Source organism: Crocodylus siamensis, chromosome 3, assembly GCF_052110815.1.
Source record: "Crocodylus siamensis isolate JL-2025a chromosome 3, ASM5211081v1, whole genome shotgun sequence".
Taxonomy (NCBI): domain Eukaryota; kingdom Metazoa; phylum Chordata; order Crocodylia; family Crocodylidae; genus Crocodylus; species Crocodylus siamensis.
The window spans coordinates 113,982,738-114,092,439 of record NC_143397.1 but is presented as its reverse complement, the minus strand read 5'-3'; the positions used below and the strand labels follow the sequence as shown (position 1 = coordinate 114,092,439).

The 109,702-nt window shown below is 45.8% G+C and overlaps 1 protein-coding gene and 1 pseudogene across 9 annotated transcripts; both read right to left on the bottom strand.

The window, feature by feature from the left end:
- Positions 1–2,967: 2,967 nt before the first annotated feature.
- On the bottom strand, positions 2,968–3,097 carry LOC149868697 (U2 spliceosomal RNA; annotated as a pseudogene).
- Positions 3,098–17,098: 14,001 nt separating this feature from the next.
- On the bottom strand, positions 17,099–91,646 carry GNE (glucosamine (UDP-N-acetyl)-2-epimerase/N-acetylmannosamine kinase). 9 transcript variants are annotated; one of them, XM_090039037.1, is made up of 14 exons: positions 91,542–91,568; positions 86,275–86,346; positions 52,076–52,247; positions 48,571–48,779; positions 45,145–45,596; positions 39,145–39,297; positions 38,107–38,319; positions 36,553–36,640; positions 34,585–34,795; positions 33,056–33,185; positions 30,629–30,850; positions 27,888–28,070; positions 27,166–27,282; positions 17,099–24,285 (listed from the first exon to the last, which is right to left on the bottom strand). In XM_090039037.1, exons 3-14 carry the CDS (start codon positions 52,124–52,126, stop codon positions 24,050–24,052), a joined length of 2,265 nt encoding a protein of 754 aa, XP_089895163.1. In that variant the 5' UTR covers positions 52,127–52,247; positions 86,275–86,346; positions 91,542–91,568; the 3' UTR covers positions 17,099–24,049. The 9 variants fall into 9 exon arrangements, with proteins under 9 accessions (XP_089895163.1, XP_089895162.1, XP_089895160.1 ...); XM_090039036.1 differs by lacking the exon at positions 86,275–86,346 and having other exon boundaries at positions 91,542–91,626; XM_090039034.1 differs by lacking the exons at positions 86,275–86,346; positions 91,542–91,568 and adding an exon at positions 68,857–68,933.
- Positions 91,647–109,702: the final 18,056 nt, after the last annotated feature.

Below are 109,702 nucleotides of genomic sequence, written 5' to 3'. Positions count from 1 at the left end.
TTGCGGCAACATTTTTGCTTTTAAGTCTCAAACCTTAAACTGTTTGGAAAAATGGGACTTGATTTAGTTTTTTAAAGCAGGGCAGCCAGGCCTCATTATTGAGTAGAGCAACATCCGAACACTTTTAGAAATTTGGACCTCCAGCTCCTTAATCATTTCTTTTATCTCCTTTCAGTAATTATTGACTTCTGAACCGAATGCATGCATGACCTTGTTTCTTTGACTCCACAGGCCATCATTGCCTTCCATATGACACAAGTGAGAACACACTTGGCATAGGGTATATATTTTTGTGTACTGTAATACCACCTCTCCAAAACACCTCAGCACTCTGTGCACACATTAGTCACAACAGAGATGCCACCTATAGACAAAGGGATAGCTGCTATTGTGCATTTGGCTGGTAAGGTGGTTGGGAAATTATATTTTAACCGTGGAAAAATTTTGAGAATTTTTTTCTGTTTTTTAATCTCTCTCCTTGAAGTATTTTGACCTTATCATCAGGAATCAGGACCTCCTGTATACATTTTTTAAAAAGTTGTCAGAAATCTAAGCACATTGGAGAAATATGGACTAGATGAAACAAGTTGAATAGATAACTGGCTCAATAGCTGCAAGCAAAGGACAATTAGGCCCATGTCAGAGTTTTTTAGTGGAGAACCACACAGGTCTGTCCTGTGTCCAATGCTGTTCAACCATTTGGACGTTGGCACAGTACGTTTCTTGAGCAAGTCTGCAGATGCAGATTTCGAAGTGTGTCTCAGTGCCCTGGCTGTTGGAGAAAATTGAAGCAAACGTCCTGTATTGGCACAAACTTGCCTGTACGTGCCCAGCTCTTTTCCCCAGGGAGCTCAGCCAATGGTTTGTTCCCTGGTCCAGACTACACTGGGCTGGGAGCAGAGTCATTTGCACAGTAGGGTTGGGGGGCAGGCGGGGGAAATGTGGGGTCGTATGTGTGTGCATGCACATGTGTGCCATGCTGCTACCCAGCCCCACTTCCAGGAGCTGTGTAAGGGGAGGGGATTTCAAACATGCGCCCACTGGCACCCACTGTCCCAGATTTCTCTCAAATTGTTATAGTCACCCAATGATAAAGGGCTTGGAAGGTAAGTCACATGAGGAAAGACTGAAGGAGTTGGGCATGTTCAGCTTGTGGAAAAGGCAATTAAGAGGAGACGTGATAGTCTTCAAATACTTGAAGGGCTTCCATAAAGAAGAGGGAAAGCACCTTTTTTCTCTTATTGAAGAGAGGAGGACGTGGACCAGTGGCCTAAAGTTGCAACAAATTAGGTTTAGATTGGATATCTGGAAAAACTTCACTGTTTGATCAGTGAGGCAGTGGAATAGACTGCCTAGAGATGCTGTGGGTTCTCCATCACTGGAGATGTTCAAGGAGGGGTTAGATAGTCACTGGCCAGGGATAATCTAGCCCAGAGGTTGGCAACGTTTTTGGCTGGAGTGCCAAAAACACACCAAACTTGACTTGTAAAATGTTGGCATGCCAGGGGCCGATGGCAGGGGAGCTGTGAGATGTCCAATCCTGCTTGCAGCAGGTGGTAGGGAGGCTGCAAGCAGCTGCAGTGGGGTCCACAGAGCCCTGGTCCAGCTTTTTGCCAGTGGCAGATGCACATGCATCTTGAGGCGGATGACAGGGAAGAGGCTGGGACTGCACTGCCACAACCAGGATTGGACCCCTCACAGCTCCCTTGTTCTTCACCCTGGCCAAGCAAAATGCTTTTGCGTGCCATGCTCTGGCATGGGTGCAGGGGGTTGCCTACCCCTGATCTAGGCATAGCTATGCCTACATTCTAGCAGAACATAGGCATAGCTATGGGTATTTCCATGCTTCTGGGCTTTGCTAGTTGCCCCTGTGCCCCCTGCCCCCTTTCTGCTATGCATGTTTGTATGTTTTTAAACCTTCTCAGAAGCACTGGGTGTTGGCTACAGCCAAGTCTGGGGATTTTGACTGGGATGTGCCACTGATCCTGCTGGGACCAAAGCCAGATGTTCCTGGCCAGAGGGTCAGGAAGGAATTTTACCCCATGGTCAGATTCGTATGGACTGTGGGGGCTCTTGCCTTCCTCTATAGCAGGAGGTGTGGCCCTCTATCCAGGATCTCTTGAGCATATGTTGACCACATTTCACATAAGTAGTGATTTGACTGCCATGGTTTCCTGCTCACTGGTGGCAGGTTAGGGTGTTACATCTTTATTGAGTCAGGGCTGATGGTAGTCTATGTAGAAGAGCTTAAGATTTTGGATGGGGATGGTCCTGTCTCAGGCAGGGGGTTGGACCAGCTGACCTCTGGAGGGCCGTTCCAGCCCGGCTTCTCCACGATTCTATGATATCAGTAGGGGGTACACTGATACAGCTTTTAGTTTATCTGAAGAAATACTAGACAAGCCAAAGCAAGGTCCTCCAAACTACACTTTGGTTTAGTGGAGCATTAGCCAATCAGACAAAATTACTAATAGTAGCTACGTACAGCAGAGAATACACAGATATATTCACAACCAGATGGTGAGGTCTCAGGCCGCTTCCAGGTGAGTGCAGCTGTGTGCTGTGTGGTGCCAGAGGCACGTCTGCAGCACTACATACTGCACGTTCAGGTATTCTCAGCAGTGCTGCAGGGTTGGGGGTTTTTTGACCCCTGGATATCCAGAAGTCAAAAAAAAAACCCACAGGAAAAAAAAGCAGAGTGGCACACATGGGGGCAGCATGCGCTGCTCAAAACCGGAGGCTGGCCAGCCTGAGCCATGCTCTCGCTGCCAGTCAGGCTCTGTGCACCTGCGTCACCAATGCTGCAGCCCCAGGAAGCCCTCAGACCCCAGGTAAGGCTGCTGGGGCCAGCCCAGCACTGGCCCCCACCACCCGTTTCCTACCCAAAGTAACTTGTTGCATGCCAGGGGGCACGTGGCACAGGCATTCCCTGGAGACAAGTTTTTTGGTTTTTTTTTTTTTCCTGTTTTTTTTTGCACCGGTCCTGGAAGCACTGCAATACCAGGTCAATGCACGGAGTGGATGGAGCAAGCTCCAGTTCCACCACCCAACACCAAAAAGAATCTGCTCAATATAGACCTCCAATGGAGGCAGGGAGAGGCTGCAGGGCCTGCCCTGGGCACACCTACACAAGTCCCTGGAGACAAGTAGCAGTGGCACAAGGAAGCCAAACATCTATGCATATGTGGATGCGGCCTCGGAGTCCCTCCTCATAGTTAGGGCAAGTTCCAGAGTCCCACTTTATGCCTTTTTCTGGAGGAGTTTTGTGGAGGAGATAATTATCCCTTGGCCAGCCAAGCAGGGAGCAGGGAAGCTCTGAGTCATGATGTGTGACCATTGTTTTACCTGTGGTCACTTATTAGCATTTGGTGTTGCCTATGCATCTCATTTCACTTAAAACTGTCCCTCATAATCTGCCTTCTTTCACATGCTAATCATTGTGATTCAGATAAATTGATCCCAGAAGCAGTTCAATCTGTGAGGAGGAATGTAATGACACACTCAATACTCAATGGGCTTGCAGGGGGGGACGGTTTAAGGATTCCCCAGCAATCCCCACGGTTGACTCAGACCCCTAGTACTTCTGCAGACTATGGTTCTGCCCTAAAGAGCCGCTGATGTTCACTTTTTCCTTATCCTATAATTCCAAAATAAGTCTCTGGCAGTAATAGAGAAAAAAATCATAAATATAAGCATAAGTTAGATAACAATTGGTATAAGTTTTTTCCAAATGTGCCAAAAAACTAAGCACAATATCAGTTTTCTATTCTTCAATAAAAACATTTTTAAATGGGATACTTTACCAAAAAATCCATGTAATCATACAGCTATCTTCTATCTGAACATAGTCTAATAGATCTGTTTTCTGTCAGTAAATGGTGTTTCTTCAAAATGAAAATATTTAATGAAAACATGTTTATTTCCATAAAAGTTTGTGCTTAAATGTTGAAATGGTTATTGTGACACTTTTGTTTCAATAAATGTCAAAACATTTTATTTTTGCAAAGTTAACCATTGTATTTCAATTTTGTTTTGAATGTTATTGTATATTACATTATCATAGCTAATGTTTTATATTCTTTATTTAATATTATAATGTTCTTGTCAGCAGAGAATTGAGAGTGATGATACCACTGTCTTCTGAAGACTTAAGAGAAGGTGCAGGTGCGGGTGTGGGTGTGGGTGTGGGTGTGGGGGACATGCTTCAATTAGGAAGCCCTTGGACTTACGGCTTGAGGGAGAAGAGAGCAAGAATTTGCCCTGGGGTACCCTAACCAGAAGCTGTCCCAAGTGGGTGGGCAGAAGGCCTGAGGATGGTCATGACTAAAGATTTTGCAACCCAGTTGGTGAGCCAGCTGTGAAAATTGGGGGATGACTTTGGGGCGGGGGAGTTGTCAGTAAATCCAGATGCTGCAAAGCTGAGCACTCTCTTATACACCTTGCCTCCCAGACTGTGTCTGGATGAGTGTGAATGTTTGGTTGCCCATGTGCCACCAGTAGTTGTCCCTGGGGAATGCCTGTGCCATGCCTCTGGTGCATGGCAAGTTATCCTGGATGGGGTTGGGGAGGCTATGGCCAGCATTAGGCTGGCCCCAGCAGCCTTACCTGGGGTCCTGGGGTTGTAGTAGTGGCAGCCCTGCTGCCTGGAGTTGGGCTGGCAGCTGGAACCTGGCTCCAGGCAGCCAGGCTCAAGTTTTGAGTGGTGCACACTGACCTCATATGTGCTGCTTCAAGTTTTGTTGTGCACATTTTTTTGACCCCTGTGGCACCACATACCACACAGCCACACTCATCTGGACATGGCCCCAGTGTCTTACATGTTGGGCTTTCTCCAGGACTTGAGTAGATTTGAGAGGTGGCTGCTCACAGTGCTATGTTGTGCTATGGTTACTAACCAAGCACAAGCTCCTTGTGAATGCAGCAGTCTGCCTGCATAGATCAGAACACAAGGCCTGGGCCTTAAACTGAACTACACGGGACAAGGGGGAAGAACAGCACACATCTATGATAATTTTTAACACGGGGGCATTAAGCAGGCTGTGTATTGCAGATCCACTGTCACATCCACATGAATGTCTGGTACAATGTAAGCACTGCAGGTGTCTTGCAAGGATCAGTTCTATTATGCTGAGAAAGACAAAAAGTAACGTTTTAACATAGATATAATTTGTCACTGCTCTTTGCTGTTCATCAGTTTGAGGCTGGTGTATACATACCTACACGTATATATGTGCTGCCCAGCTAGGCTCTGATTCCTTGAGCAGTTAAGTTGAATTATCAGAGTCCTACAAAATCCCCATGAAATCCCCACAAATTGCACACCATTAATTATGACATACCTTCTGTCCCTGGAACCTGTATCCTCAGACAATTGCAACCCATACTAGCAGAAGACCCAGTTCTTTAAGAGATCTTCCCAGAACCATCCATCCTAGCCTTCAAGCAAGCTCCGAACCTCACTAATTTCATCACCAGAAGCAAACTTCCTATGGCCCAAAATACACCAAATGGATCCAAACAATGCCATGACAAGAAATGTAAAACCTGCCAGTGTATCTCCACCAATCCCACAATAACTATACCGCACAACAGAACCATCGCCATTCCTTGATTTTACACCTGCACCTCCAGAAATGTAATATATCTTCTCCAGTGCAGTAAATGCCCTGATGGAAAATATGTAAGAGAAACCAAACAACAACCGTTTACCAGAATGAACGCACACCAAAAATCTATTGAAGACAAAAATACCTAATTACCTGTAGGTGCACACTTCTCACAAGACAATCACTTTTTCTCTTGCCTCTCAGTTCTTCCTCAAAGGGAACTTACAAAACACCGTTCATAGACGAGCCTACGAACTTCACTTCATAAGTCTTCTGGATACAAAAAATCATGGACTAAATTTAGACATTGGATTTATGGCACATCCAATAATCCCAGGTAACCTCGCTACGTTTTACCAACTACACTTTCACCAGGTCAACATTCCCCCCCTTTCTCCTGGCCCTCACCTACCTGTCTCATACCTATTGTGTCTTCAATGGCCTCTGATCATCACTGCCACATATTTGCATTTTCACAGACCTGCATTTTGCATATTGGCTTCTATTCCATCCGGGAGACCACAAAACAACAGCAGACTCTTCCTATGTCTGAAGAAGGGTGTTTGTGCCTGAAAGCTTGCAAAGAACATTTTTTCCAACTCTTTAGTTAGTCTAATACAATATATCACATTTACCCAAATAACATGGTTTGCCAGAGTCCTACAACACATATGGAATTTTGTTTGCCTTTCGATTCAGTTGCATTTATCATTGTAACATAAACTCATATGGCTTAATGCTCTGTCTGGACTGACCATTTTTTCCATTACTCCTTAATGTTATCCTTAGTAATTAAATCTTGTTTATTTCACATCTTCTAATACATTGTGATAAAACTGCATACTGAATCATGGTTTCTTCCTTTTTAATTTTAAGAGCTTTCCAATTCAAACTGAAAATTGCAGATATTCAAGCAATCCCACTGTCCTAAAAATTATTTGTAGATATTACATTTGGAAATGAAAGTTCTTTCTGGCTACTGTAAGAGTAGCTCAAAAAAGTAATAGATAAAGGAAATAAAGGAGCTGATAAGAATGGCTTTTGAATAGCAGAAGAAATTGCTGAGAGTGAGGAGGTATAAAAAAGAGAGCACTATTGGAATCCACGTTATCAGGGAAAAGAGGGAAGAAATGGCAGGAAATAGCTTATTTTGCATAAGTCTGAGTGTTTTGAGATGGAAGTAATCAACAATTAGATCTACTCTGTTGTAGCAACAGGCAATTGTCAGCAGTAATAGATGTTCATTTCTGATAAATAACTTGGGGTGCTCACAGAAAACTGAACTGAATGATGAATTTCCAGCTCTCCCTGGTCTCAAGCAGTATGTGTCTTCTTAGGTTGTGATGTCACTGGAAAAATAGATCATGCTGAGACACAACCATGTGGTGACATATTGAGTAAGACTATCTGAAACACAATTTTGAAGCTAACAGGCAAGTCTGACTTACCATGGGCAAATCTGCTGAGACCATAGGCTAGCCCAGGGTGATTCCTGTCTGACCTACTATAAAGTCTTCACATCATGCTTTTTAATATGACATGCTCCAGCACAGTCTCAGCTTCCTGTGAAGATGGACATGGAGGGGGTGGAGGCATTGGGGGATCCATTTGTCCTGTCCAGGAAAAGTCCTTGTTGATAAGCACTAACATTTCAACCACTGGAAAAGTGGGTTACACGTCCAATGAAGAAGATACTTGTCATAGTAACCTAGCAAGCCTGGTGCAAAGATAGATGTTCTTGACCCTTTCTGCAGCCTAGAATTCATTATTGGACTGTTGTCCTTGAGGGCTCACCTCCTTCCCTTCTTATTAGAGATACTAATTTCACAAGGACTGATTAGTAGAGTCTGCTCCATGGGTGTATGAGGGCATGCAAATGTAACCATGTTACCACTGTACCAGTATGACAACCTCTCTGTGGGCCTTTTGACTGAGATCAAGTGTAGTTACGTGAAGCAGAATTTTTAAATTTTGTGTCTGAGACCAAATTAGCCAAATCAATTCCCAATTCTATCAACTGAGCAGAGATCAGTCATTCAAGTCTATGTGGTGCTACCACTGCAAGTATTCTATCTCCTAGACTTTTCAGCCTGCAGCTTCAGGTACTCCCAAATCCATGGCAGACATCCTACACAGAATTGTAGAATCACAGAAAGTTAGGGTAGGAGAGGACCTCAGGAGGTCATCTAGTCCAACCCTCTGCTCAAAGCAGGACCATCCCCAACCACATCACCCCAGTCAAAGATTTCATAGATTTCATAGATTTCATAGACATTAGGGCTGGAAGGGACCTCGGGAGATCGAGTCCAGCCCCCTGCCCAAAGGGCAGGAAGTCAGCTGGGGTCATAGGATCCCAGCAAGATAAGCATCCAATTTACTCTGGAAGGTGTTCAGTGTAGGTGCTTGAACCATCTCCGATGGCAGACTGTTCCAAACCTTGGGAGCTCGGACAGTAAAGAAATTCTTCCTTATGTCCAGCCTGAAACGGTCTTGCAGGAGTTTGTGACCGTTTGACCTCGTCATCCCTTGGGGCGCTCTGGTGAACAAAAGTTCCCCCAGATACTGGTGGTCACCCCTGATAAACTTATAGGTGGCCATCAGATCACCCCTGAGCCTATGCTTTTCCAGGCTAAAAAGTCCCATGGCTCTCAGCCTGTCATCGTAAGATCTGTTTTCCTGACCTCTGATCATGCGCGTGGCTCTCCTCTGGACTCTCTCAAGCTTCTCCACATCCTTTTTGAATTGTGGAGCCCAAAACTGGATGCAGTACTCCAGCTGCGGCCTCACCAAGGCTGAGTACAAGGGGAGAATGACGTCCCGGGATTTGCTCGAGAAGCATCTATGGATGCAAGCCAGCGTTTTGGTCGCTTTATTAGTCGCAGCATCGCATTGGAGGCTCATGTTCATCTTGTGGTCAATGATGACCCCCAAGTCTCTTTCTTCTGTAGTGCTAACCAGCGTAGCACTGCCGAGCCTATAAGGGTGCTGCAGGTTTTTTCCTCCCAAGGTGGAGAACCTTGCATTTTTCGGTGTTAAACACCATCAGGTTCTCGTCTGCCCATTTGCTGAGCTTGTCCAGGTCAGCCTGGATCACCCGCCTATCTTCTGGCGTGGATGCTTTGCCCCAAAGTTTGGTGTCATCGGCGAACTTGGCCAGTCCACTCCTGACTTCAATGTCCACATCGTTAATGAAGATGTTGAACAGGATGGGTCCCAGGACAGAGCCTTGAGGGACCCCACTGGTCACAGGGCACCATGATGAGTGACTGCCATCAATCACAACCCTCTGGGTCCGACCACGAAGCCAATTTCCCAGCCAGCAGATCGTGATGGAGCCAAGGCCACAACTGGGCAGTTTGGCCAAGAGGTGATCATGGGATACCAGATCAAAAGCTTTTTTGAAGTCAAGATATATGACATCAATCTCTTCTCCCTTGTCCAGATGATAGGTCACCTGGTCATAGAAGGAAATGAGATTGGTCAAACAAGACCTACCCGCAACAAACCCGTGCTGGCTATCCCTTAGAATGTTAGCCTGGGCCAGTCCCTCAAGGATGGCCTCCTTAATAAACTTTTCTAAGATCTTCCCCAGGATAGAAGTCAGGCTAATGGGCCTGTAGTTAGCCGGATCCACTCTCCTCCCTTTCTTGAAGATCGGCACCACATTGGCCTTCTTCCAGTCTTCGGGCACTACACCAGAGCGCCAGGAGTTTTCAAAGATCCGTGCCAGGGGCTGGGCTATGACGCTCGCCAGCTCCTTGAGTACCCTGGGGTGCAGATTGTCAGGGCCGGCTGACTTGAAGGTATCCAGCTTCTCAAGGTGTTCCTTCACGAGGTCAGCATTTATGGAGGGTAGGGGATCCCCCTCACCCAGATTTCCCTGTCCCATAGCAGGCATGGGCATCCCATGTGACTGATGAAAGACTGACGCAAAGTACCTATTTAATAGGTTGGCTTTTTCTGGGCATCAGTTGCCAGTTGCCCCATCTGGTTTAGCAGGGGTCCAACATTGCCCTTGCTTTTCCTCCGGCTCCCCACATATCTGAAAAAGGACTTTTTGTTGTCCTTGATGCCTGAAGCTAGTTGGAGTTCAGTTGCAGCCTTGGCTTTCCTGGTTTGGTCCCTGCAGGACCGGACCAGCGCGGAGTAATCCTCCTTGGAGGTGAATCCCGTCCTCCATCCTTTGTAGGCTTTCCTTTTAAGCCACAGGAGGTCCGCTAGGTCTCTGGAGAGCCAGGAGGGCTGCTGTGCCTTCTTGCTGCCTTTCCTCCGTGTTGGAATAGATTAAGCTTGTGCATTGAGGATCGCTTCCTTGAGGAGCAACCACTCTTCTTGAACTCCCATCACCCTGGGGTCATGGTCCCTGAGGGCCTGACCGACAAGCCTCTTGAGCTTGTCAAAGTCGGCTTTTCTGAAGTCAAGGACTTCTGTGTTGCTGACTGACTTGCCAGCTTTACGGCGGATGGTGAAGGTGATCAGCTCGTGGTCGCTGTCACCCAGCTTCCCATCGATCACTATGTCGCCAATTAGGTTGTCCCCCGTAGCCAGTACCAGGTCGAGCAGCGCTTTGCCTCTCATCGGCCCATAGACTTCTTGAGTCAGGTAGAGGTCATCCACGCACGAGAGAAAGCTTTGCGACCGCTCGGATTTTGCTGAGTGATCTTCCCATGAGATGTCTGGGTAATTGAAGTCATCCATGACAACCAAGGTCCTGGAGCAAGCGGCCTCAGTCAGTTCCCGGGCGAACTCCTGGTCAAGCTCAGGACTTTGAGTGGGAGGTCTGTAGTAGACTCCCACCGTTGTGTTCCCTGTGCCGTATTCCCCACGAATTTTTACGCAGAGGGTCTCTAGCTGTCCATGCCGGTCGCCAACATCAGCTTGCAGGGACATGTAGCTTTCCTTCACATAGACAGCTACACCCCCGCCCCTTTTGTCAACACGATCCCTCCTGTACAGGGTATAGCCCTCTATACCCGTGGTCCAGTCATGGGTGGAGTCCCACCAGGTCTCTGTTATCCCAATGACATCGTATTTCTTTGCACTGAGCAGGAGGACGAGCTCATCCTGCTTGTTGCCCAGGCTCCTGGCATTAGTGTACAGGCAGGCAAGTGTCCCCTTGGGGGCTCTTGCCTTGCCCACAGATTGTGCCAGGGCTGGGGCAGGGGTGGGCTCCCTTAAGTGCCTTGGTCCGCTGGCTTTGCAAGGGTCGCTCAGCGGGCCAGCAGTGGCAGTAGTCCCCCCATCCCCCAGCGGGCTTAATTAAAGCCCGGTGGAGCAGGTCAGCCAGCCTGGCTGAGAATAGCCTCCTCCCCAGGGGAGAGAGGTGGAGGCCATCTCTTCCCAGCAGCTCGCTGCCTCTCTTGCCAAAGAGCGGGCTGTGGTCATGGAAGCCAAAGCCTTCCCGATGACACCAGCGCCGCAGTCTTTGGTTCACTGCGTGGATCCTCCTCTCCCTCCTCAGCCCATAGCCCGAGATGGGGAGGATCGACGAAAACACCACCTGAGCTCCCAGACCCCTAAGCCCTGCTCCCAACTCCCTGTAGCGCCTCATGACCTGGCTGGGGGTGCTCCAAGCCGTGTCATTGGTGCCCACGTGAATAAGGAGCATGGGGTAGTGGTCTGTGGGCAGGAGGAGCTGCGGGATCCTCTCCGCAATGTCTCGGATGCGGGCCCCCGGGAAGCAGCAGACTTCCCGGGCTAAGGGGTCGGGGCGGCAGATTGCCCCCTCAGTGCCCCGCAGGATGGAGTCTCCCACAACAAACACCTTTCGCTTTGTCTTGGGGAGAGTGGGGGCAGTAGCTGTGGTTGAGCCTGGGTTGCCTGCGGGAGCCGGCAACTGAGCAGTCTCTGCTGGGGCTGCAAGAGGTGCGAACCTCTTTGTTCAGGTCTGTGTGGTGTTACCACTGGCAAGTACCTTACCTCCCAGACTCTTTGCCCTGGGGCTTCAGATACTTCCAAATACATGGCAGGCATCCTACATGCAAGCCCCAAGCCTAGAAGTTTTGGGGCTCAGATGTCCCCAAGTCTTGCTCGCTCTTAGCTAAGGCCAAAGAGCTAAGAGCTCTACCAGGTCTACTGACTACATTGTCTACCCTGTGTGGGACTAAGCGAGACCGCTGAAACTATTGGCCGTGCTGAACTGTTAGTACTGGGTTGAGGAGGGCTAGCGATTGATTATTACGTGGTGCTTAGGTCTGTTTGTCAGCCCATCTCCTTTTTGCCAATTAATAAACCACGTTATGATTTGCTATTGCTTGCAAGTGGTAAAGTTTGTTCACATTGGAACACCCAGGCAGAAATTGTTTTCCCAGGTTTCTGGGCTGGGGCTTGAGCCAAGCTAATCGATTTGTGTAAAACACCTAAGGTGAATTTGGCCCTTGTTGCTGTTATCTGGTGCCAGGCAGAAGGGTTACACAAGTATGGCTCTCCCATTACTGTTATGCTCATTTGCTGAGCAAAGAGTAATGAAAATACAGGACTCTTCCCAATGTACATTGTCAGGCAGTGCAGTTTCCAGCAGAAGTTTGTTGCAGCACCAAGTATACTTCTCTTTTGTGCTGTGGAGCTCTGGAAGGAATTCTGCAGTTCTAGAAGTGTGTGCCTTTGTGTGGTATACTGGGTCCCACAAGGAGTTGGAAGATGCCAGGACTAAGCCCAGGGTGCAAGTGGTTGTCAATGCTGGGCTCTAGGCAATGAGGACAACATCAGGATTGTTCCAGCATGTTATATGCTGGACGTCAGAATAAAAACCCTGCCGTTACAAGCTTTGATATTTACTATCATTCATTTTCTCCACCCCACAGAAAAAAGTAAACTACTGTTCAGGCACAATAATGTACTAGTGCAGTCACCAGGTGGCACTGTTGCATACATATATCTTATAGTTATTAGTGTGCAGGTTTATTGCATGATTTTTGCTCTGAAATATTGCAGGATTTTTTGCAGCTGCTATGGAGAAGACAAGACAAGGGTGATTGTAGGTCTTCCTGGAATTTTTGCTGCATTCTTCAGTGTTTTTAAGCCAAAAAGATTAGCTTTCCTCTAATAAAATTAGAGGGCCTAACAGCAGTGGCATGATGCCACTAACTGCAGCAAGGTCTGTTGAATTCGAAAATAGGCCTGAGACTAAATTTGTCTGCATCAATGAAAGCCAGAGGTAGAAGAAAGCTCAACAATTTGCAAGCTGGATCGAGTCATGCACAGACACAATGAAACCATATTACCAATGACACCTGGCATTTTTGAGAACATAAAGGCCTTTTCTACAATAGCATTTAAAAGCTTTATTGGGAAATCGTTAAAATTAGAATCTTTACAAGGCTTGGTATTTAAGAAATATAAAACTCGCCCCAGTAAGAACCAGGTCCTGTGATTTGGAAATTTGGGTTAGTTGTTTAAAGAAGGCCTTGTCCACCTGTTCCCCTTCTTTTGGTGGCTTATAGCAGAGGCCCCTTCTGATCTCCCCTCTGACCTTTACCCAGAAGCTTTCAACAGGACATTGACTGCAGTGGTTCCCCTGCTTTGCCTGTGGAAGGTTTGGGTGTCAGGTCTATGTTGTGTCAGGGTTGAAAGTAGTTTTACATAGAGTTTAGATTATGGATTGTATGGGATGGTTTGGATAGGGATGATCCTGCCAGAGGCAGGGCACTGGACTAGATCACCTCTGGAGGTCCCTTTCAGCCCTACTTCTCTATGACTCTATGAACAAGCCTACCTCCTACATCACACTGCATCTCAGAACATGTACATCTCCTTTCTAGATAGGGCAACACCTCCTCCTTCCCCACTGAGTTTCTGCTACAGAAGGGGCGAGCTGCCCTACCAAGAAAACTGTGAGAAGAAAAGCCCCTCAACCCATTTCTTGCCCCCAGAGCCAGCTAGTACTCCTGTCCTGAGGCAGATCAGAGTTGGAGCCCCTCGAGGTAAAAGACCCCAGCCCCCTCTCCACTCCTTGCCCTGCTTTGTATTCTCCTCTCAGGCATCTCTTCCATCCTCCTTGGTATTGCTGTTTTCCTCCCCTACAAAATAGAGCCAGAGGGATCCCTACGGACCAGCTATTTCCAGCTTTTTGGCAGTGAAGGGGAGGGGTGAGGTCATGGTTACAGAGGACGCTGCCAGTGGGCTGTGACTGGAAAGAGAAGCTGCCCCACAGATTCAGACTCTGTGGGGCACCATGTGCCTGAATGCACCATTGGTCCTAAAAAGAGCCAAACTAAAGAAATCAGGATCCTGGTAGCTCACCAGGGCTGCTGCACTCACTTGGGTCCTCTAAATCCCAAATGGCATCAGGGCCCCCATGTTAGTCAGCTCACAACAGAGCTGTGAGGCTGGTATGGCAGATCTTTGCACAAGAAGAAATAGTCCTTCCTTCACTCCTCCAGGCTCCCTCTATCAGAGGAAATAACCTGGAACTCTCTCGGCAGGGCCAGCCAAGAAACTTGCAAGGTACAAACAACAAGAATGACAGTATTTTATAAAGGAGATTTGTTACAATGGGACCCTCATGCATTGAGATCTGTTACATTAGCATGTCTTTGTACTGCCTATATTGACAGATAACAATAATCACATTAGCAGTCATTGCTGAAGTGTTATTGTTAAACAATCACTATATTGTATATTTCCTTTTCCATCCAGTTATTGGTGTTATTCAACATGGACTATATTGCTAGGAGCAGGACATGCTTGGGAATATCTTTTATTGGAGAGAACTGAGAGCTGGGAGAGATGGTGGACAAGCAAGGTGTGGGCTTGGGGAAGAAAAGCATTTGCCCCAGAAGCTTGTCTGCCACCTCTTTTAACTCTGTAGCTAGTCCAGTAAAATCTCTTGCCATGTAAATCCTTGGGCATCCCAACTATAGCACCACTGCAACCCACATCCTAATGCTCACACATGTTTATACCTCAAAAAATCTGCACCAGCTAGAACTCTTCCTCAGCACTGCATGATCAGGATGGGATGAGCTATTCATTTCACTCCTCCTCGTGTCAGCCCCTGAGACCCCAGTCTGCTATGGGGTTGTCCCTTTGCTCTGCAGGGTCACTTCCCCACAGTCGACCTTGAACTGTTGGGATTTTCACACAAGTTGGAGTCAGCCACACTCCAGGATCAATCCGTTTATGGGTCAGAGGCTGCTCTCTGGTTCTGACCACATTTCAAAGAGTATTTTGAAGCACTTTCAGAAATTATAAACTAATTCCACAGCCCTTCTTCCCAGCCCACAATTCCTGGTCCCATCTTTTCTCCAGGACCCAGCCAGGGTTTGCCCTTGCCTCTGTCTCCTCTGAAGTAGACCATGCCCACATCCATTTAAGCATCTTTGCTGTCTTCATAGCTGGGGTGCCATCAGCAGTTCTGCATGTTGTGGAATAAAGCCAGTTGCCAGCAGTGAGGCAGTCTTCTCTCACCTGTGGCAAGGAGGCAGGAGTCCAGATTACTTGGGCTACAGATGCCAGGGTCAACCTGGGTTAAGTGGACTTAATAGGCATCAATTTGCATTTGCCAAAAGCAAGGTGGTCTTGGAGAGGGAGAAGTGGTTCGAGTAGGAGGGCTAGGTGCCAGGATTTCTGGGTTCTGCCCCCAGGTGTGAGAGGGGAGTAGTGTTGCAGCAGGAGAGTTAGGGGTTTGGCATTAGAGCAAGGGAGTTGGGGGAGCAAGGGTGTAGACTGAGGGACAGAAGGCCCCAAGAAGTCATAGCCGTAGGGGCCATGCCCTGTCCCCTCTTCCAGCTCTCTCTGTGCACAGTGAGGGCTGGGGCTGGACCAAAGCCTGCTTTAAGAGACATGTGGTAACCAGTGGGGTTCACAACAGTATTATTCCCTCCTTGACAGCCCTCTGCTCCATAGCTAGCTGTCATCCCAAAGGGACCCCGTCACTGAAACGAGGTGGCTGGTGGGCAGATTGGGATGCTGATGCAGGAGGTGCACTGGGCATGCTGGTTATGAAAGGACATCTGGGCAGGGTTCTTGCTCTCTACCTCATTATGGACAATGCAGACAGCAATGTCTTTACCCCATGAGGAGCTTCAGCTTATCCCTGTGATAAAGCCTTTGGTAACAACATGCACTGGACACTTTGGCTCGCCTATCTTTGGGAGGGAACTTTCTCCAGCCACCTGTCTGCAAGAGCTGATGGCAGACATAATGCTTTCCTAAGAACCAAGGTTCAGCCAGCCACGTGCCATTTTAGCCTAGATGTCAGCTTGCTTCTACGAAGGGAGTAGTCAGAAAACAACACACCTTCACTCCAAAGGGAGAAGGTTGATTCTGTAGTCTCCCTGAAGGTCAGTGGAAGCACTCACTGGATTGACCAAATGAGAGAGATGTTTCAAATGAGAGCCCTTATCTGCTTATCTTCTCACACTGCTTATCTCCTCACAGTGCTGGCAGTGCCATTCAAAGGATTTCCAGGGCTCTGGATGGAAATCACAGCCTTATCGATCAGACAAAACCCTGCAATTGTTCCTGTGTTGTTCTCTTATGATGGCAGAGGCCTAGTTTTGTGATCCTTTGGCAAGAGGAGCAAGTTCAAAACTTGTTTTCCAGGAAACCTTTCTGAGGCAGAAATAATGCACCGTCCAAAAGCAAGCATAGGGCCCCAACACATTTCCCACAGCCCTACTCTTGTACCATTTTTTCAGTCCAGCAAGGCAAATGATGCTGAGATGGTAATAAAAAAGTTGATTTGCTTGTGCAATTGATGTTTGTAGTGGTTGAGGTGTTTTAGACCTACTGGGTGGCTGACCAAACTGGTTAGGGTCTATATTCATCAGGTACCCTCAGCTTTAGCTCTTCAGCATGATGATGTGCTTGCTCTGTGTGCAATAGTAGTTTATAGACTATCCAAGTGAAATTAAAGCCCCAATAAAGCTGAGTTCTGTACAGAGGAGACTTCCTGTTTTCATTCTTCCTCCACTGAATTTCCAATTTGAAGGACAAGAGCATAATTATGTTTCTCACTGAAATACATACAGGTCGGGTGTAAAACCATTGTCCCCATTAATTGTTTGTCAAAGCAGGGGTGGACCATGAAGTCTTTGTGTTCTCTTTGAGGGGAGAGGCACCTGTGACAGATGCTGCAAACCTGCAGCTGAAGAAGAGACAGAGGTCATTGTAGGCACAGACGGAAGAGCAACTCCCTGTTGTAAATCATGATGCTTCAGAGTTCCCTGTGTGTGGACAGAGAACTGGCTGCCTTTACACAACAGCTGGAATACTGTCCCTTAGACAATCCAATTGCACACATGCTGTAGACATCCCCCAATGACACACGCATGGTTTTCCTGTGAGCAAATCATTCTTGGGAGGAATACATTACAACTATTCTATACATCCCCCTGCAACAAGTGGACTATGAGCTACTATTTTGTGAATGAACTACTGCACTATTGTTTGACCACTCCTGAACTTGACCTTCATAGCAAGAGCTGAATTATGATCAGAAATGTTGATGCCTCAGGGCTCAAAGAGAAGAAATGAGATACCAAAGAAAATATTGCTTCATTTCTTTAATAAGCATTTTCTTAAAAAAGGCTACATAATGCCATCATTTTGAGATTGCAAGATTGTTGAATTGAAATAAAACAACTTTAAAAAGACATTGTTTCTTTAAAACTTCATCTTAAATACAACTGCCACGATTCTGTCTTTATTAAGAAAGCACTGATAAACCAGTGTACTGTCCATGCAACATTAACATTTAAAATGTGTCCTTCTTACAAACAGAGCATTGAGAATCTAAGGTGCATTATGAGAAGGAGGATAACCGGCCTATAAATATCTCATTATCTTGCAAATTATAAGCAAGCAACCATTTTTCTAATCCAATTTGAAACAACACAACGATGTAGAAATAGTGTTAGGGTGTTCTGTACAGCAATCATGTCTTTGTGCAATTCACAAATTCTTCTTATTATAAATTATTCATTGAGAATTGGCTTGTTTAAACAAGTGTATGAATGGACAGGAACCATGTCTTCCTATACTTTCTCTGCAGCACCTCATACATTTTAGGCATTATCAAAATCAGTGGTACATAACAAAGCAACTATCTAATTGTGGTGCATATCTAAGAAATAACTTTTCAATTATATTATCTTTAGTAGGTTCATTTTTCAATTAGCAGCACTAAGAACCAATACATTTTTGACAAAGGACAATTTTAAACAATTTCAAATAGTCTAAGACAAGCCATTAACCTAGGTATTGCACAGAATTTTCAAAAGCAACACACGTTACTGAAATGACACACCAATGACTTTCATTATGATGCACGCTGAATTATAAAGACATGTTCCAGACCACTTACACAGTATTTGTCACTCACATGCAATGATGCCCTCTATTGGTACTATATTTAAGTTTCCCATAATTCAGGCATACCAAAGCAAAAAGTCATTGGAAAGTGCTTAAAGACTATCAGAAGGCTGAAATGTGTTCTTTTGGCAGATCTTTGGTACCACTGAGCAGGACCAGCTGCAATGCAGCGTAACTTGATTTACTAAACTCGGGTTAGTCAGAGTGGAGTACAGTCTGTGGGCTGTACTTCATAAGCAACAAAAGACATTACCAGTTTAATACAGTTTATACCAAACCTATAAATTGCAGCTGTTGCTAGGAGAGTAATGCCCATCAGTTACATCTGTTGCAGTCTGTCTTTGAGTTTCATGCAGCAAAAAACAACCTGTTAAATCCATGAGTTGTTTAAAACACCAAGTTCTTTATTGCAGGAAGGTTTTTGGCCACAAATGTAATGGCCAGACAAGTATTCCTATCCACCAGTATCCCACAATCCCCTGTTCTCCCCCTCTCCTCTCCAAGAGAAACAAGTTGGATTTCTGATAGCTTTCCCAGCAGCAAGATGTTAGGGTATGCTGCACCCCTTGTGGACTTCTAGCCAATCATCTGATCAGTGGGACCAGGCAAGGAGGTGGTTCTTTCCCAGCCCTGTGGGCTGCCCCCTCCCCAATCCTATGGACTCGATAGTGGTCGTGGTGAGGGGGTGTTATAATTCTTCCAGGGCAGTGTGGTCAGCAGCCAGGGACCCCGACAGTGCTGTTAGAGTGCTCTAACCATGGAAGTCCAGGAACAGCCCCAGTCCTTGCATGGCTGGAGACAGTGCTGCGCTATAGCAGCATTCTGCATCTTAGGCTGCCTGGAAGCCCTTCAGAGCTCTGGGTGGGCAGGCAGCCTGCAAGCAGTGAACACCACCACAGTGGAACTGCCTGCCAGCCAGGATCTTTAAAAGGTTTCTAGGTAGCCCAAGACTGACTTGAGCTGGGTATTAGACTACCTTGGAGTCAGGAATTTTAAAAGGTCCGTAGAGGGTGAGTCTACATGTGCTGATGCATACTGTGCAGTCAATTACTCAACTGCAGGGTTAATTTTGCCATTGCAGGTAGTAAATTAACTGCACAGTAGTGACTGCACAGTAGCCCACATATAGGTGGCCAACTGGGAGCAAATTTGCTTCCAGTCAGCCTGGGCAGCAGGGGATCCCTTCCCTTGACAGCTGCCTGCTGCTAGGGTGAGCTTCGAGTGTGTTCCAGCTTGCGGTCCAATGTCCCTCTACCCCAACTCTGTGATCAGGGGCAGGGAGTAATCTCCCAGGTCCCGCTCTGATCACTGAGCTGGGGCTGGGAGATGCTTGCTGCCAGCATAGGGGGGCATTTTCCTAGCTGAGTTCTGAGTTTGGAGCCTGCCATGGTAACAGGCAGCTCCTGGGGCAGGGAGCAATCTCCCAGCCCCCACACAGCCCTTATCACATCATGGCTGGACAGCGTGCCTTTGGGGCAATGGGTGCGCATGTCCACGGTGCTCAGTTTTTTAGTGATACAAACTTTATAGTACAACAAAAATAATGCCTGTCAAAGTCTTCAGTTATATTTCCTTTGTTGCCTTAACTTTAGGAACTGACTTTCAGTGTTATTGAAGTATGAAGGCCATGAAGAACAGTAACTACTATTTTTACTGCTGGCCCTCTTTTCCCGCAGTGCTGCCACCTCACCAATGACATGGAAATAGCGCTAGGGCAGGTGGGAGAGCTTATCTTAAGACATGCCTAATACATGAAACCTCAGAAACTAGGGATGTGATAATTTTCAAAGTACTATTTCTTTCAGGTTCTAAAGTGGTAATTGCACAGGTATACTGGTACCACCGGCTCTGAGCTCTACCTAGAGATTGTGGTTGCAGATTTTTCTCCCTCGGTATATAAAGGCTTGTTCCTGTACCCACTGGAGCCAATGGCAGTACTCCCACTCACTTCAGTGGGGTGGGCCTCATTTTTCCTGGACCATTCAAATATGCATGGGTTCTAATTATTAATGCCAATTGCTCCTCCACAGGTGGAAGGGAACCCTCTAGCTTGGTGCATAGGTGCTGAGTATGTGGGGGCCTAAGGGCCCTGGCCCCCCTCGGGTAGAGGGTAGGGTGACCACCGATCCCTAACTGAGTGGGGCAGTCCCAAAATGGGAATATCAAGTCCTGGTCCCAGGCTGCATGAGTCTGGGAAATCATTTATCTCAGATTTCCAGTATTGTGCAGGGACCTGGGTTTTCTGTTCACGGCAGAAAAACACAGCAAATGGTGGGTTTCCCCCTGCAGGCTGGCAGAGTTCCAGCCTGCAAGAGGCTGTGGGGAGCAGGATGCAGGGGGTGCTATGTGCATGTGCACACATGCATGAGGTCAGAAATATAGCCCCAGGCAGGGGTGGAGAGCAGCTCCCTCAGCTGCCTACAGGTACGTCTTTGGTTGGCAGAGGTTGCAGATTGAGGGCCTCACAGTGAGGGAGAGTGGGGCAGAGGCAGGGGTTGGGCAGTGCATGGGGTCTGAGGCTGGGGTGGGGAGTGGGACAGAGTCATGGGCAGCTCACCTGGGGGAGGAAGGGGGGAGGAGGGAGTGGCTCCCTGATACTGTGTGCACTCCTGGGGAGGGAGATATGGGGGGCACATGCCCCCACATTTGTGCACAGAGCAGGGGCAGATGCAGGCTGCCTGCTGTGGCCTCAAGGCTCCCTCCTTGCTGTCCTCCTCCAAGGAGCCCTATGCTGGTCATGCTGCCATGGCGAGACATCCCCGCCTACCTGGCAGCATTGGGGTGCAAAACGTTGCACTGTCACCCCTGCTACTGCCAGGCGGGCAGGGGGTCTTTGCCATGGCAGCACAGCTGGCGTAGGGCTCCTGTAGGGAAGGCAGCAGGGTGGGAAGCCCTGAGTCCACATCTGCCCCAGCATGGGCTCTGCTCAGCTCTGCTCCAGCCATACCGCTGGATGGGGCGGGGGGCAGGAAGGGAACTTCTTAGGTCCCCCCCCAGCAAAAATAAAAGTTGGCACCTATGGCTTGGTGGTGTAACAGTTGCATTGCAACTCACGGTGCTGCGTACACAGATTGCTGGGTCAGGCGTGTCACATGCACTTCTCTCAAATTGTTTTTAAAAGCACCTAACAAAGCCCCCATTCTGCTTTCCTGTTGCTTAGCAGTATCACCAAAAAGGAAGAAACTGAGTGGGGTAAAGATATCCAAGATCTAATTCAAACCTGTTTAGATGGCATTTCCCTCAGTCTGATGTGAAAGACCACCTCCTGATCTGTTGTTGGTGCTCCTACTGGCCCTATTAAGTCCTAAGCTCTTTCCTTCAAAACCTTGATACTGCTCCTCCTGGCCTGGAAGTAGAAGGCACTCTCCTCAAATTCCCAGGATATCAACCTAGCAAACTGCAGCTTTTCAGCTAGTGGGAGTCACTGCAATGAAGAACAAAGCTGTGTAAAAGATCACCAAAGTCCCGTTTTAACAGAATCTCTTGGCCTTTGTGAGGTTACAAGTGTCTGGCAAAATCCTGCTTGCCTAGTCCCTTAAGCAATTTATTTTGTCTATAGGTGAGTAAAATCCTGTTTGCTTCCCCCAAACTCTAAGATAGAGCAGGCAAGGTCCTTTCCAGCCTTTTTTGTCCTTCCTAAAAAACTGGCTTCAGGATGAGATAGCATAGCAGCCCTAGCAGGACTTTGAGACCCAACTGTCCAGAAGTTATGACCCCTGGAAGGGACCAGCACTGAAACCACCAGTGTTGGGGGCCCCCGAAATAAGAAGTTCTGAATACAAGGCTTCCTCAGTGAAGAAGCAGTTTCTTGTTTGCCACAGCCTGTGCTACCCTTTGTTTGACCCATGTCCCCAAGGAAGCCATATGGTCTCTAGCTTGTGATCAGGTTCAGGACAAGTGTGCATGTTTGGCCTTGGAACTCTGAATGCAGGTGTACCTTTTATTCCCAGGAAAATGATGCTTTAGGTAGGACTGCTTATACCAACTCCATCCTTTCCTGAAGAACAGGAATGGCTACATTGGGAAGTCCTGCCCATCTGCTGTGCAGCATCACTGTGTACCAGGGGTGTGACCAGAGGACTGCCCTGAATATCTGTACAACCCATGCTATGCCAAGTTTCTACTCCTTGCCAGAGGGCAGTAAGGAAGGTAAAACTCTGTCCTGCTTGGCTTGAAGGCTGCACTGTACTTAGTGAATTCTGGTCTCATTGGAAGGAGAACTGACATCTTGGTGGAATACCAGTGGGGCTGGGGGGAAGGGTTGGAACTCTGGTTCTGTCTATTACTCTGGGATTGATGCTAGGTTTCTGAGAGGGAACAGAACACAGCAACTCTGGGAACCAACTCATCATGTTGCTGTCATTGCTTCCTACAAAGCTGCTGTGCCTCAGGGCCTTCTTTGGACTCAAGGAGCATGTCCAGATAAGCATGCATGTGTGGTCTGCAGCACCTCAGAGTAGTTCAAGGTGCTGCAAACCACACACAGCACATGTGCACCATTTGCCATGCTGCTAATTTGACATTACGAGATCCCGGAATCAAAAAAAAAAGCCATAGCAAAAAAAAAAGCAGTGTAGCACATGCTCCAGGAGCGCATGCTGGCAGACAAAGAAGCTGGGTTCTTTGGGAAGATGCCCGCTCCCCACTTCCTTTCAGCTGCTTGGGATCCGGGCCCATTCCCCACCCCGTTCCATCATCGCCACCTGCAAGGAGCAGGGCAGGGGGCCCGTTCCCCACCGTTTCATTCACTCTGTTGCCCCTGCCTCCAGCGAGCAGGGCGGAGGGGAGGGCAGGAGGGGCAAGGCCAGCGCAGCTGTCCTGTGTCTCTGCCATCATTGCAGGATCTCAACATGCCACCAGCTCCTGTGGGAATGCTTGTTCAAACTCTGATTGGCTGTTTGTCAGCCAATCAGACTGCGAATAAAGCATTATGGACAGACAGACAGATTTAGGCTTTTATAATATTAGAATGTACCTGGTCAGAAGTCCAGGAAATCCAGACCTCCCATATTTTATCCCCAAGAGCTGAGCGGTTAGGACACTTACTTGGGAAGCAGATGACCCAGGTTCTAGGCTCCCATTTACTCAGGGTAGATTTGTGTCTATACAGACCTTCTATTTTCTTGTACAGATCTCTAATCACCACACCACAGGTTAGGCATGATCTAGGCCAGTGGTCACCAACCAGTAGATCTTGATTGACTGGTTGATCATGGGGCCTCTGACAGTTGATCTCAGTCTGTCAAAGGCTCCAAGATTAGGAGCAGCAGGACACACGTGACTGGGCTGAGCCCCCAAGGCTGGGCTGGATGAGTGGGGTCAGAGCCTGGGCAGCTTTTCTGGTAGGTGCGGGGCAGGGCAGATTCTAGGGTGCCAAAAAATGATCTTCACCATAAAAAGTTTGGAGACCACTGATCTAGGCCCATCTCCAGCTTTCCTTTTGAAGCTGAGTCCTGCCCCTTACATTTTTAATAGTCATAGTAGATAAAATGGTTGGAACAATGCAGTGGGGAACTTTCTACTCCATTAAGAGCAAAGCTGTAGGCTCTGCCACCCTTGCTCCAATCATCCATGACAAAACTGATTTTTTGACCTCCCTGGCCAAGAAACCCTCATAGGCACACTCCAAGAAGGATCACACTGCAGAAGACTAATTATAGAATGCCCACAGAACTGTTTGTGTCCCAGCTATACAACCATGGGCTACACCATCATGCCAGAAGCCTTAGGTGGCTTGCCTTTTCAAAGCTCATTGAACAAGCTTTAGTTCAAGCACCTCTGCCACAATTTTTAAGCACAGGCACTTTAATTATAGTGGCTCTCAGAACTGCTGCAATTAAAAGCACCACCCCCTCTTCCCACTTCATCCCCAGAGCACATGTAAAATTGCCCCAGAGCTACAGGGTTGAACAAAAGAACAGAGATACACATTACTTCATATGAATCCACGTATAATTTAAGAAAAAAATACTAAAAAATTGACTACAAGAAATACTAGCTTCAAACTAGAATACTAGTCTGTTTAAGTCTGGGAGATAAAGTTTTCATCACCATGAAATACTTGAGCACAGTATGTCACCCCAGAATTCAGAAAACCAGATACTCCATCTTTACAATTTTTCCAGTACTTAGTATATTCTCCGTGTTGTATAATCTAGTACCAAGCTAGCAGCTCCCAGCAGAGCAGGATCTGCCAGATTTGAGACAACAACATCCACAGCCTGAGCAGAGGGCAAAGCCTGGCGACATATCACATCTTTCACGGTATTGATGTAATGGCTGGCTAGCACTCCTGAAAGGATCACAAGGGAGGGGTTCATGGTGTGCAGGATATTCACAACTCCCAGACCTAGGGCTGTTCCAGCTGAGAAAACAACACAAGGAAAGAAATTACAGCAACACAGAATCAGAGAAAATTAGGACTGGAAAAGACCTCAGGATGTCATCTAGTTCAACTACCTGCTCAAAGCAGGACCACCCCAATTATATCATCCCAGCCAAAACTCAGTTCATCTGGGTCTTAAAAGCCTCTAAGGATTGAGATTCCAAAACCTCTCTGGGTAAACTGTTCCAGTGCTTTACCACCCTCCTAGTGAGAAGTTTTTCCTAATATGTAACCTAAGTTTCCCTTGCTGCAACTTGAGACCATTGCTCCTTGTTCTGTCATCTGCCACCACTGAGAGCAGTCCAACTCCATCCTCTTTGGAACACCCCCTTCAGGTAGTTGAAGGCTGCTATTAAATCCTCCCTCTGTCTTCTCTTCTCCAGACTAAATAAACCCAGTTCCCTCATCCTCTCCTTAAGAAGTCACTTCCCCCAGCCCCTAGCCATTTTTTGTTTCCCTCTGCTGGATTCTCTCCAATTAATCCACTTCCTTTCTGTAAGGGGGATGGGAGGGGGCAAAACTGGATACAGAACTCCAGATGTGGTCTCACCAGTGCTGAATAGAGGGGAATAACCATTTACCTTGCTCTATTGGCGACTTCTACTAATGCAGCCCAGTATGCTGTTTGCCTTTTTGGCAACAAGGACACACTGCTGGCTCATATTCAACTTAACTGTCCACTGTAACCCCCAGGTCCTTTTCTGGAGAGTTGCTGCTTAGCCATACACAATGTCATTCAACAGCCTGATTCCAAGTGGTTGAACTGATGTCTCTAAACTCTTAATAACATGGCTGCAAAAACTACATTCCATACAGCAGGCATTCATGATTTGCTGGTCATAGCAGTAGAACCACCTTGGAACATATTTCTTTCCTCAAGGGAAAGTGGCTGTATATGACAGTGAGATTACACATTACAATTAGACCATGCTGGCAGCACTTAAAACACGAATGATTGCACATTAAGGTTTGTTAACAACTGTTTAGTGTCCTCTAGACATCTTAAAGTTATGCTACTGGGGGAAAGGATTATGCTTGAGCTGTGCTACCCAGCTCAAGTTAAGTTAACTTCTGACTGTTCAACTGAGATAAAACCACCAATCTGCACTCCTCCAGGATCCCAGGAAGCTCTGCTCTGCTCCCAGGTGAACTAGCTATTATCCAGGACTCTGTAGCCTTGAATTGACCACTGGGACAGCTGGGCAGCAGGTTAGTGGGGAGGGAAAGGAAAGAAGTGAAGGTGGTGGGAGTGGGTGGATGGGGAGCTGCTGATGTCTCTAGCCCTTAAATCACCCCCCCCCCAATCACTCCCCTGCCACTTGGATTGTGGCCCTGCTGCCTCAATCACAGCCTGGATCACTGTCCTTTTGCCTTGATCAGCCTGAGAGCAGATGATCCCCTCTCTGGTACCCTGCTCTCTGCCTGCCCCTGGGCTCCCAGAAGCCCACACCTCCCATACCCAAATCCAGCCCCAGCGAGGTCCCACAGCTGCCCAGCATATCCCTGCTTCACCCCTGCTCTCTCCCCCTGGGGTCTGGCAAGGGCTGGATCTGGATGCACATGGGTGGTGCAGGCTGCAAGGCATCTAGGAGGGGAATCTCTTCCCTCTCTCCTCCCCCTTACTGCTTTCACTATTCTTGGGCTGACTGGGTCGCACAGCAGGCATCTGGAGATTGAAAAGGGTGAGTGGGGAGGCCACTGGGGAGCCAGAGAAGGTGACTGGGGCAATCCTGGAGCGGAGGGGTTAATTGGGGAGCAATCTGGCAGTAATGGTGGGGAGAGGAGGGGACAAACCATGGTTGCAGGGGGGGCCCTTCCCCCCCTGCCCCCTATCCCCGAATGTGTGGGGCAAGGGGTGGGTGTGTGGACATGGGGGACCCCAAGCAGCCCCTTGCAGGCTGGAACTCTGACAGCCTGCAAAGGAAAAAACACAGTTTCCCAGATTTTTCTTCTTTAAAGGAAAATCCATTTTTAAAGTTTGTTCATGACCCTTTCATATATTCTTGCGACCCACTTTTGGGATGCGACCCACAGGTAGGAAAACTCTGCTCTAGTGGCAGATCTGAGATATGCACTTTGGGAGAATATTAACTTTTAATATGCAACTGCTCACAGCACATGCCAACAGCATGTGATAATTGTAATGTGTAATTTCATCCTAATAGTGAAAGTACTAAGGAGGTGACCTGTGTTAACCATTATTTTTTCTTCTAAGCATAAAAGAAAAAAAAAATCAATTTTATAGCAGAATGCAGTTACATTATTAGCTTTAAAAAAACCAACCCCCCCCCCCCCAACCCAACAAGTAATCTCATTCTTACTATCAGGGAAAAAAGAAAGTTACTATTCTACCTCCCTTCATAATATCAGCCATGTAAAAGTAAGCTGATTACACTTAGTACTAATTTATAACTCCCAGAAAAATTCTCCCTTGTAATATCATATATAAGTGGATAATTATTCCAGAGAGACTGGTTAATTTTGGTCACCTACCATGTGCATCCACTTAAGTTCCCATCATTTTCCACACCAATACTAAACTGTTGAAATGCTTTTTCCTCATGAAGCAAGAACTATTTTGATTACCATGAGAAGTTTTAGTTTTCTAGTCCCCTGGAGAAGGGAATCCCAAAAGACATATTGAACAGTCCAGTGACAATGCAATTCATAAAGTTTCACATCTCTTCCAACATTCATCTTTACCATACAGGTGTGTGTGTGTGTTTTACCAACAAGCAGACAAGACTAGATCCTTAACATGTATTAAATAAGTCAAACCCTATTTAAGTCCAACATCACTTCTAGATCCTCAAAAATCTCTCTCTCAAATGGTTTCTCACTCCAGGTCTATGTTCTTACCTGTTCTGAGGATATTGTCAGCCTTTGTATTCCCAAGTTTAGCTGCCTGAATGAGATGTACAGCACTAACAACCTCCTCTTTCTTCACAGACATGCCTTCCACTAAGAGAAGATCCTCTGTTTGGGGTAGAAGACAAATAGGAAGCATTAATAACTACATTGAAATAATGATGTGACGGTGGGGGTATATATGTAGATAAACTCACTTTTAAGCTACTTAGGAAAACAGCAATCATTTCATATTGTTCAGTGGCTATCAATAGAGCTAGTGTTTGCAAGAGTAGAAATGATATACCCCTGAGAAAGACCAACATCTAAGAGGCTTAAAATTTTTTTTTTCCTGAGATATATCATTATCCAAAGTTCACAAGTAACTAGGACTTCACAGCAAATTATTTCATAGCATGCACCTGTCTGGGGAGAAAAATAAAGCAACCCTGAAGCTAGGGAAAGGATATCAAGTTTATGCAGTTTCAAACAAATAAAGCATGTCTGAGGAGACTTCAGGGATAGCAGAGTTAAGCCAATACAGAGTACTTTTGAAAATCCCACCCTCAATGCTTATGTTAAATCTAGGACCCAATTTTATCATGGTGAAAGCTGGAGGTTTATCAAAAGAAAGGCATGCCCAATAATTCAGACTAAAAGCTCCTTCCCTATGCTAATATAAATCCATTGAGTTATTCATTTATATTAAATGAAAAGGTAAAAATAATACATGCCATCGTGCAGTTTCTTAGCTTCTCTCTGCAAGGCTATTCCAGAGGCATATGCTTCTATACATCCACGACCCCCACATAGGCACTCCGGTCCATCTAAAGATACCACAATATGTCCAAGTTCTGCAGCACAGAAGGAACTTCCATGGATCAATTCATGTTGATGAATGATTCCACCTCCGATTCCTAGAAGCATAAAGTTACGGACAGCAAAAAAGTACGGCCACAGCACAAAACCTAAGCAGGACATTTATATGTGCTTACCATGACAGGAAAGGAATTAAGTATTTGTGCCAGTATTCGTGCCAGTCAACTGCTATATTGAGGCCTAATGAAGAATTTGTTATGGCAACTCTTCCCTATTTTAGAGCTGTCGAACGGTGGTCTGTGGGCTGCATGCAGCCTGTGAGAAGCCAGCATGTGGCATGTGGGTGCATGCTGCCTGGGAGTGCTTAACATGTTAGCCCCTGGGCCCCTGCAGATACCTCTTCCATTGCTGCATGCAGGGGAAGGGCCATGTGCCATTGGCACAGCCTGCACAGTGGGGAGGGATCATGTGGGGGGCACCTGCAGACTGGTCTGTGCCATGTGTGGTCCCTGGCCAAACCAAAGTTGGACAGCCCTTTTCTATTTAGTGAGTTTGGGACCAATGTCATAGATTTCATAGACATTAGGGCTGGAAGGGACCTTGGAAGATCATTGAGTCCAGCCCCCTGCCTGAGGGGAAGGAAGTCAGCTGGGGTTATAGGATCCCAGCAAGATAAACATCCACATTTCTCTTGAAGGTGTTCAAAGTAGGTACTTAAACCACCTCTGGTGGCAGGCTATTCCAGACCTCGGGGGCTTGGACAGCGAAGAAATTCTTCCTCATGTCCAGCCTGAAACAGTCTTGCAGGAGTTTATAACCGTTTGACCTTGTCATCCCTTGGGGCACTCTGGTGAACAAACATTCCCCCAGATCCTGGTGAACATCCCTGATATACTTATAGATGGCCACCAGATTGCCCGAGCCTGCTCTTTTCCAGGCTAAAGAGTCCCATAGCTCTCAGCCTGTTGTAAGGTCTGTTTTCCTGACCTCTGATCATGTGCGTGTCTCTTCTCTGCACTCTCTCAAGCTTCTCCACATCTTTTTTGAATTGTGGAGCCCAAAACTGGACACAATACTCCAACTGCAACCTCACCAAGGCTGAGTACAAGGGGAGAATGACGTCCAGGGATTTGCTTGAGAAGCATCTATGGATTCAAGCCAGCGTTTTGCTCGCTTTACTAGCTGCAGCATCACACTGAAGGCTCGTATTCATCTTGTGGTCAATCATGACCCCTAAGTCCTTTTCATCTGTAGTGCTAACCAGCATAGTACTGCCGAGCCTGTAAGGATGCTGCAGGTTTTTCCTTCCAAGGTGGAGAACCTTACATTTTTCAGTGTTAAACACCATCAGGTTCTCGTCCGCCCATTTGCTGAGCCTGTCAAGGTCAGCATGGATCACCCTCCTCTCCTCAGGTGTAGATGCTTTACTCCAGAGTTTGGTATCATCGGTGAACTTGGCCAGTCTGCTTCTGACTCCAATGTCCACAGCATTAATGAAGATGTTGAACAATATGGGTCCAAGGACAGAGCCTTGGGGGACCCTACTGGTCACAGAGCACCATGACTATTGACTTCCATCAACCACCACCTTCTGGGTCTGACCATGAGAATAAAATAGTTCTTCCCTCTCGTGTGCAGCAAAACAAAACTGTATAATTGTTATATATCACAGGTCACTTCTCTTGGGTATATCTTCTTCAGCTATTTTTAAAGATGAAGATGGTTCCCGAGGGCACTACTACAATTTAAAATAACCTACCACCCACGCACCAGGAAACTGATGTACTCACAGCACATTAACCTTTAATAAATCCCCCATCACCCTCCCATTTACAAACATCTAGAGAAGATATGTTTTGAGGCATGCTTTGAAGAGTTGAGGGCTACTGTGGATTATGGGGAAAATTAATTTCAAAACCAGAAAGCCATCCCAGGGACATTTGGCCAACAAACCCTTCCCACTTATTCCACAGGACCATAGATGGATCATCTCTGCTGATCTCAGCTGTGTCTATAATGGTCTGTTATTCTGGAGGTTCTGTATCACCCTGTTTGGGTCCAGTCTCCACTTCCAGTTTCCTTCTGACTCCATATGTTAGCATTACTTAGGAAAGCAAACCAGGAACCCCAACCAATCTCCAAATTAAGTGGTCCGTAGCTGCTGTAGCTGCTTCTCTTGTGAGTGGTCAACAGCTTTATAATGAAAACAGCATGTCACATTCACTGCCAAAGCACCACCCAGAAATGTAATGCAGTGTGCAATAAGAACAATTTGTCATGCCAAGTTGCTCATTTATATCTGGTGTTCAAGTCTCCATATCTAACCTGCATTTTCTACTGCTGGAAGGGAATTCAGTAAATAAACTGAAATCAGAGGATGGATCTCCTGGTGCAATCAAGAGCCTGCTTACATAGCACAGGTTTTACCCAAATCACCATTCCAATAACCCCCTCTAGCACAGGCATGGTGTAGACCAGTAAAAGACTCTTTTTTTTGTCTATATAGCTGGCAAAAGGAATTATTTTTGCTGGTAAAACGCACTAGGGTTCTACTGACATAGTTACAGTGATTATACAACAAGAACATCCCATCATATGAGAACACTGGATGAATTCAGTTGTACTTCAGGTTCTTATTCTGTGACAGCATGCTTACCTGTGCCAGTGACGAGTGTTACAAAGTTTTCCACACCTTTTCCGTGCCCAAATTTCCTCTCTGCCAGAGCAGCACAGTTGCCATCATTGTCCACCCAAACTGGCAGGTGCAGAGAATCAGATATTGGGGTCCTGAGATCCACTGAACTCCACTCCTGAATGAGTTTTGTGGAATGCAGCACAATTCCTTCTCGGGGATTTACCCGTCCACCTGTAGAAATTCCTGAGCCCCCAAAGATGCAGGAGACACAAAAGTGAGACTAAACTTATGCACTTCTTGAACTACCATGTTTTCTTTTTGGGAAAAAGATACCTTTACTTTTATCTCTAAATATTCTGGTTACAAACATTTTCAAATGTCACCTGCAATATACTATTTATGTCATGAAAAGGGAACTAACAGAGTTTTATTGCTCTTATTAAAATATATGTACAGTGTTGCAACTAACTAGGCTGGGAAAGGTGACATCAGAAAACTGAAAATTCAGCTGTTTACTTCAGATGGATCTGGGGTCAGACATTTAAACCCCTTTCATGTTTCAGGTAGAAAAACATAAATAACCTATACAGCTCTCTATGCTGCCAGGCTGCCACATGCTTGTGCCTGTATAGCCTGGCTGCCACATGCTTGCGCCCTCCTGTTGCCCTCAGCCCCTTGCAAGCTGGAACTCTGCCATGCAATGGGAAACCCACCATTTCCTCCATTATTCTCCTTTAAAGGAGAAAATTTGCATTTTTCTCCTTAACATGAGAAAATACAGTTTTACTGCTTTTTTCTGTGGTGAACGGAAAACTCATATAAGCCAACACATAATGGGAGATAGGAGACTTCCCTTGTGAGCTCCAAAATTGCCAGATGCATCTTTTCTGTTCCCCTCTTCTGATGCAGCTGGTACTAACCACTGTCACAGACAAAATTTGGGAGGTTTTATGCAGAAATTAGCTTCCCAAGTATGCTTCCCATCCTAGGAGTTTTTTTTCCCCGTTTTACAGAGGTCCAAGGTGAAAGGCTTGTTGAATTCTGCAGGTTTGTATTAAATGTGCCCCCGAAGAGACATTTGGATGCGAGTTTAGGACACCTAATTATTCTTTGAATGTCTTCAGAAGGAATTTCTGCAGATTTCTGCACAAGCCAAAATGTAGTACCAATACAGTCCTAGGCACTACAGAAACTGGCTAAAGTTGACTGTGATCAAGAAAATGACTGATGCAAATGAAGCTCTGAATCTTTTCACACATTAGAGTTCCCCTACCAGTTGGGGAACTCCCCTCTTGTCAGCACGGAGGCAGAAAAGGATCTTGGAGTCATAATTGACTCCAAGATGAACATGGGCCGGGCGTGTGGGAAGGCAGTTAGGAAGGCCAACAGTACCTTGTCATGCATCCACAGATGCATCTCAAGCAGGTCCAAAGAGGTGATCCTCCCCCTCTATGCGGCACTGGTCAGGCCGCAGCTGGAGTACTGTGTCCAGTTTTGGGCACCGCACTTCAAGAGGGATGTGGACAGCATGGAGAGGGTCCAGAGGAGGGCCACTCGTATGATCAGGGGACTGCAGGGCAAGCCCTATGAGGAGAGGCTACGGGACCTGAACCTGTTCAGCCTCCAAAAGAGAACGCTGAGGGAGGATCTAGTGGCCTGTTATAAATTAGTCAGGGGGGATCAGCAGGCACTGGGGGAGTCACTGTTCCCCCGTGCACTGCCAGGAGTGACCAGGAATAACGGTCACAAGCTGGCAGAGGGCAGGTTTAGGCTAGATATCAGGAAGCGCTACTTCATGGTCAGGGCGGCTAGGATCTGGAACCAGCTTCCAAGAGAAGCGGTGCAGGCTCCTACCCTGGGGGCTTTTAAGAGGAGGCTGGATGAACATCTTGCTGGGGTCATTTGACCCCAGTATTATTTTCTGCCATGGCGGGGGGTCGGACTAGATGATCTACTCAGGTCCCTTCCGACCCAAGAAACTATGAAACTATTATTATAATCATTATATAATAATCTAATTATGGCAGGGGCCATGGCTGTTTGGAAGCCTGAGCAATCAATTTTCTGTTCCTCTTAATGAGCTGTAGGTTCTTTCTTTCTAACATCACACCTTTCAGCACAGAAAGGGTTTCTTTTTATGAAAAGACCAGAACTGGAAATAAAATGATGTTGTAGGTAAGAACTGAGACTCTCTGGCATAACTTTGTGGGTAGTTTTCACAGCTCATGCTTACAGACAGATCCGACTCCAGCCAATGTTTACATAATTTGTAATTTTATAAGAAGTCCACTGTTTCACTTAGAAACTGGAGGAATAAAATTATCAGTAAAATCCAAGAGCTGTAAAAATGCACAGGATTAATTCTGAAAAACATTTAAAATTCATTTGCAATGACTTCAATTTAGTTTTGAAATTCTCAGAAGAAAAATTCAATATTCATTAGCTTACCCACTCCCAGAATTCTGCAGTTCAGATTTACAGCTTCTGATGCAGCCTCCACGCACATCTTGACGATCAGTTCTATTCTGTCTTCAAAAGTTTTAGGGTTGAGCTGGGTAATTTTCTTAACTATTTCACCCTAAAAAATAAAACCATTAAGTCCTCTTCTGTTACATTAATGCACTGCATAACAAATCAGTTCTTTTGGTATTTCAGTTAGAGCACCACTAACTTTAAAAACAGGTCTGTATTTCTAGGGTGCCAGGAGGTATGATGTAGGGTGACCACCTGTCCCTAATTGGCAGTCCCAGAATGGGAACCTCAAGTTTTGGTCCCAGGCCACATGACTCCAGAACAGCATTTCTTCTGAGTTCACAGCCTGGTGCAGGGATCAGGAAAGAGCCGGTTTCCCCTTGCTAGTTGGCAGCATTCCAGCCTGCAAGGGGCTGCCAGAAACAGTATGCAGGGAGCAACATATGTATGTGCGTGCTAACATGCATACACATAGCTTGGAATACAGCCAGGCAGCATGGAGAGCAGCTCCCTGCAGGTAAGTCTATGGAGGGGGGTGGACTTGGGAGATGGGAAGAGGAGAGATTGAGGTCCCCGTTGTGAGGGAAGGAGTGGGCAGGAGCTGGGGACACTGCCCAGCCAGGGGGCCAGGGTGTGGAGCGGGACAGAGCCATGGGTGGCTCGTCCAGGGGGTAGCAGGGGGTCTGGCTTCCCACTGCTGCGTACAACCCCAGGGGGAACATGGGGGGCACATGCCCCTCCAAATTGGTGTGTGGGGCAAGAACAGATGTGGGCTGCCTGCTGGGGGCTGGGGCTTCCCACCCTGCTGCCCTCCCCCTGGAAGCCCTGCGCCAGCCATGCACCCCTATCTGCCCAGCAGCAGTGTGGGTGGTGGTGGTGTGGAGTTGTGTCCCCTGCTGCTGCTGGGTGGGCAGGAGCAAGCAGTTAGCACAGAGCTCCTGGGGGAAGGTTAGCACGGCGTGGAACCCCAGCCCACAACCTGCATCTGCCCCCAAATTGCTTGGTTCTGCTCTGGCCATGCTGCCAGTGGAGACAGGGGATGGGGAAGCCGGCATTTGTCCCGCATTTACATTTTAAAAGGGTGGTCAGTCTTGCGTGCGGAGATAAGTGAAGTGTCACAAGATAAGTTACGAAGGGGTGCCTCAAGTCCAAAAAGGTTAAGAACCACGGCCTTCATTTCTCTGAGAATCCCAGCATGGCCACTGTGATAATGGCTGTTTTTGTTTTAGTATCTGTTCTCTGGAAGAAGGACCACAGTCACTGTCCACTGGACCAAACTCCACAAAACACTAACACATTTGGATAAATGACACAGAAGTTTTTCACTGGTTACAGAGGTGACAAAATTCATATCCCAGTAGCAGAAGGAGTTCTTTTTGGTGCATCCAAGATCTACCTCACTTGGAGCAGCTGTTCCTTGTAGTGTTGTACTGCCCTCCTCCACCCCCCCATGCAGCTATGTGCCTAAGGCACAACTGAGCCTACAAACCTAGTAAGGTGATTACCTTCATACTGACTATTGCTACTCGGAGATTTGTTCCACCTAGATCCACTGCCAAAGCACTCTGGGTTTCCATGATATGGTCAATATCTTGTGAGATGCTCTCCTTTACAGGAGGGAAGCAGAACTTCTTTTGCAGTGGTTCTTTAAGATCAATAGATTTGAGAAACTTCAGAATCCTTGGGACAGCATTACCATCCCCATATATTTTTGAACTGCAAGATCAAAAGGCATCAACAGTCACGTAAGTAAAACTGTAAACTGCTTATAAAACAGAAGCCACAAGTTATGTCACGTGGTCAGGAAAAATACAGCCTGCAGGCTGAATCTGACCCCTCAGGCAATTCCATCCAGCCCACAGGGCCTTCTGTAAGCCCTGGCCCTTGGCCACCCCTCTGCAAACTGGTGCATCCTTGCAGGAGGTGTGGCTTTGGTTGGTAAGCAACAACCCCTCCAGCCTGGCCTGACTTGCTCCAGCCCTGAGCATTTCATATACCAGTGTCGCTGCACTAAAAAAGGGCAGCAGAGGCGCTTTAACTAAAGCTCACTGAATGAGCTTTAAAGTGCCTCCACTATTTTTCAGCGTGGGGATGCCGATACGTGACTTGCTGGAGTAATATGCCGATACATGACTTGCCGTGTGGTAATTACCATGATCCAGCAGACTCGATTAATCGAGCCTTCTCCAACACGATGTAATTACAGTGTGTCGAAGCAGCCTCACTGCACGCACATAGACACCCATGGTGTCTGCCACAAGAATACTGTGTTTCAGATGTATGCAAGTCTGCCATAAGTTACTTAACATATCTTATGACAGACTTTGCTTTAATAATCTGGGGCAGTCTGAGGGCTGGGCACCTCTTGGCAGCAAACATTTGGAATTATCTCAACTTTGGGACAAGAGATGGAAAATTTATTGGGTATTTTTTTTCTGTCTTTTTCAAATCAAGAGAAGGCTGCAACACACAAAGATATGCATGCACCAAGGTCTGAAATTAAGGAAATGAAGAGTCAAGAGGTTTCCTGTACTTAGATCTGTACAGACAAGATAGATTTATAATACGTGATGTGATTTGCTGGGCATTAGAGTACACATCCTTTTAAGTCTCCAGCAAATAATGATCATTTTTGTAAGGCAGGGCTGTCTGACTTCTTGGTAGTTGGGGGCCATGTGCTGCATGGGCCAGACCAGGGACTGCATGCTGCTTACTATGTGGGCCCCAGCCCTCCTCTTACTGCACAGGCAGACTTGTTCTCCTTTGCCATGTGTATAGGCTCACCTAGCTTCCAGCTTCTGGCTGGGCATGCTGCATGGGCTGCTCCCCTCTGTTGTGCATGCAACACAGGCAGCCCAGCTCCCCCCAGCTCTGCACATGGAACATGGGAAGCCCAGATCCTCACTGCCATGCATGCAGCATAGGTCACCCAGCTCCCATTGCCACATGCACAGTGCAAGTAAGCCAGCTCCCTCCCCCGCTGCGCATGCAATGTGGGTACCCCAAACCACTCCGGCTGTGCTGCCCCAGCCCCAGAAGTGGGGGCAGGAAGTGGACACTAGGAAGGGAGAGGGCTCAGAGACCCTGGCTGCTACTGCATCAAAACCAATCGGGGAGTGGCAGCTGGGCAGAAGCCCACAGTCTGCTGTTAGCCTCTCGCAGGCCACATGCAGCCTCTGGGCCACCAGTTGGACAGTGTTGTTGGGAGGCATTGTACGTAAGGACCGTTGTGGATCTTTAGTCCTGGGACCATCATTTAAATAACATTTCATACAACAATACTGAGAGATTTGCAAACTCTTTTCTATTTTATGTAATAGGTATGCAATAGTATCTTTTCCATAAAGCACTAAGCAAATCTTGGACAAACTGAGGTCTATTACAGTGAAGTCTATTTCCCAGCCCAGAGCTAAGAGCCTTCTTCTCTGCTGCTTTATGATCCACAGCAATAAAATGGGTGGATGTACACTTACCAAGGATACTGTTTGCCAAACTGCAGATGCAGAGCTTGCAGTATTTTGTCCTGTGTATCAGCATCACGAACATGAAGAACATTTTCACCTTAGATAATCAGAAATGCAACATGATTCTAGCATGTGCCAATTACGTGTTAAATTATATTAAAGAAAAAATGAAATTTGAAACAAATATGTTCCTAATGAGTAGGTATCAACCTTTGTCAGAGCAATCTTTCTGCAGGCAGCATCCATACTTCTGTGTGTGTTATCTTACTTTCCATAGGTTGATGCTACACCAACTTTTACAAAGGAACCTTGATAGGTGCCCGATCTTGATTCCACTGAAGTAAGTGGTAAACTTCCTATTGTACCTGGAAGTACTAGACAATGGAATTCTTGCAATCGTCTAGAAAATGCCTACACATAAGGCAGCATAGATACAACAAGAATGTAAGCTAGTGGTGGTGACAGTATGGATGTTCGTATTGTTTTAGGTATGCCACACATATTTATGCCCATCAAGGAAAAATATGCAGCAGTATATTCTAGTAAGTGGAAACCAATGAAGAATGATGATATTTAATTAAACCAGGACTGTCCCACTGGTGGCCTGCAGGCAACATGTGGCCCGCAAGGGGTTAAGTGACAGCCCCTGGGCTCTAATCCTGCCACTGCTCCCCCTATCAATCTGGCTGCAACAGCAGCTAGAGCTCTGGGCTCCCATTCCCTCCTTGAGCTGCCACTTCCTATCCCGGCCTCAGGAGATTGGGAAGTGCAGCACACAGCACAAGCAGTGGAGAGCAAGTCCAGAGCCATGTGGGCATGTGGTGCAGTGGGGAAGAGAGGCAGGAAGGTTACGCCTGGGTGGTACAGTGGTAGGGGAACATGTACTCTGGGAACGGTAGGGTGCCCACACAAGCACATGGTGCAGAAGGCTTGCTCTGGTGCAACCTGGGCAGCACATGGCTTCCAGCCACTTAGAAGATGGACAGCCCTGCATGAACGGTGCATGCCCCCGGCAGCTGGCGGGGGGCACAGCTGCACTGGCAGCAGCGGGAGTGCGGCGGCGGTAAGCTAGGAGCTCCTGCAGACACCGCCGACACTGCTGGCGGCAGGGGGGTGGCGAGCACCAACCAGGGGTCGGTGATCACCTGCAGGCGCTGCCAGCAGCGCTGCAGTGGCCAGTGGCGATCGTAGACCTCCTGCAGACGTCTCCAGCAGTGTCGGCAACAGGTGGTGAGGGACAACTGCCCGCAGGCGCCGCCGACAGTGTCGTTGGTGCCTTTTTGCAGGGGGTGTAGTGCCACACTTAGGCATTGCATGTGCACCCGCATGCACCCCCTACATGTCGCCCCTGCAGCCCTGAATCAGGCAATAAATAAAAGCCTTGCTTTGCAATAAAACATAGTAGCACTGTCAGCATTACAGTACAAATAAATCAATGAACCTGCAAAGGTAGATCAAAATTTGTCCTGATGTAATGATTTCTGGTAAAAAAATTTACAAGCACATAAATATATTTGTACTTAAATTTTAAAATGACTGAATGACATAGCAATAAATACATACCTGTTTCTCTTCCTGTCTGACGTGTTCCTAGATTGATAACAGGGGTACCAAACGCTCCTACCTCTCGAACACCACAGCTGCTGTTACCAATCATGCAGCCAGCATGAGCCACTAATAGGATAAACTGGTCAAATGGAACGTGCTTTACTGCTCGAAAATTGGGATGATGCTCAATGCCCTTCTTCCTCATAACCCGAACCATCTCTTTGCTTCCTATGGGAAAAGCCAAGAATTAAGAACAAAACACTAGCATCTAGCTGAATTGTAATGTATTGCTGGAATAACAATTGGGTCTACAGCAGTGGTTTTCAATCCGTGGTCTTCAGACCCCTGGAAGCGTGCCTAAGAGATCCGCAAAAGATGACTATGATCAGTCAGAAGTAGGTGAAGCCTCATACTTAAAATTCAAACAGGTTCACACTTCCATTCAAAATTTTTATAGGGGTCCACAAATGAAAAAAGGTTGAAAACCACTGATTTATAGCAATTAGCTGATAACTGCTGTCCTGCCTAACACAGAAATAAGTTACAAGGGACATGATTGCTATTGCCCCTACCAGCTCTATATACATGTTGCAGTTTGCTCTCTCTTCCAATCTCCATGTGACTCAGCAATGTGGCACTGGACAGAAAGTGGGGCTCTAAAACCACTGGGGAACATTAAACATTTTTTTTAGAGCCAGCATACAAGCAGAAGAACTAACTGCTTCTTCTTCTTCCCTCCCCCTATATGTTGTATGGTTTTCCATTTAATTCCCACAGTAAGCCGAAGTGCTGGGTGTTCTTGCTCGAATCAGACCTGGCAGTTTCAGCAGATTCTGACTGGATATTCAGATTACAGAGATATCGCCATATAGCAACGCAGCAAGAGGAAAGGAAGCCTGACTGAGAAGCTGGAGTGAAGAAGGATAAAAGCAGACCAAAAGAGGTTGCAAAATGAAAAAATGGTGAAAGAAGTCCACAGAGAATTCTTTTAAATTCAGAGAGCAATTCTTGTTTTAATGAAGAACCACAATAAGAAGGATTTGCTTCACTCACCTGCATCAATATTTGGGAACAGAACAAGCGTCCTCTTGTTAAAGGAGATAAGTGCATCCAATGTTAATTCAAACATCTTTATGGAATGTTTAATATCAGTGGTCACAGGGTGTTGCAGAGCAACAATATAGTCTCTTGGTTTTACATCTTCACCTGTTTAAAGGGAGCACAAAAAGAGATTTTTTTATTACTGGCTGGTGGGAGATGGTTCTAAAATCACCCGTATGAGTACCTTTTAGATAGCAAATCTGATTTCTAACACCATGAATTTCAAGGCAACAATAGAGGCTATGGAACTGAAATTCATAGAAGGGACCAGGTAGAGACAAGTGGCAGAGGGGACAGGTGGCAGGGACCAACACAGGCAGAGGAGGGGGCAAGGGACAGGGCGGTAGGCAGTGGGGGCAAGGGTCTTACTGCCTGCACCATCCCCCCTGCTTTTTCAGGTACAGTGGTGGGGGGAGGGGGTGCATAATTTAAGACAGTCCTCTACTAATTGGAAAATATGCATGGAAAATTATAACAAATTTATACCTTTTCATGTACAGAATGTAATTTTTAGGATGGTCATCTTAAATTTGAAGTCAACTTGGATTCAGGTAAATACGGTACTTGAGTTCTCTCAGGATCTGTAGGAGATTCTGCCCCAACACCCCACCCTGACTCACCCACCCACCCACACACTTTTGCATAAATGAGAGTGGAAACCATGCTTTTGTTATAAATTATACTTTACTGCATTTGTTATAAAGCGAAACAGGTTAGTTTATTCTGAAAAGAACTAAACTACTTCCATGCCCTCTGCACTGAAGACAGGACAGGATCAGCCGACCCCAGCAAGGAAATAAAGAAGGGTGATCATCATGGGGGACTCCTGCTGTAGGGCACAGAAGAAGCCATTTGTCATCCAGACCCCTTTGTTTGAGAGGTCTGCTGCCTTCCAGGAGCCAGGATTAGAGATGTTACGATGAGAAACCCTAAACTGGTCCATCCTACTGACCACTGCCCCATGTTCCTTGTCCACGTGGGCACCAAAGACATGGCAAGAAACAGCTCTGGGAGAATCATGAAAGACAAGACCATGGGGGCAAAGGTCAAGGAACCAGGAGTACAAGTGGTCTTCTCCTCAATCCTCCCAGACAGAGGCCATAGCCGGAAGGAGGAGTACATTGAGAAGGACAACCAAAAAGGCTTAGGAGATGGTGTCACCATGTAGGCTTTGGATACCTCGATCTTGGTAGGTCATTCTATGACAGTGGTCTACACGCAAGGGACACTATTCATCTCACAAGCAGAGGGAAGAAATCCTTCGCTACAAAGATCACCAACTTGTTGTGGAGGGTTTTAAATTAGGCATGTCCAGGGGCTGGGGAGAAAGTTCCAGTGCTGTACACGAATCCTATAGTCATGACGACACAGGGGAGGGCATTCAAACAATGGACATCCAGGTAAGTACTGGTATCTTGAGACACTGGCAGCATGACAGAAAACCTGAGGCAGCCAGGAGAGAACTCAGGTGTCTTTATGGGAATGCCAGAAGCATGGGAAATAAGCAGGAGGAACTGGCACTCCTTTGGGTAGATGAGGAATTTGATCTGATTGGGTTGACAGAGACCTGGTGGGGCAACACACAAGACTGGACAGTGAATACTGAGGGCTATAGGTTCTATAGGAAGGATCAGGTTGGGAAGAAGGGAGGAGGTATGGCCCTCTATGTGGAAGAGTGATACCCCTCCCTCCCCTGCAGGTCATGTTTGATTGTAGGGAAGGGTCCCTTGAAACCCTCTGGGTCAGGATACAAGGGGGATCAGGAAAGGGAGACCTGATGGTAGGAGTCCAACTCCAGACCTCCCTCCCAGAAAGAGGAGAGTGATCAGGCATTCTATGGGGAACTGACTGAGGCAACTAGTGCTAGAGACGTGATTGTCATGGGTGACTACAACTACCCTGACATCTGTTGGGAGGACCATTCGGCCAGCTTCATCAGGTCAGCTAACTTCTTGGCAACAACAGGTTGTGTTGTTCCTGACACCAGTTGTGGAAGGGCCTACACTAAGGGTAAAGCCATTCTGGACCTAGTGCTGACCAAAGGGGAAGATACAATAGGTGACCTAATGATTGGAGATTCCCTGGGCAACAGTGATCATGACCTGATTAGGTTCACCATCCACTGCAAGGCTCGGAGATCAGTCAGCAGAACAGAAGAAGTCCTAGACTTCATAAAGACAGACTTTGGCAAACTCAGGAGGTTAGTTGGAGAGGTCCTCTGCGACCAGTGACTGGATTATTTGGGAGTTCAGGAACAGTGGTGCTTCTTTAAGGAGTCAATTCTCACTACTCAGAAACAGGCCAGCCCCAGCGGACAAAACGTGTAAAAGGAGCCAAGAAACCCGCTTGGCTCAACAGGAACATTAGGGAACTATTGAAAAAGAAAAAAAGAAGCATACAAGCAGTGGAAGAATGGTTCAGCAACCAGAGAGGAATACACTTATATCACCAGGGTTTGCAGATACTAGACACGGAAAACCAAGGCAGGCATGAAGATCAAGCTAGCAACCCAAATAAGAGACAACAAAAAGTCCTTCTACAGATACATAGGGAACAAGAAAAAAAATTGGGTTCCACTATGGGACCCATACCGAATACTGAGGGACAGCCCACAGTCAATCCCTGTGAAAATGCAGAACTCCTAAATACACATTTCACATTGGTATTTCTGAAATCAAACAGGAGCTGTTCACCTGTCCAGAGGCCCAAGGAATATAGGGAAGACAAAAGATTACATGAAATCAGTCCCAAACCAGTGAGGGATCTCTTAGAACACCTGGACGTCTTCAAGTCTGCTGGGCCAGATGACCTGCATCCGAGAGCCCTGAAAGAACTGGCTGAGCTTATAGCAGCACCACTGCCAAAGCTTTTTGAAGACTTGTCCTGGATGACTGGAAGAGGGCCAATGTGGTGCCTATATTCAAGAAAGGGAAGAGGGACAATGCTGTAAACTACAAACCGGTCAGTCTGACTTCAGTCCTGGGAAAAAGCTTTTGAAAAATTTGTTAAGGAGGTCATCAATTATAAGCTGGCAACTGATGGGGTATTAAGATGCAATCTGCATGGCTTTGTTGAGGGTAGATCGTGCCTGACAAACCTAGTGTCCTTTTACGGCCAGGTAACTAACCATCTGGATGAGGGACATGAGGTTGATGTCATTTACCTAGCCTTCAGTAAAATCTTTGATTCTGTTTCCCATGGAATTCTCTCAACCAAACCGGAGGGTGCTGGGTTGGACCAGCCTACAGTGAGGTGGGTGGACAACTGGCTTAGAGGCTGCTCCCGGACAGCTGTAAATTGATGGGATGGCCTCATCCTGGAGGGCCAGCTCCAGTGGTGTCCCCCAAGGATTGGTGCTTGGACCTATGCTCTTTAACATATTTATTAATGACTTGGATGAAGGCGTGGAAAGTTCAGTGATTTAAGTTTGCAGATAATACTATGCTGTGGGGAAATGCAGGCACATCAGAGAATAGGGTAAAGATCCAGGATGACTTTGACAGACTGGTTTTATGGGCAGAATGGAATCAGATGACGTTCTGCAGTGGGAAGTACAGGGTTCTTCATATGGGTAGGAAAAATCTTCACTATAACTACATGATGGCTGGTGGTCCACTGGCTGGCACAGAATCTGAACAAGAGCTGAGGGTTACAATCGACCAGAAGATGAACATGAGCCAACAGTGCGACAAAGTTGACAGAAAGGCAAACAGAACTCTGGCCTGCATCAGCCAATGTGTTGTCAATAGATCCAGGGAGGTGCTCCTCCCTTTCTATCCAATGTTGGTGAGGCCACAGTTGGAGTAGTGTGTCCAGTTCTAGGCACTGCACTTCAAGAAGGATGTGGATAAGTTCAAGAGGGTACAATAAAGGGCCACCCACACGATTAGGGGCATGGAGGATAGGCCCTATGAGGACAGACTCCGGGAACTGGGCCTGTTCAGTCTGAGTAAGAGAAGGCTGAGAGGTGATTTGATAGCTGCCTACAGGTACGTCAGGGCTGAGCATCAAGATCTAGGAGAGCAACTCTTCAAGAAGGCACCTCAAGGGAGGAAGAGGACCAATGGGCACAAGCTAATAGAGGGTAAATTCAGACTGGACATAAGAAAAAACTTTTTCTCTGTAAGCGTCACCAGAATCTGGAACACACTTTCAGCAGAGGTGGTGCAGTCACCATCCTTGGAGATGTTCAAGATGAGGCTGGACAAGCACCTTCCTGAGCTTGTCTGAGCCCAAAAACTTCCTGCCCATGGCAGTGGACTGGACTTGATGATTTTAAAGGTCCCTTCTGGTCCTTCAAATCTATGATTTTATGACTCTACTGAGCATTAATTTTGTTTCCAACTCACAGGGTTTGACATACTTTAAAGAATTTCCCTTATCAAACAAACAGGATGCACTGGTTGATACAGAACAGATTTTAGAGAAACAGTAGAATTCCCCAAAATGTGTCATGCTGCTGTACTGTATTGCTCAAGGGCCAAAGCTCCCTATATTTTTTGCAGATGAACTCCATGCATTCTGACAGTATTAAGTCACATCTTCTATTCCTAGATGCCTCGTTGTAAAGGCTGAAAACATGATTTTGAGCTTTCATGCATCAGAAGAACAACTACAAAATTTTAATTTGTCTTTTAACAGGTTCTCAGCAATCTCTGGCCCTTTTTCTTCTCACTTGGCAGTAGGGTTTCAGATGTTAAAGTCAATCTCTTCTGGAGTGTTACTTTTTCCTGATTCTAAATACTAGAATGAAAATTGTAGAGGTGTTGGTAAATTTTGTGAAAACATTATAATAAACATTTGGGTCTCAAGAAGACAACAGGGACCTAAAAGGGCTTCAAATATTATTATTAAATTGCTTCCAAAATTGAACCATGCTATGACGATAAATAAGTAGGCTTGGCAGGATTTGATTTTTATTGGTAAACATTGATTTCACCTCACACTCACAGACCAACAAAAAAAAAGTTCCACCGGTAACAATCAAAAAGAGAGAGGAAGAACAGAAGGGAGTCACAGGCTGGGGTATAGAGGCCAGCCTCTTTAAAGAGGAAAACAGCAGGCAGCCTAATGACTTGACACAATTGGCTGTTTGTTTGCAAGTACTAGGAAGTAAGCTGAAGGGAGATACAGGCTACTTAAACCCCTACCTATTTGAGTTGGATGGCTGTGGAGAAGGCATGTGAAAAAAGGCATGCAAAGTAGCAGGGGGGGAATTCCTGACATCTGAGTGGGACAACTCAGCTGCAGAGAACCAGGGAGAGCCTGTAAAAAGAGGCAAAGCAGCCTACTGGTGAGACTGGTAGATGGAAAGAAAGACTCCAATTAGAAAGGATACAAGTTTTGGTGTTTTCTTGACCTTTTCATTGTTTTGTTCTGCTATCCTGGGGGCAATGATCTTTATGTTGTTAATTCAAGTTGATAAAAATTGAAATAAATGCTTAAAAATAAACATGGATATTATCCATCACAATTATAAAAAATACTTGATTTTGGCCAAGCCTATATATAAGATACCATTTTAGGACCCCTACTGCTCAGTCCTCCCAGGTTATAGAGTCACCAGCCTTTTGTTCATATTGCTCTGTAAACAAATTATTTTGGTAGGATGCATGAAAATCCTGATGTCTCTATTTTTGGTCCCTTTGGTCTATCCAGTTACTGTTACTCTCAAAATGAAGTACAACTTTATTTAATAAACAGGGCAAAGAAAACAGGAATTTTTCTTTCACAATATCAGGGGAAAAAGACAAAAGGAATTGTTTTGCAATGTCATTCTATTAAAGAAAAAAACAGACTAAGGTTTTACTGGAGCTATATGTACCAGAGGAGAGAACAGCACCATAAGATTGTCCTTGGGTCCTTCATAGGCTTGTCCTCAAGGAGATTTTTACAAAAGTAAGACTGTTTTCTATAGCCATTGTGAACTACAAACAGAAATACAATACCTACCTAACCATATACGTATAACACCGATGTAGTCCTTATTTTTGGCAGAGAGTAGCTTGTCATATGAGGGACAGCCAGCCAAGAGTATACGATCATGGTCTTCACACATGGATATCAAATGTTGTTCTGCACTTCTTGTGCAGCACACATGGTAATGAGCCAGTTTAGTAATGGCATGTCTGATAGAGTCATCTATTGTTCCACTGACTTCCCCACCTTCAATATGAAGAATCCGAATATTCATTAAGGCTGCGGATGTGGCCAGCGCCAGTGCATCAAACCTGTCTCCATGAACTATCATTATATCAGGTTTCAGACGGTTAAGGACATCTGGTAGCTTTACTAATGCAAGGCCTACTGATTCCACCATGGCTGCCTCATCCTCGCCTCTCACAATGGTGTGTAACCTTGTATGAATGTCAAAGTCATCTTGTTCAATCATACGGTAGGTGTTACTGAAAACAAGATGGAAACAAAAGAAATACTTTGAGTGCAATGCCAATTGCTTTCATGTATATTATGGACAGCAGAACAGTATACAAGCAATTTCATTATCGATTTGCTAACACAGTTTTAACTTTTTTTGTAGAAAAGTTAGATTCCCTCTGCCCATCTCCTTGGAGAGCAACATTTCAGATTTTAGTGATGTTTGATCACTGAAGCCAATATTTTTAAACTGGGATACCCCATATAGGTACCTGAATCTATGTTTAGGTACCTTCATAAAAAAGTGCAAAATTTTCTGTGCTGTTGAAGACCAGTAGTTTCTACTAGCTTCAGCAAAAATTGTGATTGTGCGGTACCTTCAAAAAACCAGACCACTTTAAGTTCCAAACTTTGTGCATCCCAGCTTGAAAGCACTTGTCTGATACTACAGCCTACTACCAAGTTAAACACATTGTAAAAGCAAAACACACAAAAAATAAACATAGAAACAATAGAAAAAATGAAATTTAAATCATCAAACTGAGGGGAGATAAATTGCACAAGATTGAAGACATTTAAGACTTCCAGAAAATCTCTTTTTAATATCTGAAATCAAGCAAATATTCAAATCCTTACTGAACAGTACAAGTATGAAAAAATAAACATGGTTTAACCATAAAACTATTTACTTTATACCACATGAAATATTTTAATTAAATCGCCAGACAGTTAGTTAGTACAACTCTATCAAAGTATTTTTTGTAATATGCTTTTACCAATCTGCTACACTGACTGGAGAACAGGAAAGAATGCTGAGCTTCTTCCACGTTTCCAAAAATTCCTACTAGGTGACTCGGAAGTTTAGTTAGAAGACTTGCCTGCCACATCAGCATAATTTAAATTATACATGAAAGGCTTCCAAAGTGCTTCCAAACATTAGTACCAATGATGGCTAGTATGCAAACCTGAGTATTATATACAACAGACAAACAGCCTTAATGGCAGTCTCACATTTTTTTAGTCCTGTAAAAAAGCTGTAGTAGCAGTAAATTGGAACAACCAAATTGGTAAGTCAGTCAGTTCCAAAGGCCTCTAGTATACTTTTTGAATTACCTCAAACTTAACAGAACAAGAACTAAGCCTGTGAAAAGATGAGGACACACCTAAGAGATCGTGAGACTCTCAGTGTGCAAGTAGCATAATTAATTCACTAGGCCACAGATCTTACAAGTAGAAGAGGCAGCAATACCATAGCTAAGGGGCTCTTTTTCATTGATGATATAATATATATCAGCTTTTACCCAAAAATGGGAAAGCCTTATTTCTGATATGCTGGGAGACACCATTACACACACATCTGTAATCTATAATCTGTTAATCTGCTCCAAATTACATCTGCTTTTTTTTTTTGCAACTGCATAGCTTTGCACATTTATGGCAAGTTTGAGATCCATCAACACCCCCAATTCCTTCTCAGCAACATTACTGCCTAGCCAATCACCTCTCATTCTGTATTTGTGCATTTTTTTCTTTCCTAAGAAGAGCACCCACATTTATTTGTCAAACTTCATTTTGTTGTCAAGTGCCCAGTTTTTCAATTTACCAAGATCCTTTTGAATTACTACCCTCCAGAGTGTTTGCAACCCTTCTCAGTTTTGTCATCTGCACACACTACCAGGAAACTCTCTATTTCTATATCCAACTCTTGAAACAAACGTTAAATGCTACCCAGAACAGATTTAGAACAGACTCCTGTGAAACCTCACTTGAAAACACCTGGCATTCTAATACAGATCCACTCATAATAGTTCACTGACTCTGGTTATTCAGCCAACTATGTGTCCACCTAACAGTAGTTGTGTCTAGCCTAAACTTCTCCAGAACTCTCTCTCAGACAACATTTTTTTCCCTTGCAAGCTTCACGCATGTATTTTTTAAAAAATCAAAACCACCCAAACAATTCCTGCTTTCAAAAGGAATGTAGGTGCTTAAAAGGGAGAGTTAGGCATCTGTCTGAAAGCTCAAATCCTAACCTTAAGTGTTTAAGCTTTTGCTACTGAAGTCCCTCAGGCACCAAACTTTCTGCTGCTACATATGCACAAAACTGTCCAAGTCTTAGCAGTGCCAAGATGCTCAGACCTCTTATCTCTAAGTCCTGTGAGGATTTACAAACAGGACATTTAGCCATTCATTGTGTCTGCGGGTTTTGATCTGATGTGTTATTAGAACTGACTAAGCCTCTCCCGTCACGAACACATCATATTTATATACAAAAGTCCCTGCTCTGGTGATTATTTATCACCTCGAAGATGAGAGGAGATAGTAGTCACGAAACTGAATAGCTCCCATCATTTTCAGGATTATTTTTGACAGCTACTTTTGTCATTTCTGGGGCCAGTAGTGTGCATTTAAATGAAGTTGTTACATTACAAAGCAGACAGTGGGGCCAAAAGATGCCACAAATGTAAGTGGTTTATGCACTTAACCAATTGGTTTGTTATAATGTAAGCAACAGACAAAAAAAACTGGCACTGGCATTGTGTTATGCAGTTAACCACAGTATTCACTAATCCAGTATGTAAGTGGTGCACACCATATTCCAAAACTGATTTGAAAGAGGAATGAAAAATTTTAAAAGGACAATGCCCCAATTACCAAAATGTTAAATAATATTGCATTCTATGTTATCTGATCTGAAACAATTCTAGATTGAACACCTGCAGATTCCCAAAACTACAAGGATACTTATTGGAAAAAGGCCACTGATGGAGGAGACTAGGCTGAAAAACAGTTGTGTTTAGCCATGATGGAAAAGTTTAATAATTTAAAAATAATATTTTGCCAGGAAAAAATAGGAGGAATTGCTTTCTGACTGTTCCTTATACAGTTCTAATGAGGAATGCAATCCTTCTTCTACATGATATGACTACTGTATGATTTCCTTTTATGAACTTATGATCCTGAAGAACTATCCAAGGACAAATGTGTGTATTTCCATCTTACCCATAGTCATCGATAAGATGAGAACCGAGAACCACCACTTCAAGCTCAAAGAACTCAGATTCTGCTTTAATGCCAAACATGATCGGGGCTAACTTAGAATAGTCAGCCCGGTTGCAAGTAGCAACACAGACACGAAGTTTTCGGTTGTTCCTATTCTTCTCCATAGCTTGTTTCTGCTTTTGTTTTGAAAGATTCTTAAAATACAGCTCCTGAAACAAAAGAAAACAAGTATCATATTTATCTGTGTAGTCGTTAAATTATCCACTTAAGTGATACAGGCATACCTGATAAATTGCATTAATACGGGCCTAACATCCACAAGCCCCCCAATACTGGAGGGAGGCAGGGACTTACTGAGTATACACCAATTGATTTTGGGAGACAACTAAAGAGAAAACAGGGACGAGAGTAAGTTAATAGTCTCAAAACAAGTACACTAAGGGGGGGATACCAAGCAGAGTACACAGACAGTGCCCACTGGCCCTCAAAGAACTCCAAAGAGCTGTAAACAATATAGGATATGCAGCAGAATCCTAGGTTATTTCAGTATGGAGATCTGGAAAAGTGGTAACTGACTAATTGATAAGACAGCAAGTATACTACCATGGCAAGGGCTAAGCAGGAGGGGAAGAACAAAACCTCCAACACTTTCCATTTTAATTTTAAATATAACTTCAGAGCTTATTTACTTTAGTGTATTCATAAACAAAACACCATCCAGTAGTTAAAGCAAGAAGCCTGATGTCAGAACTCCTTGGTCCGAGTCCTAGCTCTAGCACTGCTTTGCTAGGAAGTTGAGGCAAATCACTGATGCCTACATTTTTCAAAAACATTTGCTAGTTTTGGACATCCAACCTGCACAGCTAAGATCTGCTGGGCATCCCTCCAACTTGAAACAGAGCTGTGGTTACTCAGTACCAGTGTGTATCAAGCTGAGGATGTTTCAGGCTGGACATTCAAAAACTGAGGCATCCAAAATTTGTGGACACTTCTGAAAAAAATGTAAACTAAGTCTGCTGAATCAAATTCAAGTTTCCCAGACTGTAAAATGTTGCTGATACTATACTTATCTTGGACATCTTGAGGAATGCTCAATTGTAATTAAATATCTATAAAACACTTTGTGATGTTCCAACAGAAAACACTAAGTGCAAGGTTATTACTGTTTTACTAAATTTAAAAAATCGTATCCTAAAAGCAAACATCAGAAAGAACAGCTGGGAGATTCTTACTGTTGTATGAACAAAGATACTGTGTTGTAGGGCTGTGCAAAGCTTCGGTAGCCGATTTGATTCAGAGGAGATTCAGCCTGATTTGGCAGCTGAATCTCCAAATCTGAATAGAATCAGGAGACCAATTAAAGGGTCCAAATCAAATCGGAAGCCTCCGAATCAATTCACAAACAATTCAGCACTGATTCAGAGATTTGGCAATAGGTTAACAGTCTCCAGCTGGTAAGTCTGTTGTGGTGGGCAGAGGGAAGGGGCATGGGGGGAGGGGAGGAAGATCTATGCTCCCACAGCAAGGGAGGGATTGGGGCTGGGGCAAGCTGCCCAGACAGGGTTGCGAGGTGTGGGACTTGGGGAGGGAGTGTCGCAGTCTTTAAAAGCGGCGCAGTGCCATGCGCTTCCTGCTGCTGAGTGGGCCAGGCAATGAGGCACATGGTGCTGCTTTCAAAGGCTGCAACGAAGCATGGAGTTAGGGAGCAGGCAGAACACAGCTGCAGCCCACCCTTGCCCCAGGCAAAGATCGGGGGCCACATCTCCCCCCCCACCCCCTTGGAAAGAATGTGCCCTCCTTCCCCAGCTCCCCTGTGGTGCACACAGTGGCAGAAGTCACCTACCCACGCCCCTGGATGAGCCACCAGGCTTCCATTGCCCCATGACCTGGACTGGCTGAGACCCATTCCCTGTAAATGGGGCCCCAGCAGGCCAGGTCATGGGGCAATCCCTACAGTGCAACAGGAAGTGGGGCAAGGGTGAATGATTTGCTCCTGCCCCTGCTCTGAACCCTCCTGCACTGCAGGGGTCTTGATCTGCCTCCCCCAACCCCAGGCAGTCAAAAGAAACTTACTGGCATGCTATGCTGGGCCAGCTACAATCCCAGTACACCCCTCGCCCTTGCTGCAAAAGCCTGCAGCTGGGCTCCCCTGGTGTTTGGGGGGGCTAAGTCCCGTTAGCACCCCCCCACACCCCTTTCTGCTGCTTATGCCCCAAGCCCCAAGCCCTTTCTTGCTGTGGGGGGGTTGATTTGCCCCACCCCCCAAACTCCTTCCCTCCCCACTCCACCCACCACAACAGACTTACCAGCTAGATGCAGCTGTGTCCAGCATGATGAGGACTGCTGCCTGTTTAGTCTATGGCCAAATCTCTGAATCAGTGCTGAATCTTCAGATCCGAATTGGCCAAATTGAAGGTGGACAGCAATTCAAATCACTGTCCCTCTGAATTGGCCAAATCCGAAGTGAATACCTGTCGCTTCACACAAGCCTACTGCGTGGCCAGTCAAGAAAGATACTCCTTGAAAATTAGCTCTCAAGTCCTTTTCCAGCAATGCAGAAACACTAAGTAAAGGCTGTTATTAAATTAAGCTTATACTTGAAGCCCTGGTTCTGACTACGCTTACATTTATATAAACTAGGACCAACTGCATTTAATGTAGTTGTACCAGTGTAAAACCAGTGAGACATCACAATTAGGTCTTAAGAATTCATAGTTCTTATCACTCAGGTCTTTCCTATTTTCTCAAAACATAAATGCAAATTTAGAGCATAGCTCCCTTTTAAATTTTAATGTCCATAATTAACCAGTATAATGCCCAGTAAACAAATTATCAGATGGAAAGTAAAATAACAGAAAAATAGCAGCCTTCAACTACCTGAAGGGGGGGGTTTGAAAGAAGATGGGGTTAGATTGTTCTCAGTGGTGGCAGATGACAGAAGAAGGAGCAATGGTCTCAAGTTGCAGCAAGGGAAGTTTAGGTTAAATATTAGGAAGAATTTTCTCACTAGGACGGTAGTAAAACACTGGAACAGGTACCCCAGAGATGTGGTGGAAGCTCTATCCTTGGAGGTTTTTAAGGCCCAGTTCAACAAAGCTTTGGCTGGAATGATCTGGTTGGGGATGGTCCAGCTTTGAGCAGGGGTTGGACTAGATGACCTCCTGAGGTCCCTTCCAACCCTAACTACCAAAGATTCTATGAATAGGAAGGGACCTCTAGAGCACAACCCCTCTGCTAAAGGCAGATCATGATCATCTCTGCCTTCAAGAACAGTTCAATCTAGAAGGAATAATCAGATAATTCCTTCCAAGGGTCTAGCTGCGTACTATTCATGTTTTAATAGTTTAATTAAGCAGCTTCCCAAGAAATCACAGAAATACCAGACCACTAGTTTCTTTACTCTTAATCTTCCTTTCCAACATATAAATACGGCAACTTGAAATAATGGCTCCCACCTTCTGAACCTCAATTCTAAGTATTGTTATAGCTCACATTTTAAGCTTACTGTAGATGAGATATCCACAGGGCGACTCCAGAAACCTTGACACCTGATCATCCCTGCAGGTGGGTTGGATGGAAACCAGGTGGAATCCCAGGCTAGGAACAAGGAAGGCTGGAGTACTATTCACTCAACCTTCCTATGGAATCCATGGAAGTCCCAATGCAGAGATCCAGGTCTGAAAATGGGGTGGGGGGAGCAGGAAAAGAATAAGAAAGGGCAATGAGCGTTCTTTATTCATTGCTCATTAGGGTTATGCTTCTGTGGAGACAGCAGGGTGTCAGTTCTGCCTTCCAGGTGCTTCCCAGACTCACTTGGATCTGGGAACTGGTAGGGCTGAAAGAGTAAACCTCTCATTCCACATAGAAGCCATCAGGAAAAAGTTCAGCAGAAACCTCAGAGCTTCCAATTTGGTATCTAGGTGAAGTATTTATCTGAGATGCATCAACCTGCTGGCAGGCACTGAGACTGCTGGGAAAAGGTGAAGTGGATTTAGTTAACTAGCTGAAACATGTGACTTGTTTCTCCTAGAAACAAGGTGAGAGTAGCCTCTGGGGGAAGTTGAATGCTGAACAGTCCTGGGTAAAGCTGACCAAAACTCAGAATTTCTGAAATGGCAGGAAATTCTGACATTTAGATATTTTCCATAAAACAAACTCTGACAAAAAAAACAGTATGGGCAACACTGACACATGGTGTTCCCAAAAGGAGACCTGCACTGCAGTGGTCCTAGCAGGAAACCTATACAATTCTTAGCCATTTCACCCAAAGCTACTAGGAATTGAAAGGTCCGTGCCTTTGAGAAAGACTGTCAATGTAGACTGCTACAGGGCCGGGGGTGCCAACTGGCAAGGAAATCAGGAAGCTCCAAGGTCCATATTCCCGGGGCAGTCCACATGGCAGAGCTGCTCTGGAACCACCTGACCCAGGAAGCCTTAAGAGTCCCCAGTTCCAGGCTCCCAGCTTTGCCCTGGGACTCTAGCCCTAGCAGAGGTTCTCAGGGCTTCCAGGCTTGTTTGCAGAGATGAGAGATGAACCCTGGTTACAGGTCCTGCAAACTCCCTGGTCCTTCATTCAAGGCAGTCTCAAGTCATGGACCCTGAAAACCATGGAGTTCTCAGCAGCTTACCTAGTGAGCTGGCAGGAAATTAAACAGACTTCCATCAGCCTGCCTGAGATTTGGTGAACCAAATGTGTTTCCACAAAACATTTTATGTTTAATCTGCTTGCTCCAGTCCTGACACAGGAACCCCCAAAATAGATAAGCTTAGCAAGTGTCCATAGGACGGAGAGTGATTTCCACCCGCAATTTTACATTCAAACATTGACAGAGGAGTTGGAAAAAAAATGAAGCTACGATGCTCTAAGTCACATAAGGAGCAATCTGATAAAAAGATATTTGAATCCTTATCAGGATATGCCCTATGTGGCCAATACATGGTACAAATGATAAGTGAACTTTGGAGCTTCCTGATCTGATCCCCTTGCTGGTTGGCACTCCCAGCTCTAAGGCAGTCTGCATGGCAGTCAACTTGTAGTATGTATATACATTTAATTATATGCTTAATGAGGGCCTGATGAATTAATTGAGAGTTTCACCTGAATAAAGACCATAGAATCAAGTCCTAAATACTTTTCCTTTAGTTACATACTAGCAGTATCATGTCAGAAGCTCATTTACCACTTTCAAATGGCTAAGTTCCAGAACAAATAGTGTAAGGTAGGTTCTTTCCTATTTTACATAAAAACAGTGAACTTAAGATTTACCTTCCATGTTTCACTGCGTACAGATACATTAGCTGTCTCCTTTCCCAGAAACTCTTGAATTTTTTTCCTTCCAATATGTAGTGGCAATATGAGAAAATGATATCCCATCGACAAAAAGTAAGTGTTTACTCAGTTTTGTATCTTAATCTTAACATAATATTTAACTCTAACTTGTAGTCTTCCCCTATAGTATAAAATAACTTGTTCCCACTGTTTAATAGCAAACCTAGTTTCTGCTTACTTGGCATCCTGAGATACTGAAGCGACAAGGATTAAGTTGTTTCACAAACTCTTGATACCTGGGGCACAATTTTTTCTGGATTAGAATTGGTACCATACTTCACTCTTGCACCCAAAAAGGGAACAGGGAAAAGTGGCAGCAGTGGTTTGAATGCATTTTGCAGTCATCCAATCTAGGTGTAGCTCCCCAGCTGCTGAAAGTTGTACAAATGCTGCAGCCGGGGAGTGGGAGACTGGGAGAAGTGGTACCACAAGCACAAAGGTGGTGCCAGGCTGAACCAGGCCGGTAGTCTCTCTGACAGGTCACATGGAGCCACTCCACTGCATGCCCTGGAACCAAGGTGGGGGGTTGTAAACAAACTCTCTGCTGCCCTGATAAGCCATAGATGCAAGCAAAGCTGGGGTGGGGAGGGAGGGTAAAGGGAAGCTTGTTGGCAAGGGCTCCCTGGAGCTCAGCACAGTACAGCAGGGGTGGATGCCAGGTGAGAGGGCTCCCAGATGCCCATAATCAGCTGAACCTGGAAAAGAAAGGGGGTGTCCCACACCAAGAAAAGAACCACCGCACACGTGCAGAGCAAAGCACAGCAGAGTGTGGAGCTGAGGGCTCAGGTGCATGGTATGTCCCTGGGGTGCAGGCAGGGCGTGGCAGCAAGAGTTTGCAGACATCCAGTGCAGGTGCCACCACTGCTTCTCACAGCCCCACCTGTGTGCAGCTTCCAGCCACTGGAGAGCTGCGCTGGGGCCACATTTCTGCTAACTACTGCCACCATGACCTGCCTGCATCCTGGAGACATGGCCACACTAAATCCTGCTGCACCCTGCTCTGCACACCATACCTCCAGCTTAAAATACAAGAAAGAAAAGCATTTCTTGCGGCACACTGGGACCACTATTGTAGTTCCGGAATTCTCACACTGTAACACAGGGTAATTAGATCAGAACATTCTTAAAAACCAAGTTGTTGTACATTTGCTGCTGCTTAAATTTGCACTGACTGACCTGTTTCTTGCAAAACCATGCTTTTATCTGTAATTGCTGTCTTTGTCTGAAGCTTTTCTATGCCCAGACTAGATGGCTTTTCCAACATTTTAAAGTCATTAGAAGCACTAAAAAATCCTAAATGGTTAGGTTAGGTTTCTGTGACTGTATAGAGGCTCTCAGTAAATGCTGCAAATACTGTTACTGTTCATGGATATGTAAATTAGAGTTAACAGTAACTTGTTCCTACTACTACTTCAGAGGCCAAACCACAGTACGATTACGGTAATACTGCCTTAGAATGGTCTGAATAACACTTTTTGTAATTGCTTTTTGGAAATGTAAAAATTCAATGCACTGAAATGATACATACTCTATTTTAAAAACGCATGTCAATTTAAAATTCATGTCTCTTCAAAAACCTTTGCATTTCTCATTCTTACACATAAGACTAAGGATTACCGTAAGTGAAAGACTAGGAAAAACAAAACCTATTTATCCAGTTTGTAATCAGTTTTATCATGTCCCTGTTGACCAGTCTATCCTGCTCTATATGCAAGTCTTAACACACAGCAACATGAGAAAGAAAGACATTTCACAGAAGTAGGAAAGCAGGAGTTTAAACACATACATATGAACTGGTTTGACAGCAACTATAAGTAGAAAACTACTTTTAGCATAGTTCCTGAAACCAGCAAGGCTTTAAAACCACGGGTGGGCAAAATACGACCTACAGGCTGATTCCGGCCTGCCAGGCAAATTCATCTGGACTAGTTATATCCTGGCCCAGCCCATAAGCCTTGCCTGCAACCTTGTGCACAGAAGGGCCAGGCCCAGCCGACACGCAGCTTCTAGTTGGGGCTGCTGCTGTCACTACTGCAGCCACTGGGGGACCTGCTCGGCTTCCCCAGAATCCAATGGCTCATCCTTGTCTCCCTGCTGCAGTGCTTGCTCTGGGCAGCGTGTACAGGGGAGCAGTGGGGGCAAGGGGAGGGGAGTTGCAGCGGAGCAGGAGGTGCAACGTGTGGGGCTGGGGGGAATGCGGAGCCTGTGCCCAAGGGGGCACCAGGAGCATGGACCTTGGGTGGGCAGGGCGTGAGGAAGGATGGGGGAGAGATATGGAGACCCCCCCCATACACACTCCCTCCAATGGTGTACAGAGCCTCTGATGGCAGGTGGAGGGCACTCGGGGCACTCATGGCCCAAGCGGGCACTGACGCCCGGCAGCACACAGCTTCCGCCAGTACTGCACATGGTGGCAACAAGTGCAGCCAGGCCAGTCCACTTCTATCACACGGGACTCCCCGTGGCTCACATGCAGTTCCTGGCACTTGCGTGCCACCAGGAGAAGCCCTGCATAATGGAGCTGTATGCCCTCCCTACTGTGCAGGTCCTGGGACTATTCCAGGAAGCAGAGGGCTCCCCTCCACTTATGGCAGAGTCCTGGGACCTGCATGGCAAAGAGTAGCAAAGGCACCCGGCTCCATCACGGGGCTTTCCCTGCTGGCATGCGAGTGCCAGGAGCTGCACGTGCACCATGGGGAGCCCTGTGCAACAGGGGCGGGCTAGCCTGGCTATGTTTGTTGCTGCCATGTGCGGCGCTGGCTGAAGCCATGTGCTGATCGGCAGCAGCACAGGCTCAGGCCCCGAGCACCCCGAGTGCCCACTGCCTGCTGTTGAAGTCACCGGTGAGGCCTGTGCACCATGCAGGGGGTGTGTGTGGGAGAGCCCCCATATCCCCTCTCCCTCATACCCCACAAACCCTACACACCCACACTCTGCCCGAACCCCTCACATATACCGCCAACATACCTATGTCTCCCAAACACAGCCAAACCCCCTCACAACAGCCCCCACACCCCTCTATACACCCCACCAAAGCACACCTCACACACAATATACAAGAGTAATATTTAATTTTTGCGTTTTCATGCAATCACCTCTATATACACTATGCAAACACAAATCACGACAAAAATATTTTTGTAGTAAAATGAAAATATGTTATAGTATGTGTTTGACTTTTAGTATACGATTTGGTTTTTTTCTGGTTCCAAGATGGCAACCCCCCCCCACCAAGGAGTACTTCCATGGGCAAGGGGAGCGACTTCTGGTGGCAAAGGTCAGAGGTTAGGGGGTGGGGCTTCTGGCCCCAAGATGGCACCTAAGGAGCGGGGCACCTGTCAAGGGACAGGGCTACCCTTGGGGCCCTCAGCAACTCACCAAAACTCATTAAGCAGCCCTTCAGCTGAAATAATTGCCCACCCCCTGCCTTAAACAGCATCTTTCAGCTATGAAAGTTAACAGCAAGTTAACAACCACCCTGCTGGCTGGCCCCTTCCTAGGCCCAGGCAGTAAGTTTCAGGTAGGTTTGAACCATCAATCTTAAGTCACCGTTCTCCCTTCACCACTATCACTTCTTAAAAGCTGCTTCCTTCTATTGACCTGCAGTGCTCTCACATCTGTCTCAGCACCTACAAGAGGACTCTGCCATCCTTCCCTCTAATGGATCTATGCATTTATGTGAGGCCGGGGCACTTCCAAAGTATTACTTCCTGTTTCAGGGCTTGTGCAATATGGGGTATCAAGGAAAGCTGAGGCAAATCAGCCAGAGTAAAATTGCATTAAGCCTTCAAGTGGCTTCATATATCAAGTAGCCTTAGATTACTGTAATTTAAGACACTTGTCATAAACAAGGGCAAATGCATAAAGGTTTAACATGATTTAATTTATACGCTGTGATACTGATTCTCTCAACTTTCTTGGATATTACTAAATAAACAAGTGCCAAATCTGTTAATAGAGGCTGCCATCTCAGTAGCAGATAGTTCAGGGGTGGGCGGATGCAGCCCGCCAGGCCATTCTATCCAGCTTGCAGGGCCCCTAAAAAATTTAGTAAATATTTATCTGCCCTGGACTGCCTGTCATGTGGCCCTCAATGGCTTGTCAAAACTCAGTGAGCGGCCCTCTGCCCAAAATAATTGCCCGTCCTGAGATAGTTTCTCTCAAAAGTGAACAGTAGCACAGTAATGTTCCGCTCCTAGCTGATTAAATGAAAGGCAATAGGATTCAGTCCTGATACACTACTGAGCAGTATAACAGAGGAGAATTAGGCCATCTTCCAAAATGTTGTGAAATTATTTGGACTGAAGGAATAACTATCTTTCAGACAGTTTTAAGCACACACACTTTTTACCATGCTTATGAAGTTTAGCCTATTCAGAGACAGTTCTGCAAGGCTTTCAAACTAATTTACAAGCAAAGCAAGTAGTAATAAAGAAAAAAGGAACAAATCAAGTGATTTTTATAACCTAGATTGACTTTAAGTGGTAGTTATTATACCATTTATTTGGCAATGAAGTCAGTTCCCTTTTATTAAAAAATGGAAAAACTAGATCATGGTGGGTTAGCAAAAAATGTATGTCATTTAGAAAAAAAATAATCATATTCCTTTAAATTGAACCATACCTCACACTGGAATTTTAGGTCAATTATAGCCATTTTCCCGTCAAAAATTTTAGTGCAGCACAATGCCTATGCTTATGTCAACTGAAAAACAGTATAAAAACCAATTTCCTTCTCAAGTTTAAAGTAGCAAAACTTCTGACTTCAGCCTAATTATAGGTGCAATCGTTGCACAAATAGATTTTTTGTGTGGTTTAGCTGAGCTCCAGAACAGGAGACAAACTTCTCCTCAGCATGGGGAAAGAGAACATTCTCCCATGACTGACTGTCATTACCAGTTACCCACTTATTAGATCTTTTTACATGACAAATTCAGAATCTTACCCCATTTTTCTTCTGCACAACCTGTACATACAGCAAACAGATTAATGATTAACTAATACAAACAAGCTGTTTTATCTCCAGTCAGTTAGCTCCACGCACCCTTTTTCCCCCTAAGACACTAACTGTAAATTGTGTTTAACTCCTGAATCACTGCACATATGGGTTTCTAATTCCTTCCACAAAATAGCTTAATAATGTATGAACTTACAGTTTTTTCTGCTATTGTGTAAGCTGAGGCCCATTCCATTACAAGAGACTGTCATCAGTGCCTATCTAATGTTTGCCTCGAACCACATTAAGTTTTCTGATTTTTCTCATCTGGATATGCATTCGCTGTGCACATGAAGTTTAAACTTTGTCTAATATTGATTAGTAATTAGATATTAAACTGGGGGAGGGGTATTTACCAGTGCTGAACAGAAGATTCACTTTCTGAGACTCATGCAGAACATTCTAATTAACGCATCGTGGTAGGCCATTAGCTTCTCTGCAACAGCATTGCCTTGCCAACTGATTTAGCTTGTGATCCATTACAAACCCCCAATTCTACAATCTAGACACTCATTCACTATTTTATATCTGTGTATTCAGTTGTCCCTTTCTAAGCACAATATTTAGTATTTATCTGTACTGAATTTCATCTGATGAGGACAAGCACCATGTCCTTTGGCAGTCCCTCACAGTTGAGGATGATTGTCTTCCATGGTCTTATCTGTGTGCCCAAAGATGGCTGATGAGGCCTATCCAGGATTGACAGACCCTACTGCAGCTTGGACACACGTTTCTGTGTGGGATGGGTGGTAGGCCTGTGTAAAATTTCAACAAGTGTTTTGTTTTGAAGCTGTTTTGACGCATTTTAAGCTTGAAACAGCAAAATTGAAATTGAAATGAAATGAAAGGCTTCGAAACAGCTTTGAAACAAAACAAGGGCACTCAAAATATTTTGAGTTTCAAAGCCGGGCCTGCTTGTCGCTAAACAGAAGCTAAGGAGAGGGAGGGGGAAGAGGACAGAAGGACTGCTCCGATATTGATATCTAGCTCCTGGTTGGATTCCTCAGCTCTCTGATTGTTTCCCCAGCTCTTCCTGGGGGGTGCTGGCCCCTGACCTCTGCGTGGGGTTTCAGCACACTGCTGCTGCAGGCTGGGGCCAGCAGCAGCTGCTTAGTGCAGCCTGCACTGAGCATCAGGAAGACTGCAGTGCGCTGCTGGCCCCAGTCTGCAGTGGCAGCGTGCTGAAACCTGGCATGGGAATCTGGGGGCCTTTGCACTCACTGGCTGCGGAGCATGTAGGTGACAATGTGCTGCAGCTGCCGGCTGAGGCCAGCACCAGAGTCTGCCCAGAGGAGCCCATGCCGAGAAGAACCCAAAGCTGGCACTGGCCTTAGCTGGCAGCAGCAGCCTGCTGCCATCCCGCACACAGATCTGGGGGCTCGTGTCCCCTGGGAAGGCTGCGAGGCTGTGCCAGACTCCTTCTGGGGGGAGCGGGCCCCCACATCCGAGTGAAGGATGACAGCATGCTGCCGGCAAGTGATACTACTTTTGCTTTGAACAGTTAGGTGCAGGGTTTTTTGTGAAACTGCACCTCAATCTCCTTGAAACTTGGCAGGCTTCATGCCCTCAGAAGGGGCTACCTTCCCGGCAATTTTCATCTGAATCAGGCAAGAAATAACAAAGTTATAGGTATTTTTGTGATTCCCCATTATAGCCTATAGACAGAAGATCGAAATGCAATGAAACAGTGAAACAGTTTCAATCATATGAGACAGGACAGTGCTTCAAGACAGTGAAATGAAACACTGTCCCTTCAAAATGGCAAAACAGAAGTCGAAATGAAACACGCTATTTCTGCTGCTCCCACTTTTCCATCTCCTGTTGTTGTCATGAAGTTTCAAAGTACTGATACTCCAGCAGCAGACTATTCTTCCATTTGGTGTGGTCCTGGGCGATGAGTTGATCTCAATGTTACATTTTTTTAAGTTGGCCTTGAGGATGTCCCTGAAGTTCTTTTTCTGCCCTCCTCTTGAGTGTACACCTCGGCTGAGCTGAGAGAACAAAAACTTGCTTTCGGAGTCTAGAGTCAGACATCCAAATCACTCGGTCAGCCCAATGAAGTTGATGCCGGATGATCATTGCCTTAATGTTGATGGTGTTTGCTTGCACGAGAAAGTTAATGTTGGTGTGTCTGTCTTCCCACTGGATTTGGAGGATCTTCCACAGGCAGTATTGATGGTACCTCTCCAGCAACTTTATATGTCTCCTGTACATTGTTCACAACTCAGCTCCATACAGCAAGGAATAATGGTCACAAGCTGGCAGAGGGTAGATTTAGGCTAGATATCAGGAGGCGCTACTTCACTGTCAGGGTGGCTAGGATCTGGAACCAACTTCCAAGAGAAGTGGTGCTGGCTCCTACCTGGGGGTCTTTAAGAGGAGGCTAGATGTATACCTTGCTGGGGTCATTTGACCCCAGTACTCTTTCCTGCCATGGCGGGGGGTCGGACTAGATGATCTACTCAGGTCCCTTCCGACCCTAGAAACTATGAAACTATGAAAGGTGGAGATCATGACTGCTTGATAAACTCCAAGCTTCATTTGGATCTGATGTCACGATCTTTCAACACCCATTTCTTCAGGCGTCTAAAGGCTGCACTTGCACATTTGAAGCGATGTTGGATTTTTTCATTGTCAGACTTCTACAAGAGATGGCTTCCAAGGTATGGGAAATACCCAACATTCTCCAGAGTCTCACTGTGGATCTGGATTACTAGAGCTGGGGACTGTTCATTAGGAGCTTGTTGGTGGTGGACCTTAGTCTTCTGAACATCAAGCATCAGTCCTGTTTTCTTGGATGCCTTGGTAAAGATACTGACAATTGCCTGAATGTCTGCTTCCCAATGAGCACACACCACAGCAGCAGCAGCATACTGAAGCGTAATGATTGTGGTCAGGGTGGTCTTGGCTTTGGGTCGGAGATGGCTGAGGTTAAACAGCTTACCATCCATTTGGTAGTTTAGCTCCACTCTAGTTGGAAGCTTGAGTGGAACTCAGAAGTAACGTTGTGGCAAGGATTATTGAGAAGAGTGTTGGAACGGTGACACAGCCTTATTTAACTCTTATTTTAACCTCAAAAAGAATCTGTGATACATCCATTGAGAACCACAACACATACGGTCATGCAGCAGGCAGAGAATGGTGATACGGGCATCCATACTTCAGAAGGATCCTCCACAACACGTCTTGGCTAACAGTCTAAAGCTTTTGTGAGGTCAAGGCCAAGTACAGAGGCTTATGTTTTCCCAACATTTCTCCTACAGCTGGCCAGCTGTGAAGATCATGTAGGTTGTGCCTCTTGATGCCCTAAACCAGGGGTGGGAAATTATTTTGGGTGGAGGGCCACTTAATGAGTTTTGATGAGCTGTCAAGGGCTGCAAGGGTAGCCCTGCCCCTTAACAGGTGCCTTGCCCCTTGGTCACCATCTTGGGACTGGAAGTCCTGACCCCTCACCTCTGAACTTTGTCACCAGAAGTCCTTCCCCATGTCCCCAGAAGTACTCCTTTTGGGAAGGGGCTTTGCCATCTTGGAACAGGGAAACAATTATGTACTAAAAATCAAACACTGACAATAACGTATTTTAACTTTATTTTAAAAAATATTTTTGTCCTGATACATGTGTGTTTGTGTGGTGTATATAGAAGCAATTGCATAATAGCTCAAAATAACGTCTTACTCTTGTATATTGAGGGGGGAGGATAGGGGTGGGTAGGTATGGGGTTTGTGGGAGGCTGTGGGTGTATGTGTGTGTGTGTGGATTTGGGTGGGTGGGTATAAGGGGGTCGCACAGGGGCAGGCTCAGTGTTGGAGGGGGAAGTGACCCCTCCCCCTTGCTACTGCCAGACCATTCCTGCTGCAGCTGCCTGGAGCCCGCACTGTGCTGGGCTGCTCTGTGTTTGCTCTGTGCTGCCACTGGTGCCCCGCTGGGCAGCCCGGAGGTGGCGATGACAGCACTGTAGACACAGGATAGCCCACTGCAGGCTCTGAGTGCCTGCAGCAAGAACAGCCCACCGGTGGCAAGGGGGAGGGGCCACTTTCTCCCTGCACTGAGCAATAGCTTGTGCTGTGCTGCCGCTGCCAAGCCTGGACAGGTGAGTCTGGAGCGAGCAAAGGGCACGCGGAGTTGGGACTGTGCAATGTGGGTCCCTGCCAGTACCATGGGGGCTGGGGCTAGCAGTGGCGGCAGCCAGAAGGAGCCGCCACCATCTGGGCAGCCTAGAAAGGCAGTCCCATTGCAGAGCTGCCTCAGCCCCACTGTGTACCCCGGGGGCAGCAGAACATGCCACAGCTGGACTGTGCCTGGGCCAGGTGGGACTGAGCGACCTGCTGCAGACTAGACAAGGACCTACCGCAGGCCAGATCCAGCCTGTGGGCTATATTTTGCCCACCCCTGCTCTACACCCACACTGAGATTCTGGGAGGACTTCTTCAGCAAGTGGAAGGAGACAGTTCAGAATGGTTTTTGCAATGATCTTTCCTGTGGTAGATAGCAAGATGATCCCTCTAGTTTTCACAGTTGGACTTGCCTCCTTTCTTGAAGACTGTCACAACCATGGCATGCCTGAGATCATCTGAGATTTCCTCATCATTCTAGATCCTTAAGATGAGGGCATGAAGTTGTGATGTGAGCTCCTCTCCTCCCTGTTTTAAGATTTCAGCAGGGATTCCATCTGCTCCAGATGCCTTTTTGTTCATCTCCTTGATAGCTTTCCTCACTTCTGAAGGGCTGAAGGGATTCCATGATCATCTCTGACTAAGTGTTGTAGGGTGGAGTTGAGAATGCTTGTCAACAGTAGAGTGTTGACTGAGAAGGTCTTCAAGATGCTCCTTCCAACAGGCATTGATGGCTCCTCTTTCCTTGATCAGGTCTCCTCCATCCTTAGGTCTTAAGGCGTCTGGTCCCCGAGTGCTTGGACCATAGATGGTTTGGCAGCACTAAAGAAGCTGCACAAATTGTGGATGTCAGCCAGATGTTGAATCTCATTCACCTTGTCTTCCCATCATTTGCTCTTCATATCACGTGTCCACCCTTTGGATCTCTGCCTTGGCTTATTGGAGATTCAATTTTTTTTGCTCGCAGTTGGTATCATTTTGCCAAACCCAAAAGGCCTTGTGCTTATGATTAATCAACTCTTGGATCTCCCAGTCATTCTCATCAAACCAATCTTGATGTTTCCTGGTAAAGAATCTACGTGTCTCTTCACAGGTACAGTGGCCTGGAGGGCACTCCACAAGCTGCTGACATTCTCCCATTGTTGTTAATTGGAATTCACCAGTTTTTCATTGAGGCGCTAGTAGAATATGTCTCACTTGCTTGGGTCCTTGAGTCCTTCCATGCTGATCTTCTGTCGGCATTGCTTCTGCTGCAGCCATTCTTTGGGAGCCAGTTTGAGTGACATAACCAAGTGGATCAGTGATCAGTCCAGTAATCATCATCTCCTACCATAGCTCGGGTAATGCAGGCATCTTTGTGAGGCCGGGCACAGATGATGACATAGTCAATCAGGTGCCAATGCTCAGAGCGTTGGTGTTGCTGTGATGTCTTGTTCCTGTTTTTTCTGGTGGAACAGGGTGTAGATGATGGTGAATCTGTGTTCCGTGCATTTGGTCAAGAGGAGGATGCCACAGGAGTTGACCTTTCCTGCACCTTTGTGGCCGATGGTTCCATTCCAGAGGTTAGAGACCTTTCTGACTCTAGTATTGAAATCACCAAGAAGAATAAGTCTGTCTCCCACTGGAGTGTCAGAAACGACTTGGCCAAGGTTGGTATAGAATTCCTCCTTGGTTTCATCGGCTGCATCAAGAGTTGGAGCATATATGCTGATGACAGTGGCATATCAGCTCCCCGCCAGCTTAAGACAGGGAGAATCATGAGATACTCATAAATTCCAAAAGGGAACTCACTGAGTGGGTTTATAAGTTCATTCTTAATGGCAAAGCCGACTTCACGGAGTTGGTATTCTCCTTCCTATTTACCCTTCCAAAAGAAGGTATAGCTACCTCCGTGTTCTTTAAGCTGCCCATCTCCTGCTCTCTGGGTTTTGCTTACTGCAGCTACATTGATGCTGCGTCACCCAAGTTCTTGGGCCGTGATCGCACTACGGCGCTCTGGGCATTCACTATTAATGTTATCCATGCGGGTCCTAATGTTCCAAGTCCTGAAAATAATGGTGCGTCTTAGTTGGTATTTTTGATCACAGTAAAGGTGATCCTGCTGGACACAGTTATCCACTGAGGAAGAAATACAGAATACTGCATTAGACAGACTATGTTTAGGGCATCTTTTCCAACCCTAAGCAGAGCGGATCCTGAAGAGTCACAGTTCCTCAGTCACACTTATAACTGCTGAATCGCACTCCTATCTCATCCAAGTGCTAGGCAACTTTCTTGTAAATGCTGCCTTCATGCCAGTTCATGAGTGGGAGCTTCCAGACTTCACAATCCTGCTCCCATCACCATTAGGTCATTGCCAAAGGGCTTGAGGAACGTGCTGGCACAAAAGACTTCTTTTATTGTGGAGAAGTTGCTGCACCATCAGCTTCCACACGGCTCTTGACAGAATGGGACCTTGAGCCAGTGGCAAGGAGACCAAGACAGGACTGGGGATCTCATCCTGCTGCAGTCTTCATCTACCTTTGCAGCCGTTGAGATTCCAACATCTTCTGCCTGCTTCACCAGTGAGGGCTTGTAGACCTAGAGCTGGAGGCAAAATACAAAATGGGGGCAATATCTCTCCCAGCAAGGTTTTCCTACCCGTGGCAGATTAACCATTTTGCCAGCTCTGGAGTCCCCATTCCCACCAGCTCTTGACCTCACCTAACCCTGCCTGGTTCTTCATCTCTCAACTTTCTTCTGGTTCTTTCCTTTCATATTACAAGGATGTGCTTGTCTTCCTTGTGCCTGCAGCAAATTGAACCTAAATTCTGCAGCACAATGGAGAGCATGTGATAGTTACAAAATACTTGTTGAAAAAGACATGGATTCGATCCAGAACACAGAGCAAGTCTGCAGGCTTGCATAGGACCAGAAATTTGGCAGTGGGGCAAGCAGTGGCAGTATTAACTGCTGTGGCTCCTGGAGCAGTGGCAGCCACTGCTCATCCCAGACAAATTTTCAGCCTGTGGGCAACCTCAGCCTCAGTGTTAATTGCCATAGCTCCCAAATTTCTAGCCCCCTGGGCTGGATGGCACAGCCCTGGAAACCAGATTCAGCCTGTGGACTGTATTTTTGACACCCCTGATTTACACCATTTCTCTGAATGACGCACATTATCCTGCTATAGCATTTTTTGCCAGTTTAAGTAGGGTGACCATATGTCTTGGATTGACTGGGATAGTCCTGGATTTCAGAAGCTTAGTGTCCGAGCTGTTGGAAAAAATTGAAGCAAAAGGCCTGGATTAGTGCAAACCCACACACATATACCTGGCTCCTGAGTCAAGAGCTGGGCACATGCAAGCGGGTTCACGCCATTCTGGGGCTTTTGCTTCAGTTTTCTCCAGGAAGCCCAGCCGACGAGCTGTTCCCTGGTCTGGATTCCTCTGGGCTGCAGCAGAGTGAGAAGAGGGGGAGTCGCAGGTTCATGTATGCATGTGTATGTGTGGTGGGGGTGCACGTGTATTTGTGTGGCACTGTCCTGCCTAGCCCTGATTCTGGGAGCTGCAGGGCTGTAGCTGTGTGCATGCTGCGCTGCCCTGCCCTGCCCCACTTCTGGGAGCCTTGGGGTGGGGGGATGATTCCCAACAAAATCAAATCTTGTATAAGTAGCATTAAAGTGGCATTTCTTTCCTCCACCTGCAACAATTTGAAATGAGTTCACCTCTCTCATGCTCAACCTTTATTTCAAAAAGCAATCAAGTGTTAAGGATTGGTTATTTTATCAACTTAATGACTTAGGTTTCAATCTACATTTTCTCAAGCCACCAAACTCTAAGTCTGATCTATGTGCTCTATTGTGATAGAGATCAAGACTCAGCTTTGGGTTTCATTTCCTTTAACAGTTGTGACGTTTTTATGTATTTAAAACCTTAATCTCTTTACCCTAAAATGTAAAGAAAAAATACTGCTATAATTCTAGTGGTATTATTTAAAGTCATACAAATTATATTGCTAAATGAAAACTACAAGAATTATTTTTTCTTCTCTGTATATGTATAGCAGCATAACAAATTATTTTTTTAATACTTTTCTGTCTGTGATGGTTAGACAGAGATGATTCTATCCTGAGCAGGTGATTGGACTAGATGATTTCCTGAGGTTCCTTCCAGTCTTACTTTCCTATGATCTTTCCAGTCCTACTTTTCTATGATTAAATTGATTTAGGTATCATTGTTAAACTGCCTTCAACATTTTAAATTAACAGTTCTTTTTAATTGTTTCTAAATACAATAAAATCCCCTCACCTATGGAAAAACTTAATTAAAACAAAATCAGGATGTTCAAGCAATCGTTGAGACATTTACTCATTACAAGATTATCTCTGACGCTATGTGATAATATGTGGCAGTTATATACAGCCTTTCCAAATAGGGAAACGGAGGCATAAAAAGACAGAGAGCAGCAGTGACAGGATGCAAACAGCCCATATCTCCTTACTCAGAGCTACCTGCAGCAACCAGGAGACACACAAATCCTCTTAGAGGAAGTGGCATCTTATATATTCAAACTGTTTTTTCAGAAGCAGTACTGAGCCAGTTAAATCTTTCCTGGCCCTCCAGTAACACACCTATTTTAAGTTCCTAAGGCTATCCAACTTGGATCAAGTCGTCCAACCTAAAGGAAAGATTTTAACCTAGGGATGCAAGAGGCCAAAGCATCTCTTGAAATGCACAATAAATTTACAGATGTGAGGAAAATGAAGACAAGGCATTTAAAACAGATTGCTATGCAGATGTAGGGTGGCCATCATGGAGGGCAATCTGGTTTTCTACTCCTCTGTCCTCTATTGATACAAAACCCGACGCCTTTATGCCCTCTATTTTTCTGTTGTAGAGAAAAATAGAGGACATAAAAGGCATTGGGTTTCGTATCAATAGAGGACAGAGGACAACCAGACTGTCCTCTGGGATGGCCACCCTACACAGATATGCGTTCTTACTACCAGTTACCACTAGTGATGCGTAAGGGGTGCACAGGCACCCCGAGTGTGGTGGTGCACCCCCTATGAAAAGGTGCCGCAGTTGCTTGCCACCTCCCCACCCTGTCGCCAACGGCGCCTGTGGGCAGTCAGTGATCGCTGATGGCCACCGTTGTTGCCAGCAGCACCTGTGGGTAGTCGAGAGCTCCCCACTCACTGCTGCCATGCTCCCGCCACCACCGTGCCCCCACAACAGTCGGGGGGGCACGCGTTGTTCATGCCAGTTATAGTCTACTATAGAAGGGCAAATGAGCTAACAACCACACAGTAAGTTAGGTGTATATTTACAGAGCATTAGCTGCTCCCCAGTAAACTGCCAGCCACACATGGCACCTGTTCCAACCACTTGGGATCCACACTACACGAGGCACCTGCCAGCACCCCTTCCAGCACTGGTCCCATGGTGCACCCCACAGCAGGTGCCCCGTGTGGCACAGCCCTGCCGGGGTGACCAGTGTGGAGTGGGCCTGCAGGGCGTGCGGGGTCCCACTGGAGAGGCCACGGGATCAGGCTTGCAAGGGGCGGCGAGGGGAGGGTCCGCAGACCAGCTCCAGGCCACGGGCCCGGTCACGGCCCTTGCGAGACGGGTCCTGCAGCAGCCCGAAGGACCCCCCCCCCCGCGGTTGACGTCACGTTCTGCCGCCGGAGCGGTCTCGCCCCGCCCCCACCCGCACGGCCGGGGGAAACCGTTACCCAGGGTGACGGGCGGTGACTCAGGCCGGCCGCGCGGGCGCAGCCACAGCCGTGAGCGGCCGTGCCCGGCGGGGTGTAGCGGGTCTCGGCCGGGTAGGGATGCGGCGCCCCAAGTCCCCGTCCGCGCCTCACTTGCCTGCGAGCTCCGCTGCTCCCCCACCGGCTCGGCCTCAGGCAGCCCCCGCCTCCGCCCGGAGCGCAGCCTTCCCGCCGCGCCCGGCCCCGCCCCCGTGACGTCACGCCCGGCCTGCCACCGCCGCCCAGCGCCCAACAGTAGCCGAGCGGGGTGGGCTGCGGGGGGGCCCGAGCGAGCCCGGTACGGGGCAGTCGGCCTGGGCCTGGAGGGAGCATCCCTGGTACCACATGGACAAAGCCTGATCTTGATAGCTGGCATCTCTTACCGAGCTGATCACCTTTTGTTTGCAGTTGCACGCAGGGATGGACAAGCTATGCACAGGATCCGAGTTAGAAAAGTGGGTGTCAGCCCGGCCTCGCCCTGGGACAGAAAGCCAGCTTCCCAAGGGGCCTCCAACCATGCGGCCCACCCCCAGCTACCTGCAGGAATGATGCCCTGCAGCCGTCTTGGTGCCCTGTCTGGCAGGGTGCCTCACCGCATGACCGGATCCCCACCATTCCCTGTCAGTTCTCTACAGGCCGTTGTTGGACCCCAAAACATCCGTAAGAACATGATTTTAATGCAAGCTGTATTTATAGAACTAGGCTCCACTTCGGCACTTTTTTCCTTGCCAGTTTCCCTACACAAGGAGTACAGGACAGTGCCCTTCACTGTCAGCATGTAAGGCTGCTGGAATGATGTAACCTCCCTTTTTTACTTTTCATTTGCGCTGAATTTAGTTAAACGGATAGCAAAGACTAACAGCAGATATGAAAATACAAGACTTTCAAAACTGACTACAAAATGACTGACAGGCTACCTCAATTCTGCAGTCCCCAACTGCAGGCTCCTCTCAAGGGGCCTGAATTTTAAAGGGTAAGGATTCAGTGCTTTCTGAAAATCTAGCTTCTTTGTGGTATGGTGTCAAGTTTGACACCCAAAATTGATCATCATTCTTAAAAATCTTTGCCATGGCACACAGCTACTGTGAACTGACTTTGTAATTAATAACTTACGTGACTTTTCTATGCACAAACACACGTAGACTAGCCAAATGTCAGAAATGGACTGGCCAGGTTTGCCAACGACACCGAACTTGGGTAAAGCATCCATACCTGAGGACAGGAGGGTGATCCAGGCTGACCTTGACAGGCTCAGGAAGTGGGCGGATGAGAACCTGATGGTGTTTAACACTGAAAAATACAAGGTTCTCCAACTTGGGAGGAAAAAGCATCCTTACAGGCTTGGCAGTGCTATGCTGGCTAGCACTACAGATGAAAGGGACTTGAGGGGTCATGAATGACCACCAGATGAACATGAGCCTTCAGTGTGATGGTGTGGCTAGCAAAGCAAGCAAAACTCTGGCTTGCATCCATAAATGCTTCTCAAGCAAATCCCAGGATGTCATTCTCCCCTTGTACTCAGCCTTGGTGAGGCCACAGTTGGAGTACTGCATCCAGTTTTGGGCTCCACAATTCAAAAAGGATGTGGAGAAGCTTGACAGGGTGCAGAGGAGAGCTACACACATGTTCAGAGGTCAGGAAAACAGACCTTGCAAGGACAGGCTGAAAGCCATGGGACTCTTCAGCCTGGAAAAGCGCAGGCTCAGGGGTGATCTGGTGGCCACCTATAAGTTTATGGGGGGTGCTCACCAGGATCTGGGGAACAACCAGAGCACCCCAAGGGATGACAAGGTCAAATGGTTACAAACTGCTCCATGACCATTTCAGGCTGGACATAAGGAAGAACATCTTTACTGTCTGTGCCCCCAAGGTTTGGAATAGACTGCTGCTGGAGGTGGTACAAGCACCTACTTTGAATGCCTTCAAGGGACACTTGGATGTTTATCTTGCTGGGATCCTATGATCCCTGCTGACTTACTGCCCCTGGGGCAGGGGGCTAGACTCGATGATCTTTTGAGATCCCTTTGAGCCCTAGTGTCTATGAATCTATGAAACAAAGCAACAAATGCAAATAGAAAATCCCCCACCCACATGATTTAGGACAAGGACATGCAGTAGAGAAAAAACAAAAAAGTGATCATCTGGGAATAAGTTTTCCTGTCCCTTTCCTTGCACCCATTTACCACTGTCAATGCTAATATCATGCAGTAGTTTATAGCAAAAAAAAAAAGTAAAAAATCCATGTGAGAAAAAAAGAACTGGTTTATTTAGTCCAGTATCTCATCTTTGATTGTTAGCTTGTACTTGATGGTTCAGAGAGAAGGGAGAGGATGAGAAAATAATACCATCTTGGCAGGAGGTGTGATGAGATTAGTGCTGCTTTTAAGGGGAAATTGTGCCTCAGGACTACCCAAGAAGCAGCCATATTTAGTCTCCCTCTCCTGAGGGGACCCCCTGTAGCCAGCTCTGGTGTGGCTTCACAAAAGGCAAGCCTCTGGCTTTGAGATCCTGTCTCTACTCAGACCCTGACTTCCCTGGTCATCTGCAGCACCCCAGCCTCGGAGAACTCCTTCTTTTTGATCAGTTCCCAGGAAGGGGGACAGGGTCCCAGAGGCTAAAACTCAGGGCACTTAGCCTCTTGTCATAGGAGGCATTGAGTTTCTTCTTTCCTGACTTTGACGTCAATTCTGTTACTCTATCCTTGGTTCCAGTGCAAGGGAAATTAGGCATTAGGCTTATTCTGGGCCAAGTGGAGGAAAGTCTGGAGTCCCTTTATGTGCTTGTTCTTTACTCTCAAGAGCATAAGGTAAAAAGGGAGCAAAAATGAGCGAGTCCAACCATGTATCACAATCCCACATGCTGGAGATAGCTTTGTTTCCATTTCAAGTATTAACAGACTAGCACACAAGTCACATGTTCCTTTAGAACAGTGGTGCTTAGCTTCTGGCCCATGGGCCAAATCCAGTCTGTGGGGCTCCCTACAGGTCCAGAAATTTGTGGTGGGGGAGTGATGGCAGCATAAATCGCCACAACTTCCAGAGCTGTAGCAGTTATTGCCATTGGATAACATGGTCCTGTATGCTGCACAGCCAGATCCAGTGCTCTGGATCATACCTATAGACAGACCCTGAGCACTGACCCTGCACACCAGCCCCATGCCACTCTTTCAACCTGCTGGGCCAGAAGGTTGAGCACTACTGCTTAAGACTTCTACTGCTTTTTCAAATATTATGATAGGGTGACTTCATAAATTAAAATACAATTTTCCACTGAATTAAGCATCACAAATTGCAGGGGCATGGTAGGATATTCATTCTGTATCATGGCACATCTTAATCTGGAACAAAGAAAGGCAACTCCCATTAACCGGGAGTCACACAGGTAGGAAAGAGTGAGATGTGATCTGATCACAGGGCACAGACAGATAAAGATACTGGATTAAAACAGAAAGAGTGGAACTACTGAACATTTGCTTCTCTAAAATAAATGCTTTGTGTGTACATTTTCCTTTCTATTCCTCAAGAAGAAGGTAAACAATAGTAATTTTCAAGTTGTTTAATTCACATGTAATTAAACTGGTTTCCTGAAAAACTGCTACCACCTAAAAGATAACATGCAGTAAATGTTCCCCCTCACACCTGCCCCCTACTTCCTCTTTAACCCCATACATTTATTTTGTCTGCCTATACTCTGTAATTGAAGGCAGTGGAGATTCCTCTTTATTTCAGTGGCCTTTGAACCAGACCTAGAATAAACTTGGATCTTCACTGAATTGTAAATAAACTTGAGAAACCATCTCTCCACCCAAAATAGAACTAACTTGCTGTTTGCTGTTACTACTTTGCATGTGTACTCTACCCCTTCCTCTACTGTGCATCGTGCTGTGAAGGGCAGGGACTGTTTACTACTCTATGCAATGCCCAAGTTGGTCCCTCGACACTACTATATTAATTGTGAGTATAAAAGTGATCATGGTTATTAATAACACACATTATTTGTGTACATAAAAAATCTATTAGAGAATACAATGTGGTTGATTACCTGTTTGAGAGAAACTCTGGATCAATGCACCAAGGTGTAACAGATCCCAGCTGTAGCTGTGTCTACACTGCAATCCTAAAATTGATTGCAGGTCACACAGACATCCCTGAGATAAGCTACTGGCCTTCAGTACCAATTAGCATGACTTGCTGCTGAAGCTTCAGTTGCTAGATGTTTATCCATTGTTCTTCAAAGGGAACAGGATGCTGAAGCCTTTGTTGTGGTATATAGGCAGTTATTGGTATCCAAGGTAGTAAATGCTATAATGGATATATTTCTATGAGCTGCAGCTACATCTTTGGCTTGCAGAGTTACCTTAACGTAAATTAATGATTCTGCATGAAGAAGCTTGCGCTATACCACCTGTAACAGGACCAGCCCCAAGGGCAGCCATGGCACCCCTAGTGGCCAAATCAATCCTGTCCTGAACTCCAACTCTTCAGCATACTCCTTTTGCCACCTTATCTGTTATACTTTGATGCAACTGTTTTAGCTTGTAGGAAGACTACTCCAGAGTTTGGAACTCTGTAGCCTGTCAGTCAGACCCCAGTCCACCTTATCACTGGATCTTTAGGCTGCTAACAATATTATCCTTCTCCATGCTCACTATTCACCCTATTGGCTCTCAGCTTGCCTTCTGTGCGCTGGTCATAGCTCTACAGGCCCAAGTTACCCCAGAGCACTAATTGTGACTCTCTTGGTTCCCCTGTTACACCACCCCATATACCAGGGATTTTCAATCTTTTTGAGCAGTGTACCTGGTGGCTGATCAAGGAGTGGGGAAAAGCAGGGATAGTGGCAGCAGCTGCACACGGAGTGGTGGCACAGGGTGGTGGATGACAGTGGCTGCTGTGTGCAAGCCCTCTGTGTCCGGCCAGCCAAGTGGCTTGTGTTTGGCCAGCAGAGAGGCGCCTCTGCCCTCGCCCCACCTTGGCCCTGCTCCTGTGAGGTGGTGATGCTCCATCCCCGCCTGCCTATGCATATCCCCTGGGACCTTTCAAAGTACCCCTGCCATACACCATCAGGCTCAAGCCACTGTTCTTTGTCCCTCAGTTTTCATTTGCTCTAATGAAATTGTTGAAACTATGGGTTAAAAATCATGCTCCTTAACAGTACAGCTAATGTAAGCCTGGTTAGCAAATCAGAAACTGTCCTACAAAAAAAATATCACTATGCAGTTGACATATTGAACCTTGCAGTTTCTTTACACTGATCAATTTAAATATTTAGTGAGTTATGTAGCTAAGAAACACACACACAGTTAAACTTTTAGTGCAGTCAATCGGGAATGAATAAAGCCACTCATCCCTACTCAAGACATTTATGTTCTGGACAAAACCTCTTTAAAAGCTTTATTCTGACAACACAGATGTAGCTTAATTCTTAGGAAGTGACGTGATTCTACAACCCAGACCACAACACAAAGCTGGATTGATAAAAAAAAGTCCTTATCTATGCAGTAGGGGGTAAGAGAATCTTTATCAAATATGAAATATCAGATTAAAAATATCTATGAGGTACAGCAATAATTATTTATACCTAAGCCCCAGTTCAGGAAAGCATTTGTAGTAAACAAAACAACACATGCTTAAATCTAAGCATCTGTGCTTTGCTTAGTAGAGGTAGACTTGGCTTAAGACCACATTTATTTGTATTCTTGAATCACAGCATTCAAGAGTATTTAGAGGCCACAAATGGATTTGGTGTCCCATTACTGTCCATGTATAAGCACACAGTAAGAAGCAATGCTGGTCCCAGGCAGCTTACAGGATAAAGACACAGGCCAGACAAAAGATGGATGGGGAAGCAGAGGGTAACTGATTTGCTCAAGGTAACACAGTAGGTCACTGGCAGGAATAGAACTTAAAGGTGCCTATAACAGGTGCTACTTTACATTTTGAGACTGTGGTGGAGCGGACTCAATTAATTTAGTCTGCTCTGCATTCTGATTAGAACCTTGCAGCATCACGTGTATTAAGCCCCAACACATTTTTAAATGGCCACGGGGTGCTTTAATTACACCTTGTTGAATGAGTTTTAGATAAAGCGCCCTGTGACTATTTTTAAATTCATGGGGGCTTAATACATGTGACGCTGCGGTGTTTTAATTAGCATGGCTGCCTGGGAACCACTCTAAAATGCCCTCTCCCCCACCACCTCCAAGCACGTGTATAGGCAGTTTTTTGAGTCAAAGCCTAGTGTCTTAGCCACGCACTATCTTTAAGCTAATGAATCCAAATACTGATGTGGAGTGGGTGTGAAATGTATTAAAATCAAGAATGGGGAGGTAGGGAGGTATGGATATGTGATGAATGGTAGGACCTGGCGTGTAAGAAGTAGGTTGTGCATTACAAGGGATGGGAGAATTGGACTCTGCATAAAATTGGCAGTCACCTTGTGGCAGTGGCCATCTTGAATATTCATCTCCCGATCTTTTCTTCAGGCATGTTTAGCATGAATATTCATTGAAGCCAGCTGCTAGACTGGTATACAAAACAAATTCCCCTTTGCTTCCACTCTACATGTTGCGTGCATTTGCATGATGTGAAATGACTTTTGTAAGCAGGAAATTAGTTTTATCTTATGCTGTTCAGGCTGCATTTTCCAATAATGTTTCACCCAATTATGAGCAGTTTGCAATTAAAAAAAAAATCAAAAAAATCAAGCAGTTTGTGTTTTCTCATTCTTACTTTCCTATTTCTTAGTTTTGGTTCTCCTGTTGCTGTATGAAAGACCCATGCTGGCAACAGGGAAAAATGAGAGGGGATGCTGGAGAAACAGTAAAAATGAGAGTAGACAACAGATTCCCAAATACAGAAAGAAAGCTGAACCACTTAAAGAAAAATGTTTTTCCCAACCCTCTGTCACTCTGCTTGTTACTTTTTGCAACAGAATTAAGATTGCAGAGAGAAGCCTTGATTATTTATTTTTTTTTAGAGTTGCAAGATTGCAGTGAGCAGGCCCAACCTTTCAGCTGCTCAAGCTACATGGGGCTTCCCAGAGATTTTAATGAGAGCAGGAGCAGTGGTATCATAGAAAATTAGGGTTGGAAGGGACCTCAGGAGGTCATCTAGTTCAACTCCCTAACCATCCCCAACTAGATCATTCCAGCCAGGGCTTTGTCGAGCCAGACCTTAAAAACCTCCAAGGATGGAGATTCAACCACCTCTTTGGTAACCCTTTCCAATGCTTCATCACCCTCCTAGTGAGGATGTTTTTCTTAATACTTAACCTATACTTCCCTTGTGCAGCAGGGAGGGAGCTGCTTCAAGACCAGGATCTTGCAGTGGTGACAGCATGGTCTGGAGCTGGGGAAGAGCTGCAATCTGCTGCCTACATGCCCTGGGCAGGGGTGTGCAGGCAGCCAATCACAGCTCTGCCTTGGCTCTGGATCATGCTGTCACGGCTGCAAGATCCCAGCCCTGGCCCTGAAGGGGCTCCTGGCCCAGCCACACATCCTGCCAGCACTGCTGGGGCAGGTCTCCATGGAAATTCTGGCCTGTCATGGCCCTGCTGCTCCTGCGGTCTCCATGGGAACTGGCCACATCAACACAGGCAGGGGTGGCTGGGATATGGATCCACCATATTGCTTGTAGAGTGTAAAGGGCAAATCAATACCATCAAGGTGTTTCATATCTTAATATTAACACAACAACAGTGAAGCAGATTATATTTCTTTCAGGAAATGTTAGGTGCTAAATAAAGTAGGCTCCAAGGACTGATATTACAGCACATACTTGCTTGAGAAGAGGAACCAAAATTGATCCTCTGGTGCTAAGCTTTCTTGATTTTTGCAATTATAACTGAGAGAAGAAAATAAAACATTGCAGGTAATACAAGTTGATAACAGACAAATACTATAACAACTCCATAGCTTCACTCATCAATTTTAGAGGTCTCTCCTATGCTCTTGTACTTACCTATATACATAATGGTTAAATGCATAATGCTCTTAACCTCATAACAATGCCAGTCCCAAGTTTTTGCTCACTGCTTATAACAAATACCAGCTAGCTGTATATCAGTTAAGTGCATAACTACTTAAAATATTTTTCAGTCCTAGTTTCTGTTTTGTAATATCACTGTACTCTATTTAGCACCATGGTTTTCAACCTTTTTTAAATTCAAAGATGTGGCATAACTACAGTGAGATGAATAGGGTCAGTTTCTGACTTAGGATGGGAGGGCAAAAAAAAAAAGTGACTACTCCCAGCAGATATGCGATTGCAATTGCAATTGTGGTGGCAACCAGAAGTCATCACTGCTCCTATAGCCCAGGTACCCAGTCCAATCCCTACACTACTGATTCAAGGTATCCCTCGTTAGATTTAATGCACTCCTTGGAAAATACCAGATCTGAGCTTTCACTCATTTCTGACGCCAAAAAAAAAATGGAGCAATTCTTCTGTTGCAAAGAACTCAGAATGTGTTTAACACTGTGAATTTAGCTGTAAGCAAAGGGTATTTATAAATGGATCCATGTCAGAATGGCAGGAGGTTTTGAATGGAATCCCACAATGGTCTGTCCTGGAGCTTGTGCTGCTCAACATGTTTATTAATGATATGAATGCTGGAATTGAGAGCTTCTTGAGCAAGTTTGCTGATGACTCAAAACTAGGAATATTGTGAACATGTTGGAGGACAGAAGCACAATTTATAAGTATCTTGACAGATTGAAAAGCTGGGCTAGGGCTAACAGAATGAAGTTCTGTGTTGACAAATGCAAGGTGCTACACCTTGGGAAGAATAATCAAAAATGCAAATACAAAATGGGTGACACCTCGCTGGATGGCAGCACTACAGAGAAGGATGTGGGAGTCTTGGTAGATCTCAGACTGAACATGAATCTGCAAATGATGCAGCTGCACAAAAGGCCAATGTAATTTTGGGATGCATCAAGAAACACATTAGGTGCAAGACACAGGAGGTGATAGTGCCTCTCTGCTTGGCACTGGTTAGGCTTACTGTGGAAGTTTTGGGACCCACATTTTAAAAAGAACATGGAGAAGTTAGGGAGGGTCCGGTGGTGAGAAACAAAAATGATAAAGAGCTTGGAAGACGTCGCATGAGGAGAGGTTGATGGAAATAGGCATGTTGATGGAAATAGGCAGCTTGTGAAAAGGGCCCTTAAAAAGGATTGGATACCAGGAAAAACTTCTTCACTGTTAGAAGGAGGGGGGCAGTAGAATAGGACTGCCTAGAGAAACCGTGCAATCTCAATCATTGGAGGTGTTCAAGAAGAGGCTGAACAGGCATTAGTCAAGGATAAGCTAAGTGTAGCTATACCTATGCTCTACTCTGGGTATTTCTCATGCTTGTGAGCCTTTCTGATTGCTACGTGGGGCCAGGAGAGAATTTTTCCTTTTACCTGCATCAGGAGTTTTTAAAGCCTTCCTCAGATGCATTAGGTGTTGGCTGCAGCCAAGGCTGGGGATTTTGACGGGGTGAAGCAAGCTTTAGCAGGCTGCTGGAGACAGACTACAGCCCCAAACAGAGGTTGCTCAGGAGGACTGGGCCAACTGAGGGAGGTAATTAAAGGCTACAAGAAGTTAAAAGTGGGCTACAAGAAGCCGGTGGTGGTGGTGGGGAAGGGTGAGGGCGAGCAGCTGGACATGAAGATGGCAGTGGTGGCAATGCAGAGTGGCAGAGCATTCACGGCTGCAGGGCCTGCTGTGGCCTCAGGTTCCACCCTGATTAAGAGGAACTGATTATGATGAACTTTCAGCACAGTGGCAAGGCAGTGGAACAGGATACCTAGAGAAATTATGGAATCTCCGTCTTTGGAAGTTTCTAAGAGCAAGTTAGACAGACACTTAGCTAGGATCGTTTAGTCAGGGATGATCCTGCCTTGATTAGGGGGTTGGACTAGATGACCTTGTGAGGTCCTTTCCAAACCTACTTTCCTATGATCCTATGATGTATCAGGATTGCTACAATTCCACCTTCACAAGGCTTCTAATAGCATCCCTGAAACTGTCCGGCTTCATTTTCAAGCCTTAAAGAGAATCACAGAACTGGAAGAGAACTCAAGGGTTATCTAATCTAACCCCCACACAGATGCACAATGCATGTTTCTAAATCAGGAGTGCTCAGCCCCAGCCAATGGTTCAGATCTGGCCCTTGGAGTTGTGTCATTTGGTCTGCTGGGCTCCCCACAGGTCCAAAATTGTGGCAGCTGGGGAGTGGAATAGCATTAACTGCCACTCCCCTCCTGACAGATTTCCAAACCCATGGGGACCCTGGTAGACTGGATAGCATGTCTCTTAAATACTGTCAGGCACATTATGGTTAGGGTAGGACAGAGTCCAATACAGATGCACGGGACTGTTCAGAAGCAGCACAGGGCTCAATCTGGGCATGCCAGACCGTATCCAAACCTCTGCAATCCAATCTGGGTGTCTGGGGCCCAATCTGGAACACAGGGCCTAAACCCAGCAGTGTGGGGCTGGGATGAGGCAGCAGAGGGTCCAAGTCAGGATGGCATGAGACCCAATCCAGGCACAGGACCTGATCCAGGTGGCACGGGCCCAAATCTGGTTGTGCAGGGCCTGATCCAGGCACGTGGGACCCAATCAGGCAGTGCAGACCTGACCAGAGGCTGTGCAGGACCCAATTAGGGCAACATGGGGCCTGATCTGGGCACATGGGGCCCAACTCTGTGCACCAACACCCCAAGGAATCCAGCCTGGAGACTTGCCCTGTGCAATTCATCCTGCTTGCAAGGCTGAAAGTTGATCCACATACATCCTTATCCAGCTACTTGGTAAAACCTCTGAAGACAGGGTTTCCACAACTCCTGAGAGCTGCTAACAGCTGTTGTGAAGCTGACCTGATCCTGTTATTTTCAGGGCCTCCAAAGGCAAAAGCTTACTAGTTTTAGGGCTAATACCATAGTACTTATAGCACTGAGTATATAATCAACATTGTCTATATTAAATTTGAATAGCTGCATACTCTAAGTAAGCAAATAGCCTTTTTTATTAAGTCCCAAAGATATGTACTTAAATGGAATACACTGTGGATTCATGCCTTTTCCTCATTTGAGGGACTTTTGCAGTTAGAATAGCTTTAAATAAAGTCCATTAAACAACCGTACAGTTTCTTAATGCCAGGGGGGAAGGAGAAGTATGACCAAATCTATATTACCCAAATTACATTTCATTTTTAGAAAGGATATGGTTTGTGTAATTAATACATTTCGAAACAAAATCTATTTGACAAATGCCTAAAGAATGCAAGGTATATGTGATAAAGAAACCACAGTGCAAGACATAGCAATGGTATGAAATTGCAGAAAAATAAGTTTAGATTGGATCTCAGGAAAAACTTTTTCACCGGGAGGAAATGGAATAGACTGCCTGGAGAGGTTGTGGAATCTCCTTCATAAGAGGTTTTCAAGAACAGATTGAATAAGCATAGATCGGGGTCCTCCAGAAGTAGCTGTGCCTGGAGTGTACTGTAAAGGGCAGCAGTTGCAAACCTAGGGCTCTCCTCACCCACAACTGATCTTTGGGAGATTCTGAAAAATGCTCAGTAGCTCAGAAGAGGTGGGTATTGGAGAAGCCCATGCTCGGCAGCAGGAAAACGAAGCAGAGCTCTGCAGCCAGCTTAGTAATGAAAAAAAGATTCAAGGAAGGGAACTAGGGTAAGCTTATGGAGGGGATAGGATGACAGAAGTGTTCTGGCTCTCTAGTTAGGGTGTGTGATGTGTAGAGTTATGTTTGCTATCCTGCTCCTATTGCTACAAGTGTCAGGGATTTTTGGGGGAGATTTTTTTTTGCCTTCCTTTTGGGTTTTGGCTGCAGCCAAGGCTGTAAATGTTGGCAGGGGTGTGCTGATGCTTCTGCTGGGAATAAAACACAGAGGATCCTGGTTAGAGGTCTTTCCCCTCCTCACAGGCTCAAACTGATTGCCACATTTGGGTTTAGGAAGGAATTTTACCTCACGATCAGACTGGCATAGACTGTGGGGATTTTTGCCTTCCTCTTTATTTAGCAGGGTCATGGTCCTCTTCCTTGGTTCTCTTGAGTGTATTTTAAATAACTGCTTCCTGTCCTTGCAGCAGCAGGACACTGATAGTGCCTTTCTTCTCCTGCTTTACCTGTGGCAGGTTAGGGTGTTCTTGGTATTTTGGGGCAGTATGTGTTGTAGAAGTTTGTGTATTCATAGGAATAAGTTAGACCATGAATGACTGGTGCCTCCCGAGACTGGGGGGAGCACCATTTGTAGGCGGCAGCATTGGCGGCAAGTGGGGAACACCCACAGATGCCAGCAGCAGCAGCAATGGCAGGGGCAAGGGGGCAAGCAGAGACCGCCCGCAGATGGCAGCAGCAAGGGTATAGGGGGTGGTGAGTGGTAACTGCCTGCAGGTGCCTCTAGCAGCATTGGCAGTGAGGGGGGGGTGACAAGTGGCAACTGCCCACAGAAGCCAGCGGCGGTGGCCAATCTCAGGGGCGTGCATCTGCCCCCCCCAAGTTGCCTATGGGTTAGACAGGTACTAATTATTAGTGGGGGAGAGGGTCTCTTAAATTCAAAATAATCTTGGATTTGAGTAACTACGGTAAACCAGAACTGTAGAGACCTAGTTGAAATTGTTCCAAGTTTCTCTAAAAAGTGCCATGAGAAAAAAGTTATGTTTTCTAAGTCATCAGTGCAGCTATTTTATTTGGGGCAGTATGTAAGACAGATATGTAACTGGTATGAACCACAGAGAAAATATGTTAATGGCTTTCTGAAGGATATGTAGTAAAGCTATTAGTCCAGTACTTGCAAGACTACCATCCCTTTCCCAATAAACCTATGTAGTCCCAAAATCCTCTTCCACCTTCCCAAAACAAGCAAGAATATGTTTTCTGGCAAATTTTATACTGATTTATAGATAAAACACCCTAGGCCTGAATTCTGTTTAGGTCCATATAATTTTATGGATAAATTGGCCACGGTTTTTCTTCAGCTTTATGTTACACAAAATCCAATATGAGAAAAGTTTAATAGTACAACATTGATAAATGTATATGTAACAAATTGTAGGCACAGTTTATACTATTCTGGATCTGGCTTAATAATGCTTTTTACTTCTTCCATAAACTGCTCCCTTTTAAGATAAACCACTAACTCCTTCAGAATGGAAGGTATGGAATACATTTCATTCAAATAATTATGAGTATCAAGCAATTAGGAATATATAAGAATAATAAGACAGGGGTCTGGCCCCTACCCAGTCACCATCTATGCACATGCATTTCAGTGCCGTAAATGACTCTGCTGTAAGATAGTACTGTGCCCTAATACCAGCTCATGTGTAGACGATGACACTTTACTGCAGAGCTAATTAGTGTACTATGCAGTAAAGCGCACATGTGATGCACCCAGCAGATACCAGTAAAATTAATCAGGTTTTAATTTATCCTAACTGCTTTGGCAGTAAGTATCTTGCACTGCTATCTTTTTGGCACATTTTACTAGTACCAAAAAAAGAAATTAAAAATTATGAAGCACTTAGAAACACACACAAACATATAGTAAACCAGTTGGATGTGAGGGTGAGTAAAGGACCCTTGGGATGGGAGGCAACATGGTGTAAAACCATTAACACAGTTAAGTAATACTTCAGCAACATTCATGTTGGTGTCACTAAAAAAGTTGTTGTAAGCAAAATGTTTGCCGATCGTCAGTAGAAAGTGTTTTTTCTTGGGTTAGCAACCCTGTTCTCCCTGCCCTTTATCATCCTAATTTTCTAATACTCTTTCCACAGGGATCATAAATAATGAGTAGCACTAACAAAGGTATCAGGAGAACTGGACATACCTATTAGTGTGAAACAAATAGGTATGTCTTGAAAGGGGAAACACTATCCTAAGCAATAATGTTTATCTATACATGCTTAGGGATATTTTACTGAAGTACTCCAAAAGCAACAACATGTGTAGTCAGTCCTAAAAAAACTAAAATAATGGGGCACCAAGTTCTGCGCAGTACTGTACAGCCAACCTAGGGCAAACCACCAAGCTCAGAGGCTTTATTTACTGTTAAATAAATCTTGTTGCAGAATCAACATGCATGAACAGCTTTACTCTTGTATTGACAATTTATACAACTGTCTGCAAGGCAATTACTTTTCTCCATTTAATTTACCATCTCAGTTAAGAAGACCAAAGAATAAATTTACCTTTGCCTACATGAAACTTTACATTGCATAGTTAGTGTAATATAGGTGCTATAAACCCCAGTACCTCCCTCAACCTTTAACAGACATTCTGATTTTTTATAAATTAAAGATACAATAGTGAAATAAAATATTGCAAGACAATGTTTAAAAGATAAAATTGCAAACTTGTAAGGGTGGAATTAACCCATTTTTAACGTTTTGCCTAAATGACTTGGCTGAGGAAGTAGAATACCACAGCCAAATGAAAATTATAAATGCATGTTACTAAGACCGGAGGTAACAGTTTTGTAGCCTCATCATTTATAAACTGTGAAGTTTCAGATGTTAGAGTGTAGTAAAAAATCACCTCATTTAGAGAGGGGATTTACAATAAAAATACAATTCTCAAAGATAAGCCTTTCTAACTTAATGAAAGGCAGACTATAATAGTGTTGTCTGAAGAAATATAACTGGAGAAATTGTTGCATGAAGAATCATTGAAAAAAGATATTGCCTGTTTTTCATATTGAATTTTTAATCATTTAGGATAGTTTATTTAATTTTTATTTCATTAGACCTTTGAATAAAGACAGTGTTTAACAGGAGGATATGGAGTAGATGATCCAGAGTTAAAAACATATCAGACTAATTTCTTAATGTTTGTAGATTTTGTGAAAAGTTTGATAAAGAAATATGTAGCCAACTGGTGTTTTAGCTTTAATTTACATTTCAAAATGCTATGTTGAATAATTTCTTGAATGGCCATGAAGTTGAAAACTATCCAGACTGGCTCAGTGAAATATAATGTTTTTTGAAGTATGACTGCTACTGATCACATGGTTACAAGAATACCTTCTGATTGGTTTGCTTGGTGAAGTAGGATTTGTTGGAAACTCCCAGAAAAAAAGAGCAAAATGCTTTCCCCCCTTTTCTCTGCCTTCCCTCCACTTCCTATGATCTTAAAACCTTTTTTGGAAATCTGAGAGGTGATGTAGAGCAACTACAGTCACTGAACAACATAATTAACTCAGTTTATAATCTGATATATTTTCTGTCTCTGTCACAAGTGCTTTCTGGCCTTTGTGCAATTGTTGGATAAAATTTATTTAGAAACGTTTTCATCGCGCACACAAAATATTCTCTCTCTCTAAAGGAGGAAACGTCTGAAATTAGTTATGTATTACCTATTCTTTTTATATTCTTAAGACTTTTCTCAATTTTTAATTAACCTTATTTAGAATTAACTTACTTAGAAAGATGTTAACTCTACAATTTTTCTTAAAAGAAAGAAAAAACATGAAATTTATATTTTGTCATTGATATTAAATACTTCTAGTAAGAATAAGTTAGTCCCTCCTACCCCCTCTCCGTCCATCTGGAGGGTGGGTGGGAAGGGTAGCGAGCAGCTGGACGCAGAGCTGCCACTCTACCCAGCTCTGCAGGACCCCCAAAGCATGGGGTCTGGGGAAGTCACCCCAATTTGCCCCCACCTAGGGACGGCCCTACCAGCTGTGTCCAGTGTGGTCAAAGACTACTGCCTGTTTAGTCTATGGCCGAATCTCCAAATTGGTGCCAAATTGATTCAGAGGCTTCTGAATTGATTCAGCCCTTTTAATGGGTCTTGCTATTCAATTCAGAAATTTATCTGCTGAATCTCCTCCAAATCGAATCAGCTGCCGAAGCTTTGCACAGCCCTAGTTATTATAGGCATGTTCTCAATTGACATAGCAAGATTAGATCTTGAGTGCCTTTCTGAGAATCTGCTTAGCTTCTATTAATTTCTTTAAAATTATAGTTTCATTTATTAGTATTATTTCTCCATGTCAGTCAACATATTGTAGATTCTGCACTGCTTGCAGGATATTCCCTAAATATAACAATTAGCAAACCTGTGTACTACATGCCCACGTCTTTTTAACTGGCACTGGAGAAAACTTTCTTTTGCTGAGTGCCACACATGAAAGTATGTAAATCTGCATTGTATCCATGTGTTTATGGGCCTATGAATGACCACATTTTTCTCAGCTACTCTAACACTGGTTGCAAAGTAGAGCTAATACTGCATTTTACTAATGGGTGGCCATACAGAGTGGGAGGGACAGAACAGTTCCTAGTCATTCCCAACAAGGGCCAGTAATTCACTGTCACAATTTGGCTCATAGGGACAATCTAACTCTCACAAAATAAAGTGAATTATCTCCAATGGAAAATGGATAGGGTCTTGAAAGCACTGTTAGGTTGTAAGGTATTTTACTCCAGCATTTGGCAAGTTGAATAACCTCATAGTGATAAACACATGTTTAAAAATGATTGCATTTTACTTTCAAATTCCCAAAGCACTAGATTATACCAGCTGTATCAGCTGTGACGATTTCTTACAGAAGCCCTTTCTGTCAAAGTCTGTGTCACATTAAATGGGATTTCCAAAAGGCCCCTGAACTTTGCAGACAACATGAAATTGAAAAGGGTTGCCAAAACATTGGAGGATTGGAATATAATTCTAATATTAGAAAAGCCTAAGTCTGTCTGTCTGTCAGTAACACTTTAGTTACACTCTGATTGGCTGACAGAAACAGCCAATCAGAGTGCTCCAAGCATGGGGGAGCACCGCCATGATTTTGGGCTGCATCAACAGGTGTATTAGGTATAAGACGTAGGTGGTGATAGTGCCACCCCATTCAGTGCTGCTCAGGTCTCATCTAGAGTGTTATATTCATTTCTGAGCTCCACATTTTATAAAAGAGGTGGAGAAGTTAGACAGAGTCCAGACATGAGTGACAAAAATAACAAAGGTGTTGGAAGGCAAATTGTACAAAGAAAGGTTGAGTAAGTAAAGTAAATGACAGAAGCGCAGGGATAGGGGGTGGACATTATGGTAGTCTTTAAATATCTGAAAGGCTGCCATAAAGAAGAGGGAGAACAACTCTTCTCTCCTGAACAGAGGGCAGGATGTGAAGCAGTGGCTTAAATTGTAGCAAGATAAATTTAGATTAGATCTCAGAGGGGAAAAAAAACCTTCTTTACTGTTAGAACAATAAGGCAATGGGGCCCCACTCAACTTACCCCTGTTCCTGCCTCTGTGGCATTGTCCTTCACTGCGGGGGCCTCAATCTAGCCTCTTCCCTAACTCTAACCCTTCTGAAATAGTCAGGAAGGCTGGATCTGTAGACTATGAGGTATTCTGACTGGCTATAAGAAAGAAAGGTTTATCATGCCAATCTGCTCAAGTTGTGGTACAAACCAGAGGGGTGGTTAGCGACCCCAGCCTCAAGAAAAAATGTCTTAGACAGAGGGAGATGGGGTGGGACAGGCAGCAGGCTTGGGAATACTTCTAGGGCCCCAACTTACCAAAAGCCAACGGGCAGATGAGGGAGCTGTTGGAAGATTTCCAGGATGTGTTCAGTGAAGTCCCTGGTTGCACTAAGGGCATAAGTCATAGAAATATTATGCGTAAAGGGAAGATTATAAGGGAAAAGTGGAGGAGGATCCCTTATCATAGGTTTCAACACATGCTGGCTGAAATATACAAGATGTTAGAGCAGGGGCTAATTACCAAATCCCAGAGTCCCTGGCAGAGAGCTATCATAGCTGTCCCCAAGCCAGACAGGACTTTATATCTCTGTGTCTATTTCTGGAAACTTAATGCCATATCCCAGTTCGACACCTTTCCAATGCTGTACATCAGTGAGCTCCTGGAAAAGGTAGGGCAAGCCAAGTTTATTTCAACCCTTGATCTAATTAAAGGCTACTGGCAGGTGCCTTTGAGAAGGAAAGACCACGCAGAGACAGCTTTTGGTACTCCATGCAGTCCATACAAATTTAAATGCATGCCATTTGGCCTTCATGGGCAGCCATGACGTTCCAACGGCACATTGACTGGCTCCTGACTCCCCATCAGCAGTATGCATCAGTATACCTACATGATATTATCTACTCCAAAGGGGTGGGAACAACATCTCAAAGATGTACAAGTGGTCCTGCAGGAACTGCAACAAGCCAATTTGATGGCCAACCCCAGGAAGTGTGTGCTAGGGAAGGCTGAAATGTGATACCTGGGCTTCCTGGTAGGACAGGGCCATATTCAGCCTTTAGCTGATAAAATAGAGGCACTCCAAAATTACCCACCTGCCCAGACTAGGAAACACTTAAGGACCTTCTTAAGCCTTGCTAGCTATTCCCACTGCTTTATCTCACACTTTGCTGAATTGACCGCTCCTCTGATGGATGCCCTCAAAGGAAAAACCAGTGGCCCGGTGAAGTGGGATACTCACTGCTTGGGAAGCTTTTAGGAATACCAAGATAGCTCTATGTTGTGATATGGTTTTCAAAACCCCAGATTTCACCCAGCCTTTCATCCTCCAAACTGATGTGTCCAACACGGCCCTGGAGGCCATGCTCTCCCAGAACGTCGACGGGGTAGATCGGCCTGTAGCTTACGGCAGCCGGCAGCTGAAACCACATGAACAAAGCATGCCACCATCGAGAGGGTGTTTGGCCATTAAATGGGGAGTGGAATATTTCCGGTTTTACCTTCTGGGATGGCAGTTTAAGCTGACAACAGATCATGCATCATTGAAATGACTAAAGATGGCCCAAACAGATGATGTGTGCATAACCCCTTGGGCATTTCCACTCCAACCATTTCAGTTGAATATTGAATATAGGCCTGGCAGAGAGAACACGGTAGCTAATTTCCTCTTACAGTGCCACTTGGAAGAGAGGCTATCCCCAGTGAATGTTTTGCAGATTGGTGAGTCTCAACCCTTGACTTTCACCATGCCAGAAACTTAAAAATAGGTGCCTAGCAGCATCTTGAGGGGGTGAATATGTAGTGAAAAGGGGAAGATTCCTCATGAAGGCCCAAGGGCAGTAGATAGGCAGCATTTAGGTACAGAGCACAAAATGACAGATGGGCAAGTGGAGCTGCTGCAGAAATTTATCAGCACCTGCACCATGCAGGTCAGGTGGCACACCGGAAGTGATGCCCCCCGCCGATCTGGCAAGAGCAGAAGAGGAAAAGCAGAGCTGTCTGGAGGAGGGGAGCAGAGCCAGAAGAGGAAAAATCACGGGAGGCTCCAAAGCCAGAGGCGAGCAGTACTGTTTCCACAGCCTGGAGACTCGGAGGGGTCTCCAGCTAGCCTCCAACCCCAGCTACGAAGTGAGAGGTGTTGTGTGATTGGAGGCACCAAGACTTCAGGAGCAATGCATGTGGGTCAGGCATCTGCAGGAGCTTGGGGACCTGGGCGTGGCGAAGCCCTGACATTTTGTTTTCTTTCAAAAGTTAATTGCCATTTTGCTAAAGACTTTGTGTTTTCATAACGGGGCATAGACTTAAAGACCCTGCATCAAAAGAAACACTTGAGAATTGATCAAGCAAGGAAAATTGGACATTTGTTTTTTCTTTAATTGATTGTTGAAGGATTGGTCTAGCCTCACACCTAGATTACGGTTTGGGTCAGTCCAGGAGATGCCCAAACTAATTAATCAGTACCAACCCAGAGCGGGGTATGAACTTTATCGATTTAGGATAGAATACAAAATTGTATTTAGTTTTTCCAAGCTGTGAACCTGGGCATTGTAGTGTGCGCAAGCCGGGCCCTGTGGATCTATTACTGACTTAGCCTCAAGGCCAGTGTAATACTAAGAGCAGCACAGAAGAGCTAGCTGGCCTCAGGGTCCACTTGCACAATTAAAAAACTGACGGGACGGGTCCTGGAATGTACACTCAGCAGACAGACCACTTCCCGATTGTGAGCATATTCAACATCAGGTTGTGGCAGGTGAGAACCAGTCAACATTAGTTGAGCATTTGAGTCTGGGAAGCTCTGTCCCTCATGGCACAGTCCCATCAAACCTTGGGTTGCCGAGGGCCTCGACTATATACGGTGCTGCGGCAACATATCCCAGCAGGGACTCCCCTAAGCACACCCCACCCACCCACTCCCATGCACCGAGCACAAGAATGTATTGATGAGGCTGTTCTGGGGCATCCCCAGTGGCACAAAATATAGGAACATCCACAGCAGTTCATGAGGTTTACACAGCGCAGTCTGTGGTAGAAAAAAAAAAAAGAAGCCAGCAGGCCTCCTTGGGCTGAAGAACTGCCACCATCATTCTCACCCTTCATGGGGCCCAGCTTCACCATCGTGCCCATTTAAACGATGGAGAAAGCCCCTGCCAGCCTCCAGGCCCTGCAAAGCCAGTAGGTAGCCCTGACTGAAGTGCTTCCTTTTTCTTCTATTTTTCTGTTAGGGGTCTGTTTGTTGGGAGCAGGTGGAAGAGTTAACTGTGGCTTCTGGGGAGGGGGCTGAGATCTACAGCCCCACTGTAGGAGAAGGGGTGCAAACCTGGGGGGACATTGGGGGAGGATAGGGGGATTTCACTTGGGGGTGAGGCAGGGCAGCAGGAGTATGTGGGTGGGGAGTGGTGGTTGGGTGGAAAAAACGCTTCTTGTAACTAGATGCAAACGGTGGTTGAGAGGTCTGGTTGGGACTCGCTGGGAGGGTTTGTTTGTGTGGGGGTTTGGGCAGAGAGGTGGTGGCTGGCAGGGGGGTGTTGAAGTTCTCAGGATTTGAGTTGTTTGGGAAGGCCTTTGTGAGTAGTTTATGTATTGCAAGCTGCTTTAAGCCTTCTGGATAGAGTGAAATATAAATCTAATAAATAAATACAGCAGCAGAGGACTCTTATCTGGAGAGGCATCTGCCTGGGGTACAGGAACAGCACATCCTGCCTTCATGCACGGGTTCAGGCCCAATGACCCTCAAGATCCCTCCCACTGTAGGAGTCTGTGGAAGCACTAGTATCCATGGTCAAGGTGTGGAGGGGGGTGCAATGGTAGCGCCTCCCTTGGAGTCTGCAAAAATGCCAGGCCCCTGGCTGAGAGGCTGATTGTTTCAGTTTTCTCCCTCAATCTCTTCTCTGCTTCCCCACCACATCTGCCTCTCTTCCCCCTCACTCTATTTTAATCTTCCTGCTTCCCTTCAGTATTTCCTTCCTTCTGTAATTTAGCAGATCCCCTCCTAACCAAACCTACCTAAAAAAAGCCAAACAAGGAATTAACATGTTACTGTTACCACTGCATAATTCCCTGCGCTTGCCTGTTTTGTTCCTACTCATGTCTGCTTTGTCTGTTTATATGGGAAGTTCCTCAGGGCAGGTGCTACCTGCTGCTCCCATGCTTGTGCAGCACCCAGCACCATGCAGTCCTCTTTTGAGTGGGTCCTTAACGAAAACAATTATAACTATCATCATCATAAGATGTCAACTGTGCCTGGAACACAGTAGCTCAGCTTAAATCTTTTCTGCCCCAGTGCACAGGTAAGTCACTTTGTTTTAATTAAGGACCCACTCAAAAGAGGACTGCATGGTGCTTGGTGCTGCACAAGCATGGGAGCAGCAGGCAGCACCTGCCCTGAGGAACTTCCCATGTAGACAGACAAAGCAGACATGAGTCAGAACACAACAGGCAAGCATTGGGAAGTATGAGGTAGTAACAGTAGGCTCCAGCAAGGCTGCCAGATCTGGCTAGAGAGTAAACAGATGGCAATATAGGCTGTGGTGCAGGAGTACTGCCCTAGACTAGAACAGCGCCTTCCTTCCAAGGATGTCACTGTGCTCAACAAACAAGTCGCCTTGTGCTTCCTAGCATCCTGTGAAGTAGGCACCATTGCCCCAGTACAACCAATGAAGAAACTGAGGCATGGGGAAGGTAAGTGACTTTTCTGTGAAGCCCCACCAAAGTCTGACCAAATCCAGGGGTAAAACCCTGGTGCCCAGGGGGCTCCTCATCCTTTAGCACAGTCAGCATTCAACTCCAGATCACATGCTTCCTCAGTTTCCCCCGAGTGCAACCCTCCCCCCTCTCAGATCTCCATGCAAACATTTCATAACAGGGAAGATTTATTTCCCTGCACTATGCCTATGACTGACAAATGGCAACGCCTTTGGACAAAAGAGCTGCCAGCTTTCACTCAGCTCCCCGGGCTCCGTACGTCACAATGAAGCTCACTTTCCCCGGCACAATTAACAAAGGAGATGAATGACTGCGTGACTCCCCACTTCCTGCAGGGCAGGAATTAATTTACCCCAGCAACCCGTGCTGGATTCATCCTACCAGCCGAGGAAGCGGAGAAACCCATGTCACGGAGCAGCCAAAGAACTACACAAGCAAGTCAAATCAGAGCACAAGCTAACGGGGGTGGGGAAGCAACCGAGCATGCTTGCTGCTTTGGATCTCACTACTTTGCACTACAAAACCAGTACGGCGTCTCCCCCGTGGGCTTCCCTTTTGTTTGGGTCCACATGGCCCTGCCTCGCATGGAGGAGGGAAGTGTGAACCCGACCAAGCACCCGCACCCCGCGTCGCAGGACAAGCCCCGGCACACATTTGCAGCCCCCGTTCAAGAAATGCAAAGGAGATCCCTGGGCTCCTACGCACCGGCTTGGAAAGGCGGGAGGCACCCGGCGCCCGTGCCGCCCACTCGGGCCGTGCAATCGGCACCAAAAACGAAGCCACGTCTAAAAGAAATGCTCGCTTCTCCTTCGCCTCTAACCTCTCCCCCTCCCTGCGTGCGGCTCCAGAAACAAAGGCTCTCTTGCTGCAAGCTCTCACTTACGTGAGGTCCTCGACAGCTTTGCTCCCTGCAAGGATGCATGTTTGTTCCCATGCTGCGGAGCTCCCTCGGTCCCCGTGCGCGTCTTGACTTAATGAGCGGAGCAGCCGTGCCCTGGCAGCGGCTTTGACAGGCACCTGAAAGCCATGCCGCGCCGCAGGCCCCGCCCCCGCCGCTGGCAGAAGCGTGCCTCTGGCAGTCAAGCCGGACTCCTAGTAGAGGTGATGCTCTTGTATTAGACCAGCAAGAGGTTTGCAACAAAAAAACCTACATAATTATTTCCCCCCGTTAATTGCAAGCTTTTGGGCACAAACACCCTCCATCAGGCATGGGAGAAAAGCTTGCAAAAGTTCTCCTGGGTAGAAATGAAAGTTCATATTTCATAGGATTTCACAGAGGTGTCAATAGACGGAAAACTTCTCTGGGCAGGCAGTTCATGGCTGGTATAGAGCCAAAACTGGGGAGTTTTTTTGGCAAAAATCTTGGTCTGAGAAAAGATATCATCTCTACTAGGAGTCCTGATTGCCTTTTGCTCTAGACCTGGGTTGTCTAACATACTGCCCGTGGGCCGCCATGCGGCCTGCCGTTTTCTGAGGCCCGCGGTGCTGCGAGGGGAAATGAAAGTTACTTTTGTTTCCACCCCTTGTCCCTCCCCCAGCCCCTCAGCAGCTTCCTAACGGCTGCTGAAAAGCTGGGGAAAGGACAAGGTTCCCACGCGCAGCCTGTAGCAAGCTGTGCCCCATGACAGGGCCTGGGCACACGCGCTCTCTGGTGTCCGGACGACTTCCTGGGCATCCTTGAAAGCAGGCGGAGGCGGCAGCGGGGGGCCAGGGCTCAGCAGTGGAGCCACACGGGGCTGGGGCAGGAGTGGGGGGCAGCAAGGCGGGAAGTGGCGGAGAGTAGGGCGCTTTTCCCGCACATCCCGGAGAGGCTGTGGCTGGGAGGACGAGCAGGAGCCCGGGCTGGGGCTCCTGCGCGTGGCAGCGGCTCTCCATGCCCAGCTGAGCCGTGAGTCTCTCTAGCAGCCTCTTGGATGCACTGAGGAACCCCCGCCCCCTCCTCCCTCCCCACCTGCCTGCCCTCTGCACGGCAGCAAGCGGTGGAGGCTGCAAAGCACAGCGCAGGTGTCTCCCACCGAGACACATGCCTCCACCTTTGATTAGTTCCCACTCTGGCTGATAACTTTTCCACATTTGATGTCGACTTGCATTATGCTTCTTTCATTATGCATTATGCAAAAGTGTTTATTTTAGTCAAGTGTTTGGTATTACTTCATTGTTGCTTTTATATTGTTTTTATTTTGGATTTTAAACCACATTTCCAGGCCCACTTCATTGTCACTTCCTGCAACTTCATTGGTGTCAAAGGTCACGTGACATCACTTCCTGATGGGATGCCGCTTCCTGTGAGGTCTTTGAATATGGCTTGCTGGCCCACTGGGTGATAAAAAGTTCATGATCCGGCCCCACATTCAAAAAGGTTGGACACCCCTGCTCTAGACCAATACGGCTACAACCTGGCTACCTACCTGAGGCTCTGTCATCCACACATTCCTGCTCTGCAGCTCGGATTGGCTTGGCCACCGATCTTTCCTCCCATCCCCCACCTGTTTCTAAACCTGATTTTACTTTTCCACTGAACTCACTTCATTTTTAGCTATCTGTTTGCTAGGGCAGCGCTAGCATCAAAACCAGATGCTGGCTTTTCCTTAGAGTTCACTCCTTAGAAACATACTGATGTGCATGGCTCTCACTTCTTTTTCCACCTTTCATTTCAACACTTGTTTTTTACTGGTTGAGCTTTCAGTACTTTAAGACAAGCCTCTAATCTTCCAGCTATCCAGAGGTAAACAGTACCTTGAGCATCTGTCTTAAGCATCATGAGCACGGTATTTCCTCCGTCCATTTCCAAGCATGTTACAAAGGGGGTGTCTCTGTCTCCACTCAACAGGAAAGGGAGCACACACAGGAAGGTGAAGAGGCGTCATCAAGGACAAAGAAGTGCTCTGTGTAGTTGACCCCAAGGTAGTTCTGTTGATGCCAGCCCTGTTGCAATCCAGGCAGCTGGCATTTTTGATGTTGCTGTTAAGACTGGCTCTCAATAAGGCGGAGAGGAAGTTAGCCATGTTAGTCTGAAGTCAAGCAGAAATCCAGGTAGATTTACACTTTGTTGCCTAACTAAATTGTAGCTCTATAGCATAAGCTTTTGTAAACAGAGTGCTTGCTTCATCAAATGTTGCAGTACGACTCCATGCTAAGAATGATGAAAGCACTTGGGTGCCAGGGCTGCTGAGACAATGGTGGGAAACTTTGAGAATGGCACAAGCATACAAAGAAGCTAAGTCAAAGCAGTAATTGGTGACAGTTGGTATACTGAAAGCAGAAGGGGAAGGGCAAAGACTGTCTGGATAACAAGAGGTGCTGTTACTACTTTTTCTTTCCCCCATTAAAAGGAATTCAAGTAACTTTTGAGTCCAAGTGGAAAGGGGATTTTTGATCTTATCTGAGCTGTGGGTTCCTGTTGTTGAGAGCTCCCAACCTAGGCAACACTGTAATGTGATACCATCTGTGCTCTAAGACTTAGGTAACAGTTGCTACTTTAGGGTGGGGGGGTCTACAGCTGATGGTTGGCCCAGAGCTTGGAGTGGGGCAGCAGGTGCTAGAGTGGCCAGCAGGGGGAAGCTGATGTTGGGATCCAGGCATCCTGGCAGGATGCTGCCCATCAGTACAGGAGGACAGCCCTGCCCAGCGCCCACAACTGTGTTCACACCGACTCTTACATGAACACCTTAGACCTGAAATTCGAAGGCCTGTTCTAATCAAACCACACATTCTGCACCATCTCTTGTCCTTCTCAAATGGGAAGCTCACAATTCTTGCACCCCAAACACCTTTCACTTCTGGTTTCAGTCCTGCACCACTGTTAATCCCATGCTTTGTTTTGGTCTATTTGTACTATTCTGTTTTACCTGGACTTTGTGCAAAGAATCAGGGTTTGAATCCATCACAGTCATGGGTTAACTGCACTTGTGCCCGTTGTGGTCTCTCTGGATGGATCCTTTCAGTTCTTAAGCCTTGTGCATTCATCTGTCAGAGGGTGGAATTCTATCTTCCACCTTTTCCTTGCCTGGCATTTGCTCTTAACAAACCTCAAGTTTTGCCGAAAAGTGGTTAGTTCTGAGCCATTCTTTCTTTTCCTGCTTATTTTTCCTGACACTCCACTATTTAAATTAAATCAAAAGTAAATATCCTGTTAAGCAGGTCTACATACAGTATTCCTTAATAATTACAGAGGCTTCAAGTTTGTTGCAGGATGTTTATGTTAAAGGGAATGAAGCCTACCAGGGAATTAATGACCACCATTATGGACTATGTGTGGAAGTTATAAGGTACTGGCTGAACCGTCTCTTTCAGTTTTTCTTTCCTTTTGATTCATTGAATGTTTGGGAAAATAGCTTGTTAAGGCACTTTTATCTTCACTATAGATGGGCAATTTGTATGACTATGTATACTTAATGTGAACAATGTGTAATTGCAGTTGTTTTTATCCAGCCAAACCATTCTGGTGCAGGGTACTAGGGTACTGAATAAAAGAACCCCTCTTTTCCTCTGCAACAGACTGAGAATTGGGGTCAGCTAAGGTATTCTTCTTGATTACTTTGTAATTTCTTTCCTTTGTAGTATCAATGTATTAGACGGAGGGAGGATTCCAGGCAGAACTATTTGTCTGATCTATTTTCTTAAGTCCTGTTTCCTGTCCCTCTGAAGGGCATGTGTACAAAAGAAACAAAATATTACATTTGATCACTAGCTAAATGTAAAGCAAATATTATCATTCCTATTGTAAAATCAAATACCTGTAAAGCAAAGTTCAGCCATACAATGAATACTACATGAAGTGCCCAGTGTAGATCCTACTTAAACACTATTTTGAAGACTTACATGGCATATAGTCTTTCTGTGGGCTTTATACACAAGGGTGTATTATGAATACTGGTTATAAATACTACCTATATATCCACACCTAAACATATGAATTAAGAAGGGAGACCCTACTATATTATAGTGTACAAAGATTTTATGTAGTTTGCTTGGTGTCTTTAGGTATGGTTTTTCAGGCAGGCAATGCACATGAATAAACAGTGTGATTGAAATTTTTGCCAGACACAAAACAATGGCAAAATTCCCACTGAGCTTGGTTGGGCCAAGATTTCACTCAGTAAATGAAGGCTGTACTGGCCCTGAGTAGACATGCCATTGTAAAATTACACCTATCCACTAGGGCTTTGACAGAAAGAGAAGGAGACAGAAGGACAGAACACCGTGGTGAGTTAGGGTGAAGTTACACATCACATTTAGATCATACTAAATCTGTGGAATGTTAAGTGGTGTTAATGTCAAAACATGCTGTGAGCAGTCACACATATAGGAGTAATACAGTTTCTTGCCTGCATAGCTGATTTACCACTAGACAGAGGGCTGGCGAACAGGGGCATTGGGCTCTATCCCTGCTCTGGGGAGAGGGGGGCCTTGGAGAGGTGTTTTCCTTCAAATTGCTCATTGTATCTCTGTGGAGCTGACTGAAGTTACTCTAACACAAGCTAGGCTGTATAGCCCAGAGACAATCCTCACATGAAATGGTATACCTTTGAGATGCTCTGAGGGCACTTAGCATGCATTAATGAGCTAGATGCTCATGTTTTAAGTGCCCTTAATATCGTCTAGGGGGAACGTGTAACTTTACCCTAAAACAAAGTTTGGGAAGAGTTAGTGATTCTCATAGGAATGTAAGCCATTCTGGTGCAGGGTACTGAATAAAAGGGCCTCTCTTTCCCAGGAGACTTTAAGGGATTTTCTGGGTCATCCAGCCTAGGCCTCCTATCTGCAAGCAAACATGGCACAAAATGATTTTGTTATTAGCTCATCAATGCATAGTCTTGCATATTGTCTTACTAAATTTCATCCCATTTCTATTACCCTGGTCCCCAAGGTCACCTGGGTATTCTGGAAAGATATTCTCCTTCTCCTCTGTATTTGATGGTGCCTCCCAACTTCATGCCATCCGAAAATTTCTTCAGCACACATCTGCTTTCTATGCCAAGATCATTAATAAAATTATTAAATAAGATTCTGCCATGGTTGATCCTTGACAAACTCCCTCTCTAGTAACCTCTAGACTAGTAACCTCTCTCGAGCCTAATACTTCCCCTTGCAACACTACCCACTGTCATGTTCCGTAAACTAGTTCTTTACACAATTTACAAATCTTGTACTAATCACCATCTCTCCGGTTTATCTAGTACTGTAAATTCCAATGTGGCTCTGTTTCAATTGTTTTACTGAAAACAAGATGAATTAGAGCTTTTTCATATTTGTTGCTTAGAAAGTCACATATCTAAGAAAGATACTAGATTAGCCTAGCATGCTACCTTTGCTAAATTCAAGTTGCATATTACCCCATTTTCTATTTCTTCCCATGTCTTAGGGTATTCTTTCCCCCAAAATGTATTCTGATATCAGTAAGGTCAGATTCTCAACCTCCTTTATACCTGACCCCGTTTTGCATTAGATAGGACCCTCTCCTATCTAATACAGATCTAGCAAGCTTCACCCAAGCACTTAGCAAAATGGGAAAGGCACAGGTTACAACTGCTGGACATGTGTTTGTAACCCATCTTGGGGACACAGCTGCCAGTTATGGAACCCTTAACTTGTAAACTCTTACTCTTTTATCATTGTGTATAATATGTAAGTAAAAGAGTTTACATTTCATTAAAAAAAAAGTTTACTGTAAATTACTTTCCAAATAAGAGCTGTATTTGGACTCCAATTCTTAACAAGCCACTTACTAAAATTTGTGGATTGTTGGTAAAATTTACTTTTACAACTAAACTGTAATAATGATTTAATCTAATAACTTAAAGCTTCTTGAAGCTGATTTTGTTTAACACAACAAGACAAGAAAGACATCTTCTTTCTTTCTAACTTATCAAAATATTTTCCCACCCTGGCTTACAGTTAAGATGTTCATTCTCTAGCGCCCAGGACACACATTACATGTAATGATCATTTGAACATTACACATAATGTTCAAGTGATCAGAAACTGGTTTAAATCTATAACAGAACAGACATTCACTGCACATAAATCAGTTTCAAAATGGTCGAAACTTGTTTGATATAAACCTGGTTGAATGTAGTATCAGACTTAACTAATTTGGCTCAAACCAATTTATGCAATGTCTGTCCCAGACCCATGGGCGACTGGTGCCTCCTAATACTAGGCGGGGGGGGCACCAGTGTCTGATCACTGACTGGGGGGAGTGGGGGAGGGTCCCCCAGTGGCCAAACGCTGACCGGGAGGGGGTCTCCCAGTGGCTGATCACTGCCACCGGCGGAAGTGCCAGCGGCAAAACCAGAAGTGCCGGCAGCAAACCCAGAAGTAGCATGGCCAATCTCAGGGGGGCACGTGTACCCCCTACGCATTGCCAATGCTCAGACCCCTTCCTGGTTTACCTTAAACCAGAGTCCCCCAGCATCCTGGCATACTCTGTGGGCTGTGCTTTCTATTTCCCAACTGGAGCAGGGACAGGCAGGGACAGGCAAGGGCAGGGGTCTAGCCAGACAGAGGTTTAATTCCCCCCTCCCTGTCCCACCGGCAGGGACCCGAGCCCAGTCTGCTGGGTGTTCTCCTCTCACTGCTGCAGCAGCAGGCCAGTGTGGCCCCTGAGGCAGAGGGGGCAGGGAGGGATGTTATTCTCCCCTCTACCCCCACTGCTGCACTGGGGGACTGCAACTGGATCTGCCCGCCCTGACTGCCACCACTGCTGAGCAGCAGAATAAGCCCCCTCCTGTCCCCTCTGCTGGACAATGCAAGGAGGGGAAATAACCCCTGTCTCTGCCTCTTCCTAAGGGGCCCTGCTGGCAGCATCTGGCCCTGTCCTTGCTTGGCCACAAGAGTGGCGAGATGGGAGTGACCGTGACGGGGGCAGCTGCCCTGTCATGGTTTCCTGGAGTGCAAGCCTCTTCCCAGCAGGGTTCCGCTGTAGGGCAGGGAAAGCTGCTACGGACTGCGGCACCGCGGGGGCTTGGGAGGCAGGGAAAGCTGCTACAGATTGCGGCACTGGGGGGGCCCCCTGCTGGAAAGGAGATCGTGCTCCCTAATGCTATGACAGGGGCCACTGCCCCCATCAGGGGCCCTGCCCCCTCGCCACTGCAGTGGCTAGGTGGGGGGATGGCCAGATGCCAGCCCACAGGGCCCCTTTGAGGGGGAAGGGACAGGAGTTATTCCCCCTCCTTCCGGTGTCCAATGCTGTTAGAAACTGGTTCAACCTAAGCAGGTTAGACTAACCTGTAAAGTTTGAATCAATTGAGGCTCTACCTTTTTGAATGTCTGTCCCTAGCTCAGAGGTCATGGTGATTTCATCTCACACAATGGGAGCCATAGTTCCAACTATTTCAATGATTTGTCTCTAACAAGGACTAGCCATAATAACCCCAGACTGACACAAATTTAAATTAATCTGTCTTTATTGTTTTTTAATGTGATTCACTGCACTGTAAGGCTTCCAGACACCATCCATATCCTTTTTGGAATAGTGCCATGTGTTAACCTTACATCCCCTAAAAAAAACCTTCAGCTATTTCTGAGTTCAGAAAAATGGTTTTTGTTATTCACTGAGATCCTTGCAAAAGAAGGAAATTAGGAGGGTCCTCACTGCAAATTGTCTCTTTTTCTAATCATCATCAGGGTTCCAATTTAAAAAACACATCCAAAAAACTAGGTGTATAAAGATTAGTGGGTCCAGCCAACATAGTTGTGGACAAATCCCATACCAGTACCTATGGGCCTGTTAATCACAGTTGCTTTGTCTTAATATATGCAGCATATAAAGGAGAGACACCCACAAATTTCAGAAACACAAATAAAAGGTCCCAAGTCTATTTGTAATTCTATATGACTTTTTTATAACATGTTGCCAGCTCCCCACACCAGCCCAGAAATGTATGCTTGCAAACTCCCTGGAGTATTCCTTAGACTTTTCTAGTCCTTGTCAGTGGGTGGGTCATTAAGAAACAGGCATTTCTGCAGCATCACAAGCAGCATTTTGGGAGGCTTTGTGCCTGGGAACCACCTCTCTGCTAAGGAAGGTGACAATCTGCCTAAGGGTTGCAATGGACTCTCAGCTTAGTGATCCTCACACATCTAGCAGAAAGAGTGAAATATTTTTTTTTAATGAAATAGTTGAAGATAAAGAAATTGATCAGAGTACACTGATAGAGACTGTAACAAGTGTTACCTACTGGTGTATCAGAATGGATGAATGCTTGGTGTGAAGATGGACGAAAAAGATTACCAATGAGTGAATGGTTGGGAAAATTAGAAACAGTCATCAAAAGGCATGAAGGGACTCCTGTGAGTGAGCTCTGGACACAGCTGCATCACTGGAAAACTGAGGGTCCAGGCTGTATGCTGCAAGGCCTGGGCCAGGGCTGAAGAGGCTGAGGATTTGGTAGAAGAAGATGTATACCAAAACATGAGGAATGTATTTCAATAGGACAGTTAATATAAAAAAAAAAAATCTTAAGGGGGAGACTGGAAAACTGCAGGCAGCTGTTGGCATATGAAATTGGCAGGACTTCAAACAAAAACATAAGAAAAAAAAGCATTTATGACAGTGGCTGTTGTTCAGGACTAAATGAACCAATTGCAACTAAACTGATAGCACAGGGCAGCTCTCCCCAAGACTCAAAATGTATGTCAACAATCCATGACCTTAGATCAGGAACGGGCAAAATATGGCTGCATTGGGCCCACCGAAGGATTTTATCTGGCCTGTGGTGGGTTCCTCAGAGCGCAGCCCTGGTTGTGGCACGTGCGGCTGGTCCTGTCACCCCTAGACATGCAGCAAAGCTGGGGCAGCACAGCAGCTGGACTTTGCTTCCCAGCAGCCCCAGTGGTGGTGGCTCCTTCCAGCTGCTGCTGCCAGTATTGCTGCCCAGGCATCCCGGCCCGTCTGCCCCACACAAACCGCCATGGGTGCTGGATGGAGTGGGCACTTGGGGTCTCCCTGGAGACCATCTCTGGACCTGCATGGGCAGTGCGTACTCAGCTGGGTGGATGGGATGGGTGGGTGGGAAGCGGCATGGCTAGGTAGGTAGGGAACGGTGTCCAAAAGTGGGATGGATGGGTGACAGTGCAGGGCCAGGGTCTGGGGCACAGCCACCATCTGGTCCCCACGTGACTGGCCTGACTTGGGAGGTGGGGCAGAGCATACGCCTGTGACCTGGCCTCTCTTGCCCCTGCCTTTGCACAGGCATGAACAGGCAGCCTCAGTGCAGTTGTGGAGTGGCGCAGCTTGGTAGCATAGGGCAGCCTAATCCAGTCACAATCTGTTGGGGCTGACAGATTGTGATGTTTCTTTATTCATAGCATGTGGAATGTATGGAAGTAAAGCTGTTGATTTGGTTAAGCAGAGTTTATTCCAGAGGCAGTTACAACAATGGCTGGATCCGATGATATGTGAGGTCCCTTGGAGTCCCTAACAATCTATGAATCTAACAGTCGATGAATGGCCTCATTTGCTAAACAGCACAGCCATTATAGCACAACTACCCAAATAAAAAAATACAACACATTACATAAGACTTCCTAAAAAATTATTAAATTTGAACAGGCTCCCCTAGTACAGAATAAAGGTGCAAGATTTTAATGGCAATTTCCAGATGGAATAATCATCCAATAAAGGTACATTATGCAAGCAGCATAGGAACTTTTATGAATAATGTATATGTGCAGCACTACCCTAGTATTCATCTGATAACAGAAATGGGGTTAGAAGTTAATGAAGCTAACTGTTCAAAAAACAATGGATAGTGGCTCTATCACTGCCAGTAGTACAAAAAGGGGCTGGGGTCCAATTGATACAAAAAGAGTTCATTAATAAGGTAGAGCAAGTACAGCAGAAGCACAAACCAAATACAAATTAGCAACCAGAATCAAGACCAACAAAAAGTCCTTCTTTACATGTGTAGAGAGTAGGAGAAAAAAATAAGGGAAGCACAGGGCCACTGATGACCGGAATGGTATGGTTGATAACCGACACTCAAGACAAAACCTAACTCCTGAATGAATACTTCATGTGGGTACTCCACCAATCTAAGGGTGTTAGCTTGCCTGACAGGATACAGGATGATCATGGTGGGGGCGACCACCCTCCCATAGTTGGCATAGATCTTGTGGGGGACCACCTACAAAGATTAAATATCTACAAGTCAACAGGACCAGACAAAATACACCCAAGAGTGCTAAAAGAACTGGCCGAAGCCATTGTGCAACTGCTGGCCAAGTTATTTGAAGATTCGTGGCACTTGGGAGAGGTCCCAGAAGATTGGAAGAAGGCCAGCGTGGTGCCTATCTTTAAGAAAGAGAGAAAGGAGGACCCTGGGAATTACAGGCCAATCAGTTTGACCTCAAGCCCAGGTAAAATACTGGAAAAAATTTTCAAAGAGTTCATCACTAACAGGATAACAGAAGGTAGTACTCTGACGGATAACCAACATGGCTTTGTTATGGTGAGGTTAGGCCTGATCTTCTACAATCAGATAACTTGCCTGGATAGGGCACATGAGGTTGATGTCATATACTTTGATTTCAAAAAGGCCTTTGACCTGGTCTCCCATGATGTCCTCGTGGTTAAATTGGAAAAATGCAGCCTCAACTACTTCCAGTCCAGTGGCTAGGTAACTGGCTCTGTGGTAGGACCCAGAGAGTACTGATAGATGGGACTGAGTCATCATGGCAGGAGGTGACCAGTGGCATCTCTCAGGGCTTAGGGCTCAGACCAGTGCTTCTCAACGTGTTCATCAATGATTTGGATATGGATATTAAAAGCAAACTGGCAAGTTCGTTGATGACACCAAACTATGGGGGAGCATGGTCATGCTTCAGGACAGGCTGGCAGTACAGGCTGACCTGGACAGGCTTGCAAGGTGGGCAGATCTCAATCTGATGTTGTTTATTACAGAGAAATGCAAAGTGCTCCGTCTGGGGAGAAATAATCCACAACACACTTACAGGCTTGGCAGCACTACATTTGCCAGTTGAACAAGACCTGGGTGGTGTGATAGACAACAAAATGAACATGAATCACCAATGCGATGCCATAGCTAGCAGAGCTAATCAAACACTGGCATTCACCTACCGAGACATCCTGAGCAAGGCTAAAGATGTCATCCTGCCGCTCTATTCAGCCTTGGTGAGACCACAGCTGGAGTATTGCATCCAGTTCTGGGCACTGCACTTTAGGAAGGATGTGAAGAAACTCAAGAGAGTCCAAAGGAGGGCCAAGCTCATAATTAGAGGCCTAGAGACCAGGTCATATGCAGAGAGACTGAAAGATTTGGGAACTGTTCAGCCTGGAAAAGAGAAGACTCAGAGGGGACTTGGTGGCAGACTGTAAGTATATCGGGGAATACATCAGGGCCTGGGGGAGCAACTATTCACCAAGATCCCCCTGGGGATGACTAGAAATAATAGGCACAAGCTGATTTAAGATCACTCCAGACTAGACATAAGAAAAAACTTCTTTACAAGTTGAGTACCGAGGGTTTGGAATAGGCTCCCCCCTAGAGGTGGTAGTCACCCACTCTAGTGATCTTCAAAAAGCATCGTGACACCCATCTTGCTGGGGTCATTTGACCCCAGTGGTCTTTCCTGCCAAAGTGCAGGGGGCTGGACCTGATGAACTGTAAGGTCCCTTCCAGCCCCTAACAACTATGAAGCTATGAAGTAAAAAATACAGCATGTGGCTTGGGGTATTCTCATTTTATGATGCACAAAGAAACCTGTCCAGGAAACTGGGAAGGATTCTGCCTGACCATAACAGATACAACCCAAATTGGGACCCATGCTTTTTTGCCAAGTAACAATACAAGCTTTCTAAGTAAGCTTATCATTCCTTCTGATAATATAAGGAATTTGATATTTGACTTATTTACCCACATCACAGAATTACATCCAGACATACAAAGCCTAGAAAAATGTACAAAATAATCTTTAATTCTCATAGCTGATGTCATATAACAACAAATGCAGGACATAGAAGGGATGTGAAAAGGAGTAAAGACACATTGGTGGGCCATTACAGAAGATGTTGCCTTATATCCAGTTAGTTGTCAGAACATTAAGTGTGGTACTGATGGTAATACAACGAATAACTGTAATTGTGTTAACAGGTATGTGCTGCTACCCACATCACCAACACCAAAATGTTAAATTGTGAAACCAAATTGGAAAGGGATTAACTCTGGCTATAAGGCTATAGTAACCAATACTATAAGGCTATAGTAACCAATGATACCCACTTTATTGAATATTAATGCTTATTTGCTAACCATGGTTGCTATATTATACTTTGTGCCATTGTGGAACATAATCAGGTAGTCTTCATGAGTTCTACGTAGTTGAGTTATGTATGGATGGGGATTTCTTTCTCCTCTAACGGCATAAAATGTCAAAACCAGTAAGGCTGACAGAGGTGCAGGAATGGATGTCATCTATTCCCAGTGGCCCATTGGACCAGAACTCTGAGACTTTAGTGAACATGTGTAATCATAGTGGAAAAATCAAGATGGGACTAAAGTAGTATTTTCTCCTGTTCTGGTGAAGTGTTTAACATGGACCTGCTCTGATAACAGAGAAGCCTGAATATGGAGTTCATCTGAAAAGATTATGAACCAGGGGAAACCAATGCAGAAATTAGTAGTGACTGGAATGCTACCTGAAATGTGTAAAGACACAACTGAGGCAACAACACCTCTAAGAACTTGGGTTTCTTAGGTTTCTAACTTTGGGGCTTTACGTACGTTACATATACTTATGTGCATTTAGGTTGTGGTAGTATCATTTACCAGCATCAGTATGTTATCATCTATTATTATCGCATATGGCTTATTATCATTGTATAGATGAAGTGTTCCAAGCAAGCCTCTTGACTTAAGTCCAGGACCTATTCCAAGGCCCAACTTATGGGACAAACAATTGGTTAAAAACTGTCTACAGGTCATACGAGGGAACGTGCAGACCAATGTGGACAGATGGGGCATGAACGTATAGATGGGCAGAACAAGGTAATATCAAAGCAGTGTCTAGCCTGTCTGTATATTAGCTTTTTTGAGATTATGGGTAGATACCCTACTCTACAAAAGACAGAAAGGAGGGGTATATAGGCCTCACTGGAATATTGATCAATATATACTGCTCACACAAAGGCTTTGCTAAAGTATTGGCCAGGGTAGGCCTGACCAGCAAACCTGAATGTATGGTCTGGTGTACTTGTTAGGCCAAAACATATTAGTGGCTGAGTCTTTGCCCCCAAACTGAGCCTGTGGTCATTCTTTAAGACAAGATTGGTGTTGCAGTTCTGGCTGTGACTTTTGCTGACACTGAAGTTCCTGAGATTTCAACACTATCAACACATCAATAATACCTGCCTGGCTTTTTCCTCTTAGAGAGACACGGCCCTGGGATCTCCAGGGTGCATCTCTGTAAACAGGGAAACCCCAGCTTCCTCTGCTTATGCAGACACACCCTGGAGATTCCCAAGAGTACATCTCTGTAAGAGGGGAAACCTCTGCTTTCCCTGCTTATGAACACATGCCCTGAGATTGACCAAGGCCCCATAGTTTAGTTTTATTCACTGAAGTCCCACAGGGCAGGTGCTTCTAGGGTTTGAGGGGCCTCATCCTCCATGGGAATTCCTGGAGTGTGCAGGATTGGGCCCCTCAAATCGTTAGAGCACCTGCCCAGAGTGGCTTGAGAATGCAGATAGCTCTGGGCTGCTTGCTGTCTTGTACCATAAAGCAAACAGGTGTTCGCTGCTAACAGCAGCTCAAATTAATGCATCCTTGGTCACGGCCACAATTTTGGGGCATTTGTGGCACAAGGGGCCACATCCGTTTGCTTGACCCTTGTGTCATAATTTTTTTTTATGGTGACACAAAGGCAACAAAAGTCAATGTCTGTTTCCACACGTAGTTTCTCATTTTCATGGCCATCTTGCTTGTGCCCCAAGCTTCTGTTCACTTGCTCACTTCTGAGGATGCTGGTTTCCTTGTTTCTCATGCTATGTGTCTATGAATTCTACCCTCTGTGTTGTTAGTCTCAGGTCCCTGCCCGTACTCTCAGGAGGAATTTGCCATTGAAATCAATGGAGAACGTCTGGTCCCTTGATTTATCAGAAGGTATCTCTTGTGTCTAAGTGTTGACTATCATATGGGAACTATTCCAGCTCAGAACCAGGAGGGCAGTAAGCTAAATAGGAACTTTAAATTTCTCTGATCTCTGCTGGCCTGTAAATCTCTTTGCTTTGGGGCAATAGGTGGTAAAAAGTCATTTGAAATTCAACCTGTGAAGAATCATACCTGCATAAGTATCCTGTAAGTCTGGTTTTTTCTTGTTTGTGATGCTAATCTTGCCCTTTTTTCCTTTCTTCTTCTCTGCAGCATGACCTATAGCTGTCAAAATTCCATCTGAAAGAAAAAGAAACATTAAAGGATACAAAGGATATTTCATGTGAGTTTTATGCAATATTCTTGGACCTATTTTAGAAATATTTTCCCCAAACTAAAGGTGTTCAGCATAATTGCTTTGGCTGCTTACAGACATGGGAAAAAACCCTACACCAGTGCTTTACTTTTTAACTTGGTGCATCCCTGCACCGAGTACAGTGCATACTGAGAAAAGGAATGGTATCAGTTTGACATAGCTTGTCCAATATCTGTATAGCTCGCACACTTCAATGGGGCTTTTTGGCACTTTTATCTAATAACTGATGGAACCAGATATTAGATAAAAGTGCCAAAAAGCCCCACTGAAATACACAAGCTATACAGACACTAGGGAGCCAGGTTGAATTGATGTGATTCCTCTTTCCCTAAAGCACTGTTTTGTTTTTTTTCCCCACGTCTGTCAGCACCCTTTAACAGTGTGCTCATGACTGGAAAAGAGAGGTAGTGGCAGAGTTGTCTAGAGGTCTCATTACAGTGCTAGAGGCCTGAGTTTTAGCCTCACTCAGGGTTTGGGCTGAAGGCTGCTCCTAGTCATCCCAGCACCTGGTCATATGGGCTGGAGGAGCAAAAGTGGTTGTGGCCCATTGCTCTGTTCTGTGGCACTGGCTACCAGATCTGGTATTCTTTGCCCATGCTAGTCAACTCAGTTCAGGAGAACCTTGGACCTTGCCCATCCATGCAGAGAAAGCAGAGGACTGAAAAACTTCACATTAACGTAGTAGCAGCCTCATGATTAATTGTGTCTAAATAGACCAGGATAACTCTGACTGGCACATTAGTTTCCTTATGACTCTTTATGAGTCATCTGAATACTGTGGATGATGATATAAAGGGAGGGGAGACTTAGACACCAGTGTCTCACTGGTCATGGGTTAGGCTAATTTGACTCCATGGTGCCATTAGCTGGCAGCCCTACCAGTATCGGCCTCCTGCAGTGTTGAAATTCAGTTATCCCTAACCTGTCTCTCTGGAGATAACCCAGGAATCTTTCTGGTTCTTCAGAAAGAAGAGTGAGCCTATCCTCACCATGTAGGGGTGTTATGTTGTGACCAAGATGATGGTATATTCACCATAACCCCCATATCCCACCCAAATTCAAATATAAGTTCCAGAGTGTACCACTCACACTGCCTGAACCACGTTATATAAAAGGTAAAACCCCAAATTCTTTCCAGTGTATGAGGGCTGACCAAGATCAACTGAAGTCAAATCCTTCCAGTGACTCACGTGGGTTTTAAATCAGGTCCAGGCAGAGTATCTGATACCATGTGTATACAGTGGGTCTCCAGCACCCAGGGGCCAATGCCTGCATTTGTGCCCCCACGGGGGTGATCTGAGCAGGGTGCAGGTGCTGAGGCAAATCGTCCTGTACAGGGCCCTGCCTCCCACCCCATGGCACTTCTATGGGAGAAATAGCAGCGTGGCACACTGGGCGCAGGGGTAGGGGCGATGGCTGGAATTTCTGGCCAGAATGGCAAAAGAAGCCCAGGACCCGCCAGGCAAATAGATGGGCCACACATACAAAAGGCAAGAGACACCCTGGCCTCCCCGGCCGGTGCCGTCCCCCGCCCCTGGCCAGCGCCTGGGGGCCATGGCCCCCTACAGCCCCCTGCTGTCCCCTGTCAGTACGCCAATGTGTGTATATCTTCTATTACGCAGTATTCTGTAATGTAGGCTACTAATTTAGCATGCAGGTTGTATGGTGGCAGAAGGAAGAATGATTAAAACTGCTTTGCAAACTTGAAAAGCTTTAGGTTGTTTTTGAACCTACTGGATACCTTGAAGGATCTGAATAAAATGAGTTCATGAAGGTTTCAGAATCATAACTGTTTAATATGTGCTGTAGTTTATGGCTCCTGCTTCTATAAGAAGAGAGTAGAAATGCCCAGGGCTGGATTAACCATTGGCAAACTAGGCACATGATTAGGGCCCTAAGTGAAGCTGTGCTTATTTTATATATTATAATTATTGACTGAAAAAGTAATATAAGTGTACAGGATTAAGCAGGGGCCCACGAGTTTGATTGCCTGGGGCCCACTAAAGAATAATCCAGCCTTGGAAATGCCATGTTTACCCAGACATTACAGGAAGAAGGTGGTGCAGAAGACTGAAGAAACACTGGTGCATGGATGACACACACTGGAGATTCCTAAGAAACATGAGTGTTCCTCAGATTTCTTTGTAAGAATCAGGTTTGTTTATAGCAAAAATATGCCCAAAACCCAGCTCTGTGGTATGCAGTATTGTAGAGCTGTGCTCTTTCTATACTGATTCTAGATAATGGGAGAAAGGCATGCAAACTATTTGGGTGGAGATAAGTCTTTGGCCTTAAGAAAGTAATGTCTGTGCTAAAATGTACCGAGGGAGCACGTGATGGCACTTAGCAGTCATGAGGTCTTTGCATGACAGGAAAGCTGATGACATTTGCAAGTGATTTTTAGTCCTGCAGAATAATAGAAAGTCTCCTATCATGTTCAGCTATAGCAGCTGTACTCAAGAGAACAAATATCATTGAAACTGAGCCTCAGTGAGTCTCAGGCTGACCAACAGGACAAGGAAGGAAGCTTGTGTAGAGCCACCCCTCGTGCTCACTCCAGACAGTACCCATACTGTATCCTCTTGGTTTCTTAGGTGGGAGTTTGGATGAGCTGAAATGTGAAGCAACTCAAATTGTTAATCTGTCTGCGTCCTTCTCCCTTTCCCTAGCAAGTGCAGCAAGGAACTGTGAGAATCCCTGTCTGATGCTGAAATCAGACAGTGTAGCATTTAAGGTTGCTTGCTCTTGCAGTACGGGAGATCTGGCCTTGATCATCACCATGGATCCTGGTTTTTTCTGTTTAAAAATCCCAAATACTCTGATTAAAAAACTCAAATTCTCTGGTTAAAGCCCTTCAAATCTGTGTATCAGTTGAACACAATGTTTTATTGATATAATTTTAAAGCAATTTAGAAGCCTACCAATGCTTCAATCATTATAATAAAATAAATTCTAAATCCCTGTATATTTTGGCATTTGATTTTGTTTTCTTTGTGATGCAAAATTAGAGCTTCCCCTGTCCCCTTTATTCACTAGGACATGGGGAGCTGCAGCTGACCCTCCTGCTGTTTTGTGGCACTGAGCAGCACTGATATGTCGGTGGCCTACTGCTGTCCATGCTGTTGCCCCTCACTCCCAAGACACAGCCCCCTCAGTCCCACTGGTGGCCTACCCCTGGCCCTGCTGGTGTCCCTCACTCCCGACCCACAGCCCCCTGGCCCTTCTAGTGCCCCTCACTCCCAACCCATAGCCCCCTGGCCTTGTCAGTGCCCCTTACTCCCAACCTGCAGCCCCCGACCCCAAAAGCCCTTCTGGTGCCCCTAACTCGCGAACTGCAGCCCCCTGTCCCTGTCAGTGCCCCTCACTCCCACACCCCAGCTTCCTGGCCTCAGTGATGTACCATGGGTCTCCGGCACCTGGGAGCCAATGTTTGCATTTGTGCCCCCCGCCCCCCTGGCCTTCTCATAGCAATACTTAGTCTCCTGCCCTGGCCCTGTTTGGTTACTTGTTTCGGCCAGGAAAGAAATGAAAGTCCCAGCACACTGGACACGGGGTGGG

Excerpts from the sequence above, each read along its gene's own strand:
- GNE (XM_090039033.1), bottom strand. The coding sequence starts at position 69,114 with ATGCCAGCTATCAAGATCAGGCTTTGTCCATGTGGTACCAGGGATGCT. Across the intron at positions 48,780-68,856 it reads GGGAGCAGCGGAGCTCGCAG|GAGCTGTATTTTAAGAATCT; the intron begins GCAAGTGAGGCG and ends CTTTTGTTTCAG. Across the intron at positions 34,796-36,552 it reads TTTGGCAAACAGTATCCTTG|TTCAAAAATATATGGGGATG; the intron begins GTAAGTGTACAT and ends TTGATCTTGCAG.